The sequence below is a fragment of the Equus caballus genome, chromosome 2 (assembly GCF_041296265.1).
Source record: "Equus caballus isolate H_3958 breed thoroughbred chromosome 2, TB-T2T, whole genome shotgun sequence".
Classification (NCBI taxonomy): domain Eukaryota; kingdom Metazoa; phylum Chordata; class Mammalia; order Perissodactyla; family Equidae; genus Equus; species Equus caballus.
The window spans coordinates 30,345,109-30,477,500 of record NC_091685.1 but is presented as its reverse complement, the minus strand read 5'-3'; the positions used below and the strand labels follow the sequence as shown (position 1 = coordinate 30,477,500).

General features: G+C 43.5%; 2 protein-coding genes and 1 long non-coding RNA gene across 53 annotated transcripts in view; 2 read left to right on the top strand and 1 right to left on the bottom strand.

The window, feature by feature from the left end:
- Window positions 1-22,961, top strand: part of SRRM1 (serine and arginine repetitive matrix 1) — a 30,466-nt gene extending 7,505 nt beyond the window's left edge. For 4 of the 50 annotated variants that reach the window (XM_023635481.2, XM_023635490.2, XM_070260703.1 and 1 more), the window contains 13 exons: window positions 607-810; window positions 1,538-1,732; window positions 2,007-2,126; window positions 3,962-4,236; window positions 9,537-9,617; window positions 10,131-10,217; window positions 11,907-12,051; window positions 12,439-12,480; window positions 16,602-16,712; window positions 18,513-18,974; window positions 19,539-19,734; window positions 21,325-21,528; window positions 21,921-22,961. In XM_023635481.2, the coding sequence (XP_023491249.2) occupies window positions 607-810; window positions 1,538-1,732; window positions 2,007-2,126; window positions 3,962-4,236; window positions 9,537-9,617; window positions 10,131-10,217; window positions 11,907-12,051; window positions 12,439-12,480; window positions 16,602-16,712; window positions 18,513-18,974; window positions 19,539-19,734; window positions 21,325-21,528; window positions 21,921-22,025 (2,227 nt within the window). In that variant the 3' untranslated portion in view covers window positions 22,026-22,961. The remainder of the gene's footprint in view (window positions 1-606; window positions 811-1,537; window positions 1,733-2,006; window positions 2,127-3,961; window positions 4,237-9,536; window positions 9,618-10,130; window positions 10,218-11,906; window positions 12,052-12,438; window positions 12,481-16,601; window positions 16,713-18,512; window positions 18,975-19,538; window positions 19,735-21,324; window positions 21,529-21,920) is intronic. The other 46 variants (XM_023635484.2, XM_070260709.1, XM_070260708.1 and 43 more) reach the window with 29 other exon arrangements.
- A 16,382-nt stretch (window positions 22,962-39,343) lies between these two features.
- Window positions 39,344-42,716, bottom strand: LOC111772412 (uncharacterized). 2 transcript variants are annotated; one of them, XR_011436502.1, is made up of 3 exons: window positions 42,650-42,716; window positions 41,900-42,121; window positions 39,344-41,808 (listed from the first exon to the last, which is right to left on the bottom strand). It is a non-coding gene; the product is annotated as an uncharacterized lncRNA (long non-coding RNA). The 2 variants fall into 2 exon arrangements; XR_002806257.2 differs by lacking the exon at window positions 42,650-42,716 and having other exon boundaries at window positions 41,900-42,136.
- Window positions 42,717-66,888: 24,172 nt separating this feature from the next.
- On the top strand, window positions 66,889-131,942 carry CLIC4 (chloride intracellular channel 4). The gene is made up of 6 exons (XM_023635480.2): window positions 66,889-67,306; window positions 101,155-101,264; window positions 111,289-111,414; window positions 118,772-118,878; window positions 126,575-126,756; window positions 127,491-131,942. The coding sequence occupies exons 1-6, from the start codon at window positions 67,235-67,237 to the stop codon at window positions 127,653-127,655; spliced, it is 762 nt and encodes a 253-aa protein (XP_023491248.1). The 5' UTR covers window positions 66,889-67,234; the 3' UTR covers window positions 127,656-131,942.
- Window positions 131,943-132,392: the final 450 nt, after the last annotated feature.

Below are 132,392 nucleotides of genomic sequence, written 5' to 3'. Positions count from 1 at the left end.
GTTAAGCTTGAGCCATAGTGGCAACTACGTGGCTCTTGATGAACCAGGTCTGCTGCTTTCTTTCAAGTTAGAGAAACTCCTATTGAAAAGGAAAAGGGCTTCTCTCCCAAAAAAGCTATCTTAATGTGAGTGTGATATGTTTGTTTTATCTTCTGAAGAGCATATTGCTTTAACTACATTAGTCATTTTTCTGGAATGACTGAACTGTGGTGGGGTCTGTCTGCATCTATACTCTCTTTTGTTCGGTTTGACTTATTAGAGCATATCACTTTACTTTTATGTGTCCTCTTCCTCTGCAAAGTTGGTCTTTGGTCTCCTCTCTGGGATTGATTGAGAGAACCTGAATCAAGAGTCCTGGGTCAGTGCTTTCCTCTGTTCTAACTGGTACACCAGAGAATGTTGTTATCCTTCATTTGCTTGCCTTTCTCATTTTCTCTTGCCCTTTCCTTATTAAGTAAATCTGATAGGATATCTTATTTCTGTAGGAAAGTTCTCAGATAGAAACAATAATGGTGTAATTAAGATGATCAATCCTCGAATCTCCCTTTGACCTTCTCCCCCAATTCACATTTTTCAAAAACCTGAAAAGAATTGCTTTCATCCTAGACGCAAATCCAGATCTCCTTCCCCTAGAAGACGGTCTTCCCCTGTCAGGAGAGAGAGAAAGCGCAGTCATTCTCGATCTCCCCGCCACAGAACCAAGAGCCGGAGTCCTTCCCCTGCTCCAGAAAAGAAGGAGAAAACTCCAGAGCTCCCAGAACCATCAGTGAAAGTAAAAGAACCTTCAGTACAAGAGGCCACGTCTACTAGGCAAGCACATAAAAACTCATTTATAAGTATCGCAGGTTTAGGCTGTTATTAAGTGACTATAAATATGATAGCTCTGAGTTTAGAACATCAAACTACTTGATTATTTTCCTTTTAGATTTTGTAAATTATAAAGTTAGCTTGTTGAAAAGAAAATCAAATTGTATACGAGAGTATGACTAAAATGCCCCAAAGGTGACCACTGCTATCTGTTGGTTACATTATTTCAGATAGCTCAGATAACTGTAACTTGCTTTTTTATCAATATTGTGGACAACTCTACACTTTCAAAAAAAAAAAAAATGTATGTGTGGGGGCCAGCCCCATGGCCAAGTGGTTAAGTTTGCACGCTCTGCTGCGGTGGCCCAGTGTTTCGTTGGTTCAGATCCTGGGCACGGACATGGCACTGCTCATCAGGCCACGCTGAGGCGGCGTCCCACATGCCACAACTAGAAGGACGCACAACTAAGAATATACAACTATGTACTGGGGGCTTTGGGGAGAAAAAGGAAAAAATAAAATCTTAAAAAAAAATAAAAAAATGTGTGTGGTTAGAATTGTTAGTTGCTCATTGGATTGCGCTCAAGTGTGTATATCTCTTGGAGGTGGGGAGAAGGCTCCACGGATTTTGAAAACTTTCTAAAAAGAGAAATAAATCTATTCCATCATTGTAATATGACTTAGGAGTCTGAGTAGAAGAGGGGAAAAAATAAGTTTTTTGTTACCACAGTGACATCCTGAAAGTTCCCAAGCCTGAACCTGTACCAGAGCCTAAGGAACCTTCTCCGGAGAAAAATTCCAAAAAAGAGAAGGAAAAGGAAAAGACCCGACCAAGATCGCGGTCTCGTTCCAAATCAAGATCCCGGACACGTTCTCGCTCTCCTTCTCATACTCGACCTAGGCGGCGCCACAGGTCCCGATCACGGTGAGTTGTGGCTTTGCGATCTGCACAGATCTTGTTTTATGTGCTACTCTTCTAGGTGGAATTAGGTAAATGATTTCAAAGCAGTGGAAAACATGTAGTACAAATGTTATTTGGATTTACAGAGAGAATTTGAGGATACTTTCTGTGTACCGTAAAAATCTTTACCTTGATGTAAAATTCTCTCTCTTGAAATCCTTTTTTAACTGTAGCTGTGTCAAGGAATTCATTCCTTGCTCCTGATTTATTCAGGTCCTAATTCTGTTTGTTATGGCAGATCATACTCACCTAGAAGGCGGCCAAGCCCAAGAAGGCGGCCATCTCCTCGAAGAAGAACTCCACCAAGACGAATGCCTCCTCCACCAAGGCATAGGAGGAGCAGATCGCCAGTGAGACGGTGAGAGTTTTCTTTTTCTTTTAAATTTGGAAGTGTCAGGTGTATTAAAGTGCACCATATATTGTTTTAGGCTAGTGTTTGAATTAGTGTTCCTGGAAGAAAGAACTCGTGAGTTGTAGTAGATAATGTCTTGTAAAGAGCCTGTCTCCTTTGAGGTCTAACACTGTTATTTGTGCAATGAAAAGCAACGATAATCAGGTGTTGGAAGATAAAGAACAAAAAATTTACCATCTTATTGGTAACTTTTTGTTAACTTTTACCCTTTCAGACCCCACGAAGAAATTCTACTAAGTAAGGGAATTGCCCACTTTCCGTCTTCCTTTGGGTTTTCATTACCACTGGCTTTTGAAAAGTAGATGACTACAGAGCCAGTAAGCTGCTTTTACCAGTATTAGAATAATTCATTTGCACTATGCTTTTTCTTTAATATATTTTTTCTCATAGAAGTAATGAATGCATAGTATAAGCAATTCAAACAAATAATAAACTGAAAATTACCTGTAATCCTATTCCATAGATATAGCCATTGTTAGCAGTTGGGTATCTAGTTATCTTTTAGGAGACTAGGCTTAAAAGTAACCCTGTCAATACCAATATTTTTTAAAAATCATTTTTAAAATTAGCATGAGGTGAAATGTTTGGATCTAACACTTTGAACAAAAAGATTGTTGCTACATCTGCCCAGAGTCGAGTCCTGGTGCCCCTGGAGCACTTTCGTGCCTTCTCGACAGTGTGTTGCACCTGTGTTGAGGAGTAACCGTGATGATGGTGCTTCAGAGTCTGCTTAGGACAGAATTGTTTGTGTTCGAGTCTTTAAAGGTTTTTTTCAGAGAACTAAGTCAACTTGGGAATAAAGAGGGGGAACAATAAGCTCCATAATTCTTTTTGTTTGTTTCAGCAGTCTGAGGTTTTTCAGAGTCCTGTACTTTTTAAAAGATAATGTTTTCCTTTGGGGAGGGGTTCTCAAGGTATATTGAACCATTTTGATTACTACTGAAAATTATAAAATTGATGCTGCTGCTGATAAACAAGACTAATGATAGAAATGGTCAGTCAATTTGGCATCATACTTTTCTTAAATTGATTATTCCTCCTTAGGAGAAAAGTAATGCTGGTGCTTTCTAATACAAGATTAGTGGAAACAGCTATTTCTTATATTGGAGTTTTGCAAACAGTGTGTTTTAATTGTGCTTACTGAGCCATTTAGCAGTCAAAATATTTTGCAGATTTTGTAAAATTCCCTTTCAGCCAGTTTTTATCTCACACTTAAGGTAGGGTTTCTTTTTTTCAGGTTCTCAGGAATTCTTCTGCCAAAGGTGAATTCTGCAGGTACACATAATTGCAACAGAACTTACCACAAATTTTGCCGCAGAATTCGAGAGGCCCCTGCTTCTAAGTTTATGTAGCTAAATGAATTCCTAATCTTGCACATCTTTTTTTAAAAATGGCAACCTAAAGGTTGCTTGACATTGTGTTGTTAAATGGGATACTTTGCCACCCAACTTTTGTATGCAAACTCCAAACGTTGATAGCATTCCTGAGGAAGAAAGAGAGTGGTTAGTTTTTGTTATCATATCACTCAACTTGACATGTTTTCTAACTGGAAAGACAACCTAGACAAAGCATTTATCACAATAAGTTGTTTTTTGTATTTAGTCTCAGAACTAGCTGTTTCCTGTCCTAGGTTATGGTTTTGTTTCCCTTTTTTTTTTTTTAACTCATTTATGTGCTTAGCTACATAAACTCAAAAATTGGATAAAAATAGCTGTATTTTTCTGTAAATTGCACGTACTTTGAAGTATGCGGTTAATGAGGAGGAATACTTTATTCCACAGAAGGCGGCGCTCGTCAGCATCCTTGTCTGGGAGCAGCTCGTCATCCTCTTCGTCTCGTTCCCGGTCACCGCCAAAGAAGCCTCCTAAGAGGACATCCAGCCCCCCTCGAAAAACTCGCAGGTTATCTCCTTCAGCGAGCCCTCCGAGGCGAAGGCACAGGCCGTCACCTCCAGCGAGTCCACCGCCAAAAGCTCGTCACTCCCCAACACCCCAGCAGTCAAACCGTACAAGGAAAAGTCGAGTTTCTGTCTCTCCAGGGAGAACTTCAGGTAAAGGTAAAAATCAAACACACAAAACCAATATGTTGTCTCTCTCTTTTGGCTACAAAGTGCCTAATCAGTTGTTACTGCTGCCTCCCGCCCTTCTGAGTATGAAGTAGGTGGGTAATGTTTGTATGTGGTGGTCTTTGTAAATTTGCATAGAGGCTCAGCTTTTCTTTCTTGCTTTAAGTTCTTGAGGTTTGTTGAAATAGTTTACATGTAAAATGTTTTGTTTTTAGTAGTGCCCTCTGGCACTGCGTAGGTGGAGAAATATCGCTCGCTGTACGCTGTTGGAGGTGGGGTGGCTGTGTTTGATGTCTTATTTGAGAACTTCATATTCTGTTTTAGTTCTTTCTTGACTACATTGTGCTCTCTAGGGAAGGACATGGTGTCCTTAAAAGCTGATTTGTTTTTTTAATTTAGGCTTTAGGCAGGGTTCTTCTGAGTGTTTGCTTTATTCTGCAGATTGATTTCTGAGGAATTTATGATCTGATCCTGCCAGGCAAGTAGAATGCTGTGTTAGTCTGAGTGTAGGTTGTGGTCTGTTGAGATTTGTTTCTTTAGCATTAGATAGACATGGAGAAAAACTGTAGGATCTATTTGCATCGGGCCTCTGGTGCTTAGGGCTGGAATGATAAAGACAGCCTGAAAGGTGAGTAGTGTGGAGGGGGAGGTTCTTAAAAGCTGCTATAGTAATTGGATTTTAAGGAACAATCTATAAGTTAGTATATACTGGGCTTGCTCTCATCACATTTAAATATTTAGGTTAGAAACAAAGAAAATGGGGATAGGCAAAATTTTGGCTATATATTTTAATGAACTTGAAATCAGGATTTTTATTCAGCACTCTGCTGCTTTGTCTCTCGTCCACCTCTACAACCCTGCAATGTGGTGATGTCTAGAAAGGCAGATTTTGCTTTACTTTTTTTGAAGTCTGTTGCAGTGAGGTATGAGAAGCTATCAGAGTGAAAGGGAGGCTGACAGATGATAATAATGTGTGAAGAGTAAGATATAGATTATTTTCTGAATTTTAGCAGGTTGGTGATACATAATTAGAAATTGTGTGGTTATTTTTGCTGCGTTGGCTTTTTAGCCCTAGACAGGCAGCTGGATAAGAAGGGGAAACCTTTAGGTCGTTCAGGTTCAGACTTAATTTAAGCATGGAAGGGGGCCTTAGGATCGCTTGTTTTCATAACCTCATGTCCCCTATTACTTTTCATTCAAAATCGGGGAAGATTCACTTCAACCATAGTTTCCAGTCACCGTGTCCAAATCTGATGCCCTTTGTCCTGACGTATTTTTCCTTTTCCTGTGTCTGTACTTCCCACTATTTCTTTCCTTTGTCTGGAGCTGGAAAACTTTCTAGTGAAAAAATGTTGTAAGTGTTCCCACCTGTTGCTTTCCAAAAACACATCAAGTTAGGAGTTTTCTATTTACATCCTATGTCCGAAGGGTAATAAAAGCACCTGAACAGAAGGACTGAATCCTTGTTAAAAGAGGTTAGGTTGATAATTCAAAATTACTTGTTACCTTTTTAAGAGTCTGCACAGGTACCAACCTCTTGTGTTTTGATACATTGTCAGGGGAGGAGGCCTGCTTTTCGGGAAACAAGTCGCCGTGGATATGTACATAGGAGAGAAATAAATCATGGTTGAAGATAAAGGACTAGTTACGTTCTTATGGATTCTGGGGCAGGTCTTCCGTGTTTAACCAGAGACGCACTGAGGGCACTGTGGTTGGAGGCTGCCTCATGTCCACCAAAGCTGAACCGTTCTAACTACTTGGAAATAACTTCCTATGGTAACGTGGTCCCGGCCCTCTGTGATGAAATTTCAGAGCTAGGAAAGACTTCAGAGATTGTCTCGAAAAACAGATTCTCAGGTTAAGTGGTTTGGTCAAGGTCAGCCAGCCAGGACTTTAATCTGGGTTCTTATTCCCTGTTGAAAAATGTATACTTTGTCCAACTTTCCTATCCCCAAATGCCTCTTTTGATTGCTGGAAGAAAGAGATGGAGGGTGGGATGAAGTTCTTTAGTTTCTGTACCTGGTAGTATGATTTCAGAAATTCCTTTTTTGTAGTCTCCATGGCTAATAAGAGCAGTGACATCATTGGAAGGTCATAGATTTGACTTTTGCATTGCACGTGGTGGTCACCACTCAGGGCTTTCAGGTTCTGCTCTTGATAGTGGGCAAATGGAGTGGGAGGGAAGCAGGAAAAGTATTTTGGAGAATTTAGAGGTCAGTTATTTGTAGTACAGTGTATATTCTCATCTGAAAGGGTCTTTGGGAAACACTTTGTAATCGGTGCACATCAGTTAAATTGCCCTTAGTCCATAACATAGTGCTTTGAAATCATTAGGGTATTTAGTGAATTATCTTCGCAGCGGATCTACACCTGTGGTGGTGATTTTGAGTTTAGGTCAGCTTAGCCGTATACATTGTGCTCTGTAGACATTTAATGATTATTTTACTAATTCTGGTCACAGAGTGACTTATCTTTACAAGCGATCTTTTGGGCAAGTCTGGGAGATTAATAATTAATAGAATTGTTGAAGTACATTTAAAATTCTGGTTTTTCAGTTGACTTAGAAGATTTCTAGCTTTATGCTAGAATGATTTTGCCCTTTGAATACTAAAAATGACATTAACCTAACAAAGTAAACTGTATAAACTCTTATCTAGACAGACAAACCTGGGTGAAACGTTAACATTATTCATAATATTAATAATGCTGTGATCCATTCAGTCATGTTAAACCAGAGAAAGGCTATAAAATGGGTCCTTGTCTAATGGTATGAATACATTGGCAGTAAATACTATTTTAACTAAGCCGTTAATGACAGATTGAAACAGGATAAAACTCCACATGTGTATTTCCATGGGGAAAAGTGTAAATAATGTTATAGTTTAATTGTATTATTTACTAAGAGGCATTTGCCAACTATCTGGCAAATAAACCACATTTTTAACGTTTCCTGGGGGAAAATACATGCTGACATCCGAACAGCCAGCTTCCAAACACATTTTGGAACCCAGTTCTCTAAGGTGGTAACTTGGACATATGGGTTTATAGATAACTGGATACCTATAGTATCTTTTCAAGAATTGAAGATTAACTGACACTTAAAAATGGAGAATACTGGGGCAGGCCCAGTGGCATAGTGGTTAAGTTCATGTGCTCTGCTTCGGTGGCCGAGGGTTCACAGTTTCGGATCCCAGTTGTGGACCTACCTACGCACTACTCATCGAGCCATGCTGTGGTGGCATCCCATATCCCATATACAAAATAGAAGAAGATTGGCACAGATATTAGCTCAGGGACAGTCTTCCTCATCAAAAAAAAAAAAAAAAAAAGAATACTGATCAGAAAAATAGCCTCAAGTCCTTAAAGGCCTTTCTATTTCATTTCTTTGTATTTGTTAAAGTACAAGTTTTAAATACGCTTTTGCTACCATGTTTCATGATAACTAATTAGGTGTTAACCATTCTCTATCCAATCCAGTGATTTGTCCAAAAGGCTTTTTAGGTAGAATCATTAATAAAATGCTGGTTATTTTAAAAGTATAGTGGTGAATTCTTCAGTTTGACTACTTTAGCAAAGATGAGATTGCTGTTTTAGATGGCTAGCCCCTTAGAGTAAGCCTTTACAGAATTCTGAATGTGGACGTCTGCTAAATAAAATGTATCAGCATGCTGGGTCGGACATCCCCTGGTAAGTGCTTTAATCAGACAGAACAGGTGTAAGGCTCCTGAGGGGATCATATTGTTTAGTTCTTAGAGGGGTTTTCTCAAATGATGTTTCAGGTTAATCTATACTAAGATGAATCACTGTATCTGTAAATACTTCTGATTTTAGTTGAAGCAATGGGTAAAGTTATTAACTGTTGAAAATTAAGACCTGTGCCCTAGAAAAAGTGTCTTGGGTTCAGATCCTAGTTCACTTAAATTGTCTATGTGACTTTGGTTGAAGTTACTTCTTTTTAAGCCTCAGATCTTTCCTCTTGTAAAATGGGGGATGGAGAGTGATGCTAGCGATGGTGCTTAATAATACCCCCAGCGCACAGAAGGGAGTTGCCATAATAATTTCCATGCAATTGGCAAAAAATAAGTTGGATAATTCATAAGGGACCCACAGTTCTCCTGCCACCTTAGGTTTATCTCAGAGCTGCTGCTTTTTTTCCCTTTTTTAAAGCTTTGGAAGAATCATCCAGCCTTAGTATTTAATGATTTTGACCATTGTGAAGGTCATCCTTTTCTAGGCAGTGTAAACCCCTCCTGGCTGTCGTGAAGGTTCTGCTCCACATGACCAGCCTGCAGCTTCTTGGGGCCTCTTCTCCAGACCAGGCAGCTTTCTCTGTGGAAGTTTCATCAGATCTTATTTCTTAATCATTTATCATCTTGATTACTTTTCTGAACCCACCTATAGTGGGTGCTTGGAAGCTCTTATGCTGCTGAGGCCTCTGTGGTTGTGTGTGTTGTGGGGTAGCACACGGAGGTTTGCTTTATTGAGCTCATTGTTTACATAGCATAAATCCTGGTCTACTCAGAAACAGCAGCTCCCCAGTTTTTCGTAACTGTCGTTTCTCTTGGGAGAGTCTTAGGATTTGAAAATCAGATAGAGGGGCCAGCCCGGTGGCGCAGTGGTTAAGTGCGCATGTTCTGCTTCAGCAGCCTGGGATTCACTAGTTCGGATCCCAGGTGTGGACATGGCACCGCTTGGCACACCATGCTGTGGTAGGCGTCCCCCATAGAAAGTAGAGGAAGTTGGGCATGGATGTTAGCTCAGGGCCAGTCTTCCTCAGCAAAAAGAGGAGGATTGGTAGCAGATGTTAGCTCAGGGCTAATCTTCCTCAAAAAAAAAAAAAAGAAAAGAAAAGAAAATCAAATAGAGGTTTTTAAGGTTTTCACCAATTGTTTAAAAATTCTTGCTTATGCTTTCAGGTAATGTTCAGATAATGACAACAAAGTCTTATACGCATTTTTAAATTTTCAATAAATCCTTTATTTTTTTCTCTCTGAAGAGAGTCACATAGTTGTATCTCTCCCGGTACATAGTTGTTATCCTAGTTACAGGTCCTTCCAGTTCTTCTGTGTGGGACGCGGCAGCAGCATGGCTTAGTGAGCGATGCTGAGTCTGTGCCCAGGATCTGAACCAGTGAACCCTGGGCTGCCAAAGCGGAGCGTGTGGACGTAACTGCTATGCCACTGGGCCGGCCCCTCAGTAAATTCTTAATGCGAATAGTCACATCTATTTCTGTGCTCTTAAGAAAATGTCTCGTTGTGTAGCTTTGGTGGTTTTTTCCTTACTCTTTTTAGTGACGAAACATAAAGGTACTGAGAAAAGAGAGTCCCCTTCACCAGCACCCAAGCCTAGAAAAGTAGAATTATCTGAATCGGGTAAGTTGTTTTTGTTTTTTGTTTGTTTTTTAAGCTGCATTAGATTTGTTGCACATTTGGTCATCCCTTATTGGTTAAAGATTAATTATGGGACGTGGCTTAGTGGTTAAAAGCGAGGACTCTGAAGTCAGACCAACCTGTTTGAAACCCCAGCTTCACTACTTAACTGCTTTTTGTTTAATTACTTAATTTATGTGAGCCTTGTTTCTGTGATCTCTGAAATGTGGATAACAGTACCATTCTTTAGGTTTTTGAGGATGAAGTGCTTGGCATCTAGCCTGACCTATAGCAAATGCCTAAATCAGTTTATTTTGATGACATTGGATGAAGATAGTCTAAGTCAGCATTTAAATTGGCATTTTCAGCTCTTCCTTCTTTGTAAAAAGTGTACTAGTAGTTGTATTGCTTGACCCAACCAGATAAAGGTTTAAGAAACCATTTTTCAATTCAGATCTGTTACATTTTTTGTATGTGTAACTAAAGGAACACTTTCTAAATGCATCCGTCTTTCAGAAGAAGATAAAGGGGGCAAAATGGCTGCAGCCGACTCGGTGCAGCAGAGACGCCAGTACAGACGCCAGAACCAGCAGTCGTCGTCAGGTATGGGCGCTCAGGAACCTGTTTCTCTCTGCATTTCCTCATAAACAGTACTTAAGGTAATAAATGTCCATCAGAGTAGTGAGTGCACTTAGGAGAAATATGTTTGTGCCTACACAGAAATCCGTTGAGGAGGGAGTGTTAACTTTTTGGGTTTTGGTTTTAAGTCCTTTCTTAAAACTTCATTTTCTTTTAAATTGTTATAACAGTAATACATCTTTAGAGTACAACAGTAAAACAAAATGAGGTATAAATTGGAAAAGTATAGTTCTTTTCCCAACCCCAGTCTTAACTCCCCAAAGCGTTTATTCAGAAATTTTCTGTGCACGTGTAAGCATTTGATTTAAAAAGAAAAATAACAACCATGAGGACAAGCTCAAACTGTAGATGATGTTGCCTGCCTTCTAGCTTACTGTAGCTAGACATCTTCCCTGTTAATTCTTAGGAGAGGATCTACCTCATTTTTTTTACTAACTGCAGCTATTTTATTATAATAATACAGTAATTTATGGAGCCAGTCACCTACTTGAACATTTAGGTTGTTTCTAGTTTTTTTGTGTACTTGTGTAAGTGTATCTGTAAAATATTCATCAGAAGTGGAATTTCTGGATTAGAGTATGTGCGCAGAAACCTGGTTTTTAAACCAGATGTTGTGATGTTATTAGCTCACTTGATATTTGTGACTGATCTAGGCACTGCCTTTCCTTTTCATTGATAAGCTGGAAACCGCAGCATCGCGCAGTGGCATTAAGTCAATTAAAAGCTGTACAGCTTTGCAGCTCATTGAGGATGAAGTTAATCATGGAAAGTTTAAAAATGCATAAAGGTCTTGGGCATCTTTTGGTGCTTGGGAGTTTGTTTTAAATTTAAGTTTGGATATTTGGGAACAGTTAGTTATTTTAAGTTAAAGAAACCATGTTCAAACAATTGAAGTTTTTCTCTTTGCAGCCCTGGACATTGTTACCAGGCCTGTAGGAAATGTCGTTTGTTTGTTTGATAAATGTTAGTGATATAGAATTGAGTTACTCACACCCTAAGAAGACTTTCAGTAGCTTTAAAAGTGCTTAGAGTAGCAAGAATCAAGTAATTACTTGAGATGCTTTTTAAGCTTTACTTAGTTTTTTGGAAAATGACTAGATTCTTTTTTTTTTCTTTTTTAAGATTGGTACCTGGGCTAACAACTGTTGCCAATCTTTTTTTTGTTTTGTTTTCCCCTGCTTTATCTCCCCAAACCCCCCCTGTACGTAGTTTTATATCTTACTTGTGGGTCCTTCTAGTTGTGGGGGGACACAACCTCAACGTGGCCTGATGAGTGGTGCCATGTCCGCGCCCAGGATCCGAACCCTGGGCCGCTGCAGCGGAGCGTGCAAACTTAACCACTTGGCCACAGAGCCAGCCCCTGACTAGATTCTTAAGGGACACTTGTGTCTTGTTGGGATTGTGCCGTGGAAATGATTTAGAAAACGTAACCGTACAGTAATGATGATGTGTATTTATGCTTGGATTTCAGGTCACTGAGTATATATTGATATTGCCTTTGTTCAGAACTGATGGCTTGTTTGTGTGCTTGCTTATGTTAGTGAATTTGACTTGCTAATTTGGATACTGCATCTGCTTAGATTGAGAAAATATGGACAGACTTTTAAGATAAGCACAGACCTAATGTAACTTTTTGTAATTGTGTAATTACAGATTCTGGCTCCTCCTCCTCTTCGGAAGATGAGCGACCCAAGAGGTCCCATGTGAAGAACGGGGAGGTAGGCAGGCGGCGGAGACATTCCCCTTCCCGGAGTGCCTCTCCCTCACCTCGAAAGCGCCAGAAAGAGACTTCCCCTCGGTAATGTTTTCTCTTAAGTAGTCTTCTCTGATGTTCTGTAGTTGTGATGAAACTTCATAACTTAAAAAGGATGGGCAGTCAGCTCACTTTAGAATTTGGTTAACTCCGTTTCAAAAACGTGCAGAAGGGGAGGGTCAGATTTTGTTTTTGGGGGGTTTGCTTTGCTTTGTTTGGTGGTTATTACTACTTAATGAGAACTTAGTAAGTTTTGTACCACCATGTCTTATGTGTGTGTGACTAGAATAGACCAGTTAAATCATAGCATTAACTCCTGAACATCTTTGAACCTTTAAAAATAAGTATCTCCATCAGTGATACTTGACTCCAATGAAGTAAATAATTTGGTGAATGGAATTCTTGACATTTGTTTTTCTCCACTGCTCTCAGGATGCAGATGGGAAAGCGATGGCAATCGCCAATGACTAAAAGGTTGGTTAGACACTACTTTATAAATTAGGGTTATGTGTCAAAGTTTTAGCAACTTAATATACTGTTTAGGTAACCTTATCCCATTCCTAAATGTACAGTGGGTATGGCTGTGGAGAAGTTCCTCAGTTGTTTTGGTTTGATTATATTTATTTACACATCAAATTTATGATAGAATTGTGTACAGTGTTAATTTTAGAACTCATTTGAACTCAGTTTTTTTGTGTTGTTAAAGTATCTGGATATTTTCCAAGAGACGGGCTAATAATAGCTCCTTAGAATTAGTGGGGCGGGACTTTGTGGTGACTTTAGGGAAGGCAAGAAAAACTGGAGGGACTTGAAGAAGATTAGAAATGAATGTAAGGCTTTGGCCCTGTGGAGTGTTTCCTGTAGTAGGAGGGGAGGTTGCATATCTGTTGAACCTTTGTGATCATCAGTGTCTATGTGACCATAAAATGTAACATTTTAGAGCCAAATCATACATAGAAATCTCTAATTCTGGCCTGTCTCATAAGAGAGAGAAAACAGAGGCCCAAAAGTAGTAGAGTGAGTTTCTTAGGTTGTGAAGTGACAAAGCCAGGTCGTAGACATGTGCCATTGGCATTACACCATCTTTGCTCGTCTTCTGCTTTTTGAGGTCTTAGCTGCCACTGAATTTCTAAGTATTTATGTTTCCTGAAACTGTCGCGCTGTCCTCTTTCTAGCTCAGTCTTTGAAGTTGTGTTGTTGGAGGCAGTCTCGTTGATGAGTGTTGCCTTGGAAGGGCTTTCTGGGAGTGGTCAGCAGTGTTTGTGGGGGAGCAAAGCAGTGTACTTGCACTGTGGTAGTAACTGCTACTTGACAGTGAAAAATAAAAACTTAGAGTAAATTTAGATGCTAAAGTATTCTGTTCACTGCTCTTAATTACCTGTCTTGTGTAAAACTCCTAGTACAGCAGCTAAAAAATTGCTTTACAAAATCAGCTTTGTGATAAGATTTCTTCTCTTTTTCCCCCCATTATGGAATGACTTTCTCTATTGGAAAGAGAGTCTCACAACAGTGAAATCGGCACTAATGTTCCTCACCCTGCTCAGGGTGTTTTTGTTTTGTTTCCCCTCATTAAAAAGGTACTTTAAGTTGTAGCCTCAACTTTAATGATGTTAAAAATTGCCATTGAGTATCTAGGGTTTAGAAATAAAGAAATAATTATTTAGAATCATGCTTCAGTGTGGTATTCTTTGTGGGTTTTTTTTGAGGAAGATTAGCCCTGAGCTAACATCTGTCGCCAATCCTTCTCTTTCTGCTGAGGAAGACTGGCCCTGAGCTCACATCCATGCCCATCTTCCTCTACTTTATATGTGGGACGCCTGCCACAGCATGGCTTGACAGGCAGTGCGTAGGTCCACACCCAGTATCTGAACTGGCGAACCCCGGGCCGCTGAAGCGGAACGTGCAAACTTAACCATTGCGCCACCGGGCCGGCCCCCAGTTCAGTATTTATTGTATTTCCTGGTTCAGTACTGTATTTGAAGAAGGGAAATACAGGCTGGTGTTGAATATTTTGTATGTAGAGTTTAAATATTGAAAAATGCAACGTTTTCCATGTTCATAAACATTTGTTTTTGGATCTTGAACACTCCTTAATTTAAAAGATACAAGGTATTTTGATCACACTTAGTGTAAAAAGATGGTCGTCACATCTGTGACTTCTTATCTTCACTCCCGGGTGGCTGGTGGAGTGAGGTTCTGAAGAGGCCCCTGCAGAGATGGGGGCTGGCTCCTCCGATAAGGCTTGTCTCCCGCACATACTGGAGGGGCGAGAGCTGCAGTGAGGCGTAGTGAGACTGGCTTTCACGCAGTGTAGGTGTAAAGCTTCCTGTTCAACAATTTCTACGCACTTTGGAAGGCTTGGCTTGGCATTGGCATTGGCATTTAGAGTAACTAGAAAACGCTGAGCTTTTTTTTAACTCCTGAAATGTGTGCCTTATGAGCTCAGGTAAGAAACTCTGTAGACTTTAGGGCATAGTTTGGTTATGGTTTTATTTACTCTTAGTCTCTTTTTGGTTATTTTCTCACAGAGAAACACAGGACTTTGAGGGTCATCACTGAAAGGAGCCTTTTAGTCACTCTAAGCCTTTCATTTTACAGATGAAACTGAGGCACAAAAGATATATCTCAGGTCATTAGTGTATCATAATAGATTCTAATCTGAGTCCACTGTTTTAATGACAGTTTCTGATTAAGTTTTGCAAACTGAAATTGGGAGAACATTTTTAAAGAGAAGCCACATAATCAGCAGTAATATACTCTTATACTGTGATACCTACTGAAAACATATTGGGAGTTCGGTTTTTTTATCACCTCATCCTCAAAGGTTGCAAGTATAGATGTTTGCTTTTCTTCTTTTTAAGTCAAAACTCAAATATCTTTTCACATTTGAAATCTTTGTCAACCTGTTGAAACAACATTTTAGTCATCCTGTTTCTCCAGGTCCTGTACTTCTGCGATTAACTTTGCTAGTAAAGTGGCTTCTCTTTCACTGTCCTTTCTTGTAGTTGATAGTTCAATGTCTATATTTCATTCAAAGCTTTTCTTTTTCGTGTTTTTTTTTTTTTTTTTTTTGGTGAGGAAGATTGGCCCTGAGCTAACATCTGTGCCAGTCTTTCTCTATTTTCTATGTGGGAGACGACCACAACATGGTTTGATGAGCAGTGTGTAGGTCCACGCCCAAGATCTGAACCCACGAACCCCGGACCACCGAAGCAGAGCATGCAAACTTAACCACTACACCACCAGGCCAGCCCCAGAAGCTTAGCTTGATATACTGCCTCTAGTAGTTTATATTTTAAATCTGTTAAAGTGAAGTCTTATTCTCTACAAGGCATAAACAAATTTAAATTGAAAATTAAATAATGTTTCAGAATTTTCTGATCTGTGACAGAGCTCTCCTTAGTTTTAAAGGAGAACCAAGACCAGTAAACCTTAGAAAATATTTCCACATTCATAGGAAACATTAATCCTGTACTGGGCAAGAAATTAAGAACTAATTACATTATTTGACTACTTTGTATTTGCAAACTTACCCAAAAGGTAGCAAACTGGGTTGGTGTCTGTTTAACCTGTGTGCTAGGAGACTGCCGTGGGTTAGTGCAGTCGGTGTGCGGCCGTGTTCTGCATAACGAGCTTTTGGTCAGTGCTGGACCGCGCGCACGACGGGGGTCCTGTAGGATTAGTACCGAGGAGGCCTGTGTGTAGCAGGCTGTACCATTTAGGTTTGTGTAAGGACTCTCTGTGATGTTCACACAGCAGCAAAATGGCCTAAAGGTGTGTCCCCATGGTTAAGCAACACAGGACTGTAATCGTATTTTTCAGTTGTGCTTTTTGAGGTGGTTAAGTGTATTGCTGAGCTCAGAGGTTTATATGATTCTTAACTATATTTTAAACCACATTACTCCCAGTGATAGCATCAGTGCTCAGACAACTTTGGTCGTTTGTCTTTGGGATAGTGTTCTAGTTAATAGTTTGCAACTCTTTCACAGTGGAAATACATGAGAAAAATCAAGAATTTGGAGCACTGACACCCAGATTTTGGGCCTGAAGCCACTGGTGACTATTAACATTTACAATTTCTGTATTATAATATTGAAAGTTTGCCCAGGCTTTAAAGCAGTTGTTTCTAATAAGGAATCAGAATCACCTGGAGAGGCTTTTCAGCAGACACACGCTAGATCAGGGCCCTGACCTGGTGAGCACAGAGCTCAGAGAAGCTTCCCAGGTGATTCTGATATTCCAATTAAAAAGTGGTGCTCTGAGGCAGGATTTTCACCCTTTTTTCTTGTATCCTGTTACGAATGTTTTATATCGTGACCCAGACTACACATTTATATACTGAAACAGAAATTTCACCAAACCGTATTTACCTTTACTGCAAGTAAAACACTCTGATTTTATATTTTTGTTTAAATGCTGATTCTTAACATGGGGTTTTGACTAATAGTATTCAGCTATAGTTTGAAAAACACTGCTGTGAGGGATAGAGTAACAGTTGGTGCACTTTGGGTTAATAATTATTGAATCCATGTCTTCTGGATCACTTCATTATAAATGCTCCGGCTCAGAGCAACTGTCGTTTTCTTTTGGTGCAGCGGCAGACGGAGGAGGAGCCCCTCCCCACCACCCGCCAGAAGGCGACGCTCTCCTTCTCCTGCCCCTCCTCCTCGACGGCGCAGGTCTCCCACGCCACCACCGCGCCGAAGGTACTTCATCACGTACGCTCACTGGAGCAACATTGAGTCTGGGTGATTGAGATATTAGAGTGGCCTTGCTCAGCCCTTCACAAAATGCCACATGTTATGAGATTCCATTTACATGAAAAGTCCAGAACACAAATCTACAGAGACAGGAAGTTGGTTAGTTGTGCCGAGGGAGGGTGGGTAGGGTAGTGTTGCTCATCCGTGTGTAGACTGGAACCATGGTGATGCGCCCTTTACATGCGTAGACTCTATGGTGTGTGAGTCGCATGTCACTGCAGCGATTACAGAGGCGAAAATGTTAACTCTACGGTGAAGAATTCCTGGCAGACGCCTCCTTAACTGAGGAATCAGAGTTAACATCCCCGGTAATATATTGACATCACATAGTTCCTGGGTGCCTTTGTAGTATCCTTACCAGTTATGCAGAACCTCAGTCTCATTGTTAGGAAACATCAGACAAACCCACATCGAAGGTCATTCTCCAAAGTAGTTGACCAGTACTTTTCAGAAATGTCAATCATGAAAGACAGACTGAAGAGCAGTTACGAATAGGCAGAAACTTAAGGACACGTGATCCTAGTGTTTGGAAGCTGGAACGGAAAGAGGACCTTTGTGGAAAACTGGGGTGGTATTGGTATGTTAGTTGATACCAAGTTAGTACTGAGGTTAATTTCATAGTTTTGATAACTTTCCTATAGTTTTATAAGATGTTAAGTGACCAGTCACCTTTATTGCAGCTCTTCTGTAAATCTAAGGTGATTTCACAAGGAAAGTTAGGGAAACAGTTTGTAACGGCATTGCTCAGATACGTCACCGAGTGGCATGATGGCTGCTGCCGCTCGAGTGCCTATTATGTGCCAGGGCAAGTGCTGGGTGCTTTATGTGATTTCACCTCTAGTCCTCAAGATGGTCGTGCTTGGTAGGTGGTATCGTTCCCATTTTTCAGGTGAGGAAATAGAGGTTCAGAGTTACTAAATAATTGCCCGTCGGCAAAAATGGAAGTGCGCTCTACCCTGCTACCCAAAAGGTAGCCTGTGCCCAACTGCTTCTAGGCAGGGAAGTGGTTGGAGCTCAAGGTCTGAACGTTTCAGGAAGAGAAATTAGGCCGTTGGAACTGAAGGCTATCTGCAGCTCTAACTCCTAAGAGGTGATGAGGGTTGTGTAGGAATTAAACGTGAAGAGGAGGGCCAGGCTGGCTTTCCAGAGGGATGCAGTCTGCTCAGCAGTGGACTTCCACTGAAGCCGTCTTAGGAGACAGAAAATGCAGGTCTCTTTGAGGAGGGTAGAGGTGCTGTTGAAAGTCGGGCCGTGAACTCTGCTTACTAACAGAGTCCAGAGGACGGCGGAGAGAGGGCGCCGCAGGGAGAGCTCTTTGAGGCACAGACTTCCTGAGTAAGTTGACCTCAGTCAGTGTGAGTCCTACTGATGTAGTGACCTAGTTATTACATAATGACAGTGGATGTTCACAGTTTCCTCAGAGCAATGCCAGATTCTCTTCTCAAAAACCTTATATTGATTCAATGAGGATTGTGTTAAATGACTTGACAAATTGGAATTCATTCTGAAAACTGAAATTTCTCTGTTAACCAATAGTGTCCTATTTTGTAGTCATCCAGAATAAACGGGAATTCACTAAGTGGTTTTTTTTACTTTAAATAAGGATAAACACATAGTATTTCCACTTAGAAATATGCTCTCTACCCGGTGCTAACTACAGTGTGGCCATAACTGCTGGTTAGTTTTCTTTGCGTTCTGTTTCCTTATTCTGTTGGATCTTTCAACTTCGTGATGTGTTTTTCCTAGGACTCCTTCTCCTCCGCCACGTCGGCGCTCCCCTTCCCCGAGAAGATACTCTCCTCCCATACAGAGGAGATACTCTCCTTCTCCACCTCCAAAGAGAAGGACGGCCTCCCCTCCTCCCCCTCCTAAGCGAAGGGCGTCACCATCCCCGCCACCAAAGCGCCGGGTCTCCCACTCCCCGCCGCCCAAACAGAGAAGCCCCCCGGCCTCCAAGAGACGCTCGCCTTCGTTGTCATCAAAGCATAGGAAGGGGGCCTCCCCGAGCCGATCCACCCGGGAAGCCCGGTCACCACAGCCAAATAAACGACATTCGCCCTCACCGCGGCCTCGAGCTCCTCAGACCTCAAGTCCTCCACCTGTTCGAAGAGGAGCGTCATCATCACCCCAAAGAAGGCAGTCCCCATCTCCAAGTACGAGGCCCATTAGGAGAGTTTCCAGGACTCCGGAACCCAAAAAGACAAAAAAGTAAAAACATTCTCTGCTTTTTGGTTAGGAACGCTAACTTGCATAGCTCTGTGTTTGGAAGCTTTTTCTTTTCCTTTACCGAGAGATTACAGAAAATAAGCCATGAATACAAACTTGTAAGGCAAATTCTAGGTCCTATTCACAGATTCCTTTCTGTTTTCAGGATAATTCCTTATGGCATAAACTAAATGCCGTAAGATTTTACTTGGTTTTTAGGAGGATGGGGTTTTGGAGGGGTGTGCTTCCAAAGCTAAGTTCTGAACTGACATACAGCACGTCTCTTACGTGTCTATGTAAGACTGATAGAAGCAGTCTGAAAGAAAATAGGGGGAACGGGTGTTACTAATTTCATACAGAAAAATCATGGACAGAATGGTGGGGCTTGAACTACTCTCCAGGAGACTTGGATGATATAAATTTGATATGTGTTAGTAGAACCAACCAACAAACTAAATGCTGTAAAACATGTAAAGTTTGTGACCTGTTAATGGTGGTTGGTTATTTTCTCTTAGGAAAGATCTGTTCTTAGATACTAAATGTTTTGTTTTGTCCCTCTGTTTCTAGGGCTGCCTCTCCAAGCCCTCAGTCTGTAAGGAGGGTCTCATCCTCCAGATCTGTCTCAGGATCTCCTGAGCCAGCCACTAAAAAACCCCCCGCACCTCCATCCCCCGTCCAGTCTCAGTCGCCCTCTACCAACTGGTCACCAGCGGTACCCATCAAAAAGGCTAAAAGCCCAACGCCAAGCCCGTCACCGGCAAGGGTATGTGTCTCTTGTATTTGGGACATTTTTTTATAATTGCATGTGCTCACTTAGAAGCAGAGAAAATGTTTTTGACTTTTGTAGCTCAGAAGAGTATTATTTTCTGTTTCAGAGACTTCAGGGAGGCACAGATTAAGTGGTAGTGGTTTCATTAGCAGTCCATGCTTAGTACTCTGGCCACCCACTAATTTGTGATAAATCTAATATTGTTAAATTCTAGAATCTTGGTGGTTGAGATTGGGCTGTATCGAAAATCTAGAGAAACGAAAAATTACCCATGATTCTATTATCTAGGGGAGAAATAGGTTAGTATTTCTGATGTTTTTCTCTATTGTTTGTTTGACACTTTTTGAGATAACCTAGTTAAGGCCACACAAATCAATAAAACTTACCATCTTAGATCCTGTCTTTTAGTATGATTTAAACTTTATAAAGGAAAAAACTATCACAAAATGTGGACAGTGGTTATGTGTTAGAAGAGAAACTATGAGTTATTTTAATTTTTTTTTTATATTTGTAATGCTCTTATTTTCCATATAATGGAAATATATCATTTCTATAACAAAGAAATGAACTTTGCAAGCTGTGAACTATTAGGTGGAATGGGAAGTATTTGCTTGGCCCATACAGTCTTATCTTCGGCAAGCTACGTAAGAACAGCACTCTTTTTTTTACATTGTTGAGTTTGAATATCACTGGGGTATCAAAATATCAAATATCAAAATATTGGAGTTTAAATTTTTTCCCCCTTTATGAGTCACTGATCTGATCTTGGACAGGTTTCTATATTTTATAAAATCAGTGGTCAGATGTCCATCTTAATAGGTTTGACTGGATTATTGTGCAAATTAACCGAATGGTCTGAGGAATTTCAAGTAATTGCTTAGAAGTGTGAAATCTAAGAATTACAGACTGGATTCAGTTATAGCAGAGCCCGCCCTTTGCATAAGTTTGGTATATATGCAGTGAAGAACAAACTGTCTCCAGTTTAAAGATGGGGGGTCAGATGGTGAGTAGAGACATGGCATTCACTCAGGCATGTATTTAGAATAAGAGCTGTATTTTTTGACAGCCTGTTAGGCTAGTATTGTGGGTGACTTGCGATACACCCATTTAATCCTCACAGCAGCTTTGTCAGGGATTATTGTACCCAATTTAGGTCGACAGAAAGGGCTCAGAAAAAGTCGAGGTCAAGTAGTTACAGGTTCAGAAAACCAGAATTCAACTTAAGCCTAGTTGACTTCAGAGACTTCTGTTTCTTTGTCCCGTCTGCTTTTCCTTAGCTCTGGAGGCGGACCCTGACTTGCAGTTTGTGTTTGGGAAAGCTGGTTTAATGTGAAATTAGTTGGGGAAAGTTATAAAAATCAGTTACCTTCAAGGTCCGTTCTGACTCCTAAAATCTGAGAAGAATGTCTGCCTTCAGTGCAGTTCCCGTCTCTAGTGATTGGCCTGGGGCCTTTTTTTTTTTTACCTGAAGCCTTGTGAATCCTGTGATTTGTCCATTTCATTATTTTCTTGAGGAAAAATGTTGGGTTGGACGGAATTTTACTCAGGTTGATTTTTATTGCTGTTATTTTTCTGGATTTCTAGAATTCGGACCAAGAAGGAGGTGGAAAGAAGAAGAAGAAAAAGAAGGACAAGAAACACAAAAAGGATAAGAAGCACAAGAAGCACAAAAAACACAAGAAGGAAAAGGCTGCGGCTGCGGCTGCTGCTGTAACGCCTGTGGTCGCCGCTGCCCCCACAACCACGTCAGCACAGGAGGAGCCGGAGGCGGAGCCCGAGCCCCGGAAGGTGAGGACGCGCGCTGTCTTGTGACTATGCGAGTAGCCAGATCGCTTGATTTTGAGAATTAGCTAAATAATTTTTTCTAATAATTGGCTACTTGGCTGTTAACTCTCTTCTGATCTCTTTCTTGATGACCTACCAAAAACAAGAATTTGCCAAGACTGAGGATAAGGATGCAAATGGCTGCCCAAAAGCTTAATGTATATTTTTTAAAATAACTTTTGTGAGATATGATTAACATACTGTGTATATAATTCACCCACTTAAAGTGTATGATTCGTTGGTTTTTAGTATATTGCTAGAGTTGTGCAGCCGTCACCACAGTTTGCTTCTGCTCTGTAGTTGACTTCTCCCATTAGTGTCTCAAGACTTAACGAGATGACCATTCTGGTTTTTAGGAGACTGAGAGTGAAGCCGAAGATAACCTTGATGACTTAGAAAAGCACCTGCGTGAAAAGGCCCTGAGGTCAATGCGGAAGGCTCAAGTGTCCCCACAGTCTTAGGTGGAAATGTTTGTTATGATGTAAATTTTATTTGGTTTGTACGCAATTCGATTTCAAAATTGCTAAAATGTGTTTGAGCTTTAGACTATAACATTTGTTGTAATAATTGCTAGGTTGAAGTTCACCATGTAAAAACAGGGCATGGATTTACATTGCAAAAGGTGTCCACAGTGTGTTAGTGACATTCTTTCATTGACAGCTGACATAAATTCATTTAGAGTGAAATATTTTAAGCCAAAAAAAAAAAAATCCCTTTTTTAAAAAAGGGGGTTTAAATATTGTTGGCATTCTATGGTTCCTTCAAATACCCCTGGCTATTCCCAGAGGTTTTTCTTTTTTTTTTTTTCCTTCTCTTTTTGTCTTTTGCGTCTTAGCACCCATTTAAGTTATGATGCTTCCAACCTTGTATGGTTTGCAAACTTGCCCAAAAATAAGACCACTGTTGAACTACCACAAAAGTATAAATGAATATTTTAATGCCACCATCTTTCCTGTTGCCTGTGGAGTCTCTGCTGAAGTGAATCAGGATTCGAGCTCAAGGAGGAGACAGAAGACAAAAGCATGCTGTTGCCAGGGAGGGCGCCGTGGGTTTCTCTTGATGGGTAACAAGTCGATTTGGAACACTGGAATTTCATTCTATTCTGTTGTGTTTTTCTTTCTTTTTTTTGTAAAGGCAGTTAACTAGACCCAGGAAGGATCCTTCAGTTATATAAAATTTTGTTTTATGAAATGTCATGGCTCCATTCATAATTTTGTCTTGTTCTTCTAATTGGTATATACAACTTTCAGAGCTCTTGTATTTGGAAGGCTGGAAGGGCCCAGACTTTGAAATAGTGTCTTGTTTTCACTGTTTTTGTTTTTTTGTTTTGTTTTTTTTTTAAACTAAAGCTATATAAAGCTTGTGGATTAAACAGAATAAATTTCTAAATTTAAAAATGTTGGCCATTCACTTTCACTTACCCGTCTCAATCAGTACTGTAGGAAGCCTAACTTGCTTAGAAATCTTAAAGTGCCTGTGTTTTTACCGCTGTGGCACCTCTGGCAGAGTGAGGATTGGGCGAGGGAAATAAAAGGTGATGAAATTAAAGTTTTGCCATCTTTGTTTTAACAGTTAACGTGGTAAGTGCTGGAAGGAAAGTGCACAGTGCATTCGGAACACGTGTAATGGGGCGGGGCAAGGCAGCCAGGCACAGCGAAGGGGAGAGTGTCAGGCAGGCAGACAGCATCTGCGCACTGAGGCCAGCAGCCTGGCACGTCCAGGAAGGAGTGAAGGCTGAGGCGCCACTGGAGCACCCTCCTGTTGTCAGTTGTGTGCGCTCGTATGTTTTTAATGTTTGGCTGTCCACAGTCAAGTCATTTTCACATTTAAGATTAGCAGAGCAAAATAATTTGAGGAAACTTGGAGTTGATAACGTTGTGTAAGGTAAAACAGCAACATTCATGTGAAAGAAGTAAAAGGGAATTTTTGGCACCTTGAATCTCAGCTGCTCAAGTTAACACATGGACAGTTCATTTGATTATAGTTTCTGGCAGTTGATGCAAAAAAGAGAAAGAAAATGCCTGCGAGTCTTAATTTTAGGAAAACTTACCTAGAATTTTTTTATCTAAAGGACATGGACATGGAGGGGCTGTTTTACAGGTGGGTTTTAAAAGTGACTTGACAAGACAAGCTTAATGCAGCTGCTTGTGTAGGGACTGAGCTAAGGTAGTCTGGAGTGGCTGTCGCAGTCGATGATAGAGTCTTACATGTGCATGAGGGTCTGCCACACGACTGCCTTTTCACTTTCTAATTCTGTGATGTAGGACAGGCAGGGCATACCCAGTTTCTAAGATGGTTGTTGCTGATTGTCCTTCCACTATGAGCAAACCAGTGAACGTCACTGGGGTGCTTGCATCTATCCAGCCAGTCGTTCATTCACTCACTCCATTTATCCACCTGCCCCGTTCAGGGGGCCTTTGTTCCTCCACCTCACTCAACTGCCCTGGTTGGGCTGGGCAGTCATCTACATTTTGCCAAAGTGTGAATGTTCCGTTCTCGATCCTTACTTCACTCGCGCTCTCAGCAGGATTTGGCTCAGTCCTTGGAAACACTTCTTCACTTGGGTTCTAGGAGGCAACGCTGACTTTCCTCCTGCCTCGTTAGCTGTTCCTTTTCTCTCTCGTGCATCCTTTCAAACATGAAGTGATGGAGTTTGTCTGTCTCTGTCCTTAGTGGCCTTCCCTACGTTTAAACCCCAGTCCCTTGACTTCACATGTCATCTTTTTGTTGATGTGTCGAATTTCTTTTCAGTCTAGACTTCCTCCTCAGCTAGACCCCTATCCAGCTACCTACGTGGTAACTCCATGTGGGCGCCTCAAAGGCATACCGAATTGAAGATGTCTAAAATAGAATTTTTTTAATACCATCCTCTGATCTTACACTCGTTTCGTTTTAGCACTTGTCACCCTCATTTACTCAAAATCAAGTCAGTACTGTCAGTGGCAGTGTTGTCTGCCCTCCACCCTCAAGCACGCAAAGGCCATTCCGTTCCCCACAGCCTAAGTCAGATCGTAGTACGGCTCAAAACTCGCAGAGGGCTTTCTGCCTCAGAGTAAAACCCAGATTTCTTACTCACATGCAAGACCCAATGGCGCTGGGTCAAATGTGTTTTAGCTCCTTGATGCCCCTCCATCTGCTGAAGCCGTGCCTGCCGCCTTGCTCTTCCTGGAACGCTTCAAAGTTGCTTTCTCTTTCACGGCCTTTGTTTCCACTGTTCCCTCATCCTGGATGGCACCGCCTCCCAGTCCTTCCGACTTGGTTTCCCTCAGACAGGCTTCCATGACTCCTCCTTTGTTTTCATGTATAGCAATTATTACTGCCTAAAATGATACATTTTGCTCCCTAGGAACTTTAGTCTTGTTCATAAGTGTCCCCAGTGCCTGGTACATAGTAGTAGCACAAATATTTGATGAGCAGATGAATAGGTAAGTTTAATTGACTATTACTGCCTCTGTATTTGCCAGGAGGTACTCGAGTTTGAGGTAAAGAAAATTATCTTCTTTTTTTAGATTGGCACCTGGGCTAACAACTGTTGCCAATGTTTTTTTTTTTTTTTTGCTTTATTTCTGAAACGCCCCTGGTACATAGTTGTATATCTTAGTTGTAGGTCCTTCTAGTTGTGGGATGCGGGACGCCGCCTCACTGTGGACAAGCGGTGCCGCATCTGCTCCCAGGATCCGAACCCTGGGCCGCCACAGCGGAGCACGTGAACTTAACCACTCGGCCACGGAGCCGGCCCCAGACCATGGGTTTCTACCATAGCTTCCTACCATGTAACATTGGTCAAGTTACTTGACCTCTAAATGCTACCCTTTCCTCGTCTATATGATGGAAATGTTAGTGGAATCTACCTCAGAGTTGTTTTTGAAGACTTAAATTTGTCAGTTAATACATACAAACCAATGATAACACAAAGAGAGGTTTCCATTTTCTTTATATGACATTCTAGTAATTATGGCAAATTTGAGTTTAGATGTCTAAAAAGGATTTTAGATCATAGCCCTATTCAATGCAATTTTATTCTTTTTCTCTTTTAGATATAATTTGCGTAGCATAAAACTCACCATTTTAAAATGTGCAATTCACTGGTATTCAGTATATTCACAAGGTTATCCAGCCATCACTTCATCAAAAAGAAACTCCATCAGCAGTCACTTCCCATTCTCCTGACAGCCACCCCAGTCCCAGACCTTGGCACTTACTTTCTATAGATTTGGCCTCTTCCGGACATTTCATTGGAATCATACAATATGTGGCCTTTTGTGTCGCTTCTTTCATTTAGCATAATGTGTTCAAGGTACAGCCACGGCACTCCATCTCTCTTTATTGCTGAACAGTATTCCCTTGTATGAATATAGCACATTTTGTTGATCCATTCATCTGTTGGCCATTTGGGCTGTTTCTGCTTTCCCGCTCTGAGGAATAAAGCTGCTGTGAACATCTGCATACAAGTTTTTGTGTGGACATGTGTTCTCTTAGGTATATATACCTGGGAGTGGAATTGCTCGTCATACGGTAACTCAACTTTTTAAGAAACTGCTAGACCATTTTCCAAAGCAGTCACACCATCTTAAATTCCCACCAGCAGTATATGAGGGTTCCAATCTCTCCACATCCTTGCCAACACTCGTAACCAGTCATTTTGATGATAACTGTCTAGTGGGTGTGACATACCTCATTGTGGTTGGATTTGCATTTCCCTGCTGACTAATGGTGTTGAGCATCTCCTCATGTGCTGATAGACCACAATGCCGTTTTAAGCTGATTTGTCTCTGCTTGAAAATATTTCTGAAACTGTGGCTGCAGGTCTCTTGGGGTCTGTAGGATAGAGCTGATAATGCGTTTGTAAAGTACTTTGTAGCGCTCTCATACCCATTGTGGAGGTTGGGGCTGGGGGCCTAGGGCCAAACAAAAATTTGTTCCCGTTTTGTAAAGAGGATCCAGGAGGCTCAGAGAGTGAGTGACTTCAGGTAATGGGTGGACGCAGGTCTAGTTAACACTGTCCCTCCCACCATCTCATAACCCTATTTTTCTCACTAGACCTGTCTAGTAGTATAACAATCACATAAGATGATGAAGGTAGAAACACTGCCCAAATATGTGTGGTTATTAGAAGAGCATTGGGATTTAGGATGCAGCTTATTACCCTGAGAAATCCAAGTTTAGAACTGGAAAATTGCATGGCATCAATATTCTGAGGACCCAACTCTGCTCAGGCCCTGAAATACCAGCTCCAGGAATCTGCAAGAGCTTTTTGCCCTTCGGAAGCTTATTTGCAGTATTTTTCGTTTGAAAGACCCATCTTAGCTCATCCCAAACTGCCTTTTGACTCTTAGGAACTCAATTATTGCTGTCTTCCTAATTGGTCTTCCGTGTAAATCTGTTTTCAAAGGAAAGATGAATTGATAGGATCCGAAATACAAGTTTTCCTAAAGCTCTTTGCAAAACCCTTACACCTCGTCCGTATGCAGTAAGTTGGCAGGTTCTCATAAGGGGTTTACCAAGAGGCCCTTTTATTTCAGGTGTGTCAGGGGGAGGAGTGGACACCCTGATTCCCAAGAGTGGCTTCATGTTTGCAGAGAGCTGTGGATGCCTGTCACTGATGGTGCAGTCATAAACTCTTCAGCTGAAAACTACCTTAAGAAAGTGTTTTGCAGAATGCAGGCTGAGACCCAGCAGTGAACTGTAAAATTTAGCGGATCACAACCAGCATTAAAAGAAAAAAATGAAACTAAATTTCAGTGTGAATTGCATATGTACATTAAGTATTGTTTCATGAAGAGTGTGTGTCTGTGCAGGCGTGCATGTGTGTGTGTGTGTACTGGGTTGCAGTGTACTCTGTGTTCTGATGTGACTCATAGCCAACAAAATAGAAAGCCACTACCTTACAGATCATCACTGGCTCTTGTTTTTTTTTTTTGGCTGAGGAAGGTTTGCCCTGAGCTAACATCCACTGCCAATCTTTCTCTTTTTGTATGTGAGCTGCCGCCACAGCATGGCCACTGACAGACAAGTGGTGTAGGTCTGCACCCAGGAATGGAACCTGGGCTGCTGAAGTGGAGCGTGCCAAACTTAAGCACCAGGCCCCTGGGTCTGGCCCACGTCCCTCAGTTTTTAAACTGCCCTCCAGAGCCCTATGTAGGGGGAGTTATGGTTTGGCTTTTCTCCGTAGATGGGGCTACGAGTAGTATCCATCGTTGTTGAAGGACTGAGAGATGATACTGGTAAGCCTTGCAGACGCCTCGCTCTGCTTCGATTTTTTTTTTCACTTTGACCTTCCAAGTGGAATTCTGTTTGAATAAAGGGATCTACAACCAAAAACCACATAAAAAGAACAGACCTAGGCCTCGCCCTGGTCTTCTACAGATCAAGTCTAAAGAGGGGAGCTGGCCGCCCTAAGGTGCTGCACACCTCTTAAAGCCATGGCTCCCAGGTCCTTTCCCGCTCCATGCTGCCTCAGCCAGGAGGCTCAGTCACCCAACTTTAGTTCTGTTGTAGGGGAAGGAAACAGAGCGCGAGTCACCGGTGCCTCTGAAGCAGGGGTAGGTTTCAGTGGATGTCAGCGATGTGGAAGGAAGGACCCCATCCAGGAAAAGGACATGGAAGAATGACCCGTGTGAACCCGAAGTCCAACATGTGCTATTTCAAGAACCTCCCTGGGGCTGACCCCGTGGCCAAGTGGTTGGGTTCGTGTACTCTGCTTCGGTGGCCCAGGGTTTCGCCGGTTTGGATCCTGGGTGTGGACCTAGCCCGGCTCATCAAGCCACGCTGAGGCAGTGTCCCACATTGCAGAGCCAGAAGGACCTACAACCAGACTACACAACTATGTACTGGGTGGCTTTGGGGAGAAGAAGAAGAAAAAGTTTAGCAACAGATGTTAGCTCAGGTGCCAATCTTTAAGAAAAAATACCAAAACATTCTAATTACCATTTTAAACAAAAGAACCTCCCTGGGACAAGCAGCCAGGGACCCTTCGGGCATTTTAAACAGGGAGGCTTCGGCTCACACAGCCCGCGTGACCAGTGGGAGGTGGTAAGCCTGAGCGGCCTCAGCCCCGCCTGGAGGGAGAAGCCCACCCCGACCAGCGGGACCCAGCCAAGCAGCCAGGATTGCCAAGCGGCTGCCAGGCGCTCCAGGCCTGTGATTTCCCACTTCCGTTCCTTGGCACTTTCTCTTGCTGCTCTCTGCCTGGAATGTCCTTTCTTGTCTCCTAATGTCCAAATCCGTTTTGGACTTATAAATGTTTTTAAGATAATGTTTTCTAATTATAAAAGAAAATACATGCTCACTTTTAGAGAATTTGGAAAACAAAAATATAGAGGAAAAGAAACGGCAAACCCATCATCCAAATATAACCAGGGACACCTGTCTGAGGCCAAGTGCTCTTCCTGACTACACCCAGCCCACGCGGAGCTCCGCTGCCCGAACACAGGGAACGAATCAGGCTTTTCCCTATATAGTTATAAGGACATATGTGGCCACAAATATCAGAATCATGCCACGTATGCATAACATTTAATGTTCTTTTTTTTTTGAGGAAGATCAGCCCTGGCTAACATCTGCTGCCAATCCTCCTCTTTTCGCTGAGGAAGACTGGCCCTGAGCTAACATCCATGCCCATCTTCCTCTACTTTACATGTGGGACGCCTACCACAGCATGGCTTGCCAAGCAGTGCCATGTCCGCACCCGGGATCTGAACTGGCAAACCCAGAGCTGCCAAAGCAGAACGTGCGAACTTAACCACTGCGCCACGTGGCTGGCCTCTTAATGTTCTTTTTTCCGTTGGGCGTGTCATGAACTAAAGTTGCAGACTACATTTTAAATGTTTTCTGTAACCAGGAGATTTGGAAAATAATTTTTAAAAAGTAAATTACCCCATGCCAACATCAAAACACAGCTACAGTTCTCCCTTTTGTATATTTCCTACCTAGTTATTTAAAAAAAATTTTAGATGCCTCTATTTATGTAGATACCTCTAGGTAAAATGGTCATAATGGCACTCTCCTCATAGGCTTTTGGGGAGGAGTAAATGCGATGACCAAAATGCCTCAGCGGAGCTCATGGTGTATGGCAGGGGAGGGGGGTGGGAGCCGAGGGGCAGGTGGGTAGTGACGAAACCCTACGATTGGGGACATAAGAGAGGGGAGCAGTGCGGTGTGGCAATGGGCAAGAACAAGGCTCCGCAGCCAGCTTCTCAGCTACAGACGTTCTGTGAGACCCGGCCGTGGCTTCCCCTCCCTCAGCCTCAGTTTCCTCTTCTGTAAAATGGGCATGGATTCAATAAGGTAATGCATGCAGAGGGCTCAGCCTGTGTCCGGCACATCATGAGGGCTCCATCGATGGGAGTTATGACAATGTTTTATCAAATCTTGGATGCCGGCAACTGGAGAACGCGCTGCCATCTATTAAACTTGTCATCTGTTCATTGTAAAGATACTTTGTGATTTCAGAGAGGTCGAGATGTAGGGGGGGAAGGTGTCTTAGATGTCATTATATACAGTGTTATTATGCGCTGAAGGATCTGGAACACTGAGGAAGAGGTCCTGACCGAGCCCAGAGACGCACTCATGTGTCACTCGATTTCTCAGTCCCTCTCTGAGCTTCTAGCTCCATTTTGTGTCTCTGCCCGCGGTCAGCGGTTGTCTCGGATTCCTCCACCAGGGGGCGCGCGGGCCCGGCGCCTGGCGCGGCGCTCACGGCCTGGAAGAGCATCCTCCCTCTCCTCCCGCCCTCTCCGTCTGCCGCTTTCCCCTTCCCTCCATCCAGAGGCCCTGATTCCGGGCTCAGAGGCTCCCTGGAGGTGCCAGCGCTGGAGGAACAGCCACGGGGCCTCGCGGTGCCCTGGCCCCACTGCATCCCAAGTTGGAATTCCTCCCGGAGGCCCTCAGCTCTCCCCAGCTCTCACACACCTTTGGTTACAGGAAACTCACTACTTTATGAGGATCCTGTTGTGGAAGGAAGTCATGTCGTGGTCGCGCACTTGGGCTCTGAAGACAAACCCAGCTGGGTTCGGACGGCCCAGCCTTGCCCCTCGCTCGGCCGGTGCCTCAGACCCCGTCTGCTCTGTTTATGGGCGAATCCCCGGGCCGGCGCGGAACAGACACTCATTTGCTGAGTAAATGAACAAACCCAGTCGTTCTGCGCACCTGCGCACCGCTCTCCTCCCCCGTGGAACGGGCTTCAGAATAGTACTTACCTCGTCAGGTTGTGAGGATTAACCCAGGCAGGACCTGGAAACAGGCGCAGTCCCATGCTGCACGTAGTAAGTCTTCAATAAACATTTCTTTCATTTTCCTTTCTTTTTTTTTTTTAAGGTTGGCACCTGAGGGGCCGGCCCCGTGGCTGAGTGGTTGAGTTCACACACTCCACTTCAGTGGCCCAGGGTTTCACTGGTTCGGATCCTGGGCGCGGACATGGCACCACTCATCAGGCCATGCTGAGGCGGCATGTCATATGCCACAACTGGAAGGACCCACAACTAAAATATACAACTACGTACCAGGGGGCTCTGGGGAGAAAAAGCAGAAAAAAAAAAAAAAAAAAGATGGGCAACAGTTGTTAGCTCAGGTGCCAATCTTTTTTTTTTTTAAACAATTTTATTTTTCCTTATTTCCTTTATTTTCCCTTCATGGCCTTTGGTCCTTCACCTACAATGAAGAATATGCCATGATTCCATGACCAGTGGTGGAGATGGCTGTGGGAAAACCACACTGTTCTGTTGACTCATGACCCATCATGTTCATCTTTCCACTGGCTGCTCCTGTTAAGACATGACTTTTCCATCCTGGACTTGCCCTTAAAAATTTGGCAAAAATTGCCAGGGCTCTCTGAGTCAGTGCACTTTGTGGGGAGGGGGACAGAGGAGTCACATGGCCAAGTGGAAGGGTTCTGATCAGCCTCCACACTGCCGTGCTGTTTGACCTTGAGCGAGTCCCTTCTCCTCTCTGGGCCTCTGTGTCCTCCCTTATGAAAGCAGAAGTTTGGACTAACACGTCTGTGGATGCTTTAGGATTTTCTTAGCTCCCTTCTGTCCAGAGGAGACATGAAACTTAAGGAATAGCTTTACTTCAGACAAGCCGGGTCTTGTGCGATCATTCATATCTTAGCAGAGATAAGAGCATACGCTTCATACCCTTTGCCTCTGCCATCTCATTGGATCCTCCCAGCAGCCTATGAGGAGACAGGACAAGGCAGAGCTACAGGACAGACAAGGTCTCACCTCCAGGACCTGTCACAAAACAGCCACTGTCGTTTCCTGAGTGATGTCTGCTCCCTGTTGGCCAAGTTCTTTGTGCGTAATCATCTTGTTTCATTCTCCTGTCAACCCCAATGAGTGGTTGCTATTATTACCCTCTTTCACAGATAAGGTAACTGAAACCCATGGGCTGAAGTAACTGGTCCGTGGAAAATGCAGCCAGAGTAACAGTGGCGCTGAGATTCCAAGCCAGCCTGACTGTCTCAGAGCCTGTCCATGTTTTCCATCACACAACACGCCCTCGTGGTATTAACAGGAGCGCGAGGGAGGAAGGCCGGGCGGGGAAAAGCTAGGATGCCCGAGACTTCGGTTCTTGAACCAACTTGGCACATTTGCTTCTTCTGTAGCCAGGGTGAATCATGGGTCTCTCTGAGCCTCAGTTTCTTTCTCTGTAAAATGGGGATAAGGACTCTCCCCTGAATTGTGAGGACTGGGGAAAAACATTTTCAGCGAGGGCACGAATGTGAGCCTTCCTTGTGTCCTGCAAAGAGCTGTCTAAACATAAGAGCTGGTTGTTTTCCTTAATCCCAGAGCAGGAGTGGGGCGGGAAGGGGCAGTCTGACGGGGGGCCAAGTGCCCTGGAGTGGCTGTTTCTACCCTTGGCACAGATGAAGTCCCCAGGAAAGGAGGGGGCAGGGTGGGAGGAAAGGCCAAAACCCTGAGTTCTTATCTAGAACTTTCCCTCCACTCCTGAGCCCCCCAGGAGAAGAGAAACTTCTGGACTGTCACCACTGAGTTCCAAGCATTCCAGAGGGCTCAGTGGGGAGACAGTCTGTCATCGCCTGACACAGCATCAACCATAGAGAGGCCCGGATGGGCTGGCTGTATTCCTCCCCTCTCAGCCCCTGGCCCTGCCCTGCCCTGGTCCAACTGTTGAGAGCCCGGCCGGCCGCCCAGCCCCCGTGGCCTGTCCTACTAAGGGGAGTGCCCGGCTCCAGCAGTGATGACCAACGGCCCAAGCCCACGGAGGGGCAGCTTTGGAGGGCAGCTGGAATTTGAAGTCAGAGGCCTGGGCTGTGGTCCTGGGTTACTCCCTTCCCCTCTCTGGGCCTCAGTGTCTCCACTGTGAAATAGGAACATTCGCTCGGGGGTACTGGCGCCCCGCGGTTCTGGTGCTTGAGTCTGGTCCTCAGTTTAAGCAACGGCCGCCTGCTACACCTGTCACGAGGGCTGCTCCTCGATCCTGCCCCTGGGCTGCTGGAAGGACAGCTTCCTCTGCATGCGCCACCCTCAACAGGACTCCAGCCCAGGGATTTCACACCCCAGCCATCTTCATACTTTCGTGTCTCTTATTCTTCCTTAATTCCAGGTCTTTCTTGCTCCCAAGTAGACTGAGAGACTGAGGACGAGAGACTGGGCCTGCTTACCCCTGTGCTCCCCTCAGAGCCCAGAACAGCACCGAGCACAGACCAGAACCTCACACCCGTGGCTGACTGTGCTGTCCGGCCGTCCTTGAGGCCCTTGATGAACAATTGCTGGATCCTTGTGCCTTTGGGATAGAGCTCTGGCCACACGGGGAGGAAACCCGGCTTCTGCCCGGCTCCATCCCAGTGAGACCGTACGACCTCAGGCAGGGTCCTTCCCCTCTCTCAGAAGCACCTGCGGTTTTCAAGATGCGCTCAGTGGAGATCAAGTGGACACTGCGGCTCCGAGTGGAGCCTGCGGCAGCTACTCCTCGGGAGCGGGAGAGGCCAAGGGCAAGAGCTGGCCCACCAATCCTTACCCCACCGCCCAGCACTGCTCCATCCTTCACCTTCAACTTTTCCACATGGGGCTTTCACATGAGATGTTTTATTTTCTTCTGTTTTTACTGAGGAAAACCAATACACTATTAACTGACATATTTAAAGTGTATGATGTGATAAGTTCTGACATATAGATATAGTCGTGAAACCACCAAGACTGTGAACATATCCCTCACCCTCGAGATTCCTTGTGTCCCTTTTTAACCCCCCGCCCCGTTACCCAGAGATCACTGAGCTGCTTTCTGTCACTGCACACCACTCGGCATCTTCCAGAATTTTATGTAAATGGATCATACTGTATGGACTCTTTTTTGTCTGGCTTTTTTCACTCAGCAGAATTATTTTGAGATTCACCCATGTTGGCACGTGTACCAATAGTTTGTTCCTTTTTAATGGTGAGTGGTAATCTGTTGTATGGAGACAACACAGTTTGTTTGTCCATTGACCTGTTGGTGGGCATTGGGGTCATTTCCAGTCCTTAGCCATACAAACGGGCTGCCATGAAGGTTCCTTCCACAAGATTTGAATGGAAGAAGTTGCACTATGAAAAAAAAAGGTAGGCGGGATGGTCCCCAAAGTCACAGGCTTTCAAGGACCTGGAAGCTGTGATGGGCCACGCCGGGGAGTCCAGGACCAAGGGAGCTGACTTTCTGAGCTCCTCCTGGTGCCGAGCTCCTGGCCGCATTGGCTTGTTTACTCACAGTGTGTCTGTGAAACAAGTGCCATTGCTATTCCCAGTTTACAGACAAAACGGCTGAGACACAGAGATGAGGACGTGGCTGTCCCATGACACACGTCAGGGTGTGGCAGCACGGTGACTCAGACCCCAGGTCTGGCTGCCTCTGAGCCCAGGCTGGTAGCCACCGCAGGCCTGAAGAGAACCAGCTCTGGTGCCTGGCCTCCTGCGCATCACTGTGGGGTTGGGGTTGATATCTGCGATGGATCTCACCGTGCGGGGCCCACTGGAGACACCGGGTCAAGCCTGGGATGGTGGGAGGCCCGGTGGGGAGCTGGGGCAGGAGCGGAGGCAGGAAGTGAGTCGGCCACGTTACCGAGGGGCCCCCGGTCCTGGCCCTTGTTGTGCAGAGGCCACTGGACTTCCCATCTCTGTCCTCCCCTATGATGTTCAGACTCTCTGTGAGGTAGGATCTACCGTCTCCATTTCACAGATGAGAAAACTGAGGCTCAGGAGAATGCATCAGTTAGGATTCTGTCAGCTTCAAGCAACAGAAAAGCCAGCTGAGAGTGGCTTAAACAATTGAGACGCCTATCTGATCAAAAACTTAAAGTTCTAGGTTCGGCAAGCTCCAGCTGGGTAACCCAGGGCCTCCCAGGCCTTCCGGACCCAGGCCCTTCCACTAGTCTCTGGCTCCAGCCTCTCCTCCTGCTCATCCCTCCCTCACGGCCCCAAAATGGCTGCAATGTTTCCGAGGCCACAAGCCACAGAGGCCCCAGAGGCAAACAGAGAACTCTCTCCTCCCTTGTCACCCCTTCGAAGAGGGAGGCGACCCTCCCAGCAGCTCCCAGCAGACTTCCCCACACTTCTCATTGGCCAGAATTGCCTAAAGCAATCACGGGGTAGGGGAATGACACCTTCTGTCAGGAGTCCCCTCCCAGCAGGAGGCCAGGGGCGCTGAGATGGGGGCCAACAGCATCGGGGTTTTGCTTGTGCGGAGAAGCGGCCTGCCTCAGAGAAGAAACTTGCTCAAGGTCGCACAGCTGGTCAGAGGCGGAGCAGAGCCCTGAAGCACCCAGAGGTGTAGGGCCCTGCCTGTTATCCTCTGACATCTTTACTGTCCTCATTCCATAGAGGGGAAAATGGAGGCTCCTATTGGTGGAACCCACGAGCCTCCTTCGGCCGCCCCGTGGCTCCATTAGGACCCTCTGCGTAATAATAACATTAATACTTTATGTGTCAACCATATATTATCTTGTCATCTACAAGGTAAGATGCTATCATTTTTCTCATTTTACAGAGGGAGACACAGAGCCACAGAGAGAATAAGAAACTTGCCTGAGGTCACAAAGCCAGAAAGTGCTATTTGAACCCTGTCTGGTATTTCAGGAGCCCACATACCAAAAGGTTAAGGGTAGACCCTGGGGGAGGCCCAAGGCAGCGAGTCGGGGGGGAGGGGGGGTGAGGCAGCCCCCAGGCCAAATAGAGAGAGCCAAGCGGTAACTAACAGGTGAAAGCCAGCTACTTGGGAAGCCCTGTGGCTGAGGAATGGGGCCGGGACCAGGCCAGCTGGCAGGCCCAGCCGAGCCTGCAACACGATCCCAGGAGCAGTCAGCCCCGACCCGCCTCCCCTCTCCGGTTCCAGGTCTCCCACCCAGGCCCCTGCAGGAGCCTGAAGGAGAGATTCCGGTTTGATGGGCAACAAGTGCTCACAGGACAACCCAGCAAACCACAGACGCCGACAGCCCAGAAGAAGCTCACGGAGGTTTTGGTTCAGTGCCCCATTTTCCAGACAGGGAAACGCCGGCCAGTCTCGCATAAAGGGCTTCGTTTGTTTTTGTCTGTTTAATTCACTGCCTCATCCCTGTTGCCTAGAACAATGCTTGGCACATAGTAGGCATTCAATAAACATTGGTAGGATGAATGACTGACTCATCAAATGAACGTAGGTTTTCCGAGGCACTTAGCATTGCAACAGAAAGCTGGCTGTCAGAACAGAGCCTCTCCTCCAACCCCTCACGGCCTCATGGCTGGGAAGACGGGGGGTCAGACTTGAGGGTACGGGCTCTCACAGACACACAGGCTCCCAGGGGCACAACATTTGATGCATTTCCCCCAACACCAGACACACAGCCTCTCTTTAGTTACAAGGACAGAACTCACTCTGCCCGCTGAGGCGTAAATCAGAAGCAGGGATCCTGGCAGGTCACGGTGCCACGCAAGGGCAGGAAAGGCAGCTGGAGCTCCGAGCCAGAAACAAACCAGAAAATAAAAAATGACGTTACTCGCCACCACCTTGCCCCTCTGGTCTGCCCACCCGCTTTTTTCTTCCCTCCCCTGATCATCAGCTCTCGCCGGGCTCCTGGCTGCCTCAGGCTGGGCTTTCTGGGTCCTCTCAGTTCAAAGAACCAGCAGAGACTGGGCATCAAGGTCTCCATCTCAAATTCTAGGAGCCTGAACTTGACTGGCCAGCTGTGGCTGGGAGCCGCCTGGGTCCCGGGGCCACAGGCCACAACCCGAGAGGAGCAGCCCCTGAGGAGGAGGATGTGGGCGGCCTCTTTAAAAGGAATGTGGAGGGTGGAAGAAGGATGCCTTCCCATCCAGCCAGCTGGAATCCCTTCCCAGCCCCCATCCTTCAGACACGAAGCCTTGACCATCTCCCGTGATGGAGCTCTTCCTACCCACACAGCACAATGTCACCCATTGTCCCTTATTACTCATTATTGGTTGAGGGCGCTTAAGTCATCCTTTCTTTCGAGCTAGCCATTGATCATTTGCTCACGTCTGTGGGGAAGTATTTGCGCAAGATTAAGTCAAGGCCACCCGACTGTTGCCTCATTCTGCTTCCTCGGTTGCTATAAACAATTTTTACACCTTGCAAGTCCAAACCCCATATAAGAGAGGATCTGATTGGTTCTTCCACTTGCCAACTTGTCATGGCCGCCCCTATTGGCCAGAGCATTCACACTAGCCCCCTCCCCCGTGGGTGGCCGGCCAAGCCTAGAATGGCTGCCTGACGACAGCGGCCCGCCCCTCCCGGGTCACTGGTGGTTGGGGTCATTCTTAGCTTTGGTTTCTGCAAACGTTTTCTCTGCGGATCCTGATTTTCCTGTGAGCGCTTCCCTGCGCTGCTACCCCCGCCCCAATTCTTTGTTCATTGTTTACAGATTCTTATTCTTCGCCTTCCGGGCGTTTCCCCACCGTTTTCCTGCTGATTGCACATTAGGACACAGCTCTGCTGCGTACATCCTTTGGGCAAGTCCCTTCCCCTCTTTGACCCTCAGTTTCCCCATGTGGATATTGGGGTTGGTAATTCCCACCTCACAGGGTTGTTGAGAGGGTGAAAGGAGTCCGTGTATGTGGGAGCTCCTGCCATGGAGCTGAACACCCAGCAAACTCTGTGTCTGTCCTTCCTTTTGGCTTCAGCCCTCACTTAAAGCTGTCAAAGACCCAGGGAGTCAGAGCTGGACTAGGAGAGAGAAGAGGCCTGAGTTCAAACCTCCGCTGGGCATCTAACTTGCTGTGAAAGTCCCTTGCCCTCTCTGGGATCAGTTTCTTCATCTGTCCAGTAAGGATTGGACCACAGGAGCATTTCCCAAACTGCGAAACAGGGGTTAACAGCACACCATCAGCAAAGAGAGAGAGAGAGATTGAATCTTTGAGCGAACATGTTGGGGAAAGCCACTTAACACCTATTAGAATAATGAAGGCTCTGAGGCTGTGCTATCCAATGTGGTGGCCACCAGCCACATGTGGTTATGGAAACTGAAATTTGAAATTCAGTTCCTCAGTCTCAGCAGTCACATTTCAAGTGCCCAGGAGACCCGATGGCCAGCGGCACCGTATTGCCCAGAAGGGACCAGAGCATTCCCTTGATGGCAGAAGGTGCTGTTTGGTGCTGCAGGTGGAGGGGCCTGCTTCTCTTTAATCCAGAACTTCCCACGCACATTTGACCGCACAACCTCTGTGGAGCATCTATGGCGGACCGTAAGAACTAAGGCTGTTCCCAGGAACATGGTCTGGAAGATGTTGGGTTAAAGGATTGCTCAGGGCCCTTCCAACGCCAAGAGTGGAGGAGGGGAAATGTTCTGGCAACCGAATTCCTCTTAGGGGAGGGAGCTGCCTGTGCTCAGCAGTCCTCTTGGCTCAGAAGACATTGTAACTGTGGGGAGAGAGCCCTTGATGCGCTGGGACACGCTGGGGAGGAGGGGAGGCAGAGAACTTAACTGGTCAGGGTGATAAAGGAAGTGGAATTTGGAGGGGAGATGAGAGAGCACATGAGAGTGGTTGGAAGGTGGGAGAGGTTCTGGCAACCTGGTGGGAAGATGGAGCCAAGGCAGGAGAGGGGCCAGGGTGGCTGAAGGCTCTGAGAAGAGAGAGCACTGATGCTCCATTTTAAATCATCTGTACAAGCTGCATTGCAATGCCAGTGCCCTCGGCCCTCACCCGTGAGTCAGCAAATGTCTCCCGTGACTTCACACATGACCCTGGGGAAAGTTAAGAAAAAAGGGCTGCGTTCTACCAGAGGGCTGCCAGGGTTGTAGAAAGGGCCTTCAAGGGAGTTGAGAGCTGGAGGAGACGGAGAATTCAGCAGAAGCAGGTGCCAGGGAAGGACGACTAGAAGAGGTTGACTAGCAGAAATGAAGCCCCTCCCTAGGAGGCCCCAGGCACACTGGGAGGTGAAGTGGTTCTAAAAACATGGCCCCCAAATTCTTTGACACTCCTCCCATTGAGAGGTGGCGTTCTGGGTGCCCCCCCCCCTTGAATATGAGCTTTGTGACTGCTCAACCAATGGAATATGGTGGAAGTGACTCAAATCTTAAGAGTCTGGTAGGTTCCACTTTCTATTTCTGGGGCTAGTTATTCTTGAAATCCAGCTGCCATGCTGTGCCCAGGGTACATGAAGAGGCCGTGCGTGGATGTTCTGGCCAACAGTCCCAGCTGCCATCCCGGTTGACAACCAGTGTCAACTGCCAGACACGGGGGTGAGGAAGCCTGTGGTCACTCCAATGCCATTCACCTTTTATTTGCGACCACATGAGCAAGAACCCCTCTGAGCCCAGTCGGCCCCTAGAACTCTGAGAAAGAATAACAACATGGCATTGTTTTACACTACGAAGTTTTGGTTGATTCATTTTGCAGTGATAGTTTAACTGGAACAGGAGACAAGCCATAAATCTCATCACAGGGGGACAGCCCATGAGAGCCAATTTTTCCTGAAATCTTAAAGCATAGGGGAGCCCTCCACAAGCTGTTATACCTGGAAGATGACAGGGGTGACAGCTGGACGAACTTGCTGTGAGACAGTTTCTGCTGTGACCTTGAGGAGACTGTCCAGGGGAGAGAGGGAAGGGTGTCAAAAATGACTCCAAGTTTCTGTCTGGGGCACCCGTCCTCAGTGACAGCACGAGCTGCCACCGGGAGGAGGGGAAGAGGATGCCAGGTTTGGAGACAGATGATGAGGCCAGTTTTGTTGTTGCATTTGCGAAGTGTTTTCTGTAAATACCAGAAGCTGCTGACAGATGAGTGAAAAACAGGAATCCTTGCTGGAAGCTTCAGACCCTCTTCCCAAAGCAAAGAGACGAGGAATCCCAAACCTCATTCATAAATACCCACACGAGCTTCTTCCTTCGCTCATGCGTAAGCAAAGCATCCAGACAGGAGCATCCAGACAGGAGCATCCAGACAGGTGCATTCAGACAGGAGCATCCAGACAGGAACATCCAGACAGGAGCACTCAGACAGGAGCATCCAGACAGGAGCACTCATACAGGAGCACTCAGACAGGAGCATCCAGACAGGAACATCCAGACAGGAGCACTCAGACAGGAGCATCCAGACAGGAGCACTCATACAGGAGCACTCAGACAGGAGCATCTAGACAGGAGCACTGAGACAGGAGCATCCAGACAGGAGCACTCAAACAGGAGCACTCAGACAGGAGCACTCTGTGTGACAGCACAGACCTGGAGCCGGCCTGCGGGAGGTGGAAGCCAGCCCTGCTCTTACGAGCCGCCTGGCCTTGGGCAGGTGACATAATCCCTCTGTCTCTCAGTTGCCTTATCTCTAAATGGGGACGACAGTACCTGTATTATTGTCAGGATGAAGCGTGCGTGCATGGAAAACTCTCAGAACAGGGCTTGCTGCACAAGTCCGTATTGCGTGTCAGCTATTCATCCTCAACAGACAATTTTCGAGCGTCTGCTGTGTGCCGGAGCCCGCGTTGCACGGAGGACGCAGCAGTGCACGGACAGACTCAGGCCCCGCCCTGTGGAGCACATGTTCTAGCCCTTCTTCGGCCCCTGGCCCTCTGTGTCCTCAGGTTTTCTTTCAGCTCTATTGTCCCAGGGGGTCCTCAGAAAGGCCCCATGAGGTTGGCACAATGACCTTATCCCCATCTGACAGATGCAGACACTGAGGCCGGGAGAGAACTGATGTTCTCTTTGCACAGAGCCTCGATCTGCTGTCACAAATCTGTGTGTTCCTTCAACAAAGGCACTGTGACACACGTGGTCCAGAGGCCCGTGTCTCCTGAGGGCCAGCTGTGTTTCCTCTGCCTGGAAGCCCTCCAGCAAATGAAATCTCAACTGGGACCAACCTCTCGCCCCAGAGCAGGGACTCTCTGCAGCCCCTCACGGCAGATGTTCTGGAGCCCCAGGTGGGGGCGCTGTGCCCGCGCTGCCCGTCTTCCTGCGTGGGTTCCTGGGGGAGGGGGGTGTTTTTCCACTTGATGTCACCTGATATCTTCTTCACAGCAGCCTGAAGTGCCATCATTTATGATGCATTCCCTCAGGTGAAGTGGTTGCTGCCAGGAACATCTTTTAATTTCTCAAATTCCCCTGGGATGGGCTGCGAACACCTTAGTGAGCTGAGGACTGGTCTTAGAGATGATCACTGTCTTCGAGAGATGACAAAACTCTGGTCCGGGAGGAAGAGTGACTTGCCCAAGGACACATAACCAGTCAGTGGCAAAGCCAGGACGAGAAGCTGGCGTGCTCCCCCTGCGTCCCTGCCCTGGATGGGAGGGACAGACGGACACACGATGCTCCCGTGCGTCTCGGGCTGCTTGGCAGCCTGCACGGAGCTTCCCCATCAGAGCTCACTCGATTCAGGCGCCCCGGTGGGCCCGCCTCCTCACTGATGTGGGACGTGGACAGGAGCTGTCTGGGGCTGCCGCAGCCATGCTCTCTTCTTCCGACAACAGGGCCTGGGTTATTATTTAGGGAACTAGCCTTAGATGCGGTTCACGGGTCCCTGCTCCCGGATCCCTGGAGTGGCCCCGGGTTCTGGCCTTTCTGAGGCCTAGTTTAGCGCCTCCTCCCATTCTGTGGGCAGCCCCAGATCCTCCCGATGCAGCCCCTTTTTTCTTGTTTCGCTTCACTAAGCCAAAGCAGGTCTCTGTCACTTGCTTTTAAAGAGCTTTAATTGACACACCCGCTCCCGGATGAGGAGACGAGGTGAGGCCAGGAGAGGTGAGTAAGATGGAGGGCTGGGACCGCAGCCCCGTCTCCTGCCTCCCAGCCCTGCCTCTGCCTTGCACCACACTGCTGACCTGAGAGGCTGGGTCCTGAGGAAACAGGAAGGTAGAGAGGGTGAGTGAACAGGCCTGAACAGAGAGAGCAAAGCGGTTAACTGAGAGGTTTTGGAGTCAGACAGACCTGAGTTTGAATCCCAGCTGTGTCACTTCCTAGTTGTGGGGTCTTGGACAAGCCATTTCATCTCCTCAGAGCCCACCTTCCCTCAGCTGTACCTTTTTATAGACACAGATCTACAGGAATACAGCTGGTGAGCAGAGCAGCAGGTAGATTTTAGCCTTCACATGCCTCTCTTGGTTGGGTCCCTTGTGCAGTGAACAACCTGGACAGCTGTACCAGAAAGCCCTACAGATAGATAATACTTACCTTATATGGATGCTGTGAGAACTAAATGAGATAATGGATGTAAAATTTTTGGCACTGTGCCCAACACTTACTAAGTGCTCAATAAATAGTAACTAAGTATTGTGACTCAGTCTGGCAGGTCTCTGGTAGTCTGTGACATAACTGCAAGTCCTCAGCTCCTCCCTTTCTCACCACCCACCCCCAAACCTGCTAACCTTTCCTGAATGGCCTCAGTGACCTGCCTCTCCCTCCAGGGCTCTGCAGGTTTGGCCGGCCCACCAGGGAACAGGGTTCTGGCCGGGTTTAGGACACCGTGGCTTTCAGTTTGGCGAGGGCCCCAGATATGCCAGGGCCCAGCTGGCAAGTCCTTCCTGCTCCAAGGTTCTGAAGGTCCCAGCGGCCGGCCCTGCCCTCCAGTCTCCTCCCTCGGACCCGAGGCAGATGGAAATCAGAATGCAGTGGATCTTCAGGGTCCAGCTGCAGCAGGCCCAGAAGCCCCCATGATAGCCCAGGCCCCTCTGACCTCACCCCTTCTCTCTGGGCAGGTCCCAGCAGCAGAGACAGGAATCGCCGGACCCCGGGGCCTCCGGGAGCCACGTGTGCCAGCGCAGCGCCTGCCAGCTCCCAGGCTGACCTCACAATGGCTCCTTTCACCAGGAGAGGAGCTGGCCCGGCCCGGAGCCTGCGGGGGGATGTCCCAGGCCCCAGGGCGTGGGGTGGGAGGTTGGAAACTGGGGAATGGGCTGCTGAGGCTGGGAGAGCTGAAGGATCTCAGCGCCGCATCCACCACCCGATGTCAAGGTGACCGCCCCACAACCGGGGCCACAGGAGATCAGATTCCCTGGGACCCCAGGGCGGGAGGGGTGCAAGTCAGTGTGGGAACAGATGGAGGGAAAGAGTTAGTCATGGGGCTCTGGGGGGAGGGGAGGCTGGGCCCTCAGCCCACGCTCTCACTGGCATCTGCAGGCCCATAGCAAGAGGGTGACGTGGTCTTGGTCCTTGGAACAGCCGTTCCAGTAACAACAGGGGCATCCCAGCCAGGCTTCTTCTGCATCTTCCCCTCCTCTCCGTGCCATCTGCCTCAGGCCTCCAGGATCTCTTAAAGGGTCTTGCACCTTCCTACAAGTGTCTCTGCCCCCATCCGCTCCCCCTTCTCGACTCCTAAAGCCCAAATCTGATCTAGGCTGCTCAGTCCCCAAATTAAAGCCTTCACTGGCTCCCCACTGTCCAAAGGACCAGGAGCTCAAGGTCCAGACGGTCATCTTTGCTCACCCAGCACCTGTTCCTTTTCCTTCTGATCTCTAAATGCCTTTATTCCTGGGAAGCCATCCCTGCCCCACTCTCAGTCCATGTGGTTTGGGTGGGGCTCATGTCTCAGGCATGTGACCCCAACCTAGTCAATCAGAGTCTTCTACTCCACCTCCGCACAGGGACTGCTTCAGGCGTAGTCTTATGACCCAAACCAGTCCAGGGAGTTCCATTTCCAGATCCTGTGTTTAAACATTTGGAGAAATGAATGTTTCCTCCTACTGGGCTTGGAACTGGGAGAGTGTCAGCCTGGAGCTGCCCGAATTTGGAAAGGGCCTGCTCCAGAGTGAAGCCAACACAGGGAAAAGCAGAGAGATGGAGGACCAAATCCTGATGGCATCATTTGAAATCCTAGATCCAGCTGTACCTGAAGCAGATAAACTAAATTTTGCAGTTTCTTGAGTCAATCAATTTGCTTTTCATTTAAGCCTCTCGAGATTGTGTTTTCTGTCTCTTGAACCCAGGAGTTCTGACCACTACAGAGGTCCTCCCTCCTCTGGCCTCAAACCACCTCTGCGGTCCCACCTGCCTTGCTCTGCCTTGCCACTCCCCCAAACGCCTGTCCTCAGCCTGAAACGTCTGTCTCCCTTCGCTCTAAAACCCCACCCATCCGTCCGGGAGCTCACGGCCCTTCACATGGGACAAGAGGCCGCTTCGGAGTTGGACAGACTCGAGTGCAAGTCCTGGCTGTTCCGTGCGGCACTTGAGTCACGTGCAGCAGGTCACAGAACTTCCTTGAGCCTCAGTTTCCTTAAAATGGCAAACGCACGGTGCTTACTATGTGCTAGGTATTGTTCTAAGTGCTTTACGAGTCCCGGCAGTCTAGTTCTTTCATCTCCCCCGGGGGACGGAGGCCCTGCTGTTACCCTCATTCCAGCAAGGGGGAAACTGAGGCCTGGAGAGGAGGCGCTGGGGTGGGACTCAGACGCCGGCTCCAGTGTCAGGGCTCTCAACACCCGACGGTCTTGCCCCTCGCAAAATGGGGGTGATACTAGGACCTTCTTCGTAAGGTGGTTGTGAAGTTCCACCTTCACCTGATGTGCGTGGAGGGTCTGGCAGAGCTTGAGCACTGCTGTGACCCCTGGGGTGTCCTCAGCCCGAGTCACCCAGTCTTCCCAGAGAATCCTGGATCTCGGGGTCAGGCTGGAGGGAGGGGCTGCGGCTGATCCAGGACGGTGTCCCCTTGGCTCTGGCTGCTTCACGGGGCTCTCTCTGCTTGGCAGAAGGACTCCGCTCACAATGCTCGTTTGTTCAGACTGGTTCGCTGGCTTCTGCATTCTCTGCATGCACTCTCCTGGGCCCAGAAGTGACGGAGGGGGACGGCACAGGCTCCAGCCAGGCCAGGGTCGGGGGTGGCAGGATAATCTAGTTTCTGGAAAGCCCAGCTCGGCCGCTGTGAGAACTTTCCCTGGGCCTCCCATCCCCTCACCTGTGAAATGGGGACGGTGATGGTACCTGCTTTGTCTGGTGGCGTGAGGATGAAAGAAAATGATGTACTTTGCAGTACGTGTTGTGGGTGCCCAATAGAGGACGCTTATTAGTTAATTGTGTCATTCTGCTTTTTGCTCTGCCAGGCTGCCTGGGGTTCAGTCCCGGCTCTACCGTTTCCTGGCAGTGTGACCTTGAGCAAGGTACTTAACCTCTCTGTGCTCAGTTCCTCACTTGTAAATCGGGGACTTGACTGTAGGTGTCCCTTGCCAACAGACTCCCAGGCTCCGCGCCCCTCTCCTGATCAGGCCCCCTGGCAGGGAGGCCACATGGCCTTTCTTTAAGGCCAGCCGCTGTGTCCTTGTTCGTTTTCACTGCTGTGTCCGCAGAACCTGGCTTGGACCTGGCACACGGTGGGCCCTCACTAAATGTGTACTGAATTTGTGTTTTTCGTGAAACAGACCCTGACTGGGTGCCTCTTGTGTGCCGGGCGCTCTTCTGAGTGCTTTACAGATGTGAAGACGTTTGCCCCTCACAGCCTCGGAGGAGGGACTATTATTACCCACATTTGTTAACAAATGAGGCAAAGAGTTAAAGTAAGGTGCTCGGAGATTCAAACCCAGGCCTCCAGCTGCAGGTTCATCCTCTGAGCTTCTCCGGCCCCGCCCCCTCTGTTCAGGGGTTGGGGTGCACTGGGTACCCACCCATCCACGGGCATCCATTCCTCATCTCTTGGGATGGGATTCTCCCATCCCCAGGGTGAGAAGCGGGGGCTGGCTGTGGGATGTGGGGAGCTGAGCAACGGGCCCAGCCTCCAAGGGACAGCCTGCCAACAGCTGCCACGCCGCCAAGGCCAAGAAAGGCCTGGGCGCAGCTCACATCCTGCTGTTCTTCCAGAGCCCGAGAGAAGAACAGGAAAGGCAGAGAGGACTGGCGACAGCGCTGACTCACCGGGAGGTGGGGCGGGCAGCCGGATCCGGAAGGGCAAGGAGTGCGGCCAATTCATCCTTCTTTCCTTGGACATTCACTGGAATAAGGCTGGGCCCTGAGTCAGAGGCCTGAATCCACCCAGCCCAGAGCCTTGAGAGGCTCACAGGCCAGTGAGGCAGGAAAACGTGTTCAACTGAAACCTGGTCCCCGCGTTCCTCTAGGAAGATGAGGGTCTTTGCACGGCCAAGTGCATCGATGGCCAGCTTGGGTATGGAAGCCACAGCCCCTCCCTGCCATGGCCTGGAGGCCTGGAGGGCGGCTGGGAGGCCTTGGGTAAGGAAATAAGAGGAGACTTGAGACCTGCCAGCAAGAGGAGTGGATGAGAGCAGAGAAATGGAACCAGAGGAAAGAAGCAAACTGTCTAGATTCCAGAACTTCCTGGGGTGGAAAGTTTGCTGGACACGTAAGAAGAAGGATATTTCAGACTCAGATTTCTGTCGCTCAGTGGTGGCTTCCCTCCACTGTCAACACCAGCCTTCCAGACCACGCGCCACGCCCCAGCCTGGTCAACGCTGAGGGTGGGAAGGGTGGGGTGGTGTTCCAGGAGTGTGAGGGGGTGTGGACAGCACACATGGGAGACTCCAGGCATCTGGAGAATTTGGTGGATGCAGCTCTGGAATGAGACAGCTGCCTGTGAGCTGCGCTTCTCGCCAGGCTGGCACTGGGGGTTTGAGTCCTGTGGCGAAGACCGCAGACTTTACAGCCAGATTATGTGGGTCTGACACACTTATTAATACGTGTGTAATCGTAGGTCCTGTGTAGACTCTCTGAGCTTTGTTTCATTTCCCTATTGTAAAATGGGCCTAATAACATAAAGAATAATGTGTGTTTTCAGCACCTACAATTTGCTAGGCACTGATATAAGTACCTTCTGTGGATTATCCTACTTAAATCCTTACTAGGATTAAAACCCTAGGAAATAGGTGCAATTTTCAGATGAGGGAACTGAGGCATAGGAGGGTTAAGTGGCTGGTCAAGTTTATGCAGTAGTAGAGTTGGGGAAGCCCAGCAGGTCTCTCTCATCCAGAAAATGTGGTTAACCATGACCCAGATCACATCTACCTCTGAAGGTAGCTGCGAGTGTTAAATGAATTTATGCATGTAAAGCTCTCAGAATAGCATCATGGCGCGTAGTAAGTGCTCAGTAAATTAAATGTGAGCTCTTGTGCTGTGATCAGTGAAGATGTGAACACCCGACTCAATTGGCTTAAATGTTAAGGGAATTTATTTCACCAACAGGAAATTCTGAGGCCTTCCTGGCCTCAGGATTGATTGAGTCAGTGGTTCAATGATGGCATAAGGACCCAAGAGCTTTCTGTTTCCTGCTCTTCTTGTTGGCTTCAGTCCAAGGGTAGCTGCCCTCTTGGTGGCAAGATGGCTGCCAGCAACACCTGGAGCATCATACATCCTTACTCTTCCCCAGCAAGAGAAAGAAGCCTTCCCTTCCGTCTGATTGGGCGAGCTGTGTCACATGGGTCATCCCTGGCACCAAGACAATGCCAGGAGCGGATTGCCTTCACTTTCTTTGGCTCTACCCCTGGGGCTGAGATGGGGGCGAGCTCTCCCAGACTAGGGGTCTGTCCCGAGGAGGGCTCTGTTGGGAAGGTGCAAGGGGTTTGTGGATGCAACTTTAAAGAACTGGTGACCCTTGTCTCTTGGGGGTTTGGGGGGACCCCTGGGTTACACAAATAATTTCAGCATAGTGTGCTCATCCAGTGTCTGGTGGTGCCCGCGCACAGGAGGAAGAGGTTTGTTTGGATAGAGGGTGGAGGCGTGTCCGTGGGAGGATCCCTGGAGGCTTCCCTCTGAATCCTGAAATATGAGAAAGACTTCCTCAGCTGGGAAGGCTGGGAAAAGGGTCAGAGGTCGAGGCATGAGCAAAGACTGTGGGCTTTGGGGAAGCTGGGGCTGGAGGGCAGAGGAGCCTGGGAGGCGGGGAAGGTGGGGCCAGGGCCCTGGAACACAGAACTCCCTCCTCCCTGCCTCACTCTGGGCCGAGAGGATCAGAAGAATAACGGCTCACATCACTGAGCGCCGACTGTGTGCTTGCACTTCATGGGCACTGAATCCTCACGACAGCTCCACGAGGAAGTCCTGCCACTGTCCCATTTTACAGAGGGGGAAAGTCAGACGCAGAGAGATTAAGTAACTTGCCTAAGGTCACACAGCTGGTAAGGGCGAAGCTGGGCTACAAATCCAGACAGTTGGACCCCAAAGCCAGGACTTTCAGCACGCCCTGTACCTCCCTCTCCAAGCCCCCATCCCAGGAGGGGGAGAGCAGCAGGGAGGAGGGAGAGAAGCCCCATCAGGTCAGCTCCTCATTCTATGAGTCCCTGCAGCGGGTGGCGGCTGCAGCAGGGGGACCTGCAGCGGCAGACAAAGGCGGGAAGCCGGGTTTTGTCTCTTGTGGGCAGCGGGGTGGCGCCCCTCCCGAGGCCTGAGAGATGGCGCAGGGGGGCGGGATGGGGGCGAGGAGCACGGGGACTGATGGGCCTAAGCTGGGAGACCTCGCGTCAGAGGACTTGAGCTCTCCAAGTCTCCGTTCCCTCGTCTGAAGTAATGGTAATTCTCATTATTTCAAATATCTCGCCATTAGGAGGGGGCAGATGAAACGGGGCAAAGAATGCAAAGCTGCTTTTTGCCATGTCATTCAAAGGTTATTTGTTTTTCTTGTTAAAGCACAAACCCTGGGTTGAAAACGTTAGCAGTGATTGCCTTTGCAGCCTAGCTTTTTGTTCTGCTTTTCAGCTCCGCCCCCCCCCCCCCCCAATATTCTCTACAATGAACATATTCTACTTTTTAATGCATTCCCCCCGGAAAAGAGAAGAATATTAAAATTCATTATTAAACTTCTTCCATGGGATATAGCTACATAAACCTATGCATATATGCATAGAACGTCTTTTGAAGGCAACCCAGGAAAATGATCCAGCGCGCAGCCTGGGAGAGGGACGATGAGAGCCCGGGGTGGGGGAGGGGGTGCCTCATGCGGCCGGCTCCATGGCTCTTCTAGAATTATTGTTTGTTTATCTTGCCATATGCTTGCACAACCTCGCAAAAACAGTTTCTTTCTTTCTTTCTTTTTAAGTCAAGAAGAACAAGCAGACTCAAGCCCCAAATCCCCACTGGTCCACGGTTGCCATCCTTGGGACCCATCTCTGGGCTCCCTGCTCCCGTTCTCTGTTCTGGCTCTTTAAGAGACATCCTTTTGGGGAGCCCCCGGCCTGACTGGAAGGCTGACTTCCCCAGGGAGTCTCCTGGCCAAGTGGCTGTTCCCACCAACGTGGGCACCCGGCAGCTCAGGGAGCCAAACTGCGAAGATGCCCCTCTGTGCACCTTTGCACTCCATCCCCGCAAAGCATTCACATTAGTGAGGTTTCTTCCCACTCAACCTGGAGGACCCAGGCCGGAGGTGGGCAGCTGCTCCTCACCGGCGCCTCACTGTGCCTCCGGGCCCCAGAGAAAGGCCACGTCTCTCAGGCGGCACAAAGCCCTCCCTGCTGGCCCGGCCCTGCAGTCCAGCTGCCTCCTCATCACTCTCCAATCTCGGAATAATGGCTGGGCACCAAAAAGGCCTGCTTTCTCTCACTTCAGGCCCATGCACAAGCTATTGCCTCTGCCTGAACAGTCCTTCTCCCGCCTCTGCCCAGCTAATATCTACTTATCACCCAAACCTCATCTTAGATGGGCCCTCCTCCAGGAAGCCCTCCTTGACCAGTCCTGGCAGGAGCCCTCCTCTAGGCTCCCATAACACACTAGGATTCCCTAGTGCAGAATTCTAGCCGTGTCACTTTTACACCGACTGTGTAACTCTGGGCTAATTACCTAATCTCTCTGTACCTCAGTTTCCTCATTTGTAAAACAGTGCTTAGCTCAGAGTTGTTGTAAAGGTTACATGACTTAATTCAGATAAAATGCTCAAGACAGTGCCTGGTACCTAGTAAACGTTTGATAACTCTTGGTTCTTATCACACATTTGGAATTGCCTGTATATCTGTCTCCCCACCAGACTGCTATGAGCTTCTTAAATACCGCGGCTGGGTCGTGTCATCCTGATGTTCACCCAGGGCCTGGTACGTATTTAAAACTTCTCAAAAAAATTCTTCTTAAATAAATGAAATAATCCATTCAAATCAGTGAACATTTCTTGAGCTCTGGCAAAGCGTATGAAGTATCTAACACCCCGTGTCAGACACTGGGCTGCGGAGTACTTTCTACACGGTATTTCCTGTCATCCTTGTGATGAGGGTTTGAGCTAGGGACTTGCGGCCTCCCCATTTCACAGATGGGCTCAATTTCCATCCCCTTAGCCTGTTTTACTTTTTCATCATGGCACATCACCTCCTGACATATTACGCATTTATTTGTCTGACTCTCCACTGGAATGGAAGTCCTGTGAGAGCAGACACTCTGTTTTGTGTTCTATCTATGGTGTTCATGGGGTCCAGAGCCGTGTCTGGCACTGTCTATATCTGTGTTAGACACCCTCGCCTCTCCTCCACCCCAGGCTGAGATGCCCCCAGTGTGCTTTCATAGCACCTGGGAATGATACGTACTTCCCCTAATCCAACAGCCAACAGGCTTTGTTGATATTGCTTCTTAAATTTTCTTGGCCAGTCGGCACACTCTGGGAGGGCAGGGTCTGTGGTTAATAATGAGAATAACAATGAACAGTTGTTGCCTGTTAACATGGGCCAGCTCTTTACTGGAGGTTTCCCATTCAGTAGTTCCCAGGAGCCTGGGAGGTAGCATGTTGTCCCCACTTTATGGAGGAGGAAAATGAGGCATGTGGAGGTGAAGAGGCTTGCTCCAGGTAAGGTGACTAGCAAGTCACTTGCTGGCAGTGCCTGACCCAGGCAGTATGAATTTAGCATTGGGGTCCTTAACCACGGCACATGCTGCCTCTTCAGAAAAGACAAGGGTCGACTGGCCCCACCCAACAGCAAGCCCTCGGGCAACTTGTGGGTCTTCATAGACTGGGTGCCTGGATCCTCTGTAGTCAGGCAAGTGGGTCCGCATCTGTGGGGCAGGGCATGTGCAAGGAGCAGGTAGAGTGTGTGGGGCATTGGTGGAGGGTGACAGGCCTCTGTAGTGGAGTGACTGGGTCTGCTTTAGGTGATTGGCATATGCACACAGGGCAGGACTGTGTTGATGGTGTGTGTGGCCCTGTGGGAAGTGGGACTTGTCAGTTGCAGAAGACTTGTGCTTCTCAAACAGCCACTTAGGGGATTGGCCCTGCCTTTCAAAGCCTGAAACAATTGGGTGCTCCTGTGCCTGGGGCCAGCCCCACTCAGCTGCAATCCTGAGAGAGCTGACAACAGCCTTGCAGACTGGAGGCCTATAGCAATTGTAAGCCCCTGAGCCTAGCAACCAGCTAAGCTGGGGGCTACTCACTTAACAGAAAAACTGCAACAGGAATGTGCTATTAGACCTTGCTGCCAACTGTGCTGGGGCTCCCCATGCCCAATAAAGTGACTGAAGGGTCCATAGCAGCCACTCACAGCTGAGCATTACAATCAGCTGGCCAGAGGGACAGCCTAGTCTCCCTGGGCACCTGCAGCAAGAGCAGCCCTGCCACAATAAAAGGACACACATAGCCCACACAGGGGTCACTCCTGGAACATTTGGAACTGATGATGAGAGGAAAGCACACTCCTGGGCCTCATAAGGCATCTCTTACATAAGGCCACTTCTCCAAGATCAGAAGACATAGCTGACCCACCTAATACATAGATATGAGCACAGAGAAAGAGGCAAAATGAGGAGGCACAGGAACACATTCTGAGCAAGGGAACAGGACAAAACCCCAGAAAAAGAACTAAATTAAACAGAAATAAACAATCTACCTGACAGAAAGTTCAAACAAAAAGTCATAAGGATGCTCACTGATCTTGGGTGGAGAATGGATGAACTCAGTGAGAACATCAACAAAGAATTGGAAAATATAGAAAAGAACCAATCAGAAATGAAGACTACAATAGAGTAAATGCAAAATTCACTAGAGGGATTCAATAGTAGAGTAGATGACATAGAAGAACGGATCAGCGAGCTGGACAAAAGACTAGGAGAAGTCACCCAAGCTGACCAGATAAAAGAAAAAAGATTAAAAAGGATGAGGACAGTCTAAGGGACCTCTGGGACCATATCAAGTGCACTAACATTCATATTATGGGTGTCCCAGAAGGAGAAGAGAGAGACAAAGGGGCAGAGAATCTATTTGAAGAAATAATAGCTGAAAACTTTCTTAACCTAAGGAAGGAAACAGACATCCAGGTACAGGAAGCACAGAGAGCACCAAATAAGATAAACTCAAAGAGGCCCACACTAAGACACATTATAAATAAAAAATGTCAAAAACAAAAGATGGAGAGAGAGTCCTAAAAGCTGCTAGAGAAGGGCAACAAGTTACATAAAAGGAAACCCCATAAGGCTATCAGCTGACTTCTCAGCAGAAACCTCACAGGCTAGAAGGGAATGGCATGATATATTTAAAGTCCTGAAAGGAAAAAACCTACAGACAAAAATACTCTACTTGGCAAGGTTATCATTCAGCATGAAAGGAGAGATAAAGAGTTTCCCAGACAAGCAAAAATCAAAGGAGTTTATCACCAAGAAACTAGTTTTACAAGAAATGTTAAAGGGACTTATTTAAGTGGGAATGAGAAGACCACAAATAGGAATAAGAAAAGTATTTTTTTTTTTAAAAAAGGCAATAAAATCACTGGTAAAGGCAAAAAATACAGTAAAGGTAGCAGATCAACCACCTATGAAGATAATATGAAAGTCAAAATAAAAAGTATTAAAATTACCTATTCTGATGATAAGAGGGTAATGGATACACATACAAACACAAAAGGGGTTAGATATGATATCAAAAACATAAAATATGGGACAAGCAGAGTAAAAGAATAGAACTTTTAGAAAGAGGTCAAACTAAAGAGATTATCAACTTAATATAGATTGCTATATACGTAGGTTACTATATATGAGCCTCATCATAATCACAAATCAGAAACCTATAATAAATACACAAAAAATTAAGAGAAGGGAACTCAAACATAATACTAAAGAAAGCCATCAAACTACAAGGGAAGAGAGCATGAGAAGAAGATAGGAACAGAGAACTACTAAAACACCCAGAAAAAAAGGAACAAAATGGCAATAAGTACATACTTATCAATAGCTACTTCACGTGTCAATGGACCAAATGTTCTAATCAAAAGTCACAGGGTGGCCCATTGGATAAAATAACAAGACCCATTAAAATACTACATACAAGAGACACACTTCAGACCTAAAGACACTCACAATCTGAAAGTGAAGGGATGGAAAAAGATACCCCATGGAAATGGCAATGAAAAGAAAGCTGGGGTAGCAATACTTATATCAGGCAGAATAGACTTTGAAACAAAAACTGTAACAAGAGACAAAGAAGGGCACCACACAATGATAAAGGAAACAATCCAACAAGAGGATATACGTATCCTTGTAAATATCTATGCACCCAACATAGGGGCACCTAAATATATAAAGCAGTTATTAACAGACATAAAGGAGAAATTGACAGTAACACAATAACAGTAGGAGACTTCAACACTCCATTTACACCAATGGATAGATCATCCAAACAGAAGATCAAAAAGGAAACATTGGCCTTAAATGACACATTAGACTAGATGGACTTAGGAGATACATACAGAACGTTTGATCTAAAAACCACAGAATACACATTCTTTTCAAAAGCACTTGGAACATTCTCCAGGATAGATCACATATTAGGCCACAAAACAAGTCTCAATGAATTTAAGAAGCTTGAAATAATACCAAGCATCTTTTCTGACCACAAAGGTATGAAACTAGAAATCAACGACAGGAAGAAAATCAGAAAAGCCACAAATATATGGAGATTACACAAAATGCTACCAGACAATGATTGGGTCAATGAAGAAATCAAAGAAGAAATCAAAAAATACCTGGAGACAAATGAAAATGAAAATACAACACGTCAAAATTTATGAGATACAGCAAAAGTTGTTCTAAGACGGAAGTTTATGGCTATCCAGGCCTACCTCAACAAACAAGAAAAACCTCAAATAAACAATCTAACAGTGCACCTAAAGGAACTGAAAAAGAAGACCAAATAAAATCCAAAATCAGTAGAAGGAAGAAAATAATAAAAACCAGAGCAGAAATAAATTAAATAGAGACTGAAAAAACAGTAGAAAAAAAATCAGTGAAACCAAGAGCTGGTTCTTTGAAAAGATAAACAAAATTGACAAACCTTCAGCTAGACTCACCAAGAAAAAAAGAGAGAAGGCGTTTGTGTTTCTGTACACTAACGATGAAGTAGCAGAAAGAGAAATTACAAATACAATCTCATTTACAATCGCAGCAAAAAGAATAAAATACCTAGGAATAAACTTAACCAAAGAGGTGAAAGATCTGTACACTGAAAACTAAAAAACATTGTTAAAAGAAACAGAAGAAGACACAAATAAATGGAGAGATATTCTGTGCTCTTGGATTGGAAGAATTAACATAGTTAAAATGTCCATACTTCCTAAAGCAATCTACAGATTCAATGCAATCCCTATCAAAGTTCCAATGACATTTTTCATAGAAACAGAACAAAGAATCCTAAAATTTGTATGGAACAACAAAAGACCCTGAATAGCCAAAGGAACCCTGAGAAAAAAGAACAACACTGGAGGTATCACACTCCCTGATTTCAAAATATACTACAAAGCTATAGTAACTGAAACGGCATGGTACTGGCACAAAAACAGACACACAGATCAATGGAACAGAATTGAGAGCCCAGAAATAAACCCACACACCTATGGACAGTTAATTTTCGACAAAGGAGCCAAGAACATACAATGGAGAAAGCAACATCTCTTCAATAAATAGTGTTGGGGAAACTGGACAGCCACATGCAAAAGAATGAAAGTAGACCATTATCTTACACCATACACAAAAATTAACTCAAAATGTATTAAAGACTTGAATGTAAGACCTGAAACCATGAACCTTCTAGAAGAAAACATAGGCAGTACACTCTTCGACATCAGTCTTAGCAGCATATTTTCAAGTACCGTGTCTGACTAGGCAAGGGAAACGATAGAAAAAATAAGCAAATGGGCTTATAGCAAAGTATCAAATAAAATATTTGATTAAAATTATATCAAAATGAAAGTCTTCTGCACAGCAAAGGAAACCATCAACAAAATGAAAAGACAACCTAACACTTGAGAGAAGATATTCGCAAACCCTATATCTGATAAGGGGTTAATATACAAAATATATAAAGAACTCATACATCTCAACAACAAAAAAACTAACAACCCAATTAAGATCCGAACAGACATTACTCCAGAGAAGATATACAGATGGCCAACAGGCACACAAAAGGATGTTCAACGTCATTAACTATCAGGGAAATGCAAATCAAAACTACAATGAGGTACCACCTCACTCTGGTCAGAATGGCTATAATTAACAAGACAGGAAACAAGTGTCAGAGAGGATGTGGAGAGAAGGGAACTCTCATACACTGCCAATGGGAATGTAAACTGGTGCAGCCACTACCGAAAACAGTACGGAGATTCCTCAAAAATTAAGAATAGAACTACCATATGACCCAGCTATTCCACTGCTGGGTATTTATCCAAAGAACTTGAAAACAAAAATGCATAAAGATGCATGCAGCTCTATGTTCATTGCAGCATTATTCACAACAGCTAAGACTTGTAACCTAGGTGTCCATCAAGGAACGAATGGATAAAGAAGATGTGCCATATATATATACACAGTGGAATACCACTCAGCCATACGAAACGATGAGATCTTGCCATTTGTGACAACATGGATGGACCTTGAGGGTATTACGCTAAGTGAAGTAAGTCAGAGGGAGAAAGTCAAATACAGTATGATCTCACTCATAAGTAGAAGGTAAAAACAACAACAGACAATAACACAGAGACAGAGATTGGACTGGTGGTTACCAGAGGGGAAGCGGGTATGGGGGAGGGCAAAAGGGATGATTAGGCCCATGTGTGTGGTGACGGAATGTAATTAGTCTTTGGGTGGTGAACATGATGTAATCTACACAGGAATTGAAATATAAGGATGAATATCTGAAATTTATATAATGGTATAAACCAACGTTACCACAATAAAAATAAATAAATTTAAAAAAGAAAATAAAAGACAACAGTCATTTTCACCACAATCTGAGTGAGGTGCACTTGACAAGTGTCTTCTGAACGCCCTCTGACAAGCAAGAAACAAAAAAGGTGGTTTCCGGTTCCAGTGATTGCCAGAGACAACAGGGGTGGACCAAAGTCTCTGTGGAGGGAGGAATCACGTGGGGCTTTTTGGGAAGAGCATAAGAGCACTTCTTCCCCTTGACTCTCCAACATGGGTCCCAGCGGCTCAGAGTCCCTTGCCTTGCCACTTTGGAAAGACCAGTGGGTGAACCAGTACCGGCCATGTTTCTGAGCTGACGCACCTGGGAGGCCCAGCCCCGATGGCCACCCTCGCAGCCCCAGTGATGATCATCTAAGATGGCTGGAGTGTCTTCCTGGCTATTAGCAAACTGGAAACCAACCAACCCACAAAAAAGTCCTTCAAAAGAGAAAAGTCATAGAAGGAGTTGTGCCAACCCCGGTCACTCAATGAGGAGGGAAAAAAATTCCCTGGGTGTCGCTTGGATCCAGCTTTTCCTCCCTCTGGACTGCTATGATGTTTATTTTCATTTAAAATAATTTCAAACTAACAGAAAAGTTGCATGAATGATATAAAGAGCTCTTAAATGCCGTTTACTTAGAGTCACCAATTTTTTGTATTTTGCCCGATTTATTTTCTCTCTCAGATAGGTAGATAGATGAATAGATAGATAGATACACACAGATAATTATGGGATATATATTATGGTTTCTGGACCATTTGAGAGAAGATCAGCAGACCCTTTACCCCTCCACACTTTAGTGTGTATTTCTGAAGAACAAGGATATCATTTTCCATAATCACATGTACAGCTGTGAAATTCAGGGAATTTAACATTGATCCAATACCTTAATCTACTATCCATATTCCAGCGCTGTCAGTTGACCCAGTGAGTTTCTTTATATTATTCTTTCCCCTCTAGTACTAGATTCAATCCAAGATCATTCATTGCATTTAACTGTCTTCTCTCTTTACTCTCCTCTAACCTGGACCAGCCAACTGCCTTTCATGACATTGACATTTTGAAGAATAGAGACCAATTACTTTATAGAATGTTGCTTGATTTGGGTGTGTCTGATGTCGCCTCGTGATTAGATTCAGGTCATGCATTCTCAGCCGGAATATTAGAAAACTGATATTGTGTGCTTCTCGGGGGATCGCTTGCTGAAGCCCCTGATGTCCGTCTGCCCAGAGAGGGTGACCTTCATCTTCAGCACCCAGTTAAGAGATGGTCTGGTTTCTCCTGTGTACAAGTTACAATTTTCTCCCTTGCAAGTAATAAGCAATCTGTGGGGACACTTTAAGGTCATGTAAATATCCTGTTCCTGCTGATTCTTGTAGAGTTTATTTCTGGTCAGCAGGAAGAGGTGCCGGCCCCCTTTCACCTTCTTTGTTCTTGTCATCCTCCCCCTGCCCCCGGGGCCGGGGATGGGGCCCCTCTTAGAGTGCTATGTCAGCATTATGTGGGGCTTGGACATGCTCGTCTCCCTTGGGAGCCCTGCTGAGTGAATGCAGGGACTCTGGTCCTTGCCTCGGCAGGGTGTGTCCAACAGCTGAAGGGTATGGGCAAGTTCAGGGGAAGAAAGGACTCCCTTCCAGAGCCTCACCAGAAAACTAAGAGGCGGACCAGATGGGAAAAGAAAGTAAGTGTTGAGCTCAACCCTCAGGACCCTGGCCATGTCTGTGATCAGCTCAGGCAAGGCTGTTTTCCTTCTGTTAGGGACTGTCCGCCATGTTCACACAGCGTCCACACAAAGACTGGCGGTCCTGGTCCTAATATGGACATTGCAGTAAGAAGCGTAGCTCTCATTGTGAGCAGATTAACGAGTGTTTCATACAGGAAACAAACAGACAAACAAACCACGCCCGTGCCGCCAAGCATCTCCAAGCCACCAACAAGTGAGGGAGGGGGACGGCCAGGGCGTGGGATGCAGCTGGGAAAACATCGGCCCGCTGCTTTTTCCTTTCCCCTGCTTGCGGGGTCTCCTCTGGCCGCTGAGACTTGGCAAGCTCAGAGCTGGGGAACTCAATTATTCTTTTGAAGCCTGAAGGACACTTCTCAGCTTTGAAAAAATACAATTGCTTGCTTGAATTTCAAATAGTTTAACGCCCCCTCCGCTACCTAGCTGTGATCTAAAGGACTGATTGTTCAGACCTCAAAGTACCAAATAAATGAACTGTGAAAGCCAAAGGATGAAGAAATGTCTTTATTCAAATCAAACTTTATGGTTGGGAAGGATTGGGGATCTTTGCTCCCGTGTTGCAAGGAAGCAGCTGGGCAGTGGACAACCCACCCCTGGGATTCTCCTGGGGCAACAGCTGGCTGTCCCTGCACCTTTAGGCAGTAGGAGATGGGGACCTCATCTGGATTAGGGCCACCAGCTCTGGTGGGGACCCTCTATGTTGAAGGTCATATCCATAGTCTTAGATCAAAGGGCAAAGGGCAGAGCTGCCATCTGGGGGAAGACTGCTGAACGCAGGGCACTGCCCACAGGCTGGTTATGGGTGATGGGAGGGGAGCGGGACGTGTAGTAAAGTGCACCCTCTGAAGTCACAATAGACTTGGGTTCAAATCCCAGCTCCACCACTTGCTTACCGGCTCTTTGACTTGGGCGAGTGATTTAGTCTCTCTAAGCCTCAGTTTCCTCCCCTGCAAAATGGTGTACAATAACAATACTCAGCTTGGGCTGTAGATATTAAATGAGATTGTGTGTGCAATGTACTCAGTCAGGCACATATTAAGTGCTCAATACAGCTCTAATAACAGTGTGAGCAATAACAATAATAAGAGCGATGATGATGATGGTCATTATTATTATTTCTGAGCCTCCAGGCTGCTCTTTTAGGTTTGGCTAGAAAGTTGGAGCTGAGATGGGGGTAGAAGTAGGGATGTGGGCCAAGGGAACAGTGAGTGGCACTGAGCTGCGGCCATGAGGCACAGAATGCCCTCATCCTGGTGAGCAAGTCCACTAGTTCCTACTCCCATCAGTAGCTCCATTCTCAGAAAACTTTAACATCATTTTGAATAACTGTGTAATATTCCATTATATAGATGACCTACGTTTTAGTTAAGTAAACTATCATTTCTAACAGCTGCAGAAGATTCCAATGACTGGATGGATCGTGTTTGGACAGAGAAGCAAAGTGGAGTATTAGAATCAGAACAGGCTTTGAAGATAGAGCTCTTCAGTCATTTAGTCAATATTTTTTGAGCATCAACTTTCGGCCAGGCCCTGTGCCATGTGCTGGTAACACAAGGGTAAAGAAGACAGAAGTGGACCTGCCCCGCGATGCTTATGGTCCAGAGGGGAGACAGGCACGTAGCTGGACCTGGGTTTAAACCTCCGGCGGTGTGATCTTAAACAAGTCACCTATCTTCCCCGAGCCATAGTTTCCTCATGTATGGAAGCTCGACAGGGACTGTTGCAAGCACAGTGTTCAGCCAACCAACACTGGTTCTCCCTTCTAATGATTACTACTTTTAAATCTATATATTTTTGTTCTTTTTCCTTAATGGATAATATAGACATGGAAATCCTCCTAAATGTCACCTTTGTCTTTGGGGAATGGGTTATTTTCTATCATCATGGAATGATTTCTGTTATCCAGCTAAGAAGTTTTTCTAAACCCTCTGCTACTCTTCAGTGTTCACTGGCAGAGAAGTGGACAAGAGCCACTGAATTGGTGGCAGGAGGTCTCAGCAAACACGTCACCAGAACTTTGTCTGGATCTTTGCTTTCTGATCTGCCTCTACTGCTCCTCCAACATACCAATGCTGCCTCAGTGCCTTTGCACTTGCTGCTCTCTCTGCCTAGAGCACTGTTTGCCCAGGTATCGTTCTCACTTCCTTCAGGTCTTTACTCAAATGTCATCTTATTAAAGAGGCTGTTCCTACTCCCTGCGCCCAACACCCTTCTCCTTCCCCTTACTCTGCTTTATTCTACTTCTTCGTAGCTCTTATTACTTCCTGACATAGGCATATTGGCCTGGGTGTTGGTTTATTGTCTGTCTTCCCAAATAGAATGTAATCTTTGTGAAAGCCAAGATGCTGTTTGTCCCGGGCTTGGAACAGTGCCTAGCACATAGTAGGCCCTCAATAAAAATTTGTGGCATGAGGGAACAACGAGATCAAATGAGACTGCTCACAATACTTAAGGGTATTTGCTAGTGTCAGGAACAGTAAAAAACTGTTCAAATGGAAGGCAGAATAATAATAGTTGGAAACTTAACACAGTGCCTTATTTGGGTGGCAGGCCTTTGAAGACGTTGGCTGGAGTGTCTGTGCGTGGGGACTGGGGTGGTGGAGGAAGCATTTCCTCCCTGCCAAGCTGCAGCAAGAAGCTAATGGCCTCCACTGGGGATCCAATCCAATTACGTCCCTGGCTCCAAGTCAACTCGGGTTCCCATCGCGGCTGCAGCAGCTTCCAAGTGACAAAATGAAACCTGTAACTTTCCCAAGACAAGACAGTCTCCAGGCGAGCAGGGCAGAAAGGGGCTGCGGGTAGGGTTTCTGCTCCCAGGGGAACAGATCTGCATAGCGCCCAAATGGTTTTAATACAGTGTGTGTGTGTGTGTGCGCATGTGTGTGTGTGTGCGCGTGCGTGAAAGAGAGAGCCAGAGAGAAGCCAGCCAGAAGCCAGGTCACCATTGTCAAGACCAGTCCTTGCAAGGAGATAGCTGGGTGCAGCGGAAAGGAGTCAGACGCAAAGGCAGAAGACATGAATTCTTAGTTCTGCTCCCACCCAGCTGTGTGATGGGGCAGGAAACTAAGAGGGCAGGGAGAGTGAGCCCTGCTAGGAGGCACGTGGCTCCCCACTGCAGAAACGGAAAGGCAGCTGTCCACAAGTTTAGGCTTAATTGCGCTCAAAATGCTCTTTCAAGGGTTTTTTCTTTTTTAAGCCAACTTTTGGATAGGTAATACATACCCACAGGATAACATTTTAAAGTTACAAAAGAAACAGTATATGGTAAACAAATGCACACTTTTGTCCCCAGTGACCCAGGTCCCCTCCCTGGGGGTAAACACTGTTCCCAGTTTCTTGTCTTTCCTTTCAAAGAGAAATGCACATGTGATATACAGCTATGAAAAGATGCTTACAGGCATGCAAATATGGTACACAGGCATGCAAAGATGATATACGAGTATCACATTAAATTTTAGACTAATACAGAAACACCTAATATCAGTGATTTTGAGTCTCCCTGTCTAAGAACTCCTTTTATCCAAGCATTTTCAAAGTTTTTTTGTGACTATATATAGGCTCTCACATATATGTGTTTCTGAGAAGCATTGACATTTTTTCAAATGGAACTTGCACATACGATTAAGATGCTTTCCTATTTCTCAGATATTTTTATATTTTTGGTTGCTTCTAGCAAGTGAGATATTTTCTTCTATTACAATTTCCAGCTGGTGGGGCTTTGAATATAGGAAGGCACTGCTTTCCAAAAAAATATTGACTTTGTATCTAGTCATTTTCACGAGGTTTCTTATCTTTGGTAATAGATTTCCAGTTGTTTTTCTTTTGGAACTAAAACTGAAGACAGCCAATCCAGTAGATCCTGTGCCCATGGATGCTTTGTTAATAAACTCTTTTCGACGGGAATAATGACCTTTCACATCTGTGTAAACTTTCTCTTTTCTCCCTCTCTCAACGTAAGCCTCTGATACAGACGTTATTCCCACACTTGACAGAAGAAGAAACTGAGGCTCAGTAAAGGGAAACGATTTGTCTAAACTAGTGAGCGGCAGAGTTGGAATTTGAACCAAGGCCTGTTATGCAAAATCTTTTGACCTCAGGGCCCTGAGGCAAAGGGAGGGGTTTGTGCAGAAGAAGCAGAAGGTGACATTTTTTGAATACCTACACTGTGCCAAAAATTTTATGTACCATCTTTTTTTAACCCTTATAAGAACTCTTCAAGGCCAGCATTATGAGCCGATAGCTGGCCAGGGCATGGGCAACAGGGACAAAGAGAGCTGAGTTTGATTATTGGTTCTGCCACTTACCAGCTGTGTGACCCTAGGCAAACAGCTTAAGTTCTCTGAGTCTCAGTTTTCTCCGCCGTATCCTTGTTACAAATGGTACCTGGAAGTTCCTCCTCTCAATGAAGGCCCATCTGCTGGGGCTTGTGGTCAGGGAGAACATCTCAGTCCCTGAACCCACACAGTAGTAGAATTCTAGGGCAGAGAAAAGCTGAATTGAAGTGTGTCTCCAGCTCCTGTGTTTGTTGAGTGGCTTTGCTTCCTCCAGGGGAGCTGGATCTACAGGGAGGCTGGAAAAGTCGGTGCTCGTGCAGACACAGCATTCAGGTTAAAGTTTAGCCAAAGGCTAAGTCACAATTAGTAGGATTTTTTTTTTTTTTGAGGAAGATTAGCCCTGAGCTAACCTCTGCTGCCAATCCTCCTCTTTTCGCTGAGGAAGACTGGCCCTGAGCTAACATCCGTGCCCATCTTCCTCAACTTTATATGTGGGATGCAGACCACAGCATGGCTGCTGAGCAGTGCCATGTCCGCACCCAGGATCCGAACCAGCGAACCCTGGGCCACCAAAGCGGAACGTGTGTGCTTAACCACTGCACCACCAGACCGGCCCAAATTAGTAGGATTTTATAGGACCTAATGCAAAGCTGTGTTGGGATTTTCTGTAGCTGGGTTGACTGATGTCATCAAAGATTAAGTGAGCCCCTATTATATGTGCAGTGAGAGAAATGATGATACAAAACTTAGGAGATGGGAGGTTAAAAGGCAGTGTTTGAGATTTATTTATTCTTTCTCTCAATCTTTATTGACTGAATTATTGAATTATTATATCTTATATGTGCCAGACACTGAGTCAGGCACAGGAGAGCAGAAATAATAAGTAACGTTTATTGAGCATTCACTGTATGCAGGGCAGTGTAAGCGCTTTCTATTTATTAACCTGTTTAATTCCATAATGACCCTATGAGGCAGGTATTGTAATGAACACCTTTTACACGAGGAAACCAAGGTAGAGAGAGGGTGCCTTGCTCAAAATCACACAGCTGGGAAGTGAAATATTTTGCTCAAGTAAAGATGGATGTGACAAGTTTCCTTGAGCTCTAAGAACTGCACAGTCTACTGAGGAAGAAGAAGACACTGAAACGGACAGGAATGATAGCTAACATCCATTAAATGCTTTCCATGGATTATCCCGGTTAATCTTCAGAGGGACTGTATGAGTTAGGTTCTGTTATATTCTCTTGTAGCAATGAGGAAACTTCTGGAGTTCAGTAACTTTCCCACCTGGGATGTGAAATCAGGCAGTTGCTAGGGAGGCCCACACCGGTAACTGTGGTACCACCCGGACCTCCCTGATGGGTGACGTGGAATCCAGACCAATGCACCGGCACAGGGAAGCTCCTTGGAGCAGGAGGATGTTTGTACTGGGCCTTGAAGGATGGGTAGGAGCCTACCTTTTCCCACACCCGCTTAGTACACAGTGTAGTGAAGAGACAGCTGTGGGTTCCAGTCCACCACCTTCCCAGCTGAATGACTGGTGTTTATTTTCTCTGACCTTCACCTTTCCTTAATTGTTAAATGGGGACAATGAAAACTATTCCTCTGAAACGCCAGAGGAATCAATGTGACTGGATGTGAAAACACCCAGCTAGGTGTCTGGCACGCAGTGTGGGCGCGCAGTGGTTGAGATTATGGACACATGGGTGGAAGCCGAGCAGCTGGGCCTCGCAGAGCACTTACCGCCCGCCGGGCACCACTCCAAGCACTTAACATAGATTTCCTCATCGACGATCCTATTAAATAGGGACTATTTTTAGAGCCATTTTACGGAGGAGAAATGCAGCACAGAGAGGTTAAATAAGTGATCCTGAGCTAGCAAATGAGAGAGGCCGGACTGGAACCCAGGCAGCCGGCCCCACAGCCCATGTACATAGCATTTCACCGCGCTGCCTAAATTGCAGAAAGCGGGTGCGAGACCCTCAGCCGGCAGCCCCAGAGGGTCGGGAGCCGGAGGAGGGAAGCGCGTCATCAGCGGAGGCTTTCGGAGGCGCCATCATATCCTTTGGAAATCCGGACTTCTTGTGAAGTGGCAATCATGCGACAAACGCACACCACCTGACTTCTCAGACTGGGTGAGCAGGACCCTCCAAAGGGCATGTCAGGGGTCCAGGAAACCATGGGGGTAAACATGGCCCTTCCCTCATTCCGTAAGCTTTTACTGTGCACCATGAGTTGCGCTATGAGCTGGGAATATTAGCCATAAACAAAATCAAACAAAATGCTTGCTCTCCTGGAGTTTAAGTTCTAGTGGGGGGGGGGGGAGGGACAGACAATGTGCAAATAAATAGTAAAACATACGTCAGAGGGTGATAAGTGTTATCACTTATAATAAAGCGGAGGGTGGAATGAGACAGAGCAGCTTGCAAGGTTGACTGCGATGGTATTTGGGGTGATCTCTCTGAGAAGGTGGCGTTTGAGCAGTACAACTGAAGGAGGCAAGGGAGTGGGAGTTGCAGGAATTCTGGGGGAAGAATGTTCCACAGACGGAGAAGAGCAAGTGCAAAGGTCCCAAGGCAAGAGTGTGTTTGGCGCGTACAAGGAATACCAAGGAGGCCGCAGGGGAGAGTAGTAAGAGATGGTCAGAAGGGTGTTGGGTTGGGGGGAGAAGAACACATCTCCTCCTATCTTCAAGATTTGTGTGTGTGTTATGGAAACAAACATGAGTATAGAATGCAAAATATTCATGCATTTCAAAGCTGGAAGAGGAGACTTGAATGCAACGTGCTGATGGGGCTTCCCTTGCATAAACATCCTGATACTCTCCCTCTCTCCTCCTCCCAAGACCGGCTCCGCCCATCCTGGTGAGCCACATGGGGGTTGAAATTGGAAAAACAAGTGTGAGTGGCTGTGACCAGGTTTCCAGCACAGGCTCTGGGTCTGAGCCTTCGGATCATCACTACTCAGAGCTCTGTGGACGAGAATGCCACCCGCGTCCTCCCAGCCAAGATCTGAGTTTAGTTCGTGGGGCCTAAAGATCCCTGGTCTGCTCCTCTTTCCAACCTTGGCCATCACCACATCCTGGTGTGCTGAGGCTGGTATGGGGCCTGCAACAGACACCCCCCACAGGGAATATTTGTTGATTCAAACGGAATTTGATAAACCCTCAGGCACACCTCAGAAAACAGGACTGCCTTGAAACATTCCTTTGCCTCAGGGCCATTCTGGGGCTTTCTCTGAGGTTCCATTGGATCATTTTAGGCTTGCATCTGCTCTGAACAGGTTCACCATTTTGGTTCCTTTTTAGGTAGGGTGGAGGGGGGAGCTGGAAGGGAACTTTGGTACAGTTTGTGACTCTGTGAAAAACTAACACTGAGTTCAGTTCAGAGTCCAGCCAGGCACTTCCGTTTATTTTTGGTTCAAGTCCCCATCTAGGCAGCAGCCTCCTGGCCTTTATTTCTTTTCAACAAACAAAGTGGTCACGAAGGGAGTGGATTATGACGCCATCCTAGCCTGCAGGGGTGAAGAGGAACAGTACAAGGCCCAATTACAGCCATCAGTGACTGAGCAGGACCCTGGTAAGGCAAGGGCCAGTAATAGCGGCCCCCTCCCCAGCTTCTAAATGATGGAACTAGGCTTAGGGGTTTTGGGACCTGGCAGGTTCAGAACTCAAAGCGTGTGCTCCTAACCTCTGGGGTGCACTGCCTTTGTAACAGAGGCCCCACAAGAATATTTGAGCAACTTGCTATGTTCTGGGAGAGGCAGAAGCTGCAGGTTTTATTGTATTCTCATGCATGCTTTAAATTTGTTCAAACATTCGGATTAGTGCTATGCACTAAGGATGTGGGGACAAACCTCCAATTTTGGCCTTCTTAGGACTCACCATTCAACCTGACCTGGGAAGTGGGCAGGCGTAATGGTGTCAAGTGTTACGGAAAGTCAGTAGAGGGAACATGTATCTGTTTCCAGAGGAGGTGACATTTGCCCAGCCGTTCCACAGTGGCAAACCTGGACCAGGTGCTCACCAGGTGCCTGGCTCAGAGTATTACAGCTTCTGACCTCAGGGACTGAAAACCCAGGGCAGTTTTTCTGGTTCGATGACCACCTACATCAAAATTGTCCTGGTGCTCGTTACAATGTGAATTTCTCCCTTCCCCGAAGGACAATCAGAGAATTGGATGAAGCAGGTCCAGCTGTAGCACCCAGGTGTGATTCTGATGCGCACTCGTTCGCCAGGTGAACGGGGGAAAAATTGGTCCAGGCAGGAGGAACAGCACCGACAATGGCTTGGGAGTCCTCCGTAGCCTTCAAGCACTGGGGTTGCAGTTCAGAAACTGTTGGCTCTGGGAGGAGAGGGCTCCTGTCCATACAGTTTATCACCCGGAGCCTGGAACACAGCAGGGCCTCATAAATACTTGTTAATACGCTGGCTCCCCAAATAGAAGTGAGTAGAAAGTCAAAGGGAAAAACGAAAGATTCAGAGGAGGAAAAAAAAAAGGTGTTTCTAAGGGGATGAAAACTTTCCAAAAAGTTGTTCTGGAATAGGCAGCTCTGCCCAATAGAGGAATTGGGGAGGTGGCCGCTCCGGGAAAGGGCGATGAGTCCCGGGAGAGGGCACGAGGCGCCTTCCCGCCTCCCAGGCCGGCCGAAGGCATGAGGTCACCAGGCGCTCAGCCAGCGACAGCTGCGAGGACGCGCCCGCGCGGCGGCGGGAGGCGGTGTCAGGCTCTGGCCCCCGGGGAATTTCCCTCCCGCCCCCTCGGGAGGCGTGGCCCGGAGCCCCGCCCACCGCCCGCCGGAGCCCGAGCCTCCTGCCGCCCCGTGAAGGCCACGCCCCAGGCACGGGCACGCCCCCTGGGCCGCCCGAGCGGGCCTTCCTCCGCCCCCGCCCGAGGCCACGCCCCCTGGGCTCCGGCTGTCCTATTTGCTCGGGAGAGGCAGAGACGCCCCGCCCCCAGCGAGGCCCCGCCCCCGGGCCCCCGCCCCTGTCCCGCCCCACGGCTAGAAGCGGCGGGCGCTGCGGCCGCCTGGGAGTCGCGCGGGGCGTGGGTCGGCGCTGAGCATCCGCGGGGAGGCGAGCTCGACGCCGGGACGGTCCAGGGAGGCGCCGCGCGGCGGAACCCGCAGCCAGAGCAGCCCGCAGCAACCGCCGCCGCCGTCCGCGGAGCCCCGCCGAGCCGGCCATGGCGTTGTCGATGCCGCTGAACGGGCTGAAGGAGGAGGACAAAGAGCCCATCATCGAGCTCTTCGTCAAGGTGAGCGCTCGCCCGCCGCGCCCCGGCCCATTGTCCCGGCCCCCGCGCCTTCCCGCCCAGGGCGCGTCGAGGGAGCCGGGTGCACCGGGACCCCGGAAAGCCAGTCCCCGGGGCGGCGGGCGCGGGCGCCAGGCGGTCGTCCCCGTGCGGGTGGGAGCAGGGCGGGCGGGTCTTGTCACCGCCCCCCACCCCCCGGCGCTCAGACCCCCGAGCCCACCTCTCCCGGAGCCCCAGCCTGGGGCCCGTCGGGAGACGGCGAACTCGACTTCTTGGAACGCCTTCTAGAAGAACGGTTTACCCCCCCGCTGCTCTGAAACGGTAACTTTAATTTTCGATGCAATCTTAAGAAAAAGGTTGAGAAAAGAGCAGACATTCCTGGGCCTCCGGGAACGACGGAGATTCCCAGCTCGGGCTTTCCTGCCTTCGTGTTCTCTCACCATCTGGGTTCTGGCTTCTCGGACTCCGAGGGTTTGCATGATGCAACGTCCTGGCTGCTCCTTGGCGGGGCGGCCTCGGGACATGGTGCCTTTTTTTTTTTTTTTGACAGGAAAACGGGCGAGGGACAGAATTCGAAACTTGCCTGGGCTTTAACGAGGCTCTCTTTACTTTTTATATCCTGGCTCTGCCTTATTTGCTTACAAAAGCTACCCCTATCCCCTTCTCTTTTCCTTTGATGTTTTTTATTTTAGCAAAGGAGAGAGAGTGGAAGTTATGAACATCTGGATCCAGCTGCCTCCCTCAAAACTTCTTTAAAATCCTTGAGATTCTATTCGTCACTTGCTTAAGCAAGCTCGTTCAGAACTAGGCTCTGAATTGGAAAGTTAACAGAAATCTAGAACAATTTTGTTCTGCTTCTCTTGAGTTTTTATTTTAAAGAAGGGAAGACATTGAAGGGTGTGTTTGAGAGATGGAGAAAAGAAACCATCTGCAAGTGATCGAAACATTGCCTGTTTGAGGAGTTTCTTTCAGTTATCAGTTTTGGAAGTGTTTCGGTCCAGGGAATGGAAACAGCAGACAATTACAGAACTCTCAGAATATCTTCTGAGAGTCCCAGCTACTCAGGGGGCAGATACCGTCCTTTAAGGTGCAGGCAAGGTAGGAAGGAACCTGAAGTAAGAGAAGGGAAGAGGAGTGGAAGGGAGAAGGGTGGGTCACAGATCATCTTCAAAAAATTTTATTGAGCTAGGAATAGGAAGGAATTTCCATAAATTCAAAAACACTGTATCTACTAAAAATCTAAAAAAGCATGATACTTAATGGTAAAACTTTAGAAGTAGCATTAAATGTAGAATGAGATAAGGATACTATTAGTAATGATTTCTTTTCAGCTTTATACTGGAGCTCCTAGCCTATACAACAAGACAAGAAAAGGAAATGAAGTATATAAACTAGAGAGGAAGAGCTCAATGCTTAATACCCTCTTCAGTTAGAAGGAGAGGGGTGTGGTGCATTCTTTCCCAAATTTGAGTCACTAGTGTACCCCTTCCCAGTTCTCCATATTTGTTTTGGATCGGTGTTTACTAAATACAGTTTGCTTTTTTAAAAACGTAGTTTGGGGGCCAGCCCGGTGGCACAGCGGTTAAGTTTGCATGCTCTGCTTTGGCGGCCCAGGGTTCGCCGGTTCCGATCCCGGGTGCGGACATGGCGCTGCTTGGCAAGCCATGCTGTGGTAGGCGTCCCACATAGAAAGTAGAGGAAGACGGGCAGGGATGTTAGCTGAGGGCCAGTCTTCCTCAGCAAAAAGAGGAGGATTGGCAGCACATGTTAGCTCAGGGCTAATCATCCTCACAAAAAACCAAACGTAGCTTAGCCCTAAGCAATAACACCAGTGCAGCTATCGGTTAGTTGTGGTGAAATATTTGTTATGTGCATAACTATTAAAATAAAAATGTTTGTACCACCTAAAAGCGTCCTGCTTACTACTAGTTGTAAGCCGTTCTCAGGGGGCTTGGTGGCAGAGAACCAGGGTCAAGTCACACAGTTCTTTACTCACTGGCTGGGTTACCTTGGGCAAGTTGTTTTCCCTCTCTGAGACTTATTTTCATCGTTTGTGAAATAAAAGGTGAAATGTTTTCTGCTGCCCCATGATTCGGCATAGGCAAAACTTTGTACTGAGGTCATGAGAACAGTTGTTTGAAAGGGGAAAAAAGGGTCAGGTAAATTGTGGTAAAGAATATTCTTGATTTCTTCTCAAAAACCTATGGGTGGAAAATGCAAATGGGGGAAATTACCCTTTGTAAATATAGTTATTTTGAAAGTGGTGAGGGGGCAGAGGCCGCGGTTGTCCACTGCGGTGTGTTAAACTGTTCATTTTGTGCCGGGAGGTGTCTGTTAGGAGCAGAAAACTATTCCGTACACGGAAAGCACCTGAGCGTGAAGGGGTATCGAGCCCACCTGTTTCAGGAGCTTTAGCTTTCGGAGACATAGCCCAGGACCTTCCCGACTAGTCTGTCTGGACCTGCAGCTACATTTCCTTCCTTGGGGGTATTGTTTTCCGACTCCCCATCACCTGTATAAAGCACTTCTCCATTTTTGCTTGTTTACCACCTCTCAGAGGATAGGACGCCCTCTCAATAGTAAGAGGCTCGCGGAGACAGCCATCGTCAACCGTGGGGAGGCCTTCTTCCCCCATGCCGGGGGACCTGATCCGTGTATATATTTTGATTCAGCGGCCCCAGTTGGGAACCACTGACAAGTAGGGTGAAGTTCACACCCTTTCGCAAGGGCATAAGGTCTCTTATCTGACTGCTCGCTGCCTGCGTTTCTAATCCAATTTGTCCACTTACTAATTGTGCGTCCTGAGACACATTGCTTAAACCTCTCTGTGCCTCATCTGCACGGTTGGGATATTAACAGGCCAACCTCATGGGATTAAATGAATAATATATGTAGCATGTAATAAGCTTAGAACAGTGTGTAGTACCCAGTAAACAAATAAATGCTAGTTGTGTGTCATTTTGTATGTTCATGTTTATATGCAGATCCCCCTGCTGGATAGATAATAAGGTCCTTGAGGGTGAAGTCTGTGTATTGTTTTAAGTGCCTGGAACACAAGAGAGTAGCAAATGGTTGGAATTAGATTGTTTCCTTCTTGCTGAGCATTTTGCTGTCAATAGATGTGTCTGCCATGCTTTGCAGTTGGGAATTATTTAGATCCTGATGGTCTGAGTCTTAAACCTTGGTCCTTCGTTCAGCTTTGCCTACCCTCCAGCCTCCAAAATCCCATGTAGTTTTATCTACTCACTTTTTTTTCTATTATAACCTCCCTCTGTTATTTAGTACTTCTAATCTTTTCATGTATCTACCTTATTTTCCACCAGTATTTCTTCTTGGTTTTGTTTAGAATTTGGAAACTGAGATTGCTGTATTGGGTAAAAGTAAATATTAACTGTTGAACCACAAAATGAGAGAGGTTGAGAAGAGCCTGGATTTTTGGAGTTTTCTTTTGCTAGGATAAACCCAGCTCTTATGACGCTGCTGCCTTCTCCACCCCCCCATTAGGACCTTTGGGATGAGGACGTGGTATTTCTGATCTCGGGTTTTAGGAAGCGTCTCTTGGCAGAGTTTAGTTTTATTGGCTAGAATTTAAAGTGGTTGGTGTGCCATTTTGAATTGGGATGATCACTGTTGGCAATAGCCACTGAGCTGCTGGGGATAGGGGTGGTGGTTGTGAAAAATTAATCTGGTGCGGGGTGGCTCAGCACATAAGCATAACTGTTTCTTTTGAGATACTTGGCAGGGTTTCTCATGTGCCCTGGAGCCAGACTGCTTGGCTTGGATTTGTCTTCTAATAGTGTGTCAGGCAAGTTTCTTAAGTTCTCAGTACCTTGGTTTCCTGACCTCTAATATCAGGATAATAATAATAGCAATTTTATAGGGCTGCTGAGGGGATTAACTGGTAATCTCTGGGTATTAATTAGGGTAGCCTAAGCTGCCATGATAAATAATATGCCCCAAACAATGGTTCACATAAGCTGGAAGTTTATTTCCTTCCTCCACTAGCAGTCCATGGCGGCTGTTCTGGATGTCGAGGTGGCTTTCCTCCTGAGAGTCATTAATGGACCAAGGCTCTTTCCAGCTTGTTTTTCCACCAACCCCTAGAGCTTTGTCCTCCTCTGAGTAGTCAGAGCTGGTGGCTGAGAAGTCCTGGTTGCAGCCAGTGGGAGGTGGAGAATATGGAGGAGGCGCTTCTCTCTTAAGGGCCCCAGCCTGGAAGTCCTACCTGTCTTCCTTTCATATGCCACTTGGGGGAACTTAATCACGTGGCTTCCTCTAACTGCAAGGAATGCTGGGAGATGTGATCTGGCTATGTACTGCTCTATGCAAAGCATTAGGAACAGTGCTTGGCACACAGCCAACGCCTGTTTTTGTTGTTGATGATGCTGTATTATTCTTAAATGTGGGCTTCATTAATAGGATTCAAGGGGCTCTGTAAATTCTTGAAATTACTTAAATATTCTATGTGAGTCCTTTTTTTCTGGGAATTCCTAACTGAAGGGTTAAGAACCATTGTTCTAAAAGAGTAAAGGGTGGCTTCTGATTGTAAAGCATAATTCTTATTAGCAAGGTGTAGAAGAAAGGTTTGGGCTAGATGGTCGTTAAAGTCACTTGCATCTGATTATCTGTGACTTAAAGCGTTTCCTGGCTTGATCTAAGTGCCTAATACTGAGTTAGGTGCTGTGGGAGATAGAAGAAATATTAATAAACGTTTTCTGCCTTTACGTTTATAAGTTTTATTGGAAAGAAAACAATCCAAGGTGGTACATGCTTAAGGAGTCAAGTGTGGTTTACATCAAATTGGGCTAGAAGATATGGGGAAAGTTGAAAGTAGGCTTACACTCGACCCTGAAGAAGTGGAAGGAACAGGTGGATTGGGAATAGCCAAGACAGGGAATGTTAGTTTTGACATCATTTGTCAGCTCCTTATGCAGGAAACAATAGATAGATGGAGACTTTTGAAAGAAGAAGGAACTAGGAATGATTCCATTCCATAGTGCCAGGGAGACAAATTCTTTAAAAGTTGAGGATGAAACTTTTGAAACCTAATATAGGTTTTTGCTAATACTATATACAATTTTCCTAGCCTTGTTGGTTCTCCCAACACTTTCCTATTTTTTGGATTGCTGTCTATTCAACAACAAATGCCCAGTGGCATTTGGCAAGGTGCAAATGGATCCTACAAATGGAGCCTGCCATCCTTAGTGGCAAACTCAGCTGTTTTGCCAGTATAAAGAGGGAGTTCCTTATGTTTTGTTTCAAGGGCAGGCTTTAAGCTCTTTTTCTTTTTTTAAAGATTGGCACCTGAGCTAACACATCTGTTGCCACTCTTTTTTTTTCTTCTTCTTCTTCTCCCCAGAGTCCCGCAGTACATAGTTGTATATTCTAGTTGTGGGTCCTTCTAGTTGTGCTGTGTGGGATGCCGCCTCAGCATGGCCTGACCAGTGGTGCCATGTCCATGCCCAGGATTGGAACCAGAGAAACCCTGGGCCGCCAAAGCGGAGCACGAGAACTTAACCACTCGGCCATGGGGCTGGCCCCCCTCAACCTCTTTTTAAAAGACCAGAAAACAAAAAACCCCACAGACAAATGAAATAAGTTTCTATAGGAAATGATGCTGAGAACTTCATTTTAATAATTGAACAAAAGCTAACTCAACATCAAGCTGATGTTACCTTGGATGTAAGGGCTTTGCCATTCGTTTGAGATTTCCAGAGGGGAAAATTCAGGAGATAGAAATGAATGTAAAAATGTGAAGTTCCTGGGAACTCGGTTCTTGCTGTGTTTTGTCTGAGCTGTTGCTGAAGACCTAACAATGCTATTCTCGGCAAAGACCAAGGTGATCATTTTGGTTAAATGTAAAATTCTGAGAGGAAAGGACCTCAAATGGGGAAGAAACAGGAGAGTTCTGAGCGAAGGCAACTGAATGCTTGAGAAGCCAACACCCTGTGAACAATGATAGGAAAGAGGCAGTGCGGAGGACCTGGCTGTCTCACAGTGTGGAAGGATGCTTACAGAGGTGCCTAGAAGCCAGTCACAGGAGGATGAGCAAGACTTTCCCACGTCCTGCTTCCTTAGTGCTGTGGAGCTTCCGTGTTCTGGTGTCTCCTCGGTAGGGAATTAGTGAGTCCATAAAAGGGAAATGTGTCAGGCAGGATGGGAAGGTGATTAAGGCCTGGATTAAGATTTTGATCCACTAAGGGAGTAAGTTAGGATGGGTTTGCCCGTTGGAGAGTCTCTTGTATGGAAAGGGAGTTTCTAAAGGAAAAGTAACATTTAGGTCATGACTACCCACCATCCAAGTATGATTTAACAGACATCTAAGTTTAGTTCAGGGCATCGGTTTGTGAATTCTCTTGGAACTTTTGCTCCTGTTGTCTTTTTTGAGACTTGGCTCTTATCCCGCAACGCTCAGTACCAAGTACTGGTACAGGGAATAGCAATTAGCCTTATTTGGTTTCTATTTTCCTTTATTTAAAATATAAAACCAGGAGACTCTATTATTCTAAATTTATGAAACTAACTTAATGTAGATAAATAAGACTTTATTTCAAAGTTATGCCAACGATGGACAAGGAGTGTCTTAAATTTTAGCATTAATATGTTGAAGAAGCAACACTATTTGAACCGGGGCCAGGTATCGACTGTGGAGTTCATCATGCATATATTTGTTTCATAGGTTTTTTTTTTTTTCTTTCTTGAAGCTGAAATCCAGTGTGGCTCTAAGCAAGCAGTATAGCAGGTTTCTTTGCTTATAAAATTATTACTTCCAACTTTACATGTGAAATAATTCATTCTTATGAAAAGGATTTAGTTTTTGTTATAATAGTTGTAAAAATGTCAATCATCTGTAATAATTTAAGTATTGAATTGTACCAGCGCGCAGCATAGCTATTTATTTGTATGTGTGAGAGAAGAAAAGAAGAGAACTGAACAAACGTTGGAAAATACGAAACTGAACAACTAGATGAAAGCTGAAGTAATTAAGAGCTTTTAAGGATATGTGAGTTGCAGGCACGTCTTCTCGAATAGCCGGCGCCTTTATTTTGGAGGTGGAGAGAAGGTGGTGGTTACTAGAGTGAAAGTTCATTAGAAACTAAAGACAACCAGATTAGGCTGTGTGCTACTTAGCAAAATGGCAGCGTGGCAGCCTTGAGACCAGACTACGTAGACTAATTGAGAAAAAAGGTGATTAGACTTAAGAAATGACATTTTGGCCTTGAACATACGTGTGCCCAAGACTGAACTGAAAATTCTCCAGAGACGTAAACTTATGAAGAGTGTGAAGTTTTATATTACTTGATGTTCTGGGTTACAGCATATTTTAGTTAATACAGGAGTCTAAATTTTGATTTAAAAATGTTTAGGATAGTGGATTCTTCATCAAATCATGTAAAAACTATAGCTAGTCATCAATAACATAGACTTTATTTACACTTTGTAGTTGTCAGCAGGACCCCGATTGCAAATATACTTTCAAAAAAAATGACTTAGCATAAGTATTGTCTAACCTTAGTCTGTTTTAGTTTAAATATTGGCCCTAAGTTTGAAAAGGAATGTCATTTCCTTTCTGCTTCCTAGTATATTCATTTGTATGTATTATACTCTTTTAAAAATATGTCCTTTTCCAATTATAAAAGCTGTATGTGTTTACTGTAGACAACTTAGAAAACACAGAAAAGCACAAATGAAATCAAAATTACTCACAACCCGTCCTTCTAGAAATGGCTGCTGTTGGTATTTTGTTATATGTTCTAGTCTTTTTCATAAACTTGCATGAATTATTGATGAGAGTGTATGTATAATGTTGTAGTGTTCTTCATGACAGCAGAACACTTGAATGAATGGAAAATGAAGCCCAGTTGAATGTGTAACATGTAGTAAGTGAGTTGGTTTAAAGAAAATTTACTGTATTTAGATTTTATCAAAGAAACTCAGATTGTATCTGGATTTATCTTACTAATGGCACTAAAAGAGCATTTACCCTGTTTGATCTTTCTGGAAGAAAGCAAGCTTTTATGTTGTGAAATCTGCTAACACCTTGAATTGCTCAAAGTATGGATATTGACTAAATGATTTGAAGGAAGCCCCTTGCTTTGTGCTCTTTTGGAGAAACTGTTTCTGAAAATCCAAATTATTTTTTAGCATTGATTTTCCCATTCCCTATCTGTGCGATAGGTAAGGTATGCCCATTTTATAGTTGGACGATATATAAGATGCAATCTTTGCCTAGGCGCACTCGAGCACAGTACAGGGATCATAACAGAAGCAAACGCTCTTTGAATAGTTTCCATGCACGAAGTGCTGGGGAGATAAAGGAGTAAGAACAGGTGCCTTGTCTTCAAGGAGCTCACGGTACAGCCTAACAGACTGTCAGACGGTCGGTAAATGAGTCATGGTGTGTGCTGGCTTTTTCTTATATAATACAATGACTTTTTGTTTCATGTGCTTTTTAACATTCAGTTGAATTAAGACCTTAAGAAATGGTTTATGTAGCAACGTAAATGAGATTATTGACTCGGAGATGAGTGAGGTGTTAGGTTGTGTGCTAACGGATGAAGGGTGGGGAGTATCACTGAATCTGCGAAGTGTGCTGTAGCGTCAGTTGTGTAAAGAAACTTTTTTCCCTCGGCGATTAGTTGTGTGGTATATTCTGTAGTTTTAATCTACCTAAAATAAAACCAATACTTTTTGTCTCAAACCGTAAATGGATCCGACTGTCTCTAGTTTATTAAGTTGGACGCAAACTCCTTGATCTGGGTTTTGGAGTCTCAGGTCGTGATCCCAATTTGAGTCCCCGTCTTATCCCTCCCTCCAGCTGCAGATTGACGTCCTGTTCTAGCTAGATTGGTCCTGAACCTCCCGCACTTCTCTGCCTTCCTGAAGGATTTTTGCTGGTGTTTCCTTCATTTGAAATATCTTTGGCTTCTCCAGCCTCTCTCCCCCACCTCCGACTTCTGCCTGCTGGAGCAGTGTTTGTTCTTCTCTCATGGAATCATTTAACAATATCGAGGCACTGTCTAGTGGCTTGGCTGCGTCAGTGAACGTTATGGTGTTCGTATGCAGTTGGGGGAGGCAAACAATAAATGTATGTCTACTAGTGAAAAGTGCTGTGAAGAAAAATGAAGTAGGGTAAGGAGTATGGAGAGTGATAGGGGATGCTGCCTCTGTTTAACAGGACGTGCTGGTGGCCTTGTGGAGGGTGGCCTGTAGGGAGGCAAGAGCAGAAGCAGGGAGACTAATTAGGAGGCTGTTTGGTAATCCAGGCGAGAGATGATGTTGGCTTGGACATGAGAACTAGTCTGATTCTGGATGTATTTCTAAGATGGAGATGGCAGGATTTCCTGCTGAGTGGATGTGGAATGTGAGAGAAAGAGGAGTCAAAGATGATTCCGAGCGTTTTGTTCTAAACAACTGGAATGATGGAGTTGCCGTTAACTGAGATGGGGGAGGCTGTGGGAGGAGCTGGTTCTGGTGGGGAGGAGATCAGAAGTTTAGTTTTGACATGTTAATTTGAATATGTTAAGACCTCCTGGAACCTATGTCTAGTGGGAGAGGTTTATGTTAAAGAAATACACAAATAAAGACAGTAAGTGATAACATTAAGGACAAGAACAAGGTGCCTTGAGAAAGAGTGGCTGGAAACCCAATTTAGATGGAAGCTCAGTGGGGGCTTCTCTGAGAAATGACTTGTAGGATGAATAATAATTAGGAGAAGAATGAGGGGAAGAGCATTCCAAGCTAGAGGACTGGGCGTATCTAAAGGCTGGAAATAGTCAACAAATCGAGAGTGTGACTGGAATAGAGAGAGCAAAAGTGAGATGTAGGTGAGAACAGATAGGCTCCATCATGGAGGTCCTTGTATGTCATGTGAATTTTATCCTTAGTGAGAAGAGCAGTTCTCAAAGGGCTTGAAGCAAGGATGTGTCAGGATTCGATTTGCATTTTAAGATGAGTAGTTTGGCCGCTCTGTGGAAAATGAATTGAAGAGAGGCAAGAGTGGAAACAAGGAAAACTATTTGAAGGCCATTGCAGTCAAGGAACATGATGGTGGCTTGGATTAGGGTGGTGATGGAGAGAAGAGAATGGATTTGAATTAAGTTTTGGAAGTGGAGTCAATAGAAGATATTGAAGGAGGAGTTGCATGAGAAAGAGAAGTGTAAGAAGTGACTTGAATGTCTAATTAGAATCACTGGTTGATAGAGATGCCCTTTACTGAGATGGAGGAGAGGCAGACGCTGTTCAGTTTTGACTTGAGTTTGAGATGACTGAGATGGCAAGTGGAGATGTCTACTAGAAAGTTGGATATTCACATCTGATGCTCAGAAAGAAGTCCAGCAGGACAGAAAATCTGGGACTTGATCTGTCTATTTATGTAGTATTTAAACTGTGTGAGATCATTCTGTGGATGAGTGAAGAGTAAAGAAGATGCCCAGGGCCATGTTCTGAGGAATTCTCATCACATAGTGGGTACGTAACACAGAAGATGGTGGAAAAGGAGAACAAGGGGGAGTTGCAATAGAGCTTTAATGAGAAGAGGAAAACCATGAGAGCTAGGTACCAAAGAAGCTAGGAGAGGGATTTTTATTTATTTTTTTTGCTGGGAAAGATTTGCCCTGAGCTAACATCTGTTGCCAATATTCCTCTTTTTTTTTTTTCTTTTTCTCCCCAAAGCCCCAGTACATAGTGTATATTTTAGTTATGAGTCCTAGTTTTTCTATGTGAGCCACCGCCACAGCATGGCTACTGACAGATGAGTGATGTGGTTCTGTCCCTGGGAACTGAACCCTGGCTGCTAAACTGTAACTGCTAGGCCACCAGGGCTGGCTCTCGGGGAGGTTTTTAAGGAAGGAGTCACCAGTTGTGTCAAGTAAGATAAGGATCTATTTGGTTTATCAGCCTGGGAGTCGTTGGTAACCTTCCTAGTAGCGGCTTTGGTGGGGTGGTGATGGGGAAGCCATAACCGAGTGGGTGGAAGAGTGAATAGGAAGTCGGAGAGTGGAGTCAGTGTGCAGAGCCAGCTCGATGGCTGTGCAGAAGAGACGGGTTGGTAGCTGGAAAGGGGTGCATGTTAAGGGAAGGCGTTTTTAAGAAGTATGAGCCTTCAGAGCTATAATGTAGGAAGGAGCACTACACCATCATCTTAGAAGGGAAAATATTTCCCCTGAGACTCATAATTCACTGACTGGCAGGCCTTTTTCACTGCTAGGAAGATTTGGTTTGTCTATCTGTAGAATGCCTGGTGGCGTAATGGTTAAGTTTGCTTCAGATCCCCAGGGGCGGACCTATGCACTGCTCATCAAGCCGTGCTGTGGCGACATCCCACACGCAAAATACAGCAAGATCAGCACAGATGTTAGCTCAGCAACAATCTTCCTCACCGAAAAAAAAAAAAAACCAGAAAAGAAAAAAGAATGGACGCTTACTCCCACTAACTTACTTTTCTGTTTCATTTCCCAAATGCATAAGAGAAGAAAATATAAAGAAGAATATTTCATATTTAATTGAACTAATGTAAACATTTATGGGGCATTTTCTTTCTTTTTTTTTTTTTTGGTACCTGAGCTAACTATTGTTGCCAATCTTTTTTTTTTCTTTTCCTGCTTTTTCTCCCCAAATCCCCCCAGTACCTAGTTGTATGTTTTAGTTGTGGGTCATTCTAGTTGTGGCATTTGGGATGCTGCCTCAGCATGGCCTGATGAGCAGTGCCATGTCTGCTCCCAGGATCTGAACCGGCAAAACCCTGGGCCACCGAAGTAGAACGTGCGATCTTAACCACTCAGCCACGGGGCCGGCTTATGGGGCATTTTCTCTGTGCCAGGCACTGTGTTAATGGCATTAGTTGTGTGAACTCATTTCTTCTTCAATAAAAGTTCGGTGAAGGAATATACAGGAGTTTTTTTTTTCCTTGCACAGGGTTGATTCCACTGGAAGCTGGTGTGAAAAGAAGAAATAAAAGATCATATGATTGGGGAAAAGCAAATGCCTGTTAAATTCATGTCAATCTTTGTATAAGAAACCGGAGAAATAGGCTGAGAGGATGATGCAAATCTTTGGGCTCAGTTCATATTTGCTGTTTTGATTTAGTGCCTCAGAATGACCCTTATGTTAGATAGAAATGAACAGATTTACTTTCTCTTCCTTGCTAAATCAGGAAGATTGGAGGGACGGTCTATGACTGTTCTGGCCCTGAGGCTGTGGTTTGACAGCCGCTGAGATGAAGAGTTGCAGTCGTTATCCTCATGTCTCTGCAGGGCCCCCTGTGCTGGATTCTGGTGTTGTCTTGGTATTGCTTATAAAAGTTCTCTCTTGTAATATTTGAGATCAGAGATCCCAAAGTCAGAGCCAGAGGATGATTGTTGACTTGAAATATCATTCGTATTCCCTGTGTGGGCACTGAAATAGTCTATTTCAGAGTTGAAGATTGTTGGAATTAATATTTCAAGTAGGCAATTAAGTTATCATTTGGAAGACTGTATCTTTGTGTTACGTGGTTGTGGCAGTGTGGTTGAGAGTGTGAACTCTGAAGCCGTGTATACTGTGTTTCAGTTTTCAGTCCTGGTTCTACCTTTTACCAGCTGCCTTAGTGTCCCCAGTGGGGTAATAGTATCTACATCTTGGGCTTTTGTAAACAGTAAAAGAGTTACTGTAAGAAAAAAAGCACTTCGACAGGTAGACACGTCAGACACTAGTAGGCTGGGTTTGCTTATTATTCTTCCGTAGGTCTTCGGGAATGCCGAGTTAAGATTGCATTGACCCATGGTTAGTTTATATATTCAGTAAATGTTGTTTCAGTCTCCAAGATGTTCCTTAGAGGAGCATGTGCCAGGCTGCCACTACAAATAGGCGGAGGACTTCCCATTCTTTATCAGAAGATCAGGTTTAGTACAAAAAAGTCTAAGATTAGACTGGAATTTATTCCTGAATTAACTTCAGTGAACCATGATCCTGTTGACGCTTATTAGGTAACTGAAGGACAGTGAGACTGGACTCTGCCGTCTGAGACCACCTGCCTCAGCGGCTTTTTCTGGACTCGCAGCCAAAGCCGAGAGTCCATTATTAGTAAGAGTGGTTTTCTATTCTTTGTGTCTTTTTTTTTTCTTAGAGCACAAAAGAAGTAAAGAGGAATAATCTAGATGTAGGATCTCGTGGTTCTACAGAAGTACTTTTGACTTAGGGATTTTGGCTTATGCATATTTCGCTTAGCACCCTGGGTGACTGCATTTCACTATTCTTTGATTTTTACGCTATCACTTAGAAAGTTGAACTGGTCGTATATTAGCTGGCATTTATCTAATGCTTTCTTTCGGGGAAATGCAGACATGTTTAGGAGAGATTAAGTTCTTTCTATTTAATTGGTAGTAGAAGAAATGGAGCTACTGTAGGTTTATAGGTGTTATGCTTAGTAATTGTTAAGGAGTAAGCGGTGGAAAGAGTTGAAGTCTCCTAATTCCTAATTTATTTCTAGAGCCTAAGATTGTTGTTTTTTTAAAAAAAGTTTTCACCTTATCCCGTAATGGGATGATGGCAGAACTTTAGCTTGGCTGTAATTGATAGACGATGTAAGGATCATAAAGTGACTTTAAGATCCTTCATTTTGTAATAATGTTATAAGCTTCTTGAGACTCAATTTTTTCCTATGTAAGCTAGAGTACGCTGGTGCATCAAAATGAACAGTAGGTGCTTGTTTTCCTGTTCAAGTTAGAACAGTAGTCATGAGATAGATGGCGTGCAGTACTTACTGTGGTCGAGGCGCGGTGCGCCAAGCCCTCTGCATACGTTATCTCGTGTAATCCTCGTATAAACTCTGAAATCGGTCTCGTCAATACTGTTTTACATGTGAGGTTTAGAGAGGCTGTTGCGTGTGTGTGGTCGCAGGACCAGTCAGTGGAAGAACTCAGATTTGTACCGAGGTCTCTGCCTGACTCTTAACCGCTAAGAGCTTTTTTCTTTGTTTATATTCTTTTCCTCTATTTGAAACTTGAATTTTTACCTACCAGAGTTTCGTTTTCACTATTTGTTGTTTTCAGTCACCCTGAAAAACAAAAAAAAAATTCTGAGCGTCTTTAAGGATAATTCTAGAACGTACTAACGACCAGTGAGCCCAGATGGTTCGTTGTCTGAGGTGGTTGCTTTCAGTTCTCTTGGTTAAATTTGAAAGGAAACTGTAAAATTTCCATTACCTCACCTCTGTGCATTTTGGGGGCCTGGTTAATTAGTATTTTGTAAAATACTTGAAAGGATTTATTTGTAAACTTGTTAAGGAACTTGACTGGAACATCACATATTTGATTTTAGGATTGTTTTCCAGTTAAGAAGCGTCAGAGCAGCCCAAGTTTAACAAAAATCACACACTGAATTGTTAATATTTTTCTCTGTGTTCTTTTTTCCTTTTTTTTTTTTTTTTTTAACTTCTCCCTTCAGAGGAGCCTACACTAATCTTTGCATTGTTGATAGAAAAAAAGCAAGGAAGTTTCTTTTTGTGGAGAGAGGAAATGGCTGTTAGTTCAGGACTTTATCCATATTAGGTAGAAACTAAATATAGACGTGTGATCCAGGAGTGAAGTCACATATAAACTTTCTTAGCAGAGCTGAGGGATCAGCCAGTGCTTTTCGATCTGGGTTTTTTTTTGTTTCATTTTGTTTTTTTAAAATTTTTTTTAATTTTTGGCTCACTTAAAAGGTTACCAAACTGATTAGTCCTATGATCTGCCTTCCTTTGTCCCTTAAAAAAAACAAACACCAGCAAACCATTAACAAGAAATCTTTCTTTAAAACAAGCAGAAGTAAAAATGACTCTGCTTTATGTATAAAGAATAGTTGCGTTTGCGTCTCTTTGAGGGAAGGTTGTAAATATGTTAGTTTCTTCAGGTTCTTGACCCTGTTGTTATTTTCCTATCACCGATTTTTTTTTTAAGTTGGTTTTATCTGTAAGTCTTTTTTTCTCACGTTTTTACTGTGAGGCTAGACTCGTGTTGGTCTTGTGTAAGAAACATCTGTTTTTATTTCGTATTTTCTTGGTTTATTTGTTTTTTAACTATTAAATCAGGTCTCAGTGTGGCCAAGTGGTAAGAGGATTCTTCTGATTGGGTGCTTATAGATGTTGTAGTGGAACAGACTGGAGGAGTAAATCTCCTGTTTCTGGCCAAAGCACATGTTGTTCTCGAATAAGGACTTTTAAAAGCTCCCCAAAAGCCTTCTTACTGACAATAACTGTTTTCAGCTTTTGTGCTCCTTTTCTGAGCCCTTTGCAAGCCTGCCAGGACATTCAGGCACTTTTGAATGTGCTGTGCTTCTGAAGAGAATAATACACCTTTATGGCATATCTTCTTAGAAATATTTTGGAATACAACTAACTCTGTAAAAAGTTTAGCTTAACATGTCGTTTCAAGGGTTTCAGTTCATGAAACCAAATGCCCTCGCAGGTTGAGTGCAGACGTCTTCTGCATCCGTCTCTGACCTCGTTGCTGCTCCCTCACAGAGGTCACCCTCCCACTGGAGCATTTGGTTCATTTGCATATTCTGCCGCTCATTGGAATCACTTTCCATCATACCTTTGTTCCAGGCTGCGGTGTGAATTCCAGATCAGGCATCAGGGACTGTTTTCTTCATCTTTTATATCTCCCACCTAACACAAATCCTGTTTTATGGAAGACAGCTCATTAAATCAGTAAATATGGTGTTGTATTCTATATTACCTCATAGTAAAATGCCGAAGATAAAAATAGTAATTCAATTACGGAACTTGAGACATGTAATTTGGGTTTTATGACTAGCTGCTCACTAGATAGATAGCCATTGATCTCAACTTAATAACAGATGGTTTTAGAAGTCTAGAATCTTCAAATTCTGTAACTGGAAGACCAGGTTTGAGTTGTTCTCATTTGTAAAGTGGGTGTTTCTCAGGAGGGGCGTCCAGTCTAGTTCAGATTTATTTTCTGTACCAAAGTAGTCTTTGTGTTGGGTGTTGAGGCACAGACAGAAAGCTGAGACCTGAGATTTCAAAATCAGATCCAGATAACTAAATTCTCATAATTAGAAGCAGTTTATTAGAAAACAAATATAAATGGAGCCAATAAAAATTCTCAGTGTTGATGGAGGCAGTTTGCCACAGAAATGAAAAATATTTCAAGTGAATTCTTTGACCAGAAAGAATATATTGTGTTTCCTGAAAAATAAAGGGAAGATTTTGTTTGTTGTGTCTAAAATAAAACAGATACAGAACTATTCTAAGTTAGAATTTTCCTTTATCATATTTAAGGCATCTGTGCCTTGAAATGGTAAGTAAAAAATTTCAACAATAAACATGCTCTCTTGTTCTATTTAGATATTTGAAATTTGTTTTAGGTGAGCCAAGAAGATAGACAAGAATTCTTGGGGCCGGCCCTGTGGCCGAGTGGGTAAGTTTGCACGCTCTGCTTCGGCAGCGCAGGGTTTCGCTGGTTCGAATCCTGGGTGCAGGCATGGCTCCACTCATCAAGCCATGCTGAGGCGGCGTCCCACATGCCACAATTAGAAGGACCCACAACTAAAAATAGACAACTATGTACCAGGAGGCTTTGGGGAGAAAAAAGAAAAATAAAATCTTAAAAAAAAAAAAAAAAAGTAGTCAAGAATTCTGAATGTTAACTTTCCACAGATGCAATCCATTGTTGAGTATATAGTTTTAAAATAAACTTATTTTGTAATATACTTTAATGAAAATTTTAAACATCGATAATCCAAAATGAAACACCAGAGACAGATTCACTCATTCATATGTTTATGGAGTGCTGATATTTTATATTAAAATATTCTGTAGTATTTTTGATTGCAGTTTTTCATTGATCATTGTCATCATTAAGCCACTTTTCTTAGTCATTTAGAGGTCCAAAATTTAGCTATTAAACAATGCTGTGATGTATGTCTTTATAGCTAATGTTTTGTGTGTAACCGTATCATGTAATTCTGCTTTTAAGGTTCCTCACATATCTCATTTGTCCTCTGAATTCCTTATTTTCCTTTTGTTTACCTAAAGTGTAATCTCTTAAAAAAGAACTTTCTGGAGAATTTAGATTTTTTACAAAGGAGAAAATTGGATTTGTGACTCTACTGCTGAAGTCTTGATAGAATTTCTAGTTAAAATTGGTCTGGGAGCTTGATAAAGAGAAACAGCTCTCACCCACTGAAGTTAGGTAGCTGCCATAAGTCCAGATGGGGAGGAAGAGTAGTTTTTGCACATTTAATTGCTTTGTTCTCTCCCAGGACTCTTTACGACACGTGTATTTCGACACGTGTATCTTTAAACTGCCCTTAGGGAAAGTGCTGGAGTTTGACTTATGTAAGAATTTCACCCATCCCCCTGATGTATTTATCTTCAGCTGATAAACAAGGGGATACTGCCAGTTAGTGAATTTATCTTTGGTTAGAAGATGTTAAAAGAATGAGCCCTAGACAATGAAAAAGTTTGAGGTACATATTTTAGATATGACCAAAGTGAGGATAACTAATTGTAAAGGCACATGTTTATTTTTTTAATAATATAGTCATGCCTTAATATAATAAATACAAATTAGTTCTCTATATTCCTGAAATTAACTCATTTATTTAAATGTCAAACATTCAAATTCTGCATAGTTTTATCTGAAAATCTCTTGATTTCACTTCCATTCTTTAAAGATATTTTTGCTGGATGTAAGATTTTAGAGCCGGGGCCCGCCCTGTGACTGAGTGGTTAAGTTCTTGTGCTCTGCTTCGGCAGCCCAGGGTTTAACTGGTTCGAATCCTGGGTGCGGACATGGCACCCCTCATCAAGCTGTGCTGAGGTGGCATCCCACATGCCACAACTAGAAGGACCCACAACTAAAAATACATGACTATGTACCGGGGGGCTTTGGAGAGAAAAAGGAGAAATAAAATCTTTAAAAAAAAGGAATAGAAATGATACTGTTAAAAAAAAAGATTTTAGAGCGATTTTTGTTGTTTTTATTTCAGCACTTTAAAAATGTTGTTCCGTGTTTTCTGGCCTCCCTTATTTCTGTTGAGAATTCAACTGTCATTGAAATTGTTATTCCTCTGTATGCAGTGTGTTTGGCTTTTTTCCTAACTACTTTAAAAATTTTCTCCTTTGCTTTTTTTTTTGCTGGGGAAGATTCGTCCTGAGATAGCATCTGTGCCAGTCTTGCTCTACTTTGTATGTGCGTCACCTCCACAGCATGGCTGACAAGTGGTATAGGCCTGCACCCAGGATCTGAATCTGTGGACCCCGGACTGCTGAAGTGGAGTGTGTCAAACTTAACCACTATGCCACAGGGCTGGCCCCTTTTCTTTGCCTTTTAACATTTTAATTATGATATACATAGGTGTGACTTTCTTTTTATTAATCCTGCTTGATGTTCATGAGACTTCTTGAATCTGTAAATTTGTCTTTATTTGGGAAAAGTTTGGCCATTATTTCTTGAAAATTTTTTTGCCTCATTCTATTTTTCCTCTCCTTCTGAGACTCTAATTAAAAATATAGACCTTTTCCTATTTTCCCATAAGTCTTTGAGGCTCTGTTGATTTTTTTCACTTATTTGTTTTTTTCTCTTCTTTAGATTGAGTAATTTTTGGATCTGTCTTCACATTCATAGACTCTTTTCTCACTTTTCTTTATTCTACTGTTAAGCCCTTCTAGTGATTTTTAAGACATTTTCAGATATTGTATTTTTTAATTCTAGAATTTACATTTTGGGTTTTTTTGGTGATCTCTCTCTCTACTTAGGTGTCCTAGCTTCCTTTATTGTGAGCATATTTTCCTTTATGTCCTTGAGCATAGTTAGAATGACTATTTTAAAGTCTTTGTAGCAATTTGTAGCATGTGGGTCATTTTGGGGTGTGTCTCCTTGATCATTTTTTCTCTTGAGAGTGGGTGATTTTTTCCTTTTTCTTCTTATGGGGAATAATTTTGGATTGTATTTTGTTTTTTTTTTGAGGATGAATAACCCTGAACTAACATCTGCTGCCAATCCTCCTCTTTTTGCTGAGGAAGACTGGCCCTGAGCTAACATCCATGCCCATCTTTCTCTACTTTCTATGTGGGACGCCTACCACTGCATGGCTTGACAAGTGGTGCCATGTCTGCACCCGGGATCCGAAGCGGTGAACCCTTGGCGCTGAAGCAGAACATGCGCACTTAACCCCTGTGCCACCGGGCCAGACCCTGGATTGTATTGTGGATATTGTGAATGACAAGTCATAGAAACTCTGGATTTTGTTATGTTCCTCTGAAGAGTATTGCTTTTCTTTCTTTTCTTTTTTAAAGCAGGTAGTTAACTTGGCTGAACTCAAGCTGCAGACCCCGGTTTCCCGTGGTGGGTGGCAGCTCAGTTTCAGTTAGGTTCTTTTAGCCGGCCTGCTTGGGTCTGTCCTGTGCATGTGCGTGTCAGGGATCAGCCAGAGATTTGATGGCGTTTTATACGGATTTTAGGGCTCCCCCTCTCTGACTCTCTCTTTGGTGGTGTTCTACCTTATTTCCAGCTGTGATGGTTGCCCTGAACTTTGTCCTCTCGCTCTTCAAGCCAGCAGAGCTCTGAATTTTCCATTGGAGTTTCAGCTGCCCTGCATGGCACAAGGGTACAAAATAAAAATTGGGGATGCTTGTCCAGCGTATTTCCCTTCTTCCAAGTGTCAGCTCCCCTCCACCAGCTGCCTGCTTTGTTCCCTCTCCAGTGCCTTTGGGTGGCTGCTTTTGTCTAGAAGTTATCCTTATGGGAGCAGAGGTTTGATCCTATCCAAAGTACTTGGCCATGCCAGAAGCCTCAAATTGATTTTTTTAAAATAAACTTTAGAACTTAAGAAAAATTTTAGATTCATAGAAGAATTGCAAAAATAGTACAGAGAGTACTCAAATTGATTTTAAAGGAAAATATTTCTAAAATATATTAATGCTTCCTTGACGTCTTAAAATCCTTAAATGCCAATTAATGTCAGCATTCTGAATACGCCTTCAGTAATGCAGCAGTGGCCTCGGGAAGTATTGAGGTTGTAAGACTATTTTTTTTTGCCTTTCTGCTAAATGGCCTCAGCTGTTATTCTTTTCAAACCTAGCTCTCCTTTGTGTGTGTGCACGCATGGGTGCGTGTGTGTTTTCTGTTTCTTCCTTTGCCAACTTGGCTCTCTTGATGCAGCCCTGTTTCCCTGAATTTTCTGTTGTAATCTGTTGTGGTTTGGGAAGCCAGAGAAACAAACTTGTTAAAATTTGTTTGAAAATACGAATAAATTTCTGAGAGCTTGAATGTGGAGTTGGTGAGGCAGGTACATGACCTTGGTACCTCCTCTTGGTGACCTTGGTGTTGGTTCAGAGGCTTCTCTCTGGACCTGTGCTGTCCATTATGCTAGCCACTAGCCATATATGGCTACTGAGCGCTTGCAACGTGTCTAGTTTGAATTGAGATGTACTCTCAATATAAAATATACGTCAGATCTCAAGGATTCAGTACAAAGAATGTAATAACTTTTTATGTTGATTTCATGTTGAAATGATAATATTTTTAGATATATTGGATTAAGTAAAAATATTATGTATATGAATTTCACCTGTTTCTTTTTTCTTTTTTTTACAATGGCTACAAGAAAATTGACAATAACATTTGTGGATCGTATTGTATCGATTGTCGTTCAGGTGACTTATCTTATATTGATAGTAATGTCCATATGAGTGGTTGTACCCTAAGCATCATGACACTGAGCAGGTGAGATTCCAGAATCCTTTCTCACCTTGATGTTAGAAACTGTAGACGTGGTTGATGGCGTGGACCTCAGAGTTCAGACTTGACCTCTGCGTCTCCTTGGCTGCGTGACCTGTGGCAAGTCACTTAGTTTCTCTAGATCTCAATTTCCTTATCTGAAAACAGAGGAAAACAGTCCCTAACTTCGTATGGTTATTGTGAGGATGAATATATGTCCAACACTTTCGTACAGTGCGTGTGGAGTGCGAAATCAACTGCTCAATTCAGTGGTTGCTTGTTTCCAGGCAGTTTTGGTGGCATTTTCCTTCATTGTAGTTGATTCTTACAAGGAGTAGGATCAAGGTGGATCCAGACAGGAAACAGGATCTTGGCCATCTTTTTTTTTTTTCCCCTTGTCATTCAGTAGTTTTAATTATATGGCTTATAATTTGTTCTGAAGGGATAATAGATTTTGATGAGTGAATGTAAACATTCCAGCGAACTTGCTGTTTTCATTATGGTCCTTGCGCTTGGATGGAAAGTCTGGTTATTGTATATGTGACACTTTGTTTTAACAAATGATCCTGGCTGAGACATTTCAGATGTGATTTTAGTGCAGTTTAGAGCCTTTGTTTTCATGTTCAGCATATCCTTCAAATGTGTGACAGACAACAGAGGCGCTCAGGACGATCTTTCTCAACTGTCCTTGATTCCCTGCGTTCTTTCAGCTAGCGGCTTTTGAGTGGCTGCTTTGCATTCAGCAGTTTTTCAAACAATATGAAGAATTCAAAAGAAGTTCTCTCGTATTAAAGCAGTTTAATATTTTGGCAGTGATGAGGGACAGTAATAAGATTATCATGTGTAAACATTTGGAACATTTTCTTTTTAATTTTCTTAAATCTAAAAAGAAAGAAAAGCAAAACAGTGCAGAGGAGTATAAAGTTAATACCCCTGTCTGGACTTCTCCCCAAGTCTGCCCTGAGGTGAATAATGTTCTTTTTGGTTTTTCGCCTTCCCAGTCTGAGAAGTGTCTTCAACCCGAGGTTACAGCTCTGTGGTTGGTATCTCTTGAAGGGGTTTCCCTTTCTGTCCTCCAGCAAAGTATAGGCACATCCTCACCCCCATCTTAACTTTCCCTCTACCCAGTTGCTCAAACCAGAAATCTAGGAGTTATTCGATTTTTTTCTTTCCCTGACTTCCTGCGTCCAAACCATCCACAAGTCTTTAGGATCGTACCTTCCTAATTCAATTTAATCCATGCCTTTCTTTCCATCTTCATTGCCTCTGCCCAGTCCAAGCCACATACATGTCAGTGGGACCAGAGGTAGGTCTCCCAGCTTCCATTATTCATCAGCTCCTTTACCCCCACCCAACCTGCTTTCCGTTATTTCCGTTATTTGTTGTTTTAAAATAGAAATTGGATTTTGGCCTTATTGGCCCTACCCACCAAAACCTTTCAGTGGTATCCCACTACCCCATTCCCTGGTACTATCCGCCCCTCCGTCCCCCCGCAAGCTCCGTCCCCCCCAAGCTCCGTGAAGTCAGGAATGTGTTCTCTACTTTGCACGTACCTTGTTAGTGAGTATTTACCAGGCACTGGGCAATATTTTAAGTGATTTTCATATATTAATTCATTTAATCTCATGATAACTCTGAGGTAGGTATTATTCCCCATTTCACATATAAGGAAACTGAGTTCCAAAGAAGTTAAGTAACGTGCCCAGTGTCGCACACGTGGTTAAGCAGAAGAACGCACATAGCAAACCAGGCGTTCTTCTCCCAGAGTCCTTGCTGCTCATCGCTGTGTTAAATGATCTCATTCTACACAGTAGACCCTTGGTAAACATTTGTTAAATGAATGAATAAATTGTTCCCTCTTTAAGCATAAGATTCAAACTCCTTAATTTGGTCTAGAAATTGATCTGGCCCTGCCACCACCACTTTCTCTTGTGCTCAAGCAGTCTAGTCCCCCTGGCCCTTTGCACGGCTGGCTCCTTCTCCTTCTTTAGGGCTAAGAGATCTTTTACGACCATCTTTTCTAAAGGAGGTGCTTCTTGTCCTCTCTCTCAGTACTTTGTTTCCCTTTAGGCACTTAGTGCAGTTTACAATTTTTAACTTGGTATATTTATTATCTGTTCCTTCCACAAAAGTCTGAGTTTCATGAGGTCAGGCTTATCTGTCCTGTTCACAGTTGTTTCCCTGGTGCCAGCTCCCCGTGCTTGGGAGATAGTAGGTCCTCAGTACATATGGGTTGCATGTTGAATACATGTGTCTGGGTCCCAGGCAAGGAGGTGACCTGTAAGATGTTCTGTGAGGAAAGAGAGCCCATAGCTTGAACTTCAGTGGCAAATGCTCCTCAGATCACTGAATCCTAGAGCGAAAGTCTGAGTGGCAGCCTGTGGAAAACAGAATTAATTGTGAACAAACCAGAGGCCTGCATGGCGATCATGTCTCCGTTAACTTACATTGAGAGTTTCCTTTTTTTTTCATTTCTCACCCCACTTAAAGATTTTCAGTTTTCCTGCTGGTCTTAGTTGGAGATAAATCGTGTTATTGGTTTGGATGCTTATGACTGTGAAGAACAGAAAACTCTCGCTCAGGTCGTCTGGGGAAACGGGTTTAGCGAGGACCGTAGTGGGAGGACTGCCCCGTGTGTCGAGGCAGGCTCTGGCGCCCTTCCCTGTGATTCTCTTGGCTCTGTCCTCTTTCAGTGTTGATTGCAGCCTCAGGCTGCTGTCAGGTTGTCTTCAGCAGGCACAGTCTCACATCCAGGGGTTTCCTCTTCTGGTGGCTCTGTCTTAAGAGCAAGAAACTTTTCTCAGGAGACTCTGCCTTGTCGACTGGAACTGGGTCACACACTTAGGCCTACGTCAGTCACTGGCAAGAGGAATGGAACTATCAGGAGCGGCTTAGACTCAGTCAGGATTTACTCCTGGAATTGGGGATTGGGTCGTGTCTCCTGTGTCCCTTGCGAGAGGGAGGAATGGATGCCTGATCAGAAATAGGCGTTCTGTCAGCAAGAAACAAGTGAGAGAATGACGTTGGGCAGGCAGTTACCAGAGTTTGCTGGAGCGGCTTCTCTGGTTTGTTAGCTCTGTCTCAAGGTGATTTGGAGACCGAATTTAAGTCTTTGGGAAAAATGATTAATCAGGAAGATTTAACCTGATAAGTTTTTTTTCTATACTGATAACCTGAAACACATTCTTTGTAACTCAAAGGCTGTCATTGTTAGCAATCAATAGAAAGCTAATAAATAGTAAGGCACCTGCAGCAGACGAAATCTTAAGGAAAGATGCAAAAGAGGATGACATCCCAATGAGTTTACAGTCTAGCTCGGGAGATAGGCTGCAGAGATATGGATGGTAAAGTGATGATGCACGGTAGCAATTTAAGAGATTGCAAGGCAAGTCATGAGTAATTGTTAAATGACGGGCATAGGCTTGCTATTCCCTGGGAGTTTGTAAGAGATGCAGACTCTTGGGCCCCACCCCAGATCAACTGGATCAGAATCAGCATTTTAACAAGATCCTCTGATGATCTTTGTTGACGTCAAAGTTTGAGAAGGCAGGATAGCAGTTGAGAGGAGAAGGTAATTGGTTTGGGCCAGAGGGATCTAGAAAGGTTTCTTACAGGTGAGGCTTGAGCTTGACTTGAAGGACAAGTATGGCCATAGGCATTTCAGGTGGAGGATAATGTGATTTTAGTTACGAAAGTATCCAGATTCCTGTGGCCTTACTGTGCAGGATGAATGGAGGGCATCGTGGAATAGTGGTGTGGGTCCTCAAAAACATTGGTGGGGACGTCATCCTAGGAAAGGAGGAGAGAGAACTTTTGCAAGACCTGATTTTTAAAGACTATTGTACATATTTACAGGCTTTTAAAAAAAATTAGATTACTAGCTACATTAGATAATTGAATCATAATTTGGTTATTTACTAAAAGGAAACAGACAACCTTTGAAACTACTGGCAGATGAGTTCTCTCTCCCATTCAACAAGTTTAACTATGAATAGTTGTGGGTGGAAGAAGGTGCTTAAAAAAGAGAGCTGTTTCACTAAACCATGACATTTAGCTAAAATGACTGGTGAAATTGTGTATTTTAGCTATTTCCTCCAACAGTATCCAAGTAGCTTTGAATCTTGATGATTTTAGTAATAACTTCAGATTTTAGTAGATTATTTCACGTAGATAAACATGATAAATTTTCGCTATGCTTTTAGTTGCTTCCTCCTTTTTAAAATTTAAAAATAAAGTGAAAAGACGCATTTCTGTGTAGTTTTGAATGATTCCTCAATTCACAGTGATTTAGGCTAATGCAGGAGAACATTAAGTTTCCTGTTAGAAGCTGATTCACCAGCTCAGAGGAGGAGCCCATGAACCGGCAACTCACAAAATCATGACATTGGAGGATGTCGATGACACTTTTGAGAAAATGTTAAACAGGCGTTATTTCAATTGTGATAAGGTTGGGGGGGGGATATGTTTTGAGTTTCAGTGTATCCCATATTGAAATTTTCACTTTTAGTGTGTTCTCAAATTCTTAAATTATTCCGATTAAACTTTGTAGACCATATAAAGATAATATAAAGGCAGGAACCATGTCTTCACTTATTCATCACTGGATCTCCAGTGCTTAGTGTAGGTCCTCACATGGTTGACGAATGATTAAAAAACGTTTTTTTAATTTAAAGAGGTTGATTTTTATCTGCCCTTGGAGATAATACATAAATAGTACAATAAAATTGTGCTGTAATATAGTTAGAAACTATTAGGATGGAAGTGAAACTAGATTAATAATTTACAAAACCTTTTTTTGGACAAGTTGCAAGAATAAGAACAGTACAAAGAACACCCTTTACCAAGGTTTACCTGTTGTTAACGTTTTGCCCCATTTCCACTATTATTTGCTCTTTCTCTAGTACGTTGCGTGCAGTGTAGCTGTTGACCCCTGAGGACTTCAGTGTGTGTTCCCCAAGAGGAGGATACATCTTGTCTGACAGATCACGGTTGTCAACGTCTGTAAATGCGTCTCACCCCTATCCCCAAACCCTCCCCTTCCTGGACGAGAAAACTGGGACGCGGAAAGGTTAAGTGACTTGCCCATGGTTATATTGCTTCTAAGTGGAAGATCCAGCCTATTTTGCTAGTGGTCCATGTTCCTGACATCACAGCAGAATCATTTCTTCTTTTTGTCTCCAGACAAGTCACACCATTTAGTAGTATAGTATAGTAATTAAAATTTGTAATTGTTCTTCTAAACCAGATATAACCATCCCACAGCATGAAAGACTTGATCTATAAAGGACTCTGGGTCACTGTAATTGTCCTTGACATTATGTCTGGTTTTAAGACAAGCTCTTAGAAACGTGAATGATGGACTGTTTTGCACTGAAACGTACTTGCCTCTGCTTCTTAGTTTGAGTGGAATAAGAATGCTCTTGAATTCGAGTGTCTAGGTTTCGTGCGGCTTTAGGCTGGCTTGGCTTAAGTTTTGATAGGCCAAGTTTGAGGCAAAATAGTGTGACATTCCTTTAAAGCGTGGGAGGGGGCTGTTATTTATTAAATCTGACCCTAACAAACGGTGACCATGTTGCTGGCCTGTGAGGAGCAGTGTCCAGAAAGCATGATGAGGAATTCGAAGTTGAACCGTGCAGTAAACTTCTTCTTTCCAGTCTTTATTTTGTTTTTTTGGCATGTTCTCTTCTGTGTCAGTGTTTGCCAAAATCTGGTCCGCCCACCAAATGCATCAGAATTGGAACTGCTTTTTAAAAGCTGCGGACTCCTGGACGCCACCACAGACATGCTGGATCCGAGTGTCTGGAGGTGAGGCCGGGTGATCTGTGTTTTCAACCTCCTTCCTTGTGGATTGTACGTCCCCTGAGACTTGACACACCTGCGCCTTATAGACGTCCTTCATCTTCAGAGCTTTTCTACCTTCATTATATAACTAGTGTTTTACTTCGTTTTCATGTGTTTGTGGTAGGAAGATTTTTGATTGCTTGCCTTTTTTTTTTTTTAAATGAAAGATTCATGTGTGTACTACAAATATCCAAAAGTGTGAAAGGGTATACGATGGACAACTCCCTCCCTGTCCCCCGATTTTGAAGCATCATGGTGTTCTAAGCCCTTTCATGTATTACCTCTCAGTTGCCCCCAACAATCCAGTGAGGTAGGTCATGTTATTATGGAAGTGGAAGACAGGCCCAGAGGGGTTTAGTCACTTTTCCAAAGTCACACAGATAGGAAACGGTGGCGTTGTCTGGGAGTCAGGCTCTTACCCACCATCTTCTGCTGAATGAGAGGACATAAGGATTACTGGATTAATAGATGTGAAGAGCTTATTTGGGGAGAGAAGAGAGTTCATCTTCAATCAGGTGAACGTTTCCTGTGAGCTCTTACAGCCTCGCCCGGACTTTCATCTCCCCCTGGTAGTTGGGTGCACTCATGTAATTTCAGACCAGTCAGTTCCTCTCTAAATTGCACAGGCTCTTATCTGGAGCGTAGACCTCATGAATTGGTGATGCTGAACAAGAAAATGGTAGCAAGTGAGGTCTTTACAGTGTCCTGCCATTGGCTCTGTTTTATTGACATAGGCAGAGCTTCAAACGTAGTAACTGTTCCCTGATACATCCTTTGACGTTCTTCCTTCATACGGTTATGGCCAGGAGACAATGACAGATTCTTTGCATGGCCAGAGGTTTTTGACATCTTCTTAAATAAAGGATATCTTTGCTTCACTCCATCTAGTGGACTGTATTTAAACTTTATCTGGAGTATTTTTCTTAAAGCATCGGGCCATAATATATGGCGCATGGAAGGTACTTAAATTCTTTCTCTTCTCTCACTTCTGAAAGAGTAAAGTAATCTAGAGATTCTAATGACTCAGAGCTTGAAGTGAAGGACCTGCTTTTTAGGCCTTGAGCTCTGTGCATGAAGTTTCTTTAAAGTCAGGTAACATTTACTAAACTCTTACCACATGCCCGGAATTGTGTGTGTCCTGATTCGATGCCCTTAATAACGAGGTGTAGGAAGTCGTTTCACAGAGGTAAGTAGTTTACTGAAGGTTACACAGCCGCTAAGTAGTGAAGTCAGGATTCAAATTCAGCTGTGTCTGGTTCTGCACCTTCTTTCCCGCGCGCTCTGCAGACCCTGCGGCAGGATGACAGCCTGTGGAACCTTTAGACTCTAACCCTGGCTTCCAGCGTGTGTCTGGCTAAAACTCTGAAGAAATGGATAATAGAAGCCAGGTGACTTTGCCCGTTTGTCATGTCTTGTGACTTTTAAGTTAATCTAAATCAGGAGCAAACCGTTCTGTGTATTCAGACAGCTAATTTAGATAGAATCCACACGAAAGGTAAGTGAGGGCTCAGAGTTTTTCAGTTCGTTCTTTCAGCAGCACGCTGTTCTCTACATTCCCGTGAGAACGTGTCAAGGGAAGTAACTCAGTGGCGAGGAGCCCATTCCTGCTTTCAGGTCCCAGCTCCTCTCTCTCTTCCTTCAGTCATCATCACCCCTCCCCCAGCCCCCCAAACACAAAGAAGTAGGGAGGCATGAAGTTAAAGCTCTCCATCTTGGGTCTTTTAAAAATCTGACTATTCTAAAAACTGATTAAACTAGGTTTTCTAAGTGAGCAGTTCCTTAACCTTGAATTAGTAAAACATTAAAATATTTATGGCATCTGCCACTGACCCCCGTTCTGCAGTGTAGAAGTCAATCCAGCAGTTTCTGATTAAATACTGGTGTTAGGCAATTCGAGAATTACAACAGTGGCCCAGAGGGAGGAGGCGAGGAAGGGTGAGTGTGTGAGGGGAACTCCAGAAAGCAAAGTTAAACAAAACTACCTCTCCCTTTTTTTAAAAGTATGCTTTGTTTTCGTTTGGTCAGAAAGATTGGCCCTGAGCTGACATCTGTTACTAATCTTCTTTTTTTTCCCCCCAAAGCCCCGTATCATTGTATATCCTAGTTGTAGGTCATTCTAGTTCTTCTATGTGGGACACCGCCACAGCATGGCCTGATGAGCCATGTGTGTGTCCACACCAGGATCCAAACTGGTGAACCCCGGGCTGCTGAAGCGGAGCATGTGAGCTTTACCCCTCAGCCACAGGGCCAGCCCCAAAACTACCCCTTTTATAAGAACAAAACCTAAATGAATGCTAAGACTCATCCTTTATCTCAAGATTCGTAGTTATTTCTATCAGTGGGATAATTCAGGTTTTTGTTTTGATTAGTTAGGCTTTCTGATTTTTAAGAAAACCCTATAAACATGTATGCTTTTTGTAATATGAAATCATAATTTTTAAAAACTGTATATTCCAAATTAAAATCTTGTCCAGTATATTTATATTTAAACTCGTAATCTGTGTCTACATATTTTTTAAACAGCTTTATTGAAATAGAATTTGTATACCATACAATGCACCCAGTTAAAGTGTGCAATTCGCTGGTTTTTAGTATGTTCACAAAGTTGTGCAACCATCATCAGTCTAATTTTAGAATGCTTTTGTCATTCTCCCCCTGCCCCCCTCAGCAACCACTAATTTACTTTCTGTCTCTACGGATTTGCCTATTTTGGACACTTCATATAAATGGAATCATATACTATGTGATCTTTTGTGACTAGCCCTGGAAAGGAAAAGTGTGATTTGTCAGAGTTCATCCAAGTTATAGCATATATCAGTACTTCATGGCTTTTTATTGCCAAATAATATTCCATTCTATGGATATGCCACTTTTTACGTGGTTCTTATTTTGCTTTTTGAGTTTAATACTTCTGAGAGACTTCTGCTTCTGGGAAGGTGGAGTAGATGGTGGTGAGTTTCTTGGTTTTTTGCTTCATCCGTCTGAAGATTTGGAGCTATTGAAGCTGGCAGTCTGGAAACACCAACAGGCATGGACATAAAAAGCTCCAAGAGAAGTCTGCTGTCTCTGGCCAGAGAACCAGCAAAGGGGCGGCTTCAGCGAGACAGAAAACTTTAGACAACAGCTGCTGTGCTCCAAACGCCACAGGAAAGGCTGGCCCACCCCCTGCCTTGCGTGCGAAGGCCCAGTGTTTAGCCCAGACGCCCGCCCTCTGGAGGTGGTCTAGAACCAGCAAGTCCTTCCCTCGTAGGCTGTGGGTGGTCTCCAGTGTTCTGCTTTCACAAACAAGGCGTCACTGTTTCTCCCTCTTGTATCTTTGGACATCTGTATAAATGTTTCTAAAGAATAAATTTCTCGATGTGAAATTGTTGGGTTGGTAGCATACAACAAAGCCTTCAAAAATGACCATTAGGTGGATGACCTCAAAATATGGGAATTGATAAGCAGTATCACGTTTTCAGTCTCGTGCTCTCTGTTGTTCAGATTGGGTCATTTCTGTCCTCCTTTCCTCCAGTCCAGTGATTCTCCTCCTGGTCCCCTTGGTTTGGCTGTCGAGCCCATTCTCTGAGCTTTTTATTTCAGTTACTGTATTTGTCAGCTCTAAAATTTCCATCTGGTTCTTCTTTACATTTTCTGTTTCTTTGCTCAGGCTTTCTACTTTTTCATTTGTTTCAAGCGGTTCATAATTGCTTATGGAAGCATTCTTATCACGGCTGCTTTAAAGTCTTTGTTGGATAATTCTGACATCTCTCGATTGCCTGTTTCATTCAGTTTGGTTTTGTTCTTGATATGACAAGTGATTTTTGGTTGAAACCATTTTCAAATTATGAGACTCTGGATCTTGTTTAAAAACTTCCCTGACACTCAAATAAGACTTCCCTGACGCTGTTCTGGAGGGAATTGGGAGGGGAGAAGGGCGGCGACACTGCCTCATTGCGGCCACGTGGGGAGAGAAGTCCAGGTGCCAGCCTGGCCTCCATTGGGCGAGGGTATGAGCTCCAGCTCCCCGTGGGGTCTCCGCTGACACTGGTCGAGGTGGTCCCATTACCTCTGGTTGATGGTGAAAGTCCTGCCTGCTCTCTACTAGGCCCCCTCTCACCCCCACCCCAGCAGGGAGTCGGGGGCTTGTCGGCGCTGGCTGGCAGGGTTGAAAGACCTGGCTTCCTCCTTGGTCGTCTCTGACTGACACCATTCTAGTGCAGGGATTACAGCCTCCAGGGGGTTGATTACATTAAATTGGGAATAAAATATGTAAATTGTAAAAAAAGTTATATATAGTGTGGTCACATTTTTAAAAGAAAAAAATAGTATGTACCTAGAAAATAAAAATCTAGAAGACTAAGTGACAAGCTAGTGAATGGTTCAGGGGTGGGGGAACTCGGGCTTTCTGTAGCGTTTTAGTTTTTATTTATTTTTAAAATAAAGAGTTTATATTGGAAGCAGTAAAAGGAAGTTTTTTTAAAGGCATACTTTATTCTTAGATGCTATTGTTAGGTATACTTGTGTGTTAATTTTTATTATTGTCACTAATGAAAAACTGGGTATAGAATAAAGGTGTTTGATTTCTAGTGTATAATGCTTTCCGCTATACCATAATTTCCTCCTCAGTCAGTTGTACCAATGGATTGTACTCAGTGTAGCTCAGACCGAAGAGAATAATTTTGATCCTTTAACTTGTATGAAATTGTGTTGAAATGGAATTTTATTAATACATCGTGGGCTAAAGGAGGAAGTTTTTGACTTGTGACTTCTGGAAATCCAAATTTTTCTGGAGTTTCACCATACTTTATGAAAACATCCTCTGACTAGTAGCTCCCAGTTTTCTAATGCTGTTAAAACTTTGGGAAAATGTGTCCATGGCGATATTTCTTATTTGAATTGTCATGCGTTTTGGGAGTAGTTAATAAAAAGCAGTTTTTCAGCTCTATCTTGAAGAGTGTGCGTGCTTTTATTTGTGTGTGCACAAGGGAAAGTAGTTTCATAAGGAGTGTGAGATGTGTAATAAGCTTCTGATATACCTGAAAGAGAGGGAAATTGGTAAAGTTTGCTAGAAAATTACAGACAAAGGAGGTGACAGCAGAGGGGTCTTTGCATCCTGACGAGGTCTTCGTGAGGCAGGCGGTGGACCGAGGTTCTTCTGTCCAGACGACGACATGCTCTGCAGACGGGAGGGAAATTGTGGGGCGAGCTCTCTGACCTGTAGCCAGTCTCGGTTTGTCTCGCGCTTGCCCTTAGTTGAATGTGTTTTCAGGTGCCCACGGGCGATGTCTTTATTACATCTTCTTTAGCCATTTAATTATTTTAACGCTGCTGTGAGAGGCAGCTTGGGAAATTGTAGTTAATTTTGTAGATTCAATAAATGGAATAGGAAGAAAATCTTGAGTCAGACTTGTTCTCTGTCTACCAAACTTGAGTGCTTTTCGGTAAGTACCAAATTTGGTGTGCTTTTTTGTGTATTTATGCTTCTGCTGCTAAGCTTGAGAAAACCAGGAGGGGGGGAAAAATAAAACTGATGATGATAAAATTTGCATATCTACAGCCACACCTTGTGTGAAAATATTAATCGACCTGTATAGAAAGGTAATGTATTAACTTTTTGTCATTTGTAATACAGTCACTTGTATGTTATCCGTGTTTCGTATGTGTTTGGATGGTCAGCATCTTCAGAAAGCAACTTTGGGTACCAGTTTGTTACGTTATGTGGTGGGATGACCTAGTGTTATAAACCGACTTGTGCTGTGAGGAAGGACCATTGTCCTGACCTTCCCACGCCGGGTGTGTCAGTGTGTCGAGCGGGTGCCTTGCTTGTGATCTCCTTGGGTGCCTCTAACAAGGTGAGGACTCCTGGGGCCTCCCCCAGGAATTCTTCTGCGTCAGGATGTCTGAATGTTAAGGCCCAGAAATCTGCATTTTAAATGTTTTTCCTTAGGTTGTTCTTAATCACACTAAAGTTTAAGAGCTACACCTTCTTTAGGAAGTAAAATTTTGAACAAGATGCAGTATTAGAAATTAATATGATTTACTCTGACTACAATTCTGTGTATGTTTTATTACTGATAAAGAATGATCAATTTTCTTTCTTTTTTTTTTTTTTTTTTTTTTAACCAAGCTCAGTTGTAACTATCCCGTGCTGTCTGATTAGGGTAGCATTCTGGGATCTTCCTTATATGCCCATGTTTTTTGTTGGTTGTATTATGTTTAATCAGGTAACTACTTTTTTTTAAACCCCCCCTCCCCCCCAATTTCCCCATTAGTTTAGAAATTAATGATTTTACTATATGGCATTTTACTGAAATGGCTTCTGAATTTTTCGAGTTACTTTTGGATAATAAACAGTACTTTCGGCAACATCTCTGAGTAACTTGTTGAAAGTTATTTCTGGCTCTCTGCACAGACTTTATGGTGAGCCAGGGCTGTGTTGATTCCTCGCAAGTGTCAGAATGTTCTCTTCGAGCGTGCTGGCTCTCCCTCTTCCCCGTCCTGTGCTCTGCTTCCCCCTCCCTCCTTTTTAAACTTGGGGCATAGGTGCTGGAATTAAAGATTTGTCCCCCTCTGATTTCAGGGAGCTTCTGCCTCATCCTTGAGCTCAGGGAAGTCAACTGCTCCAGTCATTGAGTAGGATTACAAATAACTTATTATAAAGATATCTTTTGTTATTTTATTGCTCCCGGAAGGAATGTGGAAAACAAAATACAGGATTTCTATAATGAGTATTTTTTAAAATGAGGGGAAGTTGGCGATTATTTAACTCTGGGGACAGGCACACCTACTAGTTTCCCTTCTTTGGTTACCTTCCAGGACCGTCTCACAGAACAAGAAATGACTTAGATTTCATAAAACCCGCAGTAGACTTTGTCTTTGCCCTGAGACGAGGATCTGTACCCCCCAGGGACTGAGTAGAGCTGTGCTGTCCTCTATGGTGGCCATTGGCCACATGTGGCTGTTTAAATTTAAATTAGTTAAAAGTAAACAAAATGAAAAATTCAGTTCAGTTGAACTAGCCACGTTTTAAGTTTTCATTACCCGTATGTCACACTTTACTACTGTGTTAGACAGTGGTAATATAGATAATTTCTGTCACTGCAGAAAGTTCTCTTGGACAGTGCTGTACTAGACTGGCCGTTTTTAAGAAGAGAAAGAGGCGAAAGAAAGAGCAAAATAATAAAGACCTGAATTGCCACCCTTCTTTCCACAATGCAGCTTTTCCTGTCTTCTGGTATCCTTGATTAAAATTCAGAGAAAGCTCTGTCGTTTTGAGTATCATCACTTTGACCCTGTTTCTTCATGTTTCTTTCTGACTCCCAGGCTGGCAGTGATGGAGAAAGCATAGGAAACTGCCCCTTTTCCCAGAGGCTCTTCATGATTCTTTGGCTCAAAGGCGTTGTATTTAGTGTCACAACCGTTGACCTGAAAAGGTAAGCCTTGCTTGTGGTTTGGGATGACTCGGGGATCTTCTTCACCGTTCTCAGTTTGAGTTTTCACCCCATCCTCACTCTCTTTCATATGTTCTCTAGAGGAAATATGTTGTCTTAACGTTAGCTGATTTAGGGGCAAATTTAACTTGTGTAAACATTACGGATAACTCACAGTGTCAGTCAGTTGTGTGTGGCCACTCAGTCTTTCAGGAACTTATTGCATGTTTACCTTAAATTTCAAGAGCAGCACCGGGAGGTAAGTTTCAGTGTGCACGCAGTGAAATCTTTGACTTTCCAGTGTAAACGTGGAGCCTTGAAGAACTTTCTAAGCAGACAACTTCTTGGTCTCAAAGGTGCTAAACACGTGGCCTTATTATCTGGATCCTTACAGACAAGAGTGGGATTTTAGGAGGCTGAATAACTGCTTTGGTCTATTTCATTTAATCTACCTCTCAGGGAATAAGAGGAATTTTCTATAATATGATTTTAAATACAGTTGTATAATAATAATCGTGATTGTAATTATATTAAATTATTTAAACATAATGGTAAAAGAAGAGCAATTATTCATGGCCCTGTGCTTGTTCTTGCTGGTGGAAGAGTCGCTTCTAACTTGCTCTCCGTTGGCCAGCATGGGAGGGCCGGGAAGAGCCCTGATGTGTAGTCAGCTCTTCCTACTCAGGACCGTGTCTTCCTCCTTAGCAAACGGGTCTGAGGTAAAGACCATTTATACTTAAAAAAAGAAAAGTTTTAAAATCAAGGTTTAGAACGGTTATACCAACAGAAAATCTAGGGTTTGGCAGTGGAAATGTATTCCTCTTGACACAAATGCCACAACACAGTTTGCTGCTTGTTTTTTACGCATATCAGTCGTGAGCAGTGTCTGAGAAAAAGTACTGACAGGCTGTCAGTTGACGGGGAGCAGAATTCGTGTACGTTATCCCTCTGGACATCTCACAGTGAGCCTTATCTGAGAGCTGTAACCCCATTCGCACTTCTACTCCAGGGTGTCTGTCAGTTCCTTAAAATTTATTCTTTACTTGCTGTGAGTGCGGTTACTTGAGATTTTGCAGACTCAAAGTTTATTTATTGAAAAAAACCATGAGGTTTTCCAGGAACCCCTTTAGTTATGTATATGAATGGAGAGAGGAGCCTTGGGGATAGTAAGAGTTAAAACCACAGGCTCTTTTGAAGACATACCTAGCTCATATTGGACAGACCTATTTTAAGAATGAAATAATTCATATGGTTACCCTTCTATTACTGTTTTTTTCCTACATGCATTCACAAAGGAAGTTTCCCAATATAACTCCTAAAAATAGACCATGCCGCCAGGCACACACCCTTACTGTGTCTTAAAATACATGGGTTTCTCCTATTCCATTTTTGGCTTGGAGCAAGTAAGCTGACTGCCATACTTTGAAAAAAGCCTTCTTTGAACAGCTCAATACACTGCTTGATTGTGGTGTGTATCAGTCATAGTGCCACAAACCATGGGAATCTGGTTCGGAAAAGGAAGTGGATGCATAATGGCTATTTCAAAGTCATCTGTTTCACTTTTCATTTCCAAACTTTTCAGTCATTATTCCTATAAGTTCACTGCTATTGGAAGATTTGTATTTGTTTAAGAGTAATATATCCTACATGTAAAAAGCGACACATGGGAAGTAGGATGAAAGATTTAGGGCCTCTCGATTAGAAAATACTACCACTCAAAGAAGATGTATGTTCATTTCTTAGGGCTTTGCATAAAGTCAACAGTAGAGAGCACTTAAAATTGGAGCCTGTATTTTTTTGATTTTCTTTAGACATCTTAGGTCTATGGTACATCTGAAAAATGCTTTTTAACGGCAATTAAAAGTATGTGAGTAGTACATGATAATGAGTCTCCTCCACCCCCAGTCCCTGGTCGTCACTTCCTCTTCACAGATATCATAACATTTAGGTTTGGTCTCTATCTTTCCAGACCTTTCCTATGAGTTTACACACTTACAGTCTTGAGTAAGATTTCAAAAAGAAGGTACCCCAAGAGAGTGAACATTGGCTCAAAAAACAAAAAACAGTGTAAAATAAAGTTATCACGGAGGAATAAAACATCCTATAGTAAAAAGTACCTTTCATAATATGTTCTTAACTTTAAACCTAAATATGACTGTTTTTAGAAAGCTGTGGGGGAGAAAATGCCTGTAGTGCTTATTTTCCCGATAATTGCCTAATTCCTCGTGGAAAGTACTGATCCCGCAACGAACCAGTGAAGAGCAATAGAACGCTCCTGAGAGCTGTCTAGAAGCCCGCTCTGTGCTCTGAAAACATTATTGTTACTTGACATTTCGTCCATAAGAACAAGCCAGTTTCTGGTTCTGGCGCTGTGTGACACAGGCTTTTTGAGTCTCAGTTGGCGTTAATGACTGTGTTGGTGGTGTTCATGTGCCCCTGTGAGGCCTGGAACAATCTCCCGTCGCTTGCCTGCCAGTGCTCCCTTATGCTTCAGTGGGAGTCATTTCTAAACCTAATTTTCTCCTCATGCTGCAATTGTATTACAGAACTTTTAGATAAAAAACATGCCCAGGCTTCAGAAGAATTTAGGGTTACGTCAACTCCCATTGGAGCAAAAGCTTCAGGTACATCTTAGTGAAAATACTCAAATTGAGGGCATATTTAAAGATGTGTCACATGTCATCAAATGGGGAGCAGCCATGGCATAGTGGAAGCTGCTAGGGGCAGACACCTGCTTCCGTGTGGAGAGAACCCTGACACCAGCTTCCCGGGACCTTGGGTGAGCCACCTCATCTTCTTGGAGGTCAGTTACCTCATTTTTAATTCAGGAAAAAATAAACTGACATTTCTTCAGTGTCTGCTATGTCCTAAACATTTCTCAGGGTACTTTCTGCTATTCTTACTACCCATTTTCAAACCTGTTATTGAGTGGAATTCTTTGTTTTATCGCACTGGTATGATACGACCTTTCTGGCTGACAGGTTCGCGGCAGGGATCAAAATCTATATGTGAAGACTTCCACTATCTTCGTTACGCCCAGAAGTTCAGCATCCTTAGAGCACAGATAAGCCTGAGAGGTAGGCGGGGGAGGACGACGAGGAGAACAGTAGCACCCCGGGGCAGGACAGACAGGCACACGTGCACACACGCCGAGACGCTGACTTGGACATAACTGAGTGTGGCCATGTTTTGTCACATACTGGTTGGGATCTCCTTCTCTGGTTTTTAGAAATGAGAGTAGAAATGATAACTTCAAGAAATTAGCTTCTTATTGTAAAAGCAGTGATATCAGCTATATTACCAGTGAATACACTCTCTCCTTCAGGGTATTCTCTGAGAAATTAAATAAATTGGAGAAGACCACTTTTAAAAAGTCTGGAAAATGTTTGCTTCCATTTTCCCATTCTCACCTTAAACGCTGAAACTCTCTCATCCTTTGTGTTGGCACTGCTGCTCCTGCTGCTGCAGGTGTGGGCGCACCATTTGTAATGTGTTGTGCGACTCAGAGCCATGGGGAAGCTGCCATAATTATGGTTGAAGCTCTGGAAGATTATTATGATAGTTTAAACTTTACAATTTGTGTAATAGTTTAAAAGGTTACAGTGGAGCTATAAAACAGACATCTCTGCGTATCTTAAAAGGCAGAGAGACACTCAGAACAGAATAGATTCTTGAGATAGTTTGCTTTCATTATCATGTTTCTGTGGCTCCACCCTTCGGAAAACAGCCTTCAGCACGTTGACAGATCAGCTTGATTTCTGGACGGCTCCTCCGTCACAGCCGTGTGAATGCTATAGAGAGACTAATGGAGTGGGATGGCAAGGCTTTTAGAGAAATCATCCATTTCCTGCTGCTGGCCCGTCAGGACAGTGTAGACTCCATTCTTACCCTTTGTAAAGTTGCCTGAGCTGCATGAATCCCTTGTTCGAACAGTCTTAGGATTCAAGATATGTGTCTCATGAATGCCTTCTGGATCACGCGTGTATCCGTGTGTGAGACAGACGGACAGACAGACATGGACAGTCAGAGAGTAAACTCGCTGCCACATGGCTTTTTGTTCTTTTTCAAGATGATTTCAAAGATGGTGAGTCCTGTTGAGGCCACAAAGAGCTGAATTAGAAAAATGGATTGTTAGTATTTTTCTAAACCTAGCATATAAACTCTGCTCCTCTACTGTGTTAATAAAATCTGTTAAGAATTATAGAAGCTGTATTTGAAACCTTTTCATGGGTGCTATTTTGGTTTAAAATGATTGCTCCACAAATTGACGTTCAAGTGGACCAAGATTAGCAGTATACCACATTTAATCAAAATAAATAAAATCCTTTAACTGGTTGAATTGGGACAGATAGACATGTGGTTACTTAGTAACTGTGTGTCTTGGTGAGTCCATGATTCATTCATTCAATTAGTGACTTTAGTATTAGTCAGAATATAGCAAATCTAGTGAAGAATAATTAATACGAGGAAGTGTTCTGAAACAAAGGATTTCTGGTGTTAACTTTTTTTTTTTTGCATATTTGCTATATCGTGTCCAATATTTTCTTGATTTGTGTGAATTAATTATATGCCTTGGAAATGAACACCTTCAGAAGGGAACTCAATTTAAAAGATAAGTTCTACATACTTAGTATTTTTTATCTCCATTTGGTGGGTCACGTAGTTACAGGTGGCGCGTCTTTAAGAAGCAGCTCCAGTGTCTTAGGACTGTGCTGTACTCATTTTATACCCAGCATCTGGAACTGACTCACCAGCTGGACATCCTCCAATTGTTGCAAGTCTACGGAATTAAATTTTAATTGAAGTTAAGCCACTTAAGTTGCTTAAAGTGTTAACTCCTATAAGGTTCCTCCTTCTCATTCCTTTCTTTCCCTCTCTTTCTAGGTTTAGTTTGTTTCTCTTTATTTCCTTTTCTTCATCTAGAAACAAAATGGGAGAGAACATAAGAATGTTTTTTTCATTTAAATGACTACTATGGAAAAAAAGGGGCTACTTTGATAAGTAATGCTAAAAATAAAACAACACCCCAAACACTGAAGAATATTTATGCTCTTATCTCAAGGCATGAATTCTATGCATTTTGCTTTTTTCTAAATATCACTTAAAGGAAAACATTTGAGTGAGTTTGAATGAATTGTTGAATATTTATTGAAGGCCTTTTATGAAATAAACCAAAGATGTCCTGAAATTTTTAACCATTGCCTGTTGGTTCAGTTTCATTGATCTCACACTGCAGTTCCTGAAATGTTAAGTTTCTCTGAAGCATCTGTAAGATGAGCCTTTGTGGGTCAAACAAAACACCTGAGGCCTTAGAGTGCCAGGTGAGGACCAGACGTTGACTCTTAGATTCTGTGTGGTCGATACAGCTTCTCCATGTCACCTCAGTGCTTAACACCTTGTCCCTGTATTTGAAGTCTACAACTCTCTTTAGAGGCATTAAAGTTTCTTCTCAGAGCTACTTTCCTTGGAGTAAGGACCTAACATGGTTGTCCTTCATCTCAATAGCTCATCCCTTAAATAGTTTTATCACCTTTGTTTTTTAAAAACCTATTTGGCCTTTCAGCAGAAACAAGATGGACTACTCACTAGTCACTAGCGTTAGTGGAAAATTGGTGATCATATGCCTGGTTTCACTTTACTTACCTGCCTCTATGTTAATCAGATTTCTTCTTACCAATTAGTTAATGCTAGGTAACCAGTTTGGAACCATCAGACTCAAATAGAGTTTAAAACTGCCAATTCCATCTCCTGCATAATGCTCTGTTAATTTGAAAGCAAGAAGGATGTTCATTTGCATCCTTTGGTTTGGTTCACTTTCATGTGCATTATTTGATTTGATATGATAGGCAAAGCAGGTTTTATATCCATAGTGCAGATGAGAAAATCCAGACCCAAAGAGGTTGCGATTTACTTAGTCACGTGGCTGGGGAATGGAAGAACCCAGTTTGGGACTTTAACCAGGTCCTTTTTATTCAGTCTCTGGTTCTTTCTTCTCTATCTACTATGCTAACTTTATTCCTCTTCTAATAAATATTTTTGTTTGGAGAGCTTAAAAGCTGTCATAATTAATATAGAAGTAATAGCTGGTTTATTTTGCTGCCCCCCCCCCACATGGGTTATTTTTAAAGCATTAGTCCCTTTCTTCCACTTCACCTGACTCTACCCTAGTCCTGAAAAACTTATTTGTAAAAAACACAGACATATGTTATTACTTTACTCTTAGGTATTTAATATACTGTTTGTTAGTCATAAAAATGTTGATGGATATGTTTTATAACTTTAGAATGAGAAAAATGTTTTCCAGGTGATCACAATTTGTATATAACAAGATTAAAGAACGTTCTTACCCATCGCTGCCATCATTTATGGCAGATGTGTGTGTTCTCTTTCTCTCGTGTATTTTCTGCAGATTTTATTAGCCCTGCTTGCTTTGATGAGATACTCTTCTTTCTTACCTGTGCTGCCTTTTTTTTTTTAACTTTAAAATGTTAAGATTTGAAAATAAATACATAAACCCTAAACTGTTGGTGTTTCTGTATTCTTGATTATGTTCAAGGTCTTCTTGAGTTGAGGAGGAAGTAAGTTATAAGTCGGAACAATTGTGAGTTTGTGAGTGAGAATGTGAGTGGGCGACTTGAAGACGAAAGATGACCCTGGTCTTGGACATGCTGGACTCTTCAGTGATCAAAGAACAGGTGGTCAGGATGCTGAGTGAGAAGGAGGAACCAAAAGAACCAATGAAATGAACAATGGGAAAGGATTCGTTCTAATTTAGAGTCGAGTACTTATCAAATTACTGGAATCTTATAGGCACACCTCACTATTTAAAAAAATGTGGAGCCGGAAGACTTACTCAGGTGTCATATATTCCGATTGTTTTGTGCTCGGCTTTACCTTGTCAGACCAAAGAATGCTTAGTACAAGAATCAGAGTTGAAAATCAAATCAGATATTGACTTTTAAAAGCCCTCTTTTGGAGCCTAGGTTCTTATGAAAGTTGACAGAAAACGTGTCTTAATTTTTCTTTGAGGTGGGGGGGAGATGGGCCCTAGAACTTGGGTAGAGGGAAGGCTCTGAGTTAGAAAACGTGGACTAATCGGATGGTTAAGTAAGAAGCCTTTGTCTCTTTGACTGGAATGGAGTCATAGAAAGATGAGGTACTCTCTAAATCTAAACTGAGAGAGGGGGAGAGGGAGAAAGGGGAAGAGAGAATGAATACGAGTGAGACCGGGGAAATGGATAAGCTGGACCGAGAGTAGATTTTAGGGTGCGCTCTATTTTTAAAGTTCTTTTCAATGAGAAAGTGTTTCACCTTGATACACTTGAGGATATCCTTTATTTTACTCAGATTCTGTGCATTTGTGGTAAGAAGGGAAGGAAGGAAGGAAAGAGTAAAATAGGAGGGGGAACACTTCTTTGAAGCAATACATTATCGTGCTGCATTTTTTAAGTTTTATCCTTTTAATTATGAAAGTTTTCAAACATACACAAGAATAGAATTGACTTCCTCATAACCTCAATTCAATTATCAAGATTTTGCTATTTGCTCTGTCCCTTTTTCTTCTTCTTTTTATTTATTTATTTTTTTCTGAAATGTTTTAAAACAAGTCCTGGGAATCATGTCATTTCACCCCTGCTTCCTTCAGTGTGTGTCTCCAAACACTGTGGACGTTTTCTTACCTACCCACAGTGCCATTAGCACATCCGGTTCCCGGTGTATAATTGGATTTCCCCATCTGGCTCCACAATATCTTTTTATCTTTGGCTGGTTTGGTCAAATCAGGACCACACAAATTCTTCTTGTTGTATTTGGTTATGTCTTTTAAATTTTTCTTCATCTACAACAGTCCCTTCCAACCCCCATTTGTGACTTTTTCCCCCCGGGGCCATTGGCTGGTAGAAGTCAAATCAGTTGAACTGTAGATTTTCCCACATTCTGGATTTGACTGATTGTTTCCTTGTGCTATCGTTTAAGTTTGTCCTCTAACCCCTCCTGTTTCCTGTAAATGAACTTTTTCTTACTCTTAAATTATTGAGGATCTCAAAGAGCTTTCAGTTATGTGGGTTATGTCTATTGATTTTACTGTGCTAGAAATTAAAGCTAAGAAATTAAAAAAATATTCATTTATTAATCCAGTCATTCATTCATTCATTTATTTTTTGCTGAGGAAGATTCGCCCTGAGCTAACGTCTGTGCCAATCTTTCTCTATTTTATATGTGGCTCGCCACCACAGCGTGGCCATCAAAGGGTGGTGTAGGTCCGTGTCCGGGAACTGAACCTGAGCTGCTGAACGGAGCGTGTTGAACTTACCCACTAGGCCGCGGGGCCGGCCTCACTACTTCATTTAATATAATAATCATGAACCCATTATTTGTTATCATCAAAAACATTTAATGAAAGACAACTATATTTTCCAAAACAAAATTAGTGAGAAGAGTGTTGTTGTGTTACATTTTTGCATATCTCTAGTGTCTACCTTATAGAAGACAGATTCTTAGTCTACTTCTGTATACATTACCTTGTGACATCGTACGCCAAGTAGCCTGTGGAAACCTCCACTGCACAGGCATGAGAGAGTGAGAAAGGCAGATGATGTCTTAGTGTTCTGAGAATGATGTTGACCTCTGGGTCCCTAGATCCCACTTTGAGAGACAGCTGCCCGAAGAAGCTTGATTCTAGATTTGGGTTCAACTTTTTTGCTGAGAATACTTTGTGGAGGCGTATGCTCCACATCTCATCATTAGGATACACACCGCGTCTGGTCGTAGTGTTGATTCTAGGATTCATCGGTGGGCTTCGGTGAGCCAGTTTGATACAGTTTTTGATATAGTAGTGCCCACACCTTGCTATTCGTAGTTGTAAGCATACCAGTTTTGGCATCTTTATTAGTGTTCTGTGTGTTTTCAGTTTTTCCTAATTAATAGGAGAAAAATGTCTTCATTGTTTAGTTTGAATTTCTTTGATAATTTTTTTGACATTTTTTTCCCCTGTGTTCACTTATTTTATCTATTGTTTATCAATTTCTTTTGACCCATTCCTATTTGATTTTTTGATGACTTTTTAAATGAATTTGGACAAAATTGTTATCTAATAAGATCTGTGTAATAAAATCTATATATTTGATATCCATATATATCTATAGCTATATATGTATATCTGTATACAGCCTTTCTTATTCGCTATAATATTTTGTCCGTTCTGTGTTGCCTTTTACCTTTGATAGTGCTATCTTTTGTATATTGAAGTAATTTTGATATTAGATAGTCGAATCTGGTGATCTTTTCCTTTGTTGAGTCTAGACTTCTGGGAAATGGAACAGAGGTAGCGTCTGAATTTGGAGTCTTAGAGTTGAAAAGGACTGTAGGAGTCAGCTCCTTTGGTTTAGAAACACACACACACACACACACACACACACACACACACAGGAAGGCCTAGATAAGTTATGGTTTACCCATCTTTCTACGATGAGTTGGTGCCAGAGTTGAAACTAGAGACTGACTTTCTAAGCCGTTTTTCCCCCTCATTCTACCACCGTTTCTAATAAGCACCTTAGTTGAATTTGGAATGAGAATGAAGGACTTTGTCTTTTGGTTAAAATCAAAGACTCCTAATTTTCTTACCATAAATTATGTGCTTTGTGGAGGCTTGCTGCTTATTAGAGTGCTATTGCAGCTTTTATACTTAGTGGAAAAAAAATACTATTTCTTATTCATTTTTTTATATGTTAAAATTTATTTTATTTTATTTTTTGGTGAGGAAGATTGGCCCTGAGCTAACATCCGTGCCATTCCTCCTCCAGTCTGTATGTGGGACGCCAGCACAGCACGGCTTGACAAATGTGTAGGTCTGTGCCCAGGATCCGAACCAGCTGATCCTGGGCTGCCAAAGCGAAATGCATGAACTCAACTACTACGCCACTGGGGTGGCCCCATATGTTAAGATTTAGAACCACTCTGAGAATTTAAAGTATTGTTTCTCAGTGAGAATAAAAAATGATCCAATTTTGACGACTGTTTTGCCTAACAGGAAGCCTGCAGACCTGCAGAACTTGGCTCCCGGGACTCACCCACCATTTATAACTTTCAACAATGAAGTCAAAACGGATGTAAATAAGATTGAAGAATTTCTCGAAGAAGTCTTATGCCCTCCCAAGTGAGTATCAAAGAAAATGTGCGCGGAAGTCTTGCCATCTCTTTAAAGCTTTGTCTTACTGGCCCTTAGGGATCTTTCTCCTGATGGTGCTTGAGTGAAATTCTCACAGTATTAAGTTGGACTGACTAGGGCTTCTTTTCATCCATTATAATAATGCCTCACAGATGTTGGAATTGGCTTCTGGCTGGGCTAATAAGCCATGCGAAGAAAGGCAGGAATCTGATTAAGCTGTGGAGTACATGGTAAAAGTAGGTTTGGGACAGGAAGACTGGTTATTTCAGGGATGTGGGTCCCAAACTGAGAGAGAAGATTCGGGAAAAGAGATGGGCGAAGAAAGAGTCAAACTGAACCCAGCCAGAACGTCTAAGCAGGAGTGCGCTGCATGTGGCCGGGGGGTTTCCCGTCAGGCCATCTTAAAGGTCCTTTCTGAAGCTACCAAGGGAGTTGACATTGTAAACTGTGTCCTGGGATTCAGTCTTTATTGCTATATTTCTCTGAGGTGTTTTAGAGTCCCAGGGTCTGCGGATTAGCCCACATAGTTAACGACTTGAAAGTGTTGAACTATTTCCTATAACGTGCGGTACCGGTGAGGAACGGATCTACTGTAACGGCAGTTACCTAAGTTGCCGATATGCAGTTTTGCATCATGCTATTAATTTTGAAATAGGTTCAAAGTATGATTGGTTTCTTTTAGGCTTTTCCAGTTTCACTGTCCTGAAGTATGCCAGAAGTTAACTTACTAGTTACAGAAGTTTCTTACTAGTTAACTTGACTTTTACCCTCCATATCCAGATAAGTTTCCCGAGAATGGGGTTTTTGGGTCAGAGGATTCTAAAATAATTACTCAGTATTCATTCATTCATTCATTCATTCATTCTGCAAACAGATACTGTGCAACAAAGCCCCGTGGATGCAGTGTTGACTAAGAGAGTTCCTGCCCTCCAGAGGCGCAGTGGCGTGTGTGGAGCTGTGGCGGTGGTGTGGGAAAGGGAGTGGGGTCAGGAGAGGCTTTAGAGAAGAGCTAACACTTGAGTTAAGCTTTCATTAAAAAGGAAGAGTGACGCTCAGCAGTGAAGGAAGGCGTGGCAGGGATTCCAGGCAGAAGGCTGATTTTGAATAAATGATGTTTCTTTTGGGGACCTGAAGGGTGGCTGGAGCTCGGCCTGCGGGAGCGGGGTCTGCAGAGGGAGGGCTGCTGGGAGCATGAGGAACAGGGCCTCTGTCTTTAACCAGCCTGTCTTTTATTGCCTTTTCTTTAGCAATCTTGTGCTAAGCCTAAAATTTCATTTTCTTAGTCCTGTATTCTAAAAATTTATCCTCTGCCTTCCTTCCTGTTCTGAGAGCCTCAAACTTCTTTTCTCTCTCCCTCCAGGAGTCCAGACCTTCCTCCTATCCCCAGCAAAGCTTCTCCAGACCAACATTAATAAACTATATCTTGGCTTTTCCTCCAGACCATGTTTATAATTGATTACCAATAAACCAAAACTGGGATCTTTCCTTTTTTTTTTTTTTTTTTTTTTTTGAGGCAGGTTAGCCCTGAGTTAACGTCTGCTGCCAATCCTCCTCTTTTTGCTGAGGAAGACTGCCCCGTGGGCTGACATCCATGCCCATCTTCCTCTGCTTTCTATTTGGGACACCTACCACAGCATGGCTTGCCGAGCGGTGCCATGTCCTCACCCGGGATCCGAACCAGCAAACCCTGGGCCCCCGAAGCGGAACGTGTGCACTTAACCACCGTGCCACCGGGCTGGCCCCAAAACTGGGATCTTTGTAAAATATAAATTGAAGCTTTATACACATCAATAAGGAAGCATTAGGAACATGCATTCAACTTAGTGGAAATAGCTTTTGAAAGATTGCTGCACCATAGCACCCGCCGGATCCCTTTGTGTTCTTAAAGGTCTGTCAGCTGCAAGGGAGGTTCCATATTTGCCAACTTGTCCTCAGACACTGATGAAAGTGATCGTCCTCGCACGCCACTGTAGAGCGTTGTGTCAATATTAGCTTATGAATAGAGAAACAGTTTGAATGACTTATTCATTCTCTATGAAGAAAACCCTTTTTTGTTTTAAAGCTTTGTCTGAAGTATTGTGAAAACCCTTCCAAGGATAGTTAAGTTTTTGAAATCAGTGTGCTGATAACATACTTGCCATTTTAGTCTAACGGACATTTTTTGTACTCTCTTCTAGCTGCCTTCTACAATGACAAGCAGGAACATCGACAAAAATAAAGAATTTTCATTGTTCCTTGTTATTTTTTTCAGAGGAATAGAGTTTTTTTCAGAGGGAAGAGAGAAAGTAGAGCTAATATAAAAATATTCTGGTTTCTTGGCATCTAATGCTCTGTAACACGTAGCTTTTGAATTGCACCTTGAAAAGAAACATTTTCACTTTGCTTTTTTTCATAGAGAAATTTCAGCCCCATTTTGTTTGGGCGTATTCACAGAGATAGTCTAATCAGAGATAGTTTTTTCTTTCAGTTTAAATAATTTACTTTAAACCTGGAGATCTTTCTGTTATAAAGGGTTTACAGTGTGCTAAATTCTCTCTAGGCGTATTTTCCTTGTTTTTGAAATTTATATTTTGAAAGAGTTTCTAAATAAAGTTCTAGAGTTTCCCTTTACACAGAAGGGAGTGTGTTTGATGTTGCTAACGCCGCTGCTGTTATTAGCTCACGGTCAAGGGCTAATTAGGTGCCACGCACGGCGCACTGTGCATTGTTTGATGGATTACCTCACTTAATCCTCTCAAAGACTTTATGAAGAAACTGAAGATGAGTAATCTCAGTAATTGTCCAGGGTTTCACAGTTAAGGGTGGCAGAGCTGGCACACTTACTTTCAAAGCCGGGTCTGTATGGCTGAAGAAGCCTGTCCCCTCTGTTCTCTTCTGTCCCTCATTTCCTTGCTTTTGGATTTTATGAAAGAAGTAAACTATAAGGCTTTCATTGGGACTGTGCTTCAATGAGAACAAAATTGAAGGGTGGAGAGAAGTCAAAGATAGTTCACTTGCCTGTGATGAGCAGCTGGGCCTAAGGTGCTTGTCAACCTTAGTTCAAGGAATCCTTTCTAAAAAGTAGGTGGGGTTTAACTTCGGGTGAATTTTCATCTGTGTGTCTTGGAACAGCGTGTTTGCGTGGGGACTGCCTTCCCCTTAGTGGCTCTGCAGCCCTGATGTGAGATGCTGGTCACGCAGCACGGTCTCTGTCGTGCAGAGTCGTTCCTGGAGGATGGGTGCGAGGAGGAGGTGTTTCTGGGACCACCAGCTGCGGTCCTCTTCCTTTCCTCCTTTGTTTAGGGCATTTGGGACCATGCTGGCCCACAACCTTGTCCCTCTAGGACACGAAAGCCTTCAAGTCCTTAGCTTGACACTGGTTGCAGCCTTCTCGTTTCCAGACAGGATGAGGAGAAAAGTCAGACCATTGTCCAAGCTGTAGCCTAGAATCTAGCATCTCTAATAACATGTGTTTGGCATTTGATTATACTGAGAACAGAGTGTTTTTATGTGGCACTTCCTGATTTGATCATGACAAATAGTAACACAGGCAGCTGCGCCCTGCAGTTGTGGAGTTAGAGACTAAGGAAAAGCTTATATCCAGGAACTGCTGGTCTGTGTAACTCTAGGTTTTAAAGAAGAAACTTTCTCTTTCTTCTCCTGTGGGGAAAGTATCTATGGATTTTTTTAAGTTCCCCTTGCTTGAATGAGGGAATTACTTTGCCAGTAAATAAATAAGTAAATAAATAAAAAGCTTTTTTCAAAAGAGCTTTGAATTTGGGTTTTTAGCTGAAGCAGGCCTGTATACTTGGCTAACTTTACTGATACAAGGATAGAAGGATGCTGGGTAATGTGGAAGAGAGATCGATAAAGTGTCATTAAGCCTTTTTTTAAAAATGAGAAATAGACAAAACTGCATTTACAAAGATAATTTAATAGGCTCTGTAACCAGCCTTTATACCTATATTCACACAAGAAGCGAGAAAATGTCTGAGATTTTCCAAAAAGGATGGAAATAGTCTTAGCTAGTCTACCATTAATAGTCTGTGATGTAATGCAGAATAAGGGGCTGATCTGGAAGTCTAAATACCCTAGATGCTCATGTCCGTTCTGTTGTTGACACAGAGCCTTTTATTAACTATTTGCCTTTTGTTAAGTGTTAAAAATGAACGCTCAACAATAGTTAAAAATTATTGCTTTATCAAGCTGTTTGCTAAAACTAGTAATGATGAATTATTAAAATCCAGTGTTTGGGGGGGAATGCAGAAAAAGCTGGCAACTGATTTTGGACCTACTGGTTTCCAATTTGATTACTTTTAGAGAGAACCTGGTCTATAATAGAGCAAAAATAAAAACAACGCTGGGTCTGGGGAGAGAAATCTGAGTTTTAGTTTGATGATACTTTTAACTAGTTCAGTGACTTGGGGCCAAGTCTGTCAGCTTTCTGTAATATAATTTCCTTTTAGGCAAAATGAGAGATTGAGGTGAACATCTCTTGTAGCTATAGTATTGTATGCATTAAATTAATGGTACGAATTTAATGGTTTGTTTTGGAGGGGAATAGGGCGTGTTTAATCTGCTTTGGAGAACAGTGTTTTTTAAGAATTCTCACAGCATCTATTTCCACATGAGTAAGGATATGCTGATTGCAAATCTTTCTTCATCCTTACCTGTCCATTAAAATAAGTCACCAGTAAGTATGCTTCTGTGTGCTCATCATTGTATCCCCAGCACCTAGTACAATGCCTGACACATAGTAGACACTTTATAATTAGAATAAATGAATATATGCGTGACTAATGAACATATAAATGATCTGTAGTTCAAGCCTACCTTCCTGTAAGTTATTTTGAGAATTACAAAGTTTACTTCATTAGACAAAGTTGGTACAGCTAAATACTGGTTGGGGAAAGAAGAGATAATTTTGGAAGCTTGGCTAGAGGAAGACACAGATGTAGATTGAAGAGGCACTTGTGTTCCTTGCACTATTTTTTGTTTGGAGTGAGTCAGTGAAGGTACTGTATTACAGGCGGTGAAAACTTTAAACTGGAGGCTGGTTGTTTTTCTAGTCAAGGGATATCCAGGGATGTGGAACCTCAGATTAACTGTTTCAGTTCAGGCAGAAAGAGAGAGAGAGAGACAGAGAGGGTAAAGTTTTCTATAGTTAAGAGGAAAAAATATATACATATACATTATATTTATAAACTCAAGTGAAATTCATTTACTATAATTGTTCACTGAAAAACTTATGTAAATAATTTCATTTATAAGAGAAATCTTTAAGCTTAAAAATTGAGAGATATTAAAAAGAGATAACTTGAGCATACAGGTGTGCAATCGATGTTCTATATTCTCCTTAGCAATATAGTACTGTGTCCAATTTAGAAAATAGATCTCTTGAATTTGAAATAATGTAAAAAATATGAATATAAAAACTAACCTGAAACTACAGCTTGCAACTGAACTGTTTCTTTCTAAAAATACCTCTTTCATTTTTAAGATTTTATTTTTTTTCTTTTTTCTCCCCAAAGCCCCCCGGTACATAGTTGTATAGTCTTCATTGTGGGTCCTTCTAATTGTGGCATGTGGGACGCTGCCTCAGCGTGGCTTGATGAGGAGTGCTGTGTCCGCGCCCAGGATTCGAACCAACAAAACACTGGGCTGCCTGCAGCGGAGCGCGCAAACTTAACCACTCAGCCACGGGGCCAGCCCCTCCTCTTTCATTTTTAATTTAAAGAAAAATGGCAGGACAGCATCATAAAATGTATGAATAAATCTAAATAACTAGTTCAGTGTAAGGTTTTTCCCAAAGTCTTAAGGTCCCCGAGTCCACTGTCCGCTGACATTTTGCAGGGCCTTTAAGCTGAGGCTTCTTCCTTCAATGGTGCTGAGAGTCTGAACTCCCAGGCCTGGCCCCCTGGAGTGGATGCAGGCTCTGCTGAGGGAGGAGTAAAGAGTTGAGCTTTTTCACATGTATTTTCCAGTTTGAGAAGAAATACACACTGAGTGTGTGTATTTGAAATTTAAATATATAAAACGCATATTTGTGTGGTTTCTTTTTTTTAAAAGCTGTTGTGTCATGAATGTCTCTTCTCAAAGTAGAAAAACTGTAACAACACAACAAAGCACTTTTTAGCCCAATTTGTGGCATTTTGTTTTTCCGTTGCTCAGTCCCACCCTTAATATTTAAGGGAGGGGGGCCTGGCCCCGTGGCACAGCAGTTAAGTTCGCACGTTCCGCATCTCCGTGGCCTGGGGTTCGCCGGTTCAGATCCCGGGTGTGGACATGGCACCGCTTGGCACGCCATGCTGTGGCAGGCGTCCCACATTTAAAGTGGAGGGGGATGGGCACGGATGTTAGCTCAGGGCCAGGCTTCCTCAGCAAAAAGAGGAGGACTGGCAGTAGTTATAGTTAGCTCAGGGCTAATCTTCCTTGAAAACAAAGAGAATAGTTAAGGGAGGTGTTGAAAATCCTGTGTGTCGGATTGAAGTGAGTGACCTGCCTCCTGCTGTCTTTGTCCTGCACCTACCGTGGACGACCAGCCTGGCCTCCTTTCCTCCTGTCAGGGCTGCTTCAGTGCATGGCATACCAGGGGTCTGGTTGGCATTCCTGTTTGAAAAAGCTCTGCAGTTGAAATGTGACTGGTGCAAGTGAGGAAGTGAATTTTGACTTTATTTCATTGTGATTAAATTCGTATTCAAATAGCCACATGTCACTCGTGGCAACCGTTTTGGGCAGTTCAGATACAGAATATTTCCACCATCACAGAAGGTTCTCTCGGACAGCGCTGCCCTAGGCCTCTCTTTTTAAGACGCCCATTGGTTTGGCACAAGTCTGCAAACAAGTAGGCCGTTTCCCCACATTCTAATCTATAAAATGGCGGTGGAGTGCGGATGCCTTCGGTTGCCAAGAATATGAATATGTGAACAAAAGCACAGCAGAGCTTTGTTTCCTAAGGAAAAAACACATCTTAAAAATATCCTAGAGGGGCTGGCCCCGTGGCCGAGTGGTTAAGTTCGCGCACTCCGCAGCAGGCGGCCCAGTGTTTCGTTAGTTCGAATCCTGGGCGCGGACATGGCACTGCTCATCAGACCACGCTGAGGCAGCGTCCCACATGCCACAACTAGAAGAACCCACAACGAAGAATACACAACTATGTACCGGGGGGCTTTGGGGAGAAAAAGGAAAAAATAAAATCTTTAAAAAAAAAAAAAAAATATCCTAGAAAACAGATGATGGCATTGCTTAGAGTAATAACTGTTAAAAGATGTCTAGTAACTGCTAGCACAATGGTTTCTTGATTGAGAGAACTTATGCTAATGTATTTCTGGAGGATACGTAATCCATTATCACTTTTTCCATTTAGGTACTTAAAACTTTCACCAAAACACCCAGAATCAAATACTGCTGGAATGGACATCTTTGCCAAATTCTCTGCATATATCAAGAATTCAAGGCCAGAGGCTAATGAAGGTAAAAAAAACAAACGTTTAAATTACCTTTGCAAAGAACAAATGAACAGAAAACAAAACCAAAAAACCCTATTAGGACAGTGATTTATAAATGAAGATTTTGGAGTCCGTAAGTATTAAAAACTGGCTTTCGCAGTTGATCAGAGATTTGATGATCAGTCAGGGTTAGTCCTTAATTTGCCATTTTTCCGTGTTTCTAGCTCGTGGAACAGTGCCTAGCATATATAGGGTGTGTGATAAAATGTTTATCAAATGAATTTGTTCTTGTTTTCTTAGAAGTTACTGCGAAGGGAGCTAGGCAAAGAATTAACGGCGCATCAAAAACAGTGGATTGGCTGGTCGTGGTGGTTTGGAGTAGACTGCTGTAGCTTAATTTAACCTATCAGGAAGTCTTTTGTTTATTGTTGGGTGCCAGCAGCCTAAAATCAGCCCGGGTGGATTGTGTGCTGCTTATCCTTAAAGAGCAATCTTTGGAGTTGCTCTTGGAGCGCCGTTAGACACCTCCAAATCTCTCTGTATCCTAAAACTAGGATTTTAGTTACAAGTCACATTTTCATGGTGAAAATAGTTTAGGAAGTACAGACGCAGTTTCCTTCTTTTATTTATTAAAGGGCACTGTCTTGTTACTTCATTTACCAAACTCAGGTACAGTGAAGGGAAGCCTCTTCGAAAGAGATCCTATTTAAGGAAGCTTGTCTTAGCTGCGCCGTTCAGTAATTTCCGTTTTTCTTGTCTTTGGGATGTTAAGCTTTGTTCTCTCTGGGGAAAACTGTATAGTGAAAGCATTAACGTTTCATTAAAAATCACAGTAACCAAAAAGCCAGCTCCCAAAGACGCTTTCCTCCATCACGGTTTTAGACCGTTTGGTAGCTCGGGTGGGGTTCCTTTGGGTAGAAGTTTATTGGCAGCAAATGAACAAGAATACCAAAGGGAAAAAATGTCAGTGCTGGTTAAGCAAGAATAAACATCTTTTAAAAAGTGGAAATACTTGCTGATTTCCTTATGTTATTTCAGCAGGCAGATTTCCAAGCTACTCAAGCTATTATATTTTGATTATTAAATTTTAAAATTGCAGCATTTGATAATTTAGTATTGAATTTCAATGGTTTCTGGAATAATATTCACTGCATGAAATGTTTTTCTACAGGGAAGGGCAAAAAGGAGAAAACCGTAGTGCCCAGGCCTGGCTTACATCTATTAAATGTGTTCCAGTAGCTGCCTTGGTTTGGGAGCAATTTTCCTTAGTAATTGGCTGTTTTTCTGACTAACGTTTCTCCTAAGCTTTTTATACACTAAGTAAATGGTCCCATTGGAGCTCCTCCTATCCACAGACAGTATCCTTTCTGTTCTGCCCTTCCGTCACGCAGGTGACTGTTCTTTTCATAAACCTATCTTTTTGTACCCACGTCTCTTGCTGCATAGTTCTTTGAACTCTCTTAGTTAGAGTCATAATGTTTTTATTTCTCCCTGTGGCTTTTGGAAGCTGACGAGTGGTTGAATTTCTTTTGACACGTGGTGGGGAGGAGAGGGGAATAACATGTGTTTGCTTTAAGAAAAATCACTTGCTTTGGGGGATGGGGTAGCGAGGAGGGAATGGGGGGGGGAGAAAGTGACTCATTTAAGTATAACTTTGTATTCTATTTTTTCCTATCAATTTGTCACTGTCTTAAGTAGCCACCTACACTTACTGTCCTTAGAATGCCTAACCAACAAGAGCAAACAACATAATGGATTACCCAGTGCGTAACTTAGAAGGCTTTATATTAAATTACCTATTGGTAAATAAGAATTCCAGTTGCCAGGCAACTTCTCTCCCACCTGGGCCGTCCCTGCCGTGAGACTAGAAAACAATACAGTCCTGCGCTTAACATTCTTTAGGTCCACACAGACCCACATAGGTGTGTAGCAGGCTGTACCGTCTAGGTTTGTGTAAGGGCACTGTGATGTTCACACAATGACAGAATCATTTCTGAGAATGTACACCTGTCCTGAAGCGACTCCTGACTGTGTTCCATGTCAGTGTGGAGCTTACTGGGTCCCCTTATGTACATTGGTTGCAGGTGTCTTTATCTGTCTGTCTAGTGCAATGGAATGCCTTAAATAAGCCTAGGAAATTAGAGATCCACCTCATTCCCCCAAACGATAAACAATTTCCCTGGAGATGGATTTGTCATTTTACGTGACAAATCAGAGTGGGCACGTCTTTGATTATTTTTACCACCCTATTAAATATTTTGCAAAATCCAATATGTTTGGACAAGTTTAAGACCTAATTCTAAGTAAGGGAGTAGATGCCTACATTATATGGTATTGTTAGTGAAAGCCAAACAGAAGGGCCAGTGCTTAGATTGGGGTACAAAGTAAACAGACAAGATGTAAATAATAAAATAAAGGGAAACACTGATGAGAGAGAGAGAGATGGATAGATAAAATATATCATTCTTTTTGTAACATGTCCCAGTTGATTGGGAGTAATAGTTTGTGTCATCTTGTGAAGCGTTAAAGGAGAAATTAACGGGTAATTCCTTTTCTGGAGGTGGGTCAGGTACGACCTGTCACAGATCTCCTGTTTTTTTTCAATTCTGTGATTTCACTAGTTTACATAATTTATTAAGCTCCCAAATGTAATAATAGATAATTTATTAGTCCACTGGTATTTATAATATTCTTAAGAGATCCATCATGAGTTTAGCAGTGATGAAATCTGCCATCATATGCCCTGAGGCGTATTCCGTAATGTCTAAATTCTTATTTTTAAACTTTTTTTTTTTTTTTTTTTTTAAAGATTTTATTTTTTCCTTTTTCTCCCCAAAGCCCCCCGGTACATAGTTGTGTATTCTTCGTTGTGGGTTCTTCTAGTTGTGGCATGTGAGACGCTGCCTCAGCGTGGTCTGATGAGCAGTGCCATGTCCGCGCCCAGGATTCGAACCAACGAAACACTGGGCCGCCTGCAGCGGAGTGCGCGAACTTAACCACTCGGCCACGGGGCCAGCCCCCTAAATTCTTATTTTTAAATGGAGGCAAGACACCTATAGGTTCTGATTAGCTCCTTTTTATTCGAGATCCATTCTCCCTCCCTACTTGTCTCCCACTGTCCCTCCCTCCGTCTCTTTCTCTGGAAAAGTATTTGGGATTAGAGGATGGTTGTTCATCATTGTTCATCATTGCAGCAAACTGAATTGCGTATTTAATCATCTTTAAATGCTCATTATCTCCCCTTGTTTTCCCGTGATGCGTTATTGGCCTTTAAAAACATTACCCTTTATTAAAACTAGCAGTAGCTTTAAAATGTAGTTTTATGCATGTAAGTGCTTATAATTTTTGTTTTCTTCATTGTGAGTTGTATGGTTTTTCTACAGCAGATACGTACTTGTTACATTGAATGCTTTCTGCCTTGTGTTTACTCATTCCGATTATACAAGTAATGACTAATGCATGCTTATTGAAAAAGTTAAAATAGTATCGAAATAAATATAATGCAATTTCAGTGCCCCTTCTTAAGCACATCCTATAACCTCTTCCCCAACAGTTAATACATATCCTTCTTTTCTCTATGTAATTTTGCAAACATTGTACATAAATGTGCCTTTATGTATATATTTACATTCAGCACTTGTCTTTTTCGTCTATTCTGTGGTAGAAATCCTTCTATATCAAAATTCAGATCTACCTTACTTTTTAGAAATGCTACCTAGTAGTCCATAATATGGATTTTTTGTTTAACTATTTCACTGTAGACTTCTAGATTGTCTCAAGTTTGTTTTATTATGACAAATGGTGCTGCCAGTGCCTGTCCTTGTGCTAGATGCCAAATAGGTCAGAAGGTTCTGTTCTGCAAAAGTCTACACCAGTTTATATTCCCACTAATGTGAACGCATTCATTTCCCCACACTTCTGACCCCAGTGTGTGTGTATGTGTGTTAATCATTTTAATTTTGCTATATTCTCATAGGTGAGAGTGTTTTGATTTTCATAATTAATTTAAAACTGATTGTATGGCCTCTATTGGACTTACTAATTTTTTTAGAGCTTTTGGAATACCCCCTTAGAGATACCAGTGTTACTACAGCAGGGGTATTGGAGAATAATAGCGCGGTTTATTAATTGCAAAAGACAAGAAGCTGCTTTCTGATGGCCTGCTACTGCCTTCTAGTGGTTCATCTTAACATTTTCTTTGTTTTAAGCAACTTCAAATTCCTTTGTGATGGTTTGTCTTCCAAACTTAATTCTGTCTATTGAATGATTCTCTTTAGTACCTCTTGGTACTTCTGTTTTTCTTTGTTTTCTTGGTTATTCCTTACTACGCTGATCCATAAAAATTGTATCAAACCAATGCAGTATTCCTTGTTTTAATTAATATACTCTTTATTCTGACATTCTTAACAATGAAAAATCACTACCATTCTAGTTAGGTACAGCAATTCAGCTTCGTTGAAGGTGCTTTGCTTAGTCCAAAATTATAGAAAGAACAGTACTTGTAATGTTTTTCTGTTTTTTTAATTTTAGTCCACGCCTTATATCTAGGATTATAGGCATTGTATGTTATAAACCTTGTAAATTTAGGATATTTTATTTTTCTATTGGATACATTTGAGAATTAATTCAGGAAAAGGATTAATTTAGAGCAAGTTGAAGATCATAAACTTGCTCAAACTTGCCATGCCACTCCAGTGCCGTTTGAGATATTCTGTCAGTGTTTGAATTTGGGCCATATTATCTTCTTTACAGGCCGTGATTCTGTTCATTGTAATCTGATCAAGGTACAAGTCCTCACATCAAATATGTGTTTATTCCATATTCACTGCCTTTGATGGGAAGCCTATTGAATCTTTAAGTTTGTTCTTTTACAGTACTGAGATTCTACTCCCTCCTTTTTTTTTGCTTTTTTCCTTTATTTTTTTAAAGATTTTATTTTTTTCCTTTTTCTCCCCAAAGCACCCCGGTACATAGTTGTATATTCTTCGTTGTGGTTCCTTCTAGTTGTGGCATGTGGGACGCTGCCTCAGCGTGGTTTGATGAGCAGTGCCATGTCCGCACCCAGGATTCGAACCAACGAAACAGTGGGCCACCTGCTGCGGAGCGCGCGAACTTAACCACTCAGCCACGGGACCGGCCCCTCTTCTTTCCTTTTAAGTACAACCATGAAAAGTTTTTCATCATACGCTGGACTGCTTACTAACCTAGCTATTCTCACATTGCATCTTCTTGTTAATTTATAAACTTACATTTCCGCTGACTATATGTATCACCAGTAGCTTGTATGTAATTAATAAAAGGTTATATTTATTGCCTTTATATTTTTTATTTTTAAATGGCCTGATTCCGTGTCACTTCTCCAGTTGCAACTGAGCTCTCCTACCTCCTCAGCTTTGTTTTACTGGGTCCCAGTGCCTGCTGCTTTACTGTTTTCTCTAAGAAATAAACCGGGTTGATCCTGGCTATGGCTAGAGTGACTTTTTGTTAATCAAATAGGTAGTTCTTTGATCATGTCATCTATCACTTGACATAACACTTTGCAGTTTGTTTGATATTTGCCTAAGTAAAAAATATTACCAGTTCTTCTTGACATTTTTAAATGGCTATTGTGTTCTATAGCAAAATGCAGTGCCTGCCTCATTCTCAGCTTCCCACAAAGGTAGAACTTCCAAGTACAAATATCTTCACTCATCTGACTTTGAAAGTGTCTGTTCTACAGTCTCACGTAATTTCCTTTTGAATCTTTTCCATACATTTAAGAAACTCAAAGCTTTTATACTTAATTCTTGGCCTCAGTCTGGGCCCGGTGTTGACCAAGTGTCCAATATGGGCTTAAGTCAAGTGCCGTGAATTTTAGGGGATATACAGAAGAAGCACAAGACACAGACTTCACCTTCAAAGAACACGTGGTATGGTTGGGGAAGCAAGATTAATGCGTTAATTTAATAACAAGAGTTAGAAGGAAGAAATTTCAGATTTAGTAGGCCATTAGTTTAATATAAACCAGCCCTGAATTAAAAAATTTAACAGCTTTAAAAACCTAATAGTAATAGAAGGTGCCCAAATCAAGGACTGACCATAACTCATACATTTTTAAAAGCATGTTAAAAACTACAAGTAGGTTTAAAGGGGGAAGCATTGGTAGAGGTGAGGAAGCGTGTGTCATGCACCAGCATTCACGCTGGCGATCGTGCGTGTGTGACCAGCTTTTCTGTACCACTGCCGCTCCTCAAAATGTCCACTCAGAGCCTTTTATATTTTATTCACTAGTGAATTTAACGATGCTTGGAACAAGACTTGGTCCGTAGTAGGGGCTCAATTTATCTTTTGTTAGATCTGTCCTCCTTTTTCCGTATTCGCTCGGTTTCTGAGCTCTCTTGGGTCTTGTCTCCTAAGCACGTCTGAAGTCCCTTCAGCCCTGTGATGCCTGCAGCCTCTTCCCTGGCTGAGACTCCCATCTGTTGTCTGGACTGCAGTGAAGGGACCAAGGGATGAGTGGGTGGGAGGACTTGGGAAGAGGTATTGGGTTAGGATATATTATGTTGCGGGTGAAATATCTAATAGGCAGCATGTAAAACTGCCTTTTTCTGTAAATCCAACTTTATTCAAACTTGCAAATATATGGATTGTGTCACCTCATGCTATTTGCCCTTCTTTTGTGGCCAAGTACTGTAATCATCAGCGGGGCTCATCTCTCCTGAGAGTGGGAGGGGAAGGTCGAGTCGGAAGGTGAAGGATAAGAGATAATAGATCTCTCTATTGTTATTCCATATTCCTTTCTAATGACCACTGGCCCTCTGCTGAGGGTCACTACCCTTGACTTTCCAGATAAACGGGTGGCTTTGTCCCACTTCTTCTGAATCATAATAATTATAGCATCTTAATCCATTTGGCTAAAGAGGCGGCCAGTTTAGTGTTGTAAATGACACTCTGATCTGACCTCTGTGTTTCTCATGTTACTATAAGACGGTACTGTTCTTGACTTCGTGTGTATTCTGAGATGGTGCAGCAGCTCCAGGTTTTCTGCTTGGATTGTTTGTGTTGCAGTTTAACACCTTTCGTGGTGATAAATCCACATATGTCTAGGGGAGCAGGATTTAAAATTGAGAGCAAGAATCTCTGACTCAGCAAGACTTTCTTCTCTAGATTTGAAATAATAGGTTTGCCTTTTTTTTTTTTTTGAGGCAGATTAGCCTTGAGCTAACATCTGCCGCCAATGCTCCTCTTTTTGCTGAGGAAGACTGGCCCTGAGCTAACATCCGTGCCCATCTTCCTCTACTTTATATGTGGGACGCCTACCACAGCATGGCTTCCCAAGCAGTGCCATGTCGGCATCCGGGATCCAAACCAGTGAACCCCGGGTCGCTGAAGCAGAACGTGCGCACTTAACCGCTGCGCCACTGGGCCGGCCCCTAGGTTTGCCTTTTCTCACTCATTTTTCCAGTTTAAACACAAACTGTATTGGCCCATAAAGTGTTCGTCTGTGGGGCATTTAGTTATTAACAGGTTTTAACAGATAGCACTCTTTGAAACTATCACGCTTGTTTTTATGTTTATCTGAACAAGTTTGTCTGTCTCGTCCCTGGCCCCTTGGAGAGTGAGAACCTTGTCTGTCTTGTTCTCCGGGCTTGGAGTCACACAGGGATTGACTGGCAGAGCAATGCCTCTGCTCTGGGGCTTGGGTGATTTGCCTTCTTATAGAATTCCCGTCTTTCTTTCAGCGTTGGAGAGGGGTCTCTTGAAAACCCTGCAGAAACTGGATGAGTATCTGAATTCTCCACTTCCTGATGAAATTGATGAGAACAGTATGGAGGACATTAAGTTTTCCACACGTAAATTTCTGGATGGCAATGAAATGACCTTGGCGGACTGCAACCTGCTCCCCAAACTGCACATTGTCAAGGTGGGCCTGTGTTCACGGCGCTCCCGGTGGGCTGGTGGCCTGTTTACTGAGACGGCGTTTCCTCTGTGCACAGAGTTTGGCTCGTCTTCTGACAGATGACCGGGAACCCCCCAAATAGAGTAACTTAATGCTGTTTAGGCAACAGTTGAAACACCCTACAGTTAGTTAAATGGAAAATTATGTCTTAAAATTGAGGCGTATGAGAAAGAGGAACGTCATTTATCTTTCTCTGCGACTGCAGACAAATTCAAAGATGGAACAGGTGGCTTTGAACTGGAGTTTGCTACACCAACTTATATCGTCAAATTCTGTTCTGTGATCACCTGGCTTTTTGTATTCAAGGCAAAAAATATTTATTGAGCGTTGATGGTTTGAGGCACTGTGCTAAATAGAATAGTAGTGAATGCTAGTTGTGCAATCAAGATCAAGATCAAGAAAAATAGATCTAAAATAGTGTGTATGTTTTAAAGTGTTTATCCAGTGATTGCACTCGGCCGTCTCTCTGGATGACCAAGGCAGGCTGTCCCAGCCACTGTCACTCTTCTGAATCTCTGGTGTAGTTTATAGTCCTTATCATTATTTAAAACTCTAGTTAGAATGAAGGTGACAGATTTCTTTTCAGATAGAAGTGGTTCTCAGAGAGTCACAGAATTAGTTTGCTCTAAAATCAGAGATGTGTCTGGTTTGCAAGACACGGAAAATAAATGCTCACTTTTGTTCTCTTTGTATTTCAGGTGGTGGCCAAAAAATACCGCAACTTTGATATTCCGAAAGGCATGACCGGCATCTGGAGATACTTAACTAATGCTTACAGTCGGGACGAGTTCACCAACACCTGTCCCAGCGATAAGGAGGTGGAAATAGCCTACAGTGATGTGGCCAAAAGACTCACCAAGTAAAATATCACCTACAAGACAGATAACTTCACGTCTTCCCCTGACTAAGAATACATGCTTTTCCTAACAGACTGCTCCTCTTCCTGTCTGGTAGAAATGTTACTTTGCATGAACATGCTGTTATTCCAGGTTAGGATAAGGGATAGACAGGTATAGTAGCTATCTTTAAATATACGCTCCTAAGCAGTATTATTTTAAAATTCTTTTACCCCGCCTACCTCCCCTGCCCCACGTTCTCCTCTCCTCTAATTTGGAGACACTCCATCACAAACTTCTCACTTGAGAGGTAGTTTGCCATCTCTCCAGAGCCCCCACCATTGTGTTCATCCACTGCGTGAAGATGGCAGAACTTTCAAGGTGCAATGTTTAACTGCTAAAATAGTAACCAGGACTTCATCAGTCAGCCCCAAACTCGAGTGCATAATGCATGGTACAAGGAATATTTATGTATTTTTGGAACTTTATAATACTTAGTAAGAGTGTATGAAAGGATTGCTACTGTATCAATATGCTGTGTATCAATTTCGTCTATCCTGGATTTGAGCTAAAGGGTGTCACCACCCCAGAAGGGAGCCTTCTACAGAAAGTCACTACAGATTTTGCTATTTCACTTTGTATGTGGATTTTTACTTTTGCCTAAAAGCATTTATCCTTCATACCAGTTATAACATCTCATACTATGTAGAAGCTGAAAGTTTGGAGGGAAGTCTGATAGTCTCAAGCGTTTTACCACGTAAGAGAAACCAGTGGGCCCCTGGTACTCTGCCTACAGTGTTGTCTCTTCTCTGTATTTTGCCCAGTGCCATTTATTTGGAACATTATTGCTTTCTTCCTTTATTTTCAAAAGCTCCTTTTTAGGTAAGCATAGACCTTGCTATTTGTTGATCTTTCAAGCAACACTACATAAACTGATATTTAATTTAGCGATAGCAGTGCAATGATTAGTAGTGTAAAAATTAGCACAGAGATTAACCTAAGGAATGTAGGGTGGGTTTGTCAAAATATCAAGTAGAATTTTGTTTCTAAAGCCTGTTTAATGTTGATAATCTAAAGAACGCATTATCCTTCCTATATTAAAACCAAGATAAAACGCACAGATTACCAGTTGTCCCTTTTCACCCCCATTTACAGTTAGATTTTGGGTACAGGATGGTTCACTCTTTTTGGACTAAATTATAGTTGTTATGGTGAGTACATATTTGCCACAGTTTTGCCTAATCTCCATCATTGCACTTCCTTCAATTAACCTTTTCTGCAGCCACACTGAGGAGCACACTCTGCATGTCTGTCTCTTTTGTCAGTTGAAGCCCCAACCCAGGAGTTATTTGTGCTCTTAACAAGGGAGGAGGAACTTGGTGAGAACAAAGCAAAGGTTTGCCATGTATTTATTCATTTTTTAAAAAATGGGACTTTCTAAGTACTGCTCCAAAGACTGCAGTTGTGACTATAATAAGTTTTGGTAATTTTTTTATGCCTAACTTGTTTAAGAAGTGCTATTTCTCATAGGCTGTTTTTGAAAATTTTAAGTGTATTGCTTTAAAACAGCCACGTTTTCCCCCTTCGATACGCTAACATTAGTAAGCACTGGCTTTATGGAAGCAGCCTGGTTTTTATAAGCGTGCTGCATTTTTTTTTTAACCTATCAGTAATTAGCTTGGTATAGAAAGACTTAAAAAAGCTTCGAATTGTATCCATTTGGCTCAGGGAGATTGTTTTTTGCTTTACCTTTCTTTGAACTCCTTATTGCTGATCTAAAGTTTGAGCACCCACCCTTTTGTGATTAAATATTGGATGATGATTTATCTGGTTCCAGGAAGAAGCAGCATCAGGTTATCTGTTGAGAAATCCCGTTAGCAGTAGCGTCAGTGGGGTCAGCGGGGGAGAATGTCACGTCTGCCCCAGCAGGCAGGCAGCCATCCTCACTTCGCACCTACTTTTTAAATAGTGTAACTTGGCACTGAGATGATGTTGAACTTGCTTCATAGCATAGAGTATGAAAAAGATTCCAGAGAAGGGACGTCTGATCCTTGAGGTGAACGGTGGCCTAAGTGCTGCAGAGAAGAGGCCTAAGGAGGAGAGGGCTACATTCCTCAAAATCGGCGGAAACATTCTGGACCTCAGTTGTGAGGTATTTTCACTTTAGTAATGGAGAAATTAGCACAGAGATTAACCTAAGGCATGTAGGGTGGGTTTGTGAAAATATCACATAGAATTTTGTTTCTAAAGCATATTTAATGTGGATAATCTAAAGAATGCATTTACATTTATTCTCTTTATTGCCTTTTTAACTTAGCCCATTGATTATACTTGGCTGTGTCTCTGGATGTCCACGGAAGGCAAATCTGTCTGTTATGATTTTGATGATGAAGGGAGAATTATTTTTCTCTGTAGAAAGACAGATCTTATTACTTTATCAGAGAAGTTAGTCAAATGAAATTGAGATTGGGTAATGGACGGAAAGCTAGTGGGAAGGATGGGCCTAGAACCTCTTTATTTTACCCCATCTTATACTTGTGGAAAGCTCATAGCTTAAAATCTTGGGAGATTTGGGACATAAAAGTTTTCATGGCGATTCATGTAGTGTATGGGTTGACATCATGGAAATCATCTGACATCATTTCTACAACTACTGAGTCATTTCCCCCTTCACTTAAACAAACCCCTTCTGTTCCACTTCAACAAGGAGATTCGAGTCTGAATGGAAGCCGTCACTGTTTTCCAGGGGGTTCTGAGAAATTTTTGTGTTCAACAGTTGGAAAGCTCTCTACTATTCCAGTTGATATAACTTCCTTTTTTTTTTTTTCAATGTAGATGAAGATTTTCTATACAGTTCTGTTAGCATCTTTTACTAAGATTGTTGACTTTTGTGATAAAGTTCACATCAGATCTTATTTCTTGGTAACTTTGGCTTACACAACGTATCTTTAAACTCTTGAGAAATCTGTATACAGTTAAGAGATTTCTAACATTTATTCTTACACTAAGTTAAACAACTTGATAGAATTTAGACATTTCTACTTCTGTTGAGTTTTGAATCTTTCCAGAGTTGCCTGTAGATAGCTTTTATTTCTGTGCATTTAAAATATCCTTTAGAAAATATCTATAAGGTAAAAATGAGAAGAAATAGAATGTATTTTTTCATGAACATTTGATACGCATTTCATCAAGTTTATTGATTAACCAATTTCTTACACTGGTTATAATCAGTATTTGATTCAAAGAGAGGGAAGCATTCATTATTGACATACTCTGTGGGCTTTTTTATTCCATCCTTTAGAACCTGTCAAGGTTGGGGCTGTCAAAATTATATTTTTATCATGGGAAAAGATTTCAACTCCCCAAGTCATAATGTTGAACAGAATTGGAGCGTTTTCTTTAGAATTACTTGAAAAGGCAAATGAAAGCTTATTATAGAATGCTTGTATTTTCTTTTCTCTCTCTGGAACCAGTATATTGCTGGCAGCTATTGTATTAAAAAAAATAAAGTATATTTTCACTATCATAAAAGGTTCTTTTTTCCCCCCTTCATGAAAATAAATAACAACTTGGGGTAAAAATGTTTTATTTGAGACTACTTTTTTTCCACGAGTGGGTGAGTCAGCATATTTAGTAGATTAAAGGAGAAAAGCTATATGATCACTTCAACAGGTACATAAAATAGTTTATAAAAATCTTAATGATACTCATTCTTAGCAAAACAAGACCAGAGGTAAAATTTTTTTAACCTGATAAAGACATCTGCCAGGAACGTACAGCAAATTTCATGTATAAATAGGAAACAGAAGCCTCTCATTAAAGTCAGGAGTAAGACAAGAATGCCCTCCATCACAGGTATCATCTGGCTACTTTGCACAGCTACTTTATTAGCAGCATCCTAGCCAAAGCAGTAAAATCAGTAAAAAAAAAAAAAAAAAAAGAAAAAGAAAAAAAAGAGAGAGTGGAAAAGAAGTGACCAAATGGTTGCTCTTTGCAGATGATGCATATACATAGAAGAAACCCAAAATAACCTACTAGAAATAAAAAGAAAATTCAGCCAGATTACTAGATACAAGATTGAGGAACAAAAATCAATATAATTACTATGCACTAGTGTTAACCATGTTAAAAATTAATCGATAAACTAGTATTGTTTTCTTCGGGAGGAAAATGGGTAGGAAATTGTCAATGTATACTTGAGCTTTTAGAAATTTGTAACATATATTACCTGTTCTAAAAAATAAAGTGTGCTTTCAAAGATAAACTGTAAGTTACTGAGGATCAAATCTAATAAAGAAAAAGTACAAAGTGTTATCTAAGGACTTAATGGAAATCTGCTCAATGAATAGGTATACCATGTTCATGGATGGAGAGATTAAAAACATAAGAATTTCAATTCTGTCTCAAGTAACTTATAAATTCAATTTTCTAACAAAATCCTAGTAGGTTTTTTTGGGAACTAGATAAGTGGATTTTAGACAGTCATATGGAACAATTGTGACCCCCAAGTATATCGAGTGGGGGAGGGAAAGAAAAGAAACTTGCCCAACAAGATATAAAGACTTAAAAGCTTACAGTAATTGATGGGTGAGGAATAGCTGCACAACACTCCTGCTGCAACTACCAGAAAAAACTGGTTTAAAACACCAAAATAACATTTTTAAACATCTGAAAACTGTGGAAGCAGTATGGACCAAATGAATTGAATTTCAGAGGAAGGCGGCTTTCTGAGGTGGACTGGCCATTTCCCTCCCTAGGGGCATT

What these genes read in the sequence shown, in the direction of transcription:
- CLIC4 (XM_023635480.2), top strand. Translation starts at nt 67,235, where the DNA reads ATGGCGTTGTCGATGCCGCTGAACGGGCTGAAGGAGGAGGACAAAGAG. An exon ending in ACAACCGTTGACCTGAAAAG is followed by an intron (nt 101,265 to 111,288) that starts GTAAGCCTTGCT and finishes TTTGCCTAACAG; the next exon opens with GAAGCCTGCAGACCTGCAGA. An exon ending in AAGGCCAGAGGCTAATGAAG is followed by an intron (nt 118,879 to 126,574) that starts GTAAAAAAAACA and finishes TCTTTCTTTCAG; the next exon opens with CGTTGGAGAGGGGTCTCTTG.